This window comes from Trichomonas vaginalis, chromosome I, assembly GCF_026262505.1.
Source record: "Trichomonas vaginalis G3 chromosome I, whole genome shotgun sequence".
Classification (NCBI taxonomy): Eukaryota; Parabasalia; order Trichomonadida; family Trichomonadidae; genus Trichomonas; species Trichomonas vaginalis.
Genome location: NC_067203.1, coordinates 26286698 through 26424951, shown reverse-complemented (window position 1 = coordinate 26424951; position 138254 = coordinate 26286698). Strand labels below are relative to the sequence as shown.

The window sequence follows — 138254 nt, the reverse complement described above, 5'->3', positions numbered from 1 at the left end:
CCCAATATTCCTACGGTGGTGGCGGTCCTGGCCAAGTAGGCGGCGGCGGTGCTACTGATGTCAGATTGCATCCAGGCCCCTATTACAATGAAACCGGATTGAAAAGTCGAATTATGGTGGCAGCTGGTGGTGGTGGCCATGATGTGATGAGTCCTGCTGGCTCAGGTGGTGGTATAAAGGGTTTCGATAGCGATGGTAAAGGAGGAAACCAAACTTCTGGTGGTGATGGGTTTTATAAAGGGAGGTTTGGATTAGGAGGTGGAAATGGAGCAATAGCAGGAAATAACGGCAATGCAGGAGCTGGTGGAGGTTATTTTGGAGGAGGAACAAGCTTTGATGCGACTATTGGCTCTGCTGGAGGGGGAAGTTCGTACATCAGCGGATATCCAGGATGTATTTCTGTAGATAAAAATTTCACAATGGAGAACCCTATATTTTCCACCGCAGATGATCCATCAATTCATTACTCAGGAATAAAATTTGAGAATCCTAAAATGAGAGACGGAAACAGCATAATGCCTTCTCCAATTCTAAATAAATATACTCCAGAAATTGGGCATTATGGTAATGGACATGCCATCATAGCGCCTTTATCAGAAAATTATTTTCCTAAAAACTATGGTATTCCGATTCGAATACTATGCTCAATTCCGTTGAAAATCGGACGAAACCTCGATAGTGCATACTTTTATTTCATAATGAACTTATTTCTCTGTTAAGTAGTAAAAGCAAATACTTTTTAATTTTATTTATTTTTTTCAGAAGTGTTATCTTCACATAATCCAAATGCAGGAGGTTACAATTCAGCGTGTAAGTTTTATATTGCATAGTAATTATATCCGAAGGGTTTGCTTTCATATTAATATTATTATCTCTCAATTAGGTATTAAATCTTGATTTTTTTTATATCCAATTTCAAATTTATATCCTAATAGATATATGATTAACTTGAAAAGCATTAAAATACAAAGAGCCATAATTAACATAAAGATACTCAAATCAATAGTCAGATAACAAAACAGTAAGAGCATAATTTAGATTTTGATTTATGAATGAAATATGGCATTCAGCTCATTTCACTTCCAAATCTTCTAAAAAAAATGTTTTCAAATAATAAAAATAGAAGATTTTTTAAGAAAAGGATAATTAATTTTTTGTTTGATGATAATCAAATAATTACAATGGAGGAGGGAATGCTTTAAGTGCTCTAAGTACTCCGCACTTTAATTCATCAGATACCTGAGTAGTTAATATCGTAGACAGTGAGTAATGTGCAGTTGTTGGAGCCTTTCCAACCTGAATTGCCGCGCAAACAATGAAACTGCATTCAACTCTGACTCCGACTTTTTCATCATTCAAGAAAGAGATTGCTTCCGTTATCATGTTTGGTTTGCAATCTCTGCAGAATGTTGGCAAAATGGAGATGAAATCATCTCTTGGAGTTTTTCCGCACGATAGAACTCCAGCAGACTGACACAATCTTTCGAAAGCAATTATTTTCTCTTTCTGCTGCAATTTGAAATCTCTTATACAATAACAAAGCGACAAAACAACAAGATAATGCAAATTATTTGCGAAACAAGCACTTGAAACAATGTTCAAGTTGTCACACATCGAAATAATCAATCTAAACAACTCAATAATTACATTTCCTGTCTTCAACACGTCAATCAATGATTCAATGATCAATGGCAATTTGTTTTGTTGGACATTCTGTGGAAGCCAATCGAAAATTGACTCCAAACAAATGAAAGCTTCTTTCCTTTCTTCATAACTCTTGTGGACAGACTTGATTTCGCCAATAATCAAATCCAACAACTCCATCAATGGCTGTTCTCCATATCTTTCTGGGCCAAGACGCTTCAAATACGGTGTTACTTTGAGAATTTGTAATTTGGCAGAATCTTTCAACGCTAAAATTTCAAAAAGTAAAGGGCGTGAAGAATTCATCATCATTCGACCATATCCCAAAACCGCACTTTCCTTTGAAAATTTTGTGAATGGAACGATATGGAAAATTGAGAGATCATCACCGCAACTCTTGAAGAGAACTTCTACAGCGTCTAAATGACTTCCTCCGTGTTTGAAAGCGTCCAAAATATAATAGGATTCTTCCAAAGAAGGATAGTATTCTTGCAAACGTTTCAACGCCTGTAAAATGTTGTCGTAAAACTGTAAACAGTTTTGTGAAGTGACAAAAATAGCGAAAACAAGAGATTGAAGTCTCAAATCTTGTGGAATCTTTGATGTAGAGCTAATCAGCCTCAAAACAGTTTGATGCATGAAATTATCATCACTGACACTTTTTCTTAAAGCGCATTCCATGCAGTAACTCAATGATCCTAAGAAATTCAACAAGGAAATGACAGTCGATGATGCTGTCACTTTTTTATTATCAATCAATGCACCGACAAACATATTCTTGTCTTTTTCATACAAAATCTTTGCAACATTTGTAAAGTATTCAATTGATTTCGCTTTGTAAACTGATTCATACAAAAATCCATCAGATGCCGACAAAAGTGAAGTGAGAAGTCTATCGTCTTTGTAAACCACGTTCAAACAATTTTGAGCTATTGTATTCCAAGGCGAGTTATAGTTCAAACACTCGAAATACGTTTTCATGAAAATGTGGCTGTCATCTTCGGAAGCTGATGGTAAATAGTACAAAATGAAGTTGTCCCATTGTCTGCTGCACATAAATATCTTTTGTAAACATTGTGTAAAAAGTGACACACTTCTATCGTCTTGTAAAAGCATTGAAATTGAGGCAGCAACGATAGGAGTTCTCAAATCATTTGGTTTTTGGCAATTTTGGATGAAATCAGGTTTTATGTCGTAAGGGAAATCGTTTCCTTCGAAAATGAACTGTAAAAGATTTTCGAAATTATAAACGGTATTTGTAAACTGCATCAATTCCTTGATTAAACTCATATGGTTTATATTTTGGCACAAAACAGAAACAGCTCTCTTCAAAATGTCTTTGTTCAGTTCGACATTGTATTTCTTAACTAACAACAATAATGACCTGATACTGCACCTTTGAACACAGGTTTGATTCGATGTCAAAAGACGATAGATAAGGTTAATATGATTTTCCGGATTTTCGCAAACAGATTTTAGAATTCTTCTTTGAACAGCTGCTGAAATTTGTGGCGGAATGTCTTCTTCGAACAGATATTCAGTGTTTTGAGGTGGATTCTGTTTGGATCCGTATTCCAAGAGAAAGATTCTTCTTCCTAAACTGTCTTCTGTCTTTTTCGTGATCTTTTTATTGAACAAATCTTTGGAAAGTGTCGGATTTCCATTGACATTCTCAATCAGGAACAAATCATCTGCAAATTGGGAACTCTCCTCTATATTCTTTATATCAATGCCCTTAACTAAACTGTGCAGTTTGTCTTTGTTACAAAAAGCGGCACATATCGTAAAAAGTGACGATTTAAATGAATTTTGAGCTTGTTGATTCAAGAGAGGCCTGTTTGGAACATCGGGGTGTTGTTCGTTCATCAGCTGCTTATGGAAACTAAATACGTCATCTAAAAACGTTTCAGAAACTGTCAAATTTTTGAAAAATTTTGTTGTAAATCTGTAAATACAAGAATGACAGTTTTTGTCGTACAAAACTTCACTTGCGTTTATCAGTTCTTGTATGTTGAATGTTGTGCCAACAGAGTACATGATGTCACACTTGGAGTGAGGTGAAAAGTAAAGTGAAGTCAAGTAAAGAAACGTTTTTGCCAAAACCGAATCTTTTGGTAAATTTGAAACCAAATTTTCTCTGGAAGAATTCTTCAAAATGGCGAAACAGAGCTTTGCCGAGGAAATGAAGTGCGGATCGAATGCGGCATCGAACAATCCCCCCAAGATATGGTCACTTGTGATGTTTTGGAGGAGTTTTCTCTCAAATTCTTGTTGATAATTGCGAGATGCTGAGGAAATCCTGATGATTTGAGGTGCAACAGGTCCTACATCGGTTACTGATGAACAAATCTCTGCAAAGAGTTGGAGAATTAAGTCTCTTTGGCTTTGATTTGTTGATTGTGTCAAAAGACCTGGAAATTCGTTGGAAATCTTATGCTTCTCTTCGGAAGTGAGCTGAAGATTCGATAAAACATATAAAGAACTCTCTTCGTGAAGACTTGAAAGACATCTGTCGACTAATTTCTCTCCTGTATGATCTCTGACACTGGAAAGAGCTCTGACAGCTTCAGGAATGCCTCTGAGTACTTCAAAATCTGTTTGGCTGACAAATGCTTTGTAATTCTGCTTGATATAATTTAATAATGGATCTGTAAGAGAAGATAAAGCTTCTCTGAGGCCAATAGCATTAACATCTGCTCTAGAGAATAATGCGGCGGCAACTGTAGTAATTTGTGATGCTGTTTCCTTTTGAGAAATATATTTTTTGATTGTTGCTGCGACTTGTGTGATTTTTGGTGATGCATCTGATGGAGAAATTGTTGCAACTGCGACTGACAAGAATTTGAAGACTTTAGAACGTATCTGCTCGTTATCAATGTAATATGGGTCGAAAACCTTATCATAAATCAAACTAAACGCGGCAGGAATGTCCTTTGTGTTGATTACTTGCAAACTTGCGAGGAATATATCAATAAATATCTCAACGTAAGGTTCAGATTCTTCTCTTCTTGTAAATTGCTTCAATAAGCGATCAAGAACGCCCGAAATATAGATTGATATGTACTGATCTCTTAATAGAAGACATTTCAATAAGTAAGATAAATAGAAATAGTTGACTTTGACATTTTCTCCAAAAATTGTATTAAACATTTGATAAATCATTTCTGGGTAGTTCTTTGCATATATTATGAGGAGGCTGATAGATGGCTTTACAAGGTTGAACTTCTTTTCATCATAAGAAGATAATAAATCAAATACGTTTTCTGTGATTGTTTTCGCATGATTTATTTCAAAATCATCTCTTTGTGATATTTCTTCGAGTATTTTGAAGTAATTTATGCATTTCTCTTGTTTTTCGTCAATATTTTCTTTCATAATTTTGAAAATCGTCGAAATTACTGTGATTTTATGCTTGCCGAAGAGTTTAGCAGACTGTGAAGCTATTGATTTCACAGAATCTGTTGTATCTTCAAGCAATAGCCTAAGACACGAGTTTAAAGAATTTTCATCAATCATTAGAAAGTGAATTCATTTTGCTATTAAATTCAATTTACATTTTTTTAATCACCCAAACTAAAATAATAACAATTAAAAATTAAATGGTCAAACAATGAAAAAAAAATATTTTTTTTTGTCTGTTTTTGTAAATTTTTCGAATGAAGAACTTTGAAGAAATCCAAGTGCTAGGTGATGGCGCTTTTGGCGTAGTGACAAAGTGCAGGGATAAGGAAACAGGAGAAATCGTAGCAATTAAGAAAATGAAACAAAAATTCGTTAAAGATTTTAACGAATGTTTACAACTCAAAGAAGTCAAGTCATTAAGAAAAATCAAACATGAGAACGTCGTCAGATTACTTCAATTATTCAGAGATAATGAATATTTTTACATGGTTTTCGAATGTTGTGGTGAATCGTTATTAAAAACGATGTCTAAAAGGACAACAAGATTTAGCGAGTCCGAAATTCGTTATATAATGCATCAATTTGTTACAGGGCTTGCATATGTTCATAAACAAGGCTTCTTTCATCGAGATATTAAACCAGATAATTTACTTTGGTGCGGTAAAACATTGAAAATAGCAGATTTTGGTCTAGCAAGAGAGATCAGAAGCAGACCACCATACACTGAATACATATCTACTCGTTGGTACAGAGCTCCTGAAATTATTTTACGACATAAGTCCTATAACTCTCCTGTAGACATCTGGGCATCTGCCTGTATCATGGCCGAACTGTATATGGGCAAGCCTTTGTTCCAGGGAACCTCAGAAACAGATCAAATGTATAAGATTTGCCAGATCATGGGAAATCCTTCTGTTCAACAATGGCCTGATTGCGAAAAGTTAATTCTACGTCTTGGTTTTCGTTTACCTCAAGCAACTGCCGTTCCATTAAAGACTTTGATGCCGGAAGCTTCAGATGAAGCAATTGACTTGATGTACAAGATGCTTATGTACGATCCGTCAAAGCGCCCTAGCGCTCAGCAGGTTCTGGCCCATCCTTTCTTTAATGGTCCGATGGATTGTCCAGTTTCTGAAGAACCAAGCCAACCAGTAGAAGAACCAAAGCCACAAGTTGAACAACAGAAGAATATACAGCTAATCAGGACACAACCGGAGTTCAAAACCGATTCTTTCCTCGATGAGCCGAAAAGAAACACTTTTGAGGCCAAATACAACTTACCGATATTCAATGCTCCATTACCAAAGCCAGCGGCAACTCCAAGTCGCTTGAATGGAATTCTAAACAAGACAGATCTTCCTCATCGCCACAACGGAAAGATGAATCCACTTACTAATAACCTATTCATGGCAAGACCAATGCAAGGAATAATCCCATCAAGGCCAATCCCTGATGGATCCAAATCTGCAAAACCAGAATTTAATTTTGAAGACGATGACGATTTCGATATTGACGAATTCCTAGAAAATGATTATTAATTTATATCTCTTAATCTTGTTTGTTAGTTTTTTAAAAATCTGATATTATGTAATTTTTTTTTTCATTTTAATTGTTTAGCTTAATACATGTTATAAATTTTTATAGATAAATTTCAACTTTTGAAGAAAAACGAAAATATCCCAATCAATCTCATTATATTTTTTATATATTCCATCTCATGGGAGAAATTCTTTATGTTATTGCATTTTTTGGCAATAATGATGACTATTATGAGAATAACACTATTAACACTTCAAATAATGATATAAAATTTATTCTTCACCTTATCTTCAGAGTCCTTTGATTTTCCGGATCCAGATTCATGTTCGAATGTTTTGAGAGTTGATACATAATGGATTATATTAGACACAATATCTGGATGTTGATCAGGATTACAATATACCCTATAATTTTATGAATATGGCACTTTTCGTCGATTTTCAAAGAATTAAATCGCTTCTATCTCAATAACTAATAAACATATAAGATTTTTGAAAGTATATATATAGTGTACTACATCTCAAGATATTATTAATATGTATTAGAAAGAATAATATATTGGATTTTGATATCACAAAATGACTTTTCAATTTATTGTAGTTCCTCACAGAGTTGAGATTCTACAAAATTCTTTGCAGATAATTTATGAAGGGATGATAGACTAACGAACTATAGATACATGAATTGAAAATAAAAAAAGCGATTAAATATGAACCTTCATAAACCGTTTAAGAAACTTAAAAACTATTCTTTATTGTTTATTTTGGACGAAGTTTAATATGATTGTGGTTTTATTGGACAATAATCGAGTAACGGAAAAATATAACATTTATCTATAAAGTGAAAATTTAGAGGTATATTTCGTAAGATATTTCCTCTCTGATTACAAGAACTATTGTGAGCTATCAATCTAATGAAAGAGAGCAGATTTGGCCGTAATGAAAATGCAATACTTCGAAAATCAATGCAAAAAAGATTAATTTGTTAGAAACAATCGACTATGACACTGAATTCTAAGAGCAAACGTTTACATTAGGATATTTTGATCATTTCCAAATATTGCAAAATTGCATTTAAACAAGTTAAGGAGAATACTATATTAACCGTGTTGTAAGGAAATATAACAATTTTAAAGATTTTGCGACAGAATTTGAAAAAATATGAAAATCAGATATATAAAAATTGAATAAAATAACATTATGATGGAATATAAGTAGATGAGCTATTAATGCTGCTATGATTTAAAATTGAGTAGTAATGAAATAGAATTTCGATTAAAAAAATTAATGTAATCGTATGAAAGCTTTGATCCAATAATTAATATTCGCAAATATTTTAACCTACTAATAAAATTCTGATTATATTAAGATATTTTAAAAATGAGATTCCAAATTGAATGGTGATGGAGATGAAAATTTTTAAAAATATAAATAAGAGGATAAATTGATTGAGATATTAACTAGTAAATATTTGAAAAAGTAAATTATTTGAAATCCTTTAAAAAAGTTACGGATAAAAGCTATATAAATAAAATGACTGGTGTGGTTGGTTAGCTTAATGTGTAATATCAAAAAGAATTAATGGGTGTTGTGAAGTGAGCAACTTTGAGAAGAATCATTTGTGATTCTTGTCAAAGTTGAATCAAAGACAACAATTGATAGACAATTGTTGTCTTTGTGTACAACATTCACTTGAATTATAAACAATAACAAGTGTTTGTTGTTCACTGAGCAACTTTGAGAAGAATCATTTGTGATTCTTGTCAAAGTTGAATCAAAGACAACAATTGATAGACAATTGTTGTCTTTGTGTACAACATTCACTTGAATTATAAACAATAACAAGTGTTTGTTGTTCACTGAGCAACTTTGAGAAGAATCATTTTGTAATACTTTGAAACACAAAATAGCATATTATGCTTTTATTTATCTATATGTGTCATTTTGGGAGACATTGTCTATGCAAGTCTCCCAGAATGACACATTCATACACAATCTTCTTCTGATTGTGTATCTTTTGTCAACAAAGTGCAACAGTGCACTGTTATTGTGTGCTATGCGTCATTGTGGGAGACATTGTCTATGCAAGTCTCCCAGAATGACACATTCATACACAATCTTCTTCTGATTGTGTATCTTTTGTCAACAAAGTGCAACAGTGCACTGTTATTGTGTGCTATGCGTCATTGTGGGAGACATTGTCTATGCAAGTCTCCCAGAATGACACATTCTTCTCAAATGTTCTTACACTCTATTAAAACTATTCATAAATACAATTTCAATCTTATTCATTTTCTTCCTATTACACGTATCGAATCCCAACCTACTGAAACACTTATTCCTCACAATCATTCGCAAATTTTTCTAATCTATGTTTTCTCAACTATTATCCTTTACCTTCATAACAGCATTTAAATATTCCTAATGAAATTTAATGTTTTCATATTAAATACTTAATCACACAAAAATTATATTATCAAATTTTTATCATTCTTAAATTCCAGATTATATTGCTTACTTTGCAAGCTAACTATAATATAGTGTGATAGCCTTATTGAACTTTGATCAAATACTCCTTCGTCCGTTAAAAATTAAGATGCGTTTAAAAAATCGGAAAAAAATTCTTTTGTTTTATTTTTAATTTTTCAACCGATAAAACTTTTTAGAAAAACTCCAAATTCCAAGAAATGCTTAGATTCAATATGAAGAACATATTCATACAGTCATTTCGTTTCAAATTTCAATTTTCAAATCGAACAAAGCTGCAAATTTGAATACTTTACAAAATTTTGAAACGTCTTTTCCCGAATGAATATTGAGTTTCAAGCCGGACAAGCTATAGCAAAACTGATCCTTATGACCCACTCTATCATTTTGGTTTTTTTGCAAAACGTGGGTAAACACCCATCTCATAACACATTTTTTGCAAAATTTGGTAAAATCCGTGTAAATGCTCAGATACATGTGGCCAATAATATTTGAATACTGACAGGTCCGGATATTAGGTTTAAATAGCTGATTTAATTCGAAATATGAAAAAAGATGAAATCTCAATGTAATATAGTAAATTAAGAATCAGTATGAATGGTTATATGATTTTGATAAAAGAAAACTGAATGAAATAGAAAAAAATTTGATTCTTAGAATTTGAAAGTAATGAAAGAAGAAAAAGTGGATTTAAAGGAGGTTTTATGATAAGGTATTGTCGGGTATTAGAAGCGAACGTGTTGAAGAGAGATATTCAGTTAATATGAGACAAAATTAAAACAAGAATTGAAGATTGTGTATGAATGTGTCATTCTGGGAGACTTGCATAGACAATGTCTCCCACAATGACGCATAGCACACAATAACAGTGCACTGTTGCACTTTGTTGACAAAAGATACACAATCAGAAGAAGATTGTGTATGAATGTGTCATTCTGGGAGACTTGCATAGACAATGTCTCCCACAATGACGCATAGCACACAATAACAGTGCACTGTTGCACTTTGTTGACAAAAGATACACAATCAGAAGAAGATTGTGTATGAATGTGTCATTCTGGGAGACTTGCATAGACAATGTCTCCCACAATGACGCATAGCACACAATAACAGTGCACTGTTGCACTTTGTTGACAAAAGATACACAATCAGAAGAAGATTGTGTATGAATGTGTCATTCTGGGAGACTTGCATAGACAATGTCTCCCACAATGACGCATAGCACACAATAACAGTGCACTGTTGCACTTTGTTGACAAAAGATACACAATCAGAAGAAGATTGTGTATGAATGTGTCATTCTGGGAGACTTGCATAGACAATGTCTCCCACAATGACGCATAGCACACAATAACAGTGCACTGTTGCACTTTGTTGACAAAAGATACACAATCAGAAGAAGATTGTGTATGAATGTGTCATTCTGGGAGACTTGCATAGACAATGTCTTCCAGAATGAGACAATCTTCCGCAATTAGAATACGATTGCGGAACTTCGACCGACAAGAGTGCATTATGCACTTTTCGTGTTTTAATTTTGTCTCATATTAATTAAATATCTCTCCTCAACACGTTCACTTCTAATACCCGACAATACCTTATCATAAAACCTCCTTTAAATCCACTTTTTCTTCTTTCATTACTTTCAAATTCTAAGAATCAAATTTTTTTCTATTTCATTCAGTTTTCTTTTATCAAAATCATATAACCATTCATACTGATTCTTAATTTACTATATTACATTGAGATTTCATCTTTTTTCATATTTCGAATTAAATCAGCTATTTAAACCTAATATCCGGACCTGTCAGTATTCAAATATTATTGGCCACATGTATCTGAGCATTTACACGGATTTTACCAAATTTTGCAAAAAATGTGTTATGAGATGGGTGTTTACCCACGTTTTGCAAAAAAACCAAAATGATAGAGTGGGTCATAAGGATCAGTTTTGCTATAGCTTGTCCGGCTTGAAACTCAATATTCATTCGGGAAAAGACGTTTCAAAATTTTGTAAAGTATTCAAATTTGCAGCTTTGTTCGATTTGAAAATTGAAATTTGAAACGAAATGACTGTATGAATATGTTCTTCATATTGAATCTAAGCATTTCTTGGAATTTGGAGTTTTTCTAAAAAGTTTTATCGGTTGAAAAATTAAAAATAAAACAAAAGAATTTTTTTCCGATTTTTTAAACGCATCTTAATTTTTAACGGACGAAGGAGTATTTGATCAAAGTTCAATAAGGCTATCACACTATATTATAGTTTGCTTGCATGGCAAACAATAAAATTTGAAATTTAATAACTTCATAAAGATTTGATAAAACCATTTTTGTGTAAATTAGTATTTAATAGGAAAATCTGAAATTAGATTAGTCAAACATATAAATTGTTATTATATGAAATGATAACAATTGCTAAAACATACAGATTGGAAGATTAGGTGAATTTTTGTGATGAATAGGTGTGTTTGTATGTAATGCCTCTATAGTATATTCATAATAAAAATTAGTATACTATAAAAACTTGATTTGAGAAGAAAATTAATGTGGAATAAGAAGATTGTAGAGAAACGTCTCATTCTGTGAGACAGTCACAAATAATATCTCCTTACCATATCAAATCCTTAAATTTTATATATGCTATTTTTTAATCTTTTAAAAATTTCTCTTTAAGGGTGCCCTATAACGATAATGTAAACATCACAAAATTAACCTTATTAGAACTCAAATGAATGGATTATCCAGATTCTAGTTCTCAATATAATAGCCTTAAAAGTGCTTTTCTGAGGGTGGTCTATCGTCTATAGGGCACCCTTAACTCTCTTCAAAGACTTTCTTTTATGTCAAAAATTTGTTTCACTTTGCCCCAACTCATATACTCTAAAAATAATAACAATAGCCAAATATATAAAATTAATTTTTAATTCATTAAAATTATATTTATTCAAAGTAAATCCTCATATAAACTTCTATGAACCATCCTCATCTGTTAATTCAATCAAGTATTCTAAGAAATTTGGGCAATTTTCTTCGAATAATTGGCTCTCATATGATAAATCTATTAATTCAATTTTGTCATGCATAAAATCATACTTTCCGAATATGCAATAGCATTTTTCAAGAGCCAACAATAAATCAATTTTAAATCTTAGACTGTTATTATTAAATGATTCAAGTAGTCCTTCCTCCAATAAAAAGTGGTACATTATTTGTTGATCATTCTGTGAAAATTCGAAATTTAAGATACAATAGCAAATTATCTGAACGAAAAATTTTTTCTTGCTAGAATTGTAATCATTATAATTATCAATAATATAGGGTGTCCAAAGGTGCGTTTAGCACAGCGCTCTATATGAGACTATTAAAGGAGATATATGCTGGTTATAAATATATAATAAAAAATATGAATATATGTATATGATGAGTATGTTGTATTTTGGCGCCATGCCGGTATATAAAATGAATTTTGAGACAAGAGGCGGTTTCGCGGGAAATTTTGGCGGGATTTTTTTCATTTTTTTAATGAATCATAAAGAAAACATCCTCGCTCTTGCAAAAAAATGCAAAGACTGTAAAAAAATCTACGAGACATTGGTAAAATGCTTCGGTATGGATGCTCCTAGCTATTCCACTGTAACGTATCATGTTAGGATGTATCACTTCATGAACAAAAAGGCGCCCATCATAAAAATTGACAAAAAATCGCCGGATCAAAGAAAAATCAAAGCAATTCTTCAAGCGCTAGATGAAGACCCAAGAGCATCACTCAGAAGGATAGAGGAGATGACAAAGATACCACGTACAACAGTCAGTTATTATCTGCACAATTATTTGAACTACAAACTAGCGTATACACGTTGGGTTCCGCACAACCTTAATTCAGTTCAAAAAAAATCTAGAGTCCAATCTTCGAAAGAGCTCCTCTCTATATTGGGTGCGTATCAATCCAAGAAGTTTCGCTTTTTAGCAACAGGGGACGAGTCTTGGTTTCAATATGCAACAGAAGCCAAAATCATGTGGATCCCGAAGGATGAAAATCCGCAAACATTCCCGAAGAAAAAATTGACACACCAATGATGATGTTGTCGGTTTTTTGGGGCGTGAATGGCATCATCGCAATTGGTATTCTTCAAAAACCTAATACGATGAATGCTCAGTATCTAATTGACAATGTTCTTACTCAAATTATCAATTCTGATGAGTTTGAGAAATCCAAACAACAAAAACAAAAGTTTGCAATTCATTTTGATAATTCAAGAGTTCACAAAAGTCATAAGGTAATGAATTACTTGGTGGAAAACAATGTCAAAGTTGTTCCAAACCCAATTTATTCACCTGATATTGCACCCTCTGACTTTTATTTATTCGGCACGCTAAAAAAGAGAGCTGAAGGACGCGAATTCGCGAGTCCAGATGATCTTGAAAATTTTGTAAGAGAGCAATTTGAGCAATTTTCTCATGATGATTTAAAGCGTGTCTTTCAAGCCTGGATCGATCGCTGCGAACGCGTGATTGAATCCAATGGTGATTATATTTAAATAAACTTTATATATATGTAACTTGTTTATTTCTATTCGCAGTATTCAGGTTTGTGCTAAACACACCTTTGGACACCCTATATTTGAAAAAAGACCGCTATAAAAGATAAAATCTTGATCGAAATGCGTAAAAACAATGAAAAGTATCTGATTGAAGAATTCTGGAACGCTTTGGTCTAGACACCACCATATGCAACGGTTAAGAGAGAACTGTTGATCTTGCATTATAAAGTCTACTAGTGAAATTTCGTTATTCATTAAAGAATACAATAATGTACCTATTTTCTTTTGTTTATTATGTGTTGATTTGTTTTGCCATTGAAAATAACATAGATATATATCATCGGATTCTAATGCTAAAATTTTAAAGTCGTAATAAATAACAATCCGGGTAAAAACAAGGATATTTTCGTCAAATGCATCTATTTTGTCAACAGGAAATGGTATCTTAGAGACACAATCACCAATATCAATATTTTCAACATCTTGTTTACAAGATTTGATATTCATTAAAATTTGATATAAAAAAATAAATTCATTGCTCAGAAAATTGAGAAAATTGAGAGTAACCGCCAAATAAGATTTTTTAAAATAAAGAACTAAGGGTACAGTATATGAAAAGGAAGAATCCAAAATTTTATTTTTAAGGTTTTGCAAGAAATATTTTTATTAATAAACGGTAGAATAATAATAGGAATATCGATATTAAAAAGAAATACATGAAATAAATAAAAATTTGATTCAACTTTGAGAAGAATCACAAATGATTTTTCTCAAAGTTGCTCAGTGAACAACAAACACTTGTTATTGTTTATAATTCAAGTGAATGTTGTACACAAAGACAACAATTGTCTATCAATTGTTGTCTTTGATTCAACTTTGACAAGAATCACAAATGATTCTTCTCAAAGTTGCTCAGTGAACAACAAACACTTGTTATTGTTTATAATTCAAGTGAATGTTGTACACAAAGACAACAATTGTCTATCAATTGTTGTCTTTGATTCAACTTTGACAAGAATCACAAATGATTCTTCTCAAAGTTGCTCAGTGAACAACAAACACTTGTTATTGTTTATAATTCAAGTGAATGTTGTACACAAAGACAACAATTGTCTATCAATTGTTGTCTTTGATTCAACTTTGACAAGAATCACAAATGATTCTTCTCAAAGTTGCTCAGTGAACAACAAACACGTATATAACCATAAATAAAACATGTTTACTTTACAAATACAATTATTTAAAAATTTTAATTATATCTTTTAATTTATATTTATTTACGTTCACATTTCTTTTATATCCTTTATATTAATATAAAATTTCGGTTGATCTTCACTCTTTTTCACATATTTTTTCAATAAAATACCCAAGTTTTGTATTTATTCTGATTAATATTTTTCACTGTTAATTTTATTGATATCCCAAACTATTTCAAAAAAAAAAAAAAAAAAAAAAAAAAGGTAGTGGGGCTTCCAGGCACTTCGTGCCTTCTAGCCCTGAAGATGTTTAGTATAAATGAAGTTTTTATTCGGAGGGCTTCCAGCCCTAAGAATTTTTCCCAAGACCCAAGAGGAGGACCGAACCCCAGCCGACCAGCCGTTGACTTTTTTGTCATGATTTCATCGTAAATGTTTTGTCATGATTTCATCGTAAATGTTTTGTCAAGACTTCTTCGTAAATGTTTTGTCAAGACTTCATCGTAAATGTTTTGTCAAGACTTCTTCGTAATGAGCGTAAATGACCCAAAAATAATGTTTATGTTAGAATGTTAGATCTAACACGTTTTCTAACATGTTTTCTAACATCGTAGAAAACTCATGATTTCTTCGTAAATGTTTTGTCGAAACTTCTTCATCGTAAATGTTTTGTCATGAATTTCATCGTAAATGTTTTGTCAAGACTTCATCGTAAATGTTTTGTCAAGACTTCTTCGTAAATGTTTTGTCAAACATGAACGTAAATGTTTTGTCAAGACTTCTTCGTAAATGTTTTGTCAAACATGAACGTAAATGTTTTGTCAAGACTTCTTCGTAATGAGCGTAAATGACCCAAAAATAATGTTTATGTTAGAATGTTAGATCTAACACGTTTTCTAACATGTTTTCTAACATCGTAGAAAACTCATGAATTTCATCGTAAATGTTTTGTCGAAACTTCTTCATCGTATATGTTTTGTCAAGACTTCTTCGTAATGAGCGTAAAGGACCCAAAAATATAATTTAGGGTAGAAGGTTAGATCTAACATTCTAACATAAACATTATTTTTTGGTGTAAATTTCATGATTTTCAAGAGTTTTCTACGATGTTAGAAAACATGTTAGAAAACATGTTAGATCTAACATTCTAACATAAAATATATTTTTGGTGTAAATTTCATGAAAATTCAAGAGGGTAGAAAACTCATGATTTCATCGTAAATGTTTTGTCAAGACTTCTTCATCGTAAATGTTTTTAACTTCACTTAAAATGCCACGTAAGCTACGTAAGAATATACGTAAGAGGAAGGGAGCATTGAAACATCCAATAGTAAAACTGACACCACAACAACAGTTGCAACAACAAATGCTGAATGACCCCACTATGTTGCAACAAATGTCAAGCAATCCTATGCTTTTAAACCGAGTTGTTGGTGCACAGAGTGGAGGTTTAAGAGCGGCACTTTTAGCGAAAATGGCAGGCTATGGTGGAGCTGCAGACGGAACAGCATATAACCCTCAAAGTCAAATGAATTTGAGTTCACTCAAAAATCAAATAGCAGATGTCAAAAAGTCAAACATAGACATACAGAAGCAAATAGGTGAAAACGAAAAGAAACTAGAATATGACAGACACACAAAGAAACTCAATGAGTTAAACGTAGAGAAAAAGAAGAAAGAAGAACAACTGAAAGAACTAAGTACAGAGGAATATGCGAAAAAAGTGTCAGAAAAAGCAGCAGAAGTAGCAAAAATGGAACAAGATGTCATAAATTTGAAAAACCATACTACTCAATATAAAGTACTGAAAGATGAAGAAATAAAACAAAAAGCCCTGAAGACATATATGGATAGCGATGAGTATAAAAAAGAAGTTGAAGCAAATGTAAAGGCAGAAAAACTTTTACAGTTGCAAAACCAAACCGTACAGTATGAAAACTTAGCACAAGAAAGTAAAAATAACGACGCAGCCATGCAAAAGGCAATGAAAAGCGCAGAATATATAAAAGCTAACAATGACTGGTTAGATGCCCAAGCCAACGCTAAAGCAGCCCAACTCATAGGGTCAATAAGGACAAAAATACAAGCGGATGAAGACAGTTCAAATGAAGCTTTAACAAATGCTGACTTTAAGAACGCTTTCGAAGCTCTTCATAGTAAGGTGAAACAAGTGAACGACTTCTCATCTGGAAAGAAACTGAAGTCTGAAGGTTTCGACAAAGAGTTAAAAGAAGTAGCACAAAATATGACGAAAATAACAGATGCAGCAACGAGACAGGCAGTTCAAAGTGCCTATGACGCCGTTAGAGCAACTGTTGTGAAAAGTCAAGAAAAAGAGTTACAACAGACCAAAACAGACCTAGTAAATGCTTTCTTAAGAACGAAAAGTCAGGTAGGACATTACGCTGCAGATGGAACATATGTGCCAGCTGGTGGAACTTATATACCACCAAACCCTCCAAGAGAAGCACCTGCACCAGGACTACCTAAAACATTTACATCGTCACATGGACACAGACACAGGCATGCACAACAACCACCTCCACAACCAGCACAACAACCAACACAACAACCAGCACAGCAACCAACAGTTCAAAATCCAGCACAACAACCAACACAACAACCAACAGTTCAAAACCCTGCACAACAACAACCACAAACAGAACAAGGACATAAAAGAAGTAGAGAACAAGGAAACCAAGAATTCTTAAAAATGCTTAAAGAAGAGTGTGGTTTCCCAGATACTGTTGACTTTAGTGACAGATATAAAGAAGCTATTGGAAAGTTCAAGGATGGAAATACTGACCCGAACCTATTTAGCTTTATGGCTCAGCACCAAAACGGATATAATCTCAAACCTGGAAAATACAAGCTCGCTAAGAGATATGATTTAATAGCATATCATCCAAATGACATGGATGAATTTACTCCGAGATATTTGATGTCAGAGCTAAATGACAATTCAACTTTCGTCATGAAACGCGTAAAAAATAGAGACGGAACGAAAGAACAAAAGCTTATGAATGCGGATGACGTAGATAGGGAAATTGTTAAAAACGGTCTCGGAATATATGAAATGCCAGCAGATGAGGTACAAGAAACTCCACAGGAAGAAGTTCAGATACAACCAGACATGGAAGAAATAGTTCAGCAACAACAGCTAGAAGAGCCTGAAGGAAACGAACAAGTCCTTCCTTTGGAAACTAACCTCACAGAACTAGATGAAGATTTGGAACAGCCGAAAAATCTTGCCCTCAACAAGAGTATGCGGAGAATATGGAATATTTCCAAGAGTCTAAAAAAATTCGGCTGACATAGTAGAAGAATATCGAAAAATGTTTGCCGACATACAAAGACTCCAACACCAGATGAAAATATTCAGCATAGAATGGAAGTACTGAAGAAAATGTACACAAATACAACAACCCTTTTTACTTACGAGCATTTAACGTTCAATCTTCGGATGAACTCGGTGAAAATAAAAGGTTAAATTTCAAGAAAACATATAGAAATGAAACATTGTTTAAAGTTCATTCAGAACCTAACCAAGATGGAAACAAACCTACTTTTGTTTCTGCAGACGATGGAACTACAATGAGATGGGGTCATAAAGCTAACCCGGATAGGTGGTTCATAAACTTACAACCTCAATTCCAAGAAAGTTGTAGACGCAATGGAAGTCAATGGTGAACCAGATATAGCTGGTATTTTAAGCGCGGCTTTAATGCCATTGAAAGATATGAAACATGCAGATATTTTGGACCAGTATGAAATGAACATGGCTGATGGAAATATAACACCTGACGTTCTAGAACATTTATCTCAAAGAACTACACAGAACCATAGAGATGGTATATTTGGTGAAGAGTTTAGAAAGAAAGTTAGGGAGAGCGAAGGAAGAGAACCTATTGTACATGACCTTGCAAACGAAAGTTTACAAAATGTCATAAAAACTTACTTTGCAGACAATGAACTGAGAAGGGATGAATATTTAAGAAAACTCAAATGGACAGTAACCAAATGAAATGTTAGTATTGAAAAACATGTTCCTTGACAAAATAAAACCAACTACAGAAATAAACGACGCAAAGACTGAAAGATTGGGTAGAAGCTTTCCCATTCACAAAAGATATAGTTGGTAACATGGAAAAGAAAACCAGAATGGCTACAAAAACATATATTTGGAAACGAGCATATTCCATATGGACAGGCACTGTTTGAAGAGCTTGAACCAGAAACTCAGGAAAGAGTCATGCAAACAATACGCGAAGACTCAAATACAGACTATGACAAACTCTTTCTAGGATATAGGTTACCTGAGATGGGCGACCAGAGCCAAAAGGCAAAAAGGACATGGGAAATTTGCAACATACTAGATGAACATAATGCAAAGATGCAACAACTTCAAGCAGAGGCAATGAAGGAAAAAGAAGAGTTAAAAACTCAGTCAGGAAGAAAGTAAAGCCTGGTCGGAGTGGGTTCTATTATGACATATAAACCCAACTATTCTATATTTTTACCCATATGAAATGTACGCCGCTCAGAATATAACGCCAACAGTTTTGGATGCCATGAATGGAAATGTTTCCGAATGGTATAACGAATGCGACAATGCCATTAGAAGGTCAGAAATAGTTCCTGGAACTTACGAATATACAACTGCTGTTTCTTATGGAAACGTAGGTGAGTTTGGAGAAGGTTCTTCAACAACAGTAGATATTGCATGCGACAGGTTTTCATATAATTTTCTATTGACAACTCTTTTTCTTATACGTGGAACAAGACATTGAAATAAAACCTTCTGCCAAGTTGTCTGACAAGAAAGGTTGCAATGGAATTTTCTATGTCGGATACCAATATGCTCCAGAAGTTTTTATGGGATATAAGATATATTCTAACTCTGACTTAGTTCAAACAGTAACATGGGCAAACTATGAATGGTTCGCTTTGAGAAACTCAGTACAACCACAAGCTAGAGAACAAACAGACCAGTATGCAACTATTGAGAAAATAAGAAGACTTGACCCTAACGTTCCAGGAGTTTATGTTAACCTTTCTGGACAAACTGCAGCAGCAGTAACCAAAGTAAAACTGAAAACTTAGAGTTCCTTTGTCATCTTTCCTCATCTTCAGGTTTTTAAGATACTTGCCAAACTGGGCAGGAAAATTTCTATCGAACTTACTCCAAGCAAAAATAACTTAGTCATTGCACCAACACAAGACCCATTCACTCTTACAGACGTAAAGGGAGCAAATCAAACGTCATTCGCCGACTTTTGCAAAGACAAAGTTGACTTAGACTTTGGTTTCTCAAACCTCAACACTGAAGTAAACTATTATTTCAATGCTGCTGGAAACTGCTTGGGACCCAGTTAAGTTCACATGCGAAAAGTTTGAATGCAAGAGAATAGAAAGCAGACTTGCAGTCTATATGTTGGACCCAGATATTTCAAATGCTTTAGCTGCCAAATATATTGCAGTTCCACTTATGTTCCCTATACACCAAATATCTGTCAAAGACTTTGCAGGTGAAGTTGGAAACCAAAGTGCTGACCCAGGTGCAAAACAGATATTGCTTTAACAACTGCAATGAAACATGCAGATACTATGTTTGTACTGTTCAGACGAACTATAAATGACTATTCTTGCTTCTACAACCCCGGTATTAAAATATCATATAAACATAGATGGCAAATATTATCCAAGAGAAGAATATTCTACAGTTGAGGATATGAGGTCATACAACTTGACATTAGATGCTATGAACTTTAACAACAACTTCACAACAACCATAAACCCTGAAATGCAAAGTTCTATTATGCCATATGTGAAAGTATGGACTCATACAGGAGCTCAAAACACTCAATATACAAATGGAGACCGTTCAAACTTTTGGCTTGGCATAATCCATTTGCTGACTCAGAAGACTTTTAATGGTGGTATTTCAACTGTTGGTACAGTTCAAATACAATATACTGGTGACAGAGACGGTCCAAATGAATTGAGAGCAAAGAAGTTTACAAAAACCAATAGCACTTTTCACGGAAAGATGCTCTTTTGAAGATTCGTTCGATGAAACCTGCTGGGCTCCTCAGATTGGCATAACGACAGCTTCCATCGAGCAGATTTTGGCAGCAGGTCAGTAAGTTGTTCTTGAACTGACTTCTCTCCGTCAAATATTGACAGTACGCCAGTTTTGACATAAAATTGTATTATAAACTTTCCTTTAGAAATATCTGTAAGTTTTGTTGTTATATTTTGTCTGCTTCAAGAACTTTCACCATTTCAGTTATACCAACTTTCTTTGCTTTATGGAAATATTTTGGTTCAGCAAATATTGCTATTCTATAACATTTTCCATTGTTTGTATAAAGAACTATTCTGTCAATGAACTTGTATTGTTTGGTGTGTGTAACTTTGTTTTGCTTCAATTCGAAGAGATACTCAAATACGTCCATCTTTTTATTCTAAGTAAAATGTCATTTCCGAAAAATAGAAGCGTAAGTGTTTCAAAAGGTTTAATGGCGGTGGCAGATGTGAAGTTAAATTCACCAACTCAAACAAACAGTCAAAGTGTTGTTGTCAATGTCAAAGAAAGAGATGTTGAAGTGGGGAAACCATACGAAGACGAAGATGGTATAACAATAGTTCCTGTAAAAGAACAACCAACATACCCTGAAGTTAGCAGAGAGTTAAGTTCTGTTGCAGATATTCGAAACGACTACCAACAACTTAAAGACAAACTTAAAACTCAGGAGAAGATTTGTCAAGCTTTAGGTATAATGTTAAACTTGGTTGAGCACAACCCTGTAAAAGTGAACTCATATGTCATCGCACCTCATGAAGTTTTGAAAGAACTATTGAAACTTTTGACAGAGGCAGACGATATAAACATCAAAGAAATAGAACCCGACGTTAGTTGCTGTGGTGTTTCATATAATGTCATTGACAAGATATACGTTATGAAAGGAGGTGAAACGTTGAACTTAAAGTATAGTTTCCCAGACGTCATAAAATATTTGACGACCACAACATTTCATTAAAATTTACTTGCTAAGTAAATGGCAGAAGACATAGTGGTTTATACTATTACGACTAAAAACCCTGAGTCATATAATTCTATAACAACAAACTTACAAAGTCCTCAAGGACGATATTGTAAACTGACCTTAAACACGATGACGACTAAAGCCTGTTTTGCTCTTTTGACACCAGAAGACTTTGTTGTTGTGAATGGTAAAAAAATACTTCTTTGAAGATACTTACTCAGATATACCACCAACAGGTTTTGTTGACTTATTTAATACTTTAAGGACGGATGTAACATGTGCTGCAACTAGAGCAGGTTTCATTATGTTTGGATGTCCGACTGAGTTTAGTATAAACGATATGAGCTATAATACAAAACTTATATCTGGTTTTTACTACCAACGTTTCCTATAACAGGAAAAGGTGTCATACAAGGTTTGTCTGTTCCATTGACTTTAAGTACACCTATTTTATATATTGTTTCAAACTTAGGTTCAAAGTGCTATTCGAATGTCGACAGAAACTACTATGACCAAAAGATACTCATGCGTATAAACAACACTTTCTTGCTGGTTTGCCTATTGTTCATTCGAATGCAGAATTTTCAGCTTTAGTAAACTCAAACACTTTAGCAAACATAAACTTAACCTTAGTCGACGCAAACTTTGTTCCTGTAAAACTTTTATGTCCTATGTATTTGTCAATGACGGCAGAAAGTTTCGAATTGGAAGATGCAACTGGTGAAAGTATTACTACAAGAACAACTTCAACAACAAATAGCTCAAGAACAACAAATGCAACAAACAAAGTCAAGAATAAAAAAAATATTTTTTTTATTTTTATAAAAATGTACAGAATAGATGTTTCAGATTTTTATGACTTCCAAGCGTTCAGAAATATGTGTCCATTTCGAGACTATAACAAAGCAGTCGAGAATTTGAAACGTTTAGTCATTTATGTCGACTCTGCCCCAGAATGTTATGTCATGAAAGAATGGGATGTTGTCTTTAACAAACCAAGAGCAACCATAGTTTCAGAACAAGAATGTAGACAGAAACTTAAGAAAATAAAAGTCGTACAAGTTGGTATGAAGATGTTAGATGCTTGGGATATCTTATTGTCAAAGTTAGAAGATTTTTCAGTTCGTGGTATAAAGTTCTATACACCTTCTCCAAACTTCTATTCTATCTTCACTGGATATAAATACGAACAAGTAGAATGGAAAGAAAATGTTATAGAAGCTTGGTTAGACCATGTCAAAGAAATTATATGCAATGGAAACGAAAAGGTTTATGAGTATATCTTATGTTGGTTTGCAAACATCTTACAATATCCAAGTGCTAAAAATGAAACTGCTCTCATTATAATTGGAAAACAAGGAACTGGTAAGAACACATTCTTTACAGATATTTTGTGCAAACTGTTAGAGGGCTATTCGAACCCTAATATGACAAACTTAGAAAACATCTGCGGTAAATTTAACTCTTCAATAGAGAATATGAAACTTATAGTATGTAACGAACTTCAAAGTATAGATACAACAAAGGTTTTAAACTCAGATGCTTTGAAGAGTCTTATAACAGACAAAGTTGGAGTTGTTGAAAGAAAATATAAAGACCAAAGAGTTTGTGAAAATGTTGCAAACTTCATCATGGTTTCAAACAATGTTGTTCCGATGAAGTTAGAAAGTTCTGACAGAAGATATGTAGTTGTCAGAACGTCAGATTCTCATATGCAAGATACAGAATATTTTGACGACTTAGCAGAAACTTTGACACCTAACTTTTACAACCACTTGTTCTCATATTTCATGACATTAGATATTTCTAACTTCAATCCAAGACAAATTCCACATACCGAAGAAAGACAAACATTGTTAGAAGCAAACAAGAGTGTTTATGAACTGTTTATAGATGAGACTAACTTTGAGTGTTTAGATGAAAGGTCATTGTACGATTCATATAAACAATATTGTCAAGAGTATGGTTATATGGCAGCGTCTAAACGAACATTCTTGGCAAATGTCAAAAGTCTTTTAGACATACAGAACGGCGTATATACAAAGAAAAATTTTTCTGAGTAAATTTAAAAAAAATATTTTTTTATTTTATTTGAAATGTACGCTGAGTTTGTTGGAAAAGACCTAGATAACGAAAATAGATATGCGCTATTCTGGTTAGATTGTCCTTATGAAATGTATGAAAAAAAGGCTTTATATGAAGAATATAGAAAATATTGTCATGAAAACGATATAAGACTAAGCTCTAGAGAAAAATTCTATGCTGGTATAAAACATCTTTTCGAAGTTCGGAATGGCAAATATAGAAAGAAATAATTTTTATGAGTAAATTTTAAAAAAAATATTTTTTTATCCGATAGAAAAGATGACGAAATATATTTCAGTCAACAAGTATATGTCAGGAGTTAAAGAAGAACTAGACCCATTCACATATTTGAATGTTTACTTCTACCATTTTGAAAAGTCTACATTTGACAAAGTTTGGAACATTGCACCAGTTAAGTTTGCTATTGTGACTAAAAACGGTGCGAAATTTGAAGACTTAGACATAGAAGGTTTGTTAGCAGTCAAAGAAAGTTTTGACAGAAGGTTTTCAAACCTTAAAGAAGGCAAAGCATACAAACTTGTTATACCTTATGAACCAAAGAAAGCAGACGACTATGAATATTATGAGTCTAAGATAGTTGAAGTTCAAGGTAAATTGGGTAAAAAGATTTTAGAGTCTAAGCCAGTGTTTGCTCCTAAAGAGGAAGAGAACATTGACATTGACCCAGAAATGTTCTAAAAATAAAATTTTATTTTTACATGTCAAATTTCTTTTTCTCTGGAACTGGTTCAGGTTCTTTTTTCTCTTCTTCTACTTTCTTTTCTTTCTTCTCTCTCTTCTTCTTCTTTTCTGGTGGAGTTATGTCAAATTTCTCAGAACCATATTTATGTAAAAGTTCTTTGTCCTTTAATAGCTCTTCTATTCTGTTTCCTATTTCATCTTCAAGAACAGCGCATGTGTCTTCTTTGCATTCTAAGAACTTTTGTTGGACTTCATCTTTCCAATCGGTGTCATCTCTGTCAACAAGTCTGTCATTGACAAACTTAAAGACTTCTCTGCCTAATGTTTTATGGTTCTTGTCATATTCCCAGAAACAGAACTTTAGAACAAATTCACCTTTCTTGTTTACACTATGTAAGATTTTATGGTCGACAGATGTTTTGCTGTCAAAAAGTTTGTCTCGAATATAGATAGCGAAATCGCTAGACATTTTCTAAAAGATAAAAATTTTAATTTTTCTAAAAATATGTTAGAAAAAAAGTTTGCTGACATTGACAAAAAATTTGAGAATGTTTTGAAGAAGAACAAGAGGAAGTTGGAAAATGCTCAGATAAAACCATACATGACAAGTTCCTATTTGCTCAGAATGGTATAACAGGTCTAATTGCACCACCTGGGTCGGGTAAGACTTTCACTTATCTTAAAATGGCTGCACAACAACAAGAACTAGATGAGAAGAACCCATTCTATGAGTTAGTTGTCATTTGTAGTACTTCTGGTCAATTTGACCAAACCGTCAATTCGTTCAAAGATATTATAAAGAAGTCTAAGTTAGTATGTATAAAGGATACTGAGTTGTTAGATTGGATAAAGAAGTACCAAAGAAGAGTTTTGAAGTATAATGCTATAAATGAGTATATAAATTCTAAGTTTAAAGACCCAAATGAGGAAATGCAGAGAATATTAGAGAAGAAACACTTCAGAAACAAACAGAAAGAGATAGAATACATTTCGAAGAAATTGCAATCTTACGATTGGAAGACTTACCCTCACAGATGTCTTCTTATCTTAGATGACTTTGCTTCTCATCCTTTGTTAAAGAATAGAGAACAAGATATGTGTCGAATTCTTAAGAAGCTCAGACACTTTAACATCTCAGTTGTCATTTGTGTACAGACAGCAAAGAGTTTAAGTAAGGATGTTAAAAGAATACTTACTGACATTATACTTTTCCCCGGATTGTCCGAAGACGATTTCATGGAACTTATGAAAGAGTCCATGGCAGGTAAGTTTGACAGACATGAACTATGGGAGAAGTACAAAGTCATACAAGACCCTCATACTTCTTTCAGAATTCATATCTACGCAAACAAAGTTCAAATTGTAAAAAGTCAAGCTTGAAAAATAAAGAGTTTTGGCGACCAGGGTTTTTTCACTACTCGCTGTGCTTCACGATTTTCATGAGTTTTAGGCAAGGCCGGTAAAAGTCGGTCTAGAGAAATTTCACGATTTTCATACGGAATCTCTTCTCTCGGTTTTTCCGAGGGAAGCAAGCATATGCCATTTTACTCAGAATTTTGGTCATTTTTCAGTAAAAATAATGTTTATGTTAGAATGTTAGATCTAACATGTTTTCTAACATGTTTTCTAACATGGTCTAAAACATACAAAACTCATGAAATTTCATACGGAATTCAGTAAAAATAATGTTTATGTTAGAATGTTAGATCTAACATGTTTTCTAACATGTTTTCTAACATAACTATTTACAAGCGTTTTACATGGTATATGTTGCGATGGTTCATGACTCTAAACAATTTCGTAGCTTCTATTTCTTCACGAAGGATGTCAAAAGTTTTAACGATACCGAAAGTTTCTTTATACTTCTTCTTGACGTCAGATAGAAGGAAATCGTCAGCAGTTGGATAGTTTTTGTTCAGAAATTCTAACATGTTCATTTTATCTTCTGCTGGTTTTTCTGCTTCTTTCTTTAAATCTGCATAGTCGTTTCGCATACGTTCTATCTCTTTGACGGAGTAGTTATATTTCCTCATTGCTGCTTTACATTTTGAACATTGCGGGTTCATTTTTGCGTTATATTCTGAAACCTTACCTGCAAGTATGACCAAGGCGTCAATGGTTTTCTTCATCTCGAACATAGCGGGTTTTATTTGTTCGTTCCATACCTTACCCCTACTATCTTTATCTCTTATTTCCCAAACACATTTTGCAACTAATGAAACAAAGTTGTCGTAGGTCTTAAATTCTTCGGATTTGTAAAGGTCAGAGATGTTCTTATATACCATGTCGCAATCTTTGTCCATAACCTTATGGTTGCAATGAAAACCAAGGAATTCATAATTTACCTTTCGTATGAACTTCTTTATTTCTACTGAGTCAGTTGCTTTGACTTCTATTTCGTCAAATTCGGGAATGGTTAGTTTTTGTTGTTGGATTTCAGGCAATTTGGGTAAATGGTCAATAATGTCCTGCATTTCATAAAGATACTGTTCATTTGTTTCATCTTTCGCACTACAGTCTAAATTATTCGTTAACAATTCCTGCTTTATCTTCTGGATTTTTGTTTCGAAAGTATATGAAGAAGGAATGAAGTTTTTCATCTCTACTAACATTGACGTAGGATTCATGACTAACGAGTTTGGTGCTGTAGTTGTTTGAACTGTTGTTGTGCCGATTGTTGAAATCATGTTTTTATACAAAATAAAAAAAATAATAAAATAAAAAATAAAACTAATTTTATTTTTTATTTCGGGAAAATTCATGAAAATTCAAGAGTTTTAGACCATGTTAGAAAACGTGTTAGAAAACATGTTAGATCTAACATTCTAACATAAATTATATTTTTGGTGTAAATTTCATGAAAATTCAAGAGTTTTAGACCATGTTAGAAAACGTGTTAGAAAACATGTTAGATCTAACATTCTAACATAAATTATATTTTTGGTGTAAATTTCATGAAAATTCAAGAGTTTTAGACCATGTTAGAAAACGGTTTAATAGAAAAAGTGTTATTTTTTCATGTCCGAAGACTCGAAGGTGCAACACTTCCAAAATACCGACGAACTCAGAAGAGCAGCATGGCAGTATCTTCTTGACAACTTCTTTGAGTTCTCCAGGTACACCTTGGAAAATGCTGAAGAACTCCGACACAGAGAATTTGGAGAAATTGCACTCCAATACTACCTTGACAAACAAAGGGTAAACAAAGGGTAAAATAAGACTAAAAACTTAACGTTTAAAAAGTGACATTTTTATGAGCTCCGAGTCACCGAGAAAACTTGGTCAGATGTTAGCAGCTTACTTCCCTGAGGAGGATGGAAGCGTTACATACGTAAGGTTCAAAAACAACGAACCTGGAATTGCGTACCAAATTCGCAATTACATGACCATGGAAGAGTACGAAAGGTTTCTACAAGAGAAACCAGCTCTAAACAACTCAGAAAAGAAAGAATAAAAAGTTTAACTCGTAATTGTTTTTTTTTTACTTGTATGGGCAAGCTGCAAGAATGAAGTCGACTATCTCAGTCTTTGTCTTGACCAGTTGGACTGCTCTTGCGAGTACGTCTGTTTTGCGGTCTCCAGCTGGTGTCTGACCTTCGTAATTGCGCATGTTCTTGAGAGCTCCAACTGTAAATGGTTGTAGGATGAAGAGTCTCTCAGACTGCTTGAGGTAGTCGTCTCTGTCTTTGACCGAATCTGTGGTACGAGTCGAATCGGTCGATTTGAGGGAAGAGACTGAAAGCCTGTCATCTTCCATTGGAGCTGTAGCATACTCTTTGCGTAAGCGGTTCAGACCTTCTTCGAACTCTTGGTCTCTCTTCGATTGGGATTGAGATTGGAATTGGGGTGGAGGGTTTGACATGAACATCCAAGGGTTAGGGAAGTAAGGCATGGGTTGAGGTGGGTAGTTTGGAAAGCCTTGTGGTGGGTAGTAACCTTGAGGTGGGTAGTAACCTTGAGGTGGAAATTGGTAGTAATTCGGAGGTCCTTGTTGGAACTGAGGTTGCTGTGGGTAGCCTTGTGGAGGTGGAACCTGTTGTGGTGCTGGAGCATGCTGTTCTTCTGGCTGTGGAACGGGTTCAGTAGGTGGGACGTCGGACATTCGTTTGTGTCTTAACCGTCTTTGTTCTGAAACAATATAATATTGTCTTGAAAAAGTACAACATTGTCTTGAATAAGTACAATATTGTCTTGAAAAAGTACAACATTGTCTTGAAAAAGTACAACATTGTTCTGAAAAAGTTCAACATTGTCTTGAAAAAGTACAACATTGTCTTGAAAAAGTACAACATTGTTCTGAAAAAGTTCAAGACTTGTTCTGAAAAAGTACAGCTGTCCTCAAATTTGAGAGACATTGTTCTGAAAAAGTACAATATTGTCTTGAAAAAGTACAACATTGTCTTGAAAAAGTACAACATTGTCTTGAAAAAGTACAACATTGTCTTGAAAAAGTACAACATTGTCTTGAAAAAGTACAATATTGTACTGACTCAGTATGGAGCTTGACCCCTTAGACGAAGCAATTTATCTAATTGAGGTAAATGAAACCGTGAAGGAATATCTCAGCAAGTGCAAACCAAGCAAGTCCATTGGCTTCTGGTTGTCCAAGAATAGTGTCTTAAAGTTGGAAATTGAAACAGGTGTTGCAATTCAAGTTCCAGAAGGCACTGCATTCGATGATATTAAGGATGTGAAGAAAGAAGCCCTCTTGAAGTTCTTCATGAAACGTCCTTGGATACTACTTCCATATCGTGAGAGCCCAATTCCACGAATTACACAAATTCTCAGAGCACTACTTCACTACTCTGGTCAGCCGTTCTACATAACCTGTGAAGGCGACATCCAACCAGTTCAGTAAACATCTCATTTTAACTTCACTTTTTTTATGTTTTTACTCACACTCGTACTCACCAGGTATGAGTACAACTATTTCAACTGTGAACCTTGTATTGACAGGTCTTCCTGCAAATGCAAGTTCGGTCAATACACAATTTATGGTGGCAAGAAAGACAGTGGGGAATGTTATTCTGACATCTGTTGTTGCGCTCGAGAGAGAATTGAAATTCCAGAGCCACCTCCCCCAAGAACTCCAACAAGAACTCCAACAAGAACTCCAACAAGAACTCCAACAAGAACTCCAACAAGAACTCTCAAGTTGCCAAAGACTCATGTGAAGAAGAAGCCTTCTGGTAAGTTTCTTATAGCCATATACATGGCACGCTTTGAGTAAAAACATTTTTTTCATTTTTTGAATGAAGCAAGTTAAATTCGTCCCACACCAATCTCAATGGACCGATGAAGAGTTTCAAGCCATGGTTGAAGGCGTTGAGAACGACATAGACGGCGAACTTGAAGGAGCTCAAACCACAATTGCAACCAAAATTGCAGAAGTCAAGGAACAAATAGCTCCACTTAAAGCTACCAAAGCTACTCTTGACCTCATGGATACTTACCGTTTAGAAGTAAAGAGTGGAATAAGACAATTAAAATTAAAACTTCTAAACTACGAAGCTATACTCCAAAAGTTAGCAGAAATGAGAAGACTTTACCAGAGCTACTTACATGTAAGGGACTTACCTTCAAGCAGTCCGACCAAAGATGAATTTTCTGACATTGTCCCAATTTTGTCCGAAAGTCAGCTCAGATGTTTCGAACTGCTCCCAACATATCCAGAATATGAACGTTTGCCTGAACTCTTCCGCAATCTCAAAAAACGTTTTTTGGTTCTCATGTTCGAAACTTTTATCGGAAGAGACAACAACACAGGAAATAAACTTCTTCGTATATGTTTTGTCGAGACTTCTTCGTCAATGAGTGTAAATGACCCAAAATATATTTTAGGGTAGAAGGTTAGATCTAACCTGTTTTCTACCCTCATTTCTACCCCATATGTCCTTACTGAAAAAAGTATGTGTTCCATATGTCATTTTACTCAGAATTTTACTCAGAATTCAAGAGTTTTGTGTGTTTTCTACGATGGTAGAAAAGAGGTTAGAAATGAGGTTAGATCTAACCATCTACCCTAAAATATATTTTTATTGAATTCAGCAACAGAATTCAAGAGTTTTGTGTGTTTTCTACGATGGTAGAAAAGAGGTTAGAAATGAGGTTAGATCTAACCATCTACCCTAAAATATATTTTTCAATACTTTTTCAGCACTTTTCCGTAGTTGTATATGAAAGACAATTCGGGATGAAATTTCTTCATCTGATATATTCCTACCAGCGTTTGTAAAGATATAGTCTAACGGTTTTGTATCTGCTGCTTTTGTTCTTTGTTTTTCAACCTGAAGCATTTCAAATAAAATAAAAATATACTGTTTTAAAAACGTTTTAAAATGGTATGCCATATAGCTTCTTGAATTTGTTGAGAAATATATGAACGTGTTTTCCATCTGTATCTCTAGTGTTTACATAAGCATAGCCCGCCTTAGTAAAACATACTTGTAATTTTCTATAGTTTACGCCGGTATAAAGGTAGAAAGAGTCCTGTTCTTCGCTATAGTAGTAAAACTCAAACGTATGCTTACCATAGTCTGTAATTTCAATTGCTTCATCTTCTAGTTCGTCGACAAATTCGAATACAATATCTCTAAATTTGCCTATGTTCTTACTGTTTTCAGAACAAGTGACCCAGCGTAAGTTTTCAAGTCTATTGTCGTTTCTTATATGGTTTATGTGGTCTACAAAAGGTAGATTGTTAGGATTCGGTATAAAATGAGTTGCAATGACAACATGTTTAAAATAGTGTTTTCCACCAATCCTCATCCTAGCATATCCGTCATTTTGCTCCCATTCGCTTAAAACTCTTTTTGTCTTTTTGTTTCTGACTTCAAATGACTCACAACAGTGAATTTCATATTTCTCATCTAACAAACAAGTTTCCCAACGGTCTGTTCAACAAAACCCAGCGTACATTTCAAATAAAATAAAAAAAATATTTTTTTGAAAAATATACTGTTTTCCTTTTACTTTACATAACCTCCTGCTACCATAAGTCTTTGACGCCAACCCATACCAGCTAATGAAGGTTGACTTGGTTTAGTTTGGAAACTAAACTTTGGTTTTGGTTTATCTTCAGTTTTTGGCTCACCTTCTTCTATCGGTTTTTCGTCACTTTTTGGTTCACCTGACTTTACTTCACTTGCAGGTATGGTTGTGTCGTCAACATCTTCATAAATATCATATGCCATTTGTTTTTGTTTTCCTTTCAACTTTTTGTGTTTGTTGTAAAGTTTAGAATATTTTGACTCTAAGTCAATGAGATGTTCTATAATGAACTGTTGGTCAGTGAAGAATACCTTCCATCTGTTGTCTCGAAAGCTCCTTCAGACTTCAATATTTTATTTGTGAGAGTCTGTTTCTTTTTTGAGATACTAGCCGTTCCATTTCTATGAAAAGTGACTTTATAGTTAGGGTTTGTATTTCCAGACCTGGCACTTTCTATTATTGAATTTTTCTCTTCATCTGTAAGTTCTTTGACAGGTTTTGACAATGGTTCTGAACTTTTTGTTTGTGGTGTCAAATCTACCGTTTCAACTTCTTCGGTCATTTCATCTCAGTAAAAAATTTTAGTTTGTTTTGTTTTCAACTGGTTGTTTAGGTTTTTTAAGTCGGTCTAAAACTTCCTGAGGTATAGGAAGAACTTGACAAACACGTGGTTGTGTAACTGCTGGAAGTCGACAAATCCATCTTGAACCCATTTGTCTCAATGCTGTATTGTTCATTTCATCTCAGTAAAAAATTTTACATTCCCCACGTTGAGGTGGTTGCGGTTGGTTGTTGTTTACCCATTGTTGTGCATGGTTATATCCTCTGTTAAAGAATCTTTCACCTTGGTCCATGTAGTGCCCTGCTTGGTTATAGTAGTCATTTGCTTTGTTATAGTAGTTTCCTGCTTGTCTTCCTACATTGTCCATCCATCCTTGAACTTTTCCTCTTGTTTCAGGATTTGGAATAAGATTTGCTGCATCTCGTGCTACATCCCAACCTTTCTGTACAGTTTGTATAATAGGTTGTGCTTTCTCTTTAAGTATACCTAATGTACTCAAAATCTTCCTTCCAACTCCAAATACACCTCTAGCTATTGTTCCCACTGCGGGCAAAAATCTGGATGCAACTCCTGCTAATGCGCCAAATAAACCCATTTCTTATGGGTTAAAAAATGACGAATCCAAACAAGGACCCCTATGTTTCTAAAGCGACAAAGAAAGCACTCATGGTAAAAATCTTTAGTTCAACACCAAATGCTTGGTTTATGGATATCTTGGAAAACATTCCGAGGTATAGAGAAGATGGACCACCATACTGGCTAATATTTGTCGGTCAAAACACAAGATACTGTGAAGCCATACCATTACAGTCCAAAAATATTTTAGATGTGAAAACTGCTTTGACAATATTCGTTGACAAATACCATCCAACAAAACTGACATCTGACTGTGAAAGTTCTTTCAAATCAGACGATATTAAAAACTATCTGCGTTCAAAAAATGTAAACCAATATTTCATTGTCGACCAAAACCATTCTGCTCTTGGTGTCATTGACAGTTGTATAAAAATCTTAAGAGACTTAAACCAACCACAAGGTGGTGAGGTAGATGAAATGTCATATGACGACAAATATAGACACTTCTCCATGGCAAAGATGAGACAAGTTTTAAATATTTACAATAGCCGTAAACAAAAAGGTTTGGGAAACCACTCCCCCGAAGAAATGAAAAACAACCCCGACTTAGAGAAAGACTATATATTTAATAGTTTAGTCAAAAGAGACAAACAAGAAAGAATGCCAGGCTTCAAACTTAAGAAAGGTGACAAAGTAAAAATAGAAATACCTAAACGCGACCCATATGAAAATACTATTGACTATGACAACAATGGGAACTCGACAGGTACTCACGTTCGTGTTCGTAAAAATAGAAGAAAGTATACAAGAGAATATTATGAAGTTTTAGGCAAACATGGCAAAATGTACAGACTGCAAGCAGAAGATAAAACGACTATTGTCAGACCTCGTTTCAAACTTGTCAAAGTTCAAGGTGGTATACTTTCAAAGACAGTTCCTAACAAATATAAGACAACTCCTGACGAATATGCTAAAGAAGTTGAAAATGACGACTAAGCATTTCTATACCATGCACAAACTGTCATGTAAGGTGGCATGTATTTTTTACCTAGTCCTGTAGATGTTGTTGTAAAAGTATGTTGGTGGTTTCCTCCTGGTTCAGTTTGTCGAAAAGTCTTTTTTGCTGAATGGTTATAATCTGGAGATAAAACGTCATAGCCAGCTTCATACTCTGAGTTGTATAATGGGTGGTCTCTTAATGAGTGGCTATGGTCGCCAGAAAAGTTTGTTGTACCAGAATGACTATGTGGTGGCAAGTTGTCGACAGATATCGTTTTACTTCCACCTGTTTTCTTTGGAGTGTGTGCACAATACAAAAAACTTTCGAGTATTTGAGTCCAAGTTCCAAAACCAAGTACTACTTCTGGTCTGGTAGAGTTCATTGACGTATAAATAGAACCAACTGGGTAAATGGTTTGAAGTATTTCTGTCTTTAATGTTTGAAGCTCTGTTTTGTCTGCTTTCTTGTCATATAAATCTTGAGCAGTGAATTTAACTTTATTTTCATCCTCCATGACATAAACATCTCTACATCTAATGTATCTCATCGTTGTTATGTCTTCTTCCGATGTTAAACCTTGTGGAAAGTTAGGAGGTTTCCAATATATTGCATCCCCACCAGTTTCTTCAACCGTTCCTTCAATATTTTCTATACCAACAGTTGCGAAGAAGCTATGTGTATGTCCAACGTCACTTTTCCTGTTTAAGGTTTCTTGTAAGTTTGTAATATTTGCAATGGTATGTGTATGAGTCTTTTTAGAATATTCTTTGTCAGCTCTTGTCACTTCACTTGACATTTTATTGTCAACATATGTTTTGTCTGCTAGTTCAGGATGAGTATGTTCTTTCGTTGCATATGTTGCATCTGCTCTGTCATGTTCTTCTTGAACTTTTTCAATGACATACTCTTTGTCAGCTTTGTTGTCAATATCTGCCTTCAAAAGAAGTTCATCTATAGGTTTCTCGTTTAAAGTTCTTTTTGTTGGATTTATACAAACAGTATGGTTCTTACTGTCTTGAAACAGAAACTCATCTGTCATTGGGTTTATCGTCAGTTTTAAGTTTCCTTCTTTCAATGACTCAGATATCTTAGAATAGTTTGAAAAGTTTGTTGTGTTCTTATTTAGAGCTTGCATAATGAGTTGTCGGTGTTGTATTTCTCTCATAGACGCTGTTTCATTTGACATTTTTATTCTAGATAAAATATGCTTCCAATAGAAAAAGAAAATTCAAGAGTTGCTACAACTAAACCATTAGATGAACTTTTTACTAATGTCGGTCAAAAGTTTGAGACAGAGACCGTAAAGCATGAAGGCTATCGTTTTGACTACCCATTAAGATGGCTAAGAGACCCATCTGTCACAAAAGCTATTGGCTTTCGTAGAATGAAGTTTGTGTCTGTAGAAGATAAAAGTTTTCCATTTATTGTAAGGTTTCATATAGATTATATATCTGAAGGGAAACGAAAAATGTGGGAAGAAATTGAGCTAATACAAGTTGACCTTTCATCTTCTCTACAGACTGCGTTAAAAAATATAGAAGATAAAATAAATTCATGTTATGCAAAATATGCTGATGAATATGCAAATACGAGAGCACACTTTATGTGAGAATTGTATATGACAAACAAAATTCACAAGTGTCATTTCAAATCTACGAAGACAATCCAAAGAAAGACGAACAAATATATACAGAATTCACTGCAATGTCATGGTATTATTTGCAAAGAATGTTAAATCAGAAAGTCGAACTTCCTTTAGCAAATATTTACAGTCGATATGCAAGAGATGAACCATATTTATTTAAAGATGTTTTCGACCCAGCTGCTATTATAGTTCATGCTTCATTTTCTGGTGCACAAAACTTTTTTTATGCTTGGCAAATGACTTTTACGAAAAACCTACAAAGTTATATGAACCACCAAGTGGAAGTATTTCAGACTTTCAAGTATGGTTTACTACAGATGGAAGAAAAAGAATAATTCCATTATACCATGCGTTTTACTTAGAACTTAGTTTCATATACAACTACTATCGAACGGTAAAAATATAATTTTTTAATACGGTTGAGGTGTTGGATTTGGTTGCCAACTAGACTGTGGTGCAGGTTCAGGCTGTTGTATAACAGGAGCTTGCTCTTCTGGTTCAGGGTCTTTAGGTATAATACCAACAAACTGACCTACTCTTTTACCAATATTTTTGACACCGTTCCAAATTCCTCTTCCTACGGTTTTTATTCCATTCCATATACCTCTTCCAACATTTCGAAAGAAGTTTCCTATCTTACTGAAGAAACCCATTTTACTATATGTAAAAATCTAATGTCCGCCTAGTCTCTTACGTTTCCTGTTGATTCCATAGCATTCTTTAACTGGAGCTCATACATTCTGTTTCTCCTCTGGTAGAAAACATATTCTGGGTCAACTCCTGTGTTCGCGTCATCTGCATAAAGTTGTTTATATCCCACTTCAGGGTTTGTATAAAACTCTTTCCATCTCATATTTGCATACCATGGTGGCAAACCTAACGCAGCGTCATTTGACATGCAGTTTGCATTTGTACATCTGTTGGCACTTGACCATAGTTTGCCATTGCAGTTTGTATTTAACTTCATTTGGAATATTCTCTGGGTTTGGTTGTCCAGTTGCTGTGCATTCGCTAAGTTCTGTGAGTCCATTTAATATTAGATAAAAATATCTCTTACGAGTACATATGCTGAACATTTGCAGGCATTGGTTCATCTTCATATTCTCTATATCTTTCTGCCACGTCAAATAAGTAAATGACACAATGGAAAAAACCTAAAACAAGTAGTCCTATTTCAAACCACATTTACTTACAATAAAATTTCTTTGTTATGACACTTTCTCCAGTTTATAGGACCTCTCTCATATTCTATCTTATCGTATCTAAACTCATAGTCATGTATGTCCTCTAACCATCTCATGACACTTTCCAAACCACTTTTATCGGATGTAAAGTAAAAGCATGGATGGTTATGTAAAACGTCTAAAGTTTCTAAAGAGTCTCTCAAAGTCCAGTCTACTTGGTATTGAAAATCCCATGTGTTATAGAACGGCGGGTCCACTATAAAGAAAACATTTTCCTTTTTTTATATTTTTCATACAACTCTGTCCAATGACATCTCACAAACTCTATACCCTCAATATATTTTTCTATGTTCTCTTTGAAAACATTTGTATAGTTAAGATATAAAACTTTTGACATAAGTGTTTCAATGTCATGAACTCTTATAGCACCACTATATAATAGTCTAGCAGATATACTATCCCAGTCAATATACTCTGCCTTTTTCAAAACCTCTCTGACAGTATTTTTCTTATCTAATGGTATACGTTCCATCTTACCTATAGGTATCTTTTCTTTTAACTCTTTCAATATTTTGTTAGTGTCTGGAATATGTTTGAGACGGTTCATATAGTTGTCGAAGTCATTGCATATAATCTTTGAGTCTGGGAATATTGTATGGCACAAATGGGATATATAGAAACTTCCACCGAACAAATCTACAAATGTTAGACCATTCGGTAGTTTCTTAAGTTCTCTCAATAGAATATCTTTACATCTACTCTTATTTCCAAAGAAGGGTAACGGTGGTTTTGTAAAATTCATTTTATATATATAATAAAAATGTTTTTACCTGAAAAGTGACAGAAAAGTGACAAAACATGAAAACATATATAATTTGTGAAAAGCTCCTGGAAGCCCTCCGAATAAAAACTTCATTTATACTAAACATCTTCAGGGCTAGAGGGCACGAAGTGCCTGGAAGCCCCACTACCTTTTTTTTTTTTTTTTTTTTTTTTTTATTTCAACATTTAGTTTCTTAAAAACTCTATTTTTTGTTCTCTCTCTCAATTTTCAAAAGTCATTAGTTTTGCATTACTTTATTTAAAATATAATTAACATTGGATAAAAACATTTATTCTAATGCCATTTTGGATCAATCTTATGATATTTCAAATCTTTTAAAATACACTCATTCATAACAAATAGTTGCCCTAGACATATGCGTAACCTCTGTGTACGATATTCCAACACCTTACGACCTGTATGCAAGTTTTTAATTATTGAATAAAAAAACAACAACATACCGTACTTCGAGTATAAAACATGTATACCCTATAAAAACAAAAATTAGGACATATTTGATTTATGATTTCTTTTCACAAATCGAAATTTTGATCTCTCAATTTTAAACATTTTTCAAAAAAAACTTATAAATATATTTCTTATTGTATAATATTGAAAAATAAATCATCATGGATGAATATTACTAGTACTTCAGAATTATTTATTTTTTCGATCTAAATATAGAAATAATATCTACTCTATATAAAAATAACAATTATTTAATTTTATTGAAATTTTTATTATTTGATTAATATATTTTATGTGATATCTTAAATAGCAATAAAAACTACACCACATAGTTATTCTAGGGTACCTTCATCTACTTCTAGAATTATAGGCTCTGGATTCGAATCTATGGTGCGCTATTGATAAAGTAAATTTCTCCATAGGCCCCCAAAAAAATTGACAACCCAGGAATTATAGGGTATTAGTTAAAATCAATAAAGTCATCCAAAGAAAATATTTAGTTTTTGATAGTTTTGTATTCGTTAATCAATATGTAGAAATATTTATTGTTTTTATAGTCTGCTAAAGACTATTTTCTAATTTATACATATTCACTATCATAATCGCTATCATAATCGCTATCATAATCGTTATCAGAATAAGAACTGGAATATCGCCTCTTCTTATGATGACTTTTATGCTTATGATGATTACTATGCTTATGATGAGATTCCTCTGGTTTCTTGCAGCTAACTGCAATAATAATAACAATGATAATAACAACAAGAGCTGCGCCTCCAATAATGATGTAAAGCTTGTATTTCTCCCAAATTCCAGATCCTCCTTCTTCAGAACCATCAGGACTAACTGGTGTAGCTGATGGTCCAGGAGCTTGTGATGCCTGGTAGATTCCTTCTGGTGCAATATCTGGACCTGGACCTTGATCAATATCACTTAAATGCTGAACATTAGTAATGAATGGATTCTTTTTGAATTTCATTTCATATAACTTAACTGTTCTGCAAAATCTCTCCGGATCAACACAAAAAACTGCAAATTTTGTACCATCAGTATCATTATATAGATATCCTGGATCTGTTTCTTTAGTACACTTATGCTTTTTACCATTGATATCAAATGTAACAGAAGAATATCCATCACACGTATAAACGTAACAATTAGAAATACCAGGTAGAGCAGCTTGTCCGTTTGAACATGATACTGATGGGCTAAAGATAGCCATAAAATCAAAAATATCACTATTTCCAATATAATCAAGATTCTTTGGATTGTAAAATGAAACATAATTACAATACACATCATATTGGTCCTCTTGTCCACAGCGAGCATCTGTTGTATTTGCAATCATTGGAACTACGCTTATGGTTTTGTAGTCAAACCATGTTATGCTTGGATTTTGTTTATCAATAAGGTAATATTTCGGGAAAGTTAATTGTGGTGGACCAATGGCAAAGTTTTCGATTGGTTTTCCGTTGATTGATTCAGGATTTCCCCATATCATTGGAGATGCCTTTCTATAATCAACTTTATAATTACCTGTATCCAAAAGAACTGCTAATGTTGCATCTGTTAATTTATTAAATGGTACTCTGTCATCATATTCAGGACCCATATTAACACCAATCATCAGATCTTCTATCAGAATTCTGGCTTCTAAATGACTACCACTTGTTCCATCCCCTCCCCCATTTTCAAATTCAATACCCGCTGGACATTCTATGCCTTCATCACCAACAAATTTATCAACGCCATAACGATTCTTTGCATAAATGTGAGCATATGGTGTTGTTAAGAAGGTCATTTCCTTACCCAGCTTTTTGAGAGTGCAGTTAAAACTTTTATGTGGTGTATTATCTCCTATTGGATGGTAATGTTGATATAGACTTGAATGATATGCTAAAATATGTAATGTTTCATGCAAAAATGTGTTAAAGTCATACCTCTTACTGGATGTTTCGCTTTGAATCGAGTTTGGAGCCCTAAACATGTTACAAATGATAAACCCTTGGATAGGACGATGAGAATTTGAGTCAACCTGTAATGGTGCAGCAGCAGCTAGGACAGCCGAGTTTTTTCCAAAAGGTCTACTAAGGACTGTGATAACCAAGTCGATATCTTCTGCTGTTGTATCTGATGGATATTCAAAGTTTTGTGGAAATCCTTGTAATGTGAATTTTTCAGTTAATCTTTGAACATATAATAGGTCAGTATAAAAGTTTTTTACATTTTCAAGTGTACCTTTTATATTTTTCAACTTTTCGCGTGTAACGAGTTCATCACTTTCACATTCATGTGCTTCACCATCAACTGTAAATATTTGTTGACCTACATAATTGCACATATTATCATCTGTATATGAACCATCGACAAATCTATAATCAAATGCTATCCTGATTTTTTCGAATGGTTGATTGCCGAGAACTTTTCTTGATTTTGTTGCATTGTTCTCTATTAGCTTAACATTTTTTGTTATCTCTCCATTCATACATCTATGTATTTTAGGAAATTCCTCTGCAAAAAGTAGTAATGTCAACATTAAAATAATAGAAAAACTTCGATTCGATTCTCAATTTTTTTGAATGTATAGGGTGTCCAAAGGTGTGTTTAGCACAAACCTGAATACTGCGAATAGAAATAAACAAGTTACATATATATAAAGTTTATTTAAATATAATCACCATTGAATTCAATCACGCGTTCGCAGCGATCGATCCAGGCTTGAAAGACACGCTTTAAATCATCATGAGAAAATTGCTCAAATTGCTCTCTTACAAAATTTTCAAGATCATCTGGACTCGCGAATTCGCGTCCTTCAGCTCTCTTTTTTAGCGTGCCGAATAAATAAAAGTCAGAGGGTGCAATATCAGGTGAATAAATTGGGTTTGGAACAACTTTGACATTGTTTTCCACCAAGTAATTCATTACCTTATGACTTTTGTGAACTCTTGAATTATCAAAATGAATTGCAAACTTTTGTTTTTGTTGTTTGGATTTCTCAAACTCATCAGAATTGATAATTTGAGTAAGAACATTGTCAATTAGATACTGAGCATTCATCGTATTAGGTTTTTGAAGAATACCAATTGCGATGATGCCATTCACGCCCCAAAAAACCGACAACATCATCATTGGTGTGTCAATTTTTTTCTTCGGGAATGTTTGCGGATTTTCATCCTTCGGGATCCACATGATTTTGGCTTCTGTTGCATATTGAAACCAAGACTTGTCCCCTGTTGCTAAAAAGCGAAACTTCTTGGATTGATACGCACCCAATATAGAGAGGAGCTCTTTCGAAGATTGGACTCTAGATTTTTTTTGAACTGAATTAAGGTTGTGCGGAACCCAACGTGTATACGCTAGTTTGTAGTTCAAATAATTGTGCAGATAATAACTGACTGTTGTACGTGGAATCTTTGTCATCTCCTCTATCCTTCTGAGTGATGCTCTTGGGTCTTCATCTAGCGCTTGAAGAATTGCTTTGATTTTTCTTTGATCCGGCGATTTTTTGTCAATTTTTATGATGGGCGCCTTTTTGTTCATGAAGTGATACATCCTAACATGATACGTTACAGTGGAATAGCTAGGAGCATCCATACCGAAGCATTTTACCAATGTCTCGTAGATTTTTTTACAGTCTTTGCATTTTTTTGCAAGAGCGAGGATGTTTTCTTTATGATTCATTAAAAAAATGAAAAAAATCCCGCCAAAATTTCCCGCGAAACCGCCTCTTGTCTCAAAATTCATTTTATATACCGGCATGGCGCCAAAATACAACATACTCATCATATACATATATTCATATTTTTTATTATATATTTATAATCAGCATATATCTCCTTTAATAGTCTCATATAGAGCGCTGTGCTAAACGCACCTTTGGACACCCTATATATCGAATCAATTATTTCGAAACATTTAAATTATTTAGAATTACTGCATGGATAATATTGAGGCGGTGATGTGATCATTTGAAATGTTGAATTATTTTATAACGTTTATATAAAATTGTTACACATCAAACCAAATTAATTTTTGCAAATTCTAGCAATTTTCTTTCATAAAATAAAATCGTTGTTCAGAATTTATTTCTTCCAAAGTTTTATCAGATTTTTAATAGTAAAATTAAATCGGTTAAACATATTTTAAGGGTTTCGTTTTGCGAAAAAAACGTACAATACGCAATTTCGCCAAAAAAACATTTAGCTAGCTAGATTTTGTAAACATTTGAAAAAAAATCTTCCATTGAAATGATCTTTCAATCCTTAAAATCTTGCTATCCGAATCTAAAATTTATAGGAATTTACATATTTGCAAATAAATTATCATAGGTAACCAATAAAATTGTTCAAAGTTTGATTATCTCATAATTCATTTAGGAATTGACTCATATCGAGTAGGTGACAAAAGTGCATACTCTTAAATTAACCTTAAATGTTGATTTTTCGATATTTTCGGTATTAGCCTTATTGTAAATTTTTCCGGTGATAAATTTATCACACTGAGGTTATTTTGCCGGTGAGATTTTTAACCTTGATTTAATGAAATTAATATATATAAATTTTATTATTTTTAATTTCGAATGAGTATAATAAAATATTTTTTATATCGTCATAACTCTCATCACTGTTGTGATTCCAAATGCGATTATTAAGGTTCAAGTCGCTAATGTTTTGAATGAAGATAGAGCAGTAAGAATTCTTACAAGGGCAGGTAATCAGATTGTTGAGCAAAGAGCTTCAAAACACGATGAATGTTTGAAATTAATTCAACACATTTTGGAAATTGTCGAAAGCCGAAGGATTGAACCTAATGTCCTTATTCCATCTTTGAAGACAATATTAAATTTGGCACAAAGAAGTTTAAAGGAAGAGTAAGCAAGATTAGATAATTTGGACTTTTTTAAAAATTAATGAATAAACAGTATATTTTTGAAGTGTAAGCTTATTTACCTGAAGCTATATTACTTAATATAACATTCAAAGTATTATTGCTATTTATTGGAGAACAAATTTATGTAATTTTCACATGAAAATTGATAAATTTGTATTTCCTTATGATAATCAATTTTTGTATTTGTATGTAGAGAGTCTCCCTGCATGATATCAAGACTTGGCTATTGGTCTTTATCCATTTTTGAAAATTGTATTGTAAATTGTAAGAATTTCTGAATACTACTACTATAAAATATAATTGCTTATCTATGTATATTCTCCCTGCATGATATCAAGACTTGGCTATAAGTCTTTATCCATTTTTTAAAATTGTATTGTAAATTGTAAGAATTTCTGAATACTACTACTATAAAATATAATTGCTTATCAATGTATATTCTCCCTGCATGATATCAAGACTTGGCTATAAGTCTCTATTCATTATGAGTATGACCCCATTTTTTTTACAAAAAGTGCCGAATTGCAACTTTGTCCCAATCTCTGACTCCACTGAGGACGTCACTTTTTTGATATTGCGATGTGATCTTTTTGGAAAATCTTTATGAATATCGTATATAGAGTCTCTTTAATATCTATATTTCATATTTTTATTGATTTTAAAAGCTTTTGCTAAAAGTATTCAATTATTTTTGCTATTTGGCCGGGTAAATGGCAGATTTGCGACATTTTCTGATATGATATTCATATTCTACTCTGATAATAATGCTTATAGAACCCTCTTGCTATTGTGTCAAAATTGCGAAACCGATAGCAAAAATATCTCGCAATATCAAAAATGAGACATTTGGTGAATTATGCATTATACAGATTGAAAATATGATTTTTGAAAACATATCATCATTTTATAGCTAAATCGAAAGTAATTAATATCATATTAGATTAAAATGAAAAAGGAATAGTATCGTTATGCTTTAAGTGGCAGTTTTATAATATAATCATAATTTTAGCTCAATATACAACACCTTTTCGCAATATATGGTTAGCAACCTAAATTCTGATTGTTTTGAATTCATATATCTTACGTTTTCTATAATTACATCGCTATTCATCACCATTTCTATCTTTATCATTATTGTTTGTATCTAATAATTTCTCAAAAAACATTAATACTTAATATTTGTAAATATCATACTTTATAACGTAAATAAGAACATTACCTATTATGAAAAACAATAATTAAAGAAAAATATGATAAGCTTTTATAAATGTAATTTTTAATATCTTATATTCAGAACATATAACTAGTAAATAAAGTACTTATTTTATACATACAACATAGGGCATAACACATCAAATGCTCAAATCTATTTTATTTTTATATAATATATCAATCAAAGCAAATTTACATTGTTTTGTTAGATATACTTTATTCGCATCGAAATTGGCGCGTTTCTTTACAAAAGAGCTATTTTTTCGTGATAAATAAAATCTACATCCCCTAAAAAATCGATTTCTGCAGTCAGAATCGAAAAATACCGATCAGACGTGGAGATATCGTCATTTCTTTTACTCCTTTTTTACTTTTCTTTCTCTCCTCTCTTTTCGGCCACTTTTTGAATACCTTGGTCGTTCATTTACTTTGATTAATGACAAAAAGACCACTTGGGAAATATCTCCATAAGAAATATAAGAAACTTACCTTGGCGGACTCTCGAGAGCCACCACCTGAAGGTTTTGTTAACTGTTACGATGAATCAAATCATGCATATTTACAGTGTAATCATTTTAAAAATGACATCCAGTGCGATTTCTATATCGCAAAATATCATCTTCAGAAAGTGCCTACAGTAGATCCTGAAGCATATCCACTCAAACATCAGCACTATTTTGGCCAACCTACACTTTACGATGTAACAAGGCGTACAGATGTCCAAAACCAGAATCAAGATGACCATCAAGATCAAACACAACAAAATCAAGGCCAGCAAGGTCAAAATCCCCAGATTGATCCGGATGTCAAAGCATATTTTGAAGATTTAAAAGATTGTGATAAAAGTATAAAAGATTTAAATACAATGGAACTGGCAATTATGTACCTCTTTGCCTCAAGGAGTTTACCAATGGATTTGGTGGATGATCAATTGTTCCGTAATGTTCTAATTATGGCAATGCACCTTGGACGTAAACATATAGGAACTAGTAATATGAGCGCGGTTTTGGACAGTCACCTCCCAAGACGTACTTCCTTCCAAGAACGTTTTATTTGTGTGGCCAAAATGCACAAAGATCTTTGGCTAAAGGAGTTTAAAAAGGAAGAATCAGTGGGTGTTGCGATCGATGCCGGAAAGCTCGGTAAAAGATCATATCTTACGAGTTCAATCATGTGCGCAACATCTCAGCTCAAGCCAATGCCATTAGAGACATTCCCGAATTTTACAGGTACTAAAGTGGCGTATGAACATGCGCTTTCACACATCACAGATTTTCTCAAAAGATTTTACCAGATTGATGTTGCTGGTTTCGTAGCAGACAATCTCAGAGTCCAATGGTCTGCACTTGCATCAGTCCTTGAAAATGCACCAGAACATCTTGCCATTCCATGTGGATGTCATACATTTCACCTTTGTCTTAATGATGCAAGAAAACTCTGTCCAAAATTCGACAAATTTTGCCAAAATGTCGAATTGTTTTCAAAAATCTTCTCGAGCAAGCCTGTTGCATCACGACTTGGAGGTGGATGCCCAACAGTTTGTTTAACTCGTTGGACAAATTTGTATGACATTGCATCTTGGATAGTCTTCCATGTCGAATCAATCGTCGATTTCCTTGTTTCTGCAGATGTTCGTGAAGTTCCAGAAATTCACGAACACATTGAAGGAATCGTGAAAGTGCTTTTTGTTTACGCTCCTTCTCTCGTATCCTTCTTAACAGCCTTCAAGCTTCTTTCACAGAAACTCGAAAGCGATAATATTACGATCGCTCAAGTATTCCCATATACACTTTCCGCCTTAATATCGACACAGGAAGTAATGCATCAAGATTTGCAGCCGTTCTATGATATCCTCAAAACTCAGATGGATCAGAGGATGTATCAAACAAAACATGGTTACATTCAATATGCGCTTTTTGTATTCACATATATTGGACGTGAGTTTCACAGAATGAAGAACAGTCAAAAGCGTGAAGCACTCGAATTAATCAAGACAAAATACAATCTTATGCATTGTGAGCAAGATTGTTTGAAAAAAGCTAATGCAATCCTTAATCATCAAAAAATCAAGAATTTAACATCAGCAGAACTCAAAAGAAAATTTACAAATGTAATTTCCAAAACTACTGGTGTTCCTCATTACAATCAGAGCAGCTTTGCCAAAATTAATGTTTACTCACTCGCGGTCAACGATAATAATTTGGCCGGACAATCTGCCAGAAATGACGGTTTGGCCGACCAAGCAGCCCAATTTGTACGCTATCAAAGCGATCGTTTTGAAGATGATACTGACCTCCCAAATAATGTTGATGTCAATTATGAAGCAGAGAGACAGTTTATTGCAGAAACAGAAGTTATGCCAGAGCCTGCAATTCTCAACACCGGCTCAGATTCTGTTCAAACAGAAATGATCCTGCATGAGGATGCAGAAGAGATACATATTGAGCAATCAAGGCAAGCAAAGAATAGTAGTCTCAATCAAGTATTCTTTCCAGAAGCAGAGCTCAACTATGATATTATTGAGTTTCCCAAAATTGATAATAATGAAATTTATCAATTTATTGAAGACATTGCAGTATTCAATAATAAAACACAAGAAGAAAGGCAACAAATTAATTATATTGTCGACAAATGGCTAACTGGACAATTCAATCCAAATCATCCAATTTACGATATTAAAATGTTTTGGGACTACATGGAAGGGGTTTCTCTTTCTATTGGAACAGATGAGATCGATGTTACCCTTTTATCAAGTTTGATCAAAAAATACGCATCAATATCAGCTTCAGAAGCAATGCGTGAAAGAGATTTCAAGGACTTAAGAGATCTTTTAACAGGACTTAGGGCAAGAACAGGCGATCGGCTTTGTAATGCAATAATGATTTTGAAATTAGCTCCTCTTTTAGTGAAAGATAGATTCCGGTACAATTACATTAGACCTGGTTCAGTATGAAGTTATTTTATTTTGTTATTTTTGTTATTGTTGAATAAAAAATTTTATTTATCACGAAAAAAATAGCTCTTTTGTAAAGAAACGCGCCAATTTCGATGCGAATAAAGTATATCTAACAAAACAATGTAAATTTGCTTTGATTGATATATTATATAAAAATAAAATAGATTTGAGCATTTGATGTGTTATGCCCTATGTTGTATGTATAAAATAAGTACTTTATTTACTAGTTATATGTTCTGAATATAAGATATTAAAAATTACATTTATAAAAGCTTATCATATTTTTCTTTAATTATTGTTTTTCATAATAGGTAATGTTCTTATTTACGTTATAAAGTATGATATTTACAAATATTAAGTATTAATGTTTTTTGAGAAATTATTAGATACAAACAATAATGATAAAGATAGAAATGGTGATGAATAGCGATGTAATTATAGAAAACGTAAGATATATGAATTCAAAACAATCAGAATTTAGGTTGCTAACCATATATTGCGAAAAGGTGTTGTATATTGAGCTAAAATTATGATTATATTATAAAACTGCCACTTAAAGCATAACGATACTATTCCTTTTTCATTTTAATCTAATATGATATTAATTACTTTCGATTTAGCTATAAAATGATGATATGTTTTCAAAAATCATATTTTCAATCTGTATAATGCATAATTCACCAAATGTCTCATTTTTGATATTGCGAGATATTTTTGCTATCGGTTTCGCAATTTTGACACAATAGCAAGAGGGTTCTATAAGCATGACTATCGAATTTTTTTTTAGGTTTCGCAAAACAACCAAAAATTAATTCGCTATAAAAGTGACAATTTTAGCAAAACGAAACCCTTACATATTTTCACTTTATTTGAGTCTTCGTAATTTTCTCACAATTTGAAGATTTATGAAATATCAAAAATTGAACTCATCTAACTCAAAGCATTTTGGAGATATTTTTAAATGGAGAACAGCAAAATAAACAATTGAAAAATTAAGACGTCAGCTTTTTGATCGCTGATTAATGTGAAACTCATCAGTCAAATTATCCCTAGAACAAAATTAGCCAGAATGGCTTACGTTGCAGAAAATCTGACTTCATTTTTCAAATCTGCGATTTCGCATTTTATTTATTTTTTAAGAAGCATTTTTTTGCAATAATATGTCTTTACGATATTTCACAAGTATTGACACTCATTGGATAATGCTGGAGTTATTGTTTTTCAAGAAATAATTTTATTAAATTTATTATTTAAATCTCAATTTAAGTAGAAATTATACCCGACAGATATAGCTCACGCCTCAATGCTATCGTTTAAGAAAAATCATTTTGTATTTTTTTTTAATAATTTAACTGTGTTTATCACAGAAAACCATTCTTGATTTCAAACTTACTCATAGAATTGTTTTCCAATAAAAAGAGCTTGTATGTAAGTATATTCGAATTCATAATTGATTTTTTGCAGAATAAAGGATTTTGTTTTACTCTTTCATGATTAGTAAGTTAAGGCGCGCTATAATTATTAGAATGAGAGCAGAGAATATGATTTTATATAACATTTGATATTAATTTTGAAATAAAGCTCAACTATTAATGATGATCCTTGAAAAAATAACAAATTTAAACATTATATTAATGATATTTAAACTTTATCTCCATCATAGTCCGAACTAGAATGTCTCCTCTTATGATGATTTTTATGCTTATTGCCCTTCTTGTTATGGCTGGATTTCTTCGATTTCCTGCAGCATACGGCAATAATTATAACAAAGATAATAACTACTATTACAGCAGCACCAATTATAATGTAAAGCTTGTATTTCTTCCAAATTCCAGATATTCCATCGTTAGATCCTTCTGTTGGAGTTGGTTCTGGACCGAAAGATGATGGATCGTAAACTCCATCTGGTGCTATATCTGAACCTGGACCTTGATCAGTGTTACTTAAGTGTTCAACATTAGTAATAAATGGATTCTTCTTGAATTTCATATCGAACAACTTAACTGTTCTGCAGAATCTCTCTGGATCAACACATAAAACCGAATAATCATCATACTCATATCCTGGATCTGATTCTTTAGTGCATTTCACACTTTTACCATTAACATCAAAATTAACAGAAGAATATCCATCACATGTATAATCATAACAATCTGAAAGTCCTCGCATTGCACCTTTACCACTTGGGCAAGTCATATATGGTATAATGAAAACCATGTAATCAAAAACATCTGATGCACCGTATGAGTCTAAATTCTTTGGATTATAAAATGATTTATGATCACAGTATTCCTTATCTTCATTATTTTCGCCACAATGAGCATTTGCAACTACTTCACTTAATGGAAGCAGACCAATTGTTTTATAATTAGGCAATGCTGTTCCATATGGATCTTCAAATACCAGATATGAGAATGGGAATGTTGTCTGTGGTGGACCAATTGCAAAGTTTTCGATTGGTTTTCCGTTGATTGATTCAGGGTTTCCCCATATCATCGGAGATGCCTTTCTATAGTCAAATTTATAATTACCTGTATCCAAAAGAACTGCTAGTGTTGCATCTGAAACTCGGTTAAATGGCTCCTGATCTTGTTCATCTGGACCAAGATTAACGCCAATCATGATATCATCTAACATTGTTCTTGCTTCTAAATGACTAAATGCTGTTTTGTCACCTCCACCGTTCTCTAATTCAATGCCTGCTGGGCATTCAGCGCCATTATCACCAATGAATTTATCGACACCATAACGATTCTTTGCAAAAATATGAGCATATGGTGTTGTTAAAAATGTCATATCTTTTCCTAGTTTTTTAAGAGCACATGTTGCATCCTTATGAGGTGTGTTATCTCCAATTGGGTGGAAATGGGGAATAAATCTAATGAGAATGCTAATACATGGAACATTTCGTGTAAATATGTGTTGAATGAATATCTAGAACTCGATGTCTCACTTTCGATCTTTACTGGTGCTTTGAGTATGTTGCAGTAGATAAATCCCTGAACAGGACGATAATTATCAAATGATTGCAATGGAGCAGCCATGGCAAGAGCGTCTGAATCATCATCAAAAGGCCTACTTAGAACAGTGACAACCAAGTCATATTCTGTTACAGTTTCCTCACTTGGATATGTAAAGTCATTTTGACGGCTTTTAAGCTGAAAAGGCTTAGTTTCTCTTTGTACATAGATAAGTTCTGAAAGGTAATTCTTTACATTTTCAAGTGTACCTTTCAGATTTTCAAGTTTTTCTGTTGTTACAAGTCCATCATTTTTGCAGGTTTATTCTTTACCATCTATTGTTATTTTTTGATTTTCCTCCTTGCACATAAAAGAATCCTCAAATGTGCTATCGATGAATCTATAATCAAATTGAATTCTTATTTTTTCAAATGTTTGGTTGCCAAGAGTTTTTCTGGCACTTGTTGAATTGTTCACAATCAGTTTAACATCTTTTGCAAGCTTGTCATGCATGCACCTATGTATTTTAGGCTGTTTCTGAGCAAGAAATAATACAGCCAACATTTAAAATGAAGTTAATTCGAAAGTCTCATCACACTTTTCAATGCTCGATTTTTAAAAACTGTTTAAAAATGGAGCTTATATTGAAATAGTGTAGAGACTAAAAATTACCACAGACTATTTCAGAGGATTGAGTGGCAACTCAATCCTCTGAAAAGTCTGAGGTAATTTGCAAAATTGAAAACTTTAATTGAATTCAATTAAACTTGTTTTTGAATGAGTTTTGAATAAATTTTAAACTTTAATTTAATTCCGAACCAAAATTTTTCATAATGAAAATATTTTGAACAAAATATGTTCAGAAATTTCAATTGACTTCAAATTCAGAAAGTTTTCTTCCAAAGAATCATCTTAAATTTCCTTTGAAATATTAATATAAGAACTTGTTTTAATAAGTCTTTAAATTTTAATTTAAAAATAGTCATCCGAGCAAATTGAAAGTCTTCTCAATTTGGGGATTTTCCCAATTAGCTCATAAGTATACTTATTACACAATCAATTTTTTGAGCGAATTCGCAATTTTTTCAATTTTAGGAAAAAGCGACGCATTTGAATTTCATTCAAAAGCGTTAATTTTTAGTAAAAATAAGGGTTTCGTTTTGGTAAAATTATCACTTTTATAGCATATTTGTTTTTGGATGTTTTGCGAAACCAAAAAAACTATGATATACAATGTGTGTGTAAAGAAAATACTTTATTTACTAGTTAAAAAATCATTTGGTATTGATCAAGTTATTTTTTCTGGATAAGATATTATATGGATAATTGGATAGAAAATACAATTATATAATCTTGTACCTGGTTTAATTAAGCTAATTGTCATCAGAAACTTGTAATTTTTATGAATTTCAGATTTTCTTTTCATTACTGCTTTTCTTAATAGGTCAAGTTCTTATTTACATTATAAAGTATGATATTTACAAATATCAAGTTATCGTGTTTTTTGAGAAATTATGAGAAACAAACAAAAATGAAAAAGATAGGAATAGCAATGAATAGTGATGTGGGTATAGAAAATGTAAGAGATATGAATGCAAAGCAATCAGTATTTAGGACATTGACCATAGATTTCGAAAAAAAAATGCTGCATATTGAGCGAAAACTATGATTATATTATAAGGCTGTCATTTAAAGCATAATGAAACTATTCCCTTTTCATTTTAATCGAATATGATATTAATTACTTTCGATTTAGCTAGAAACTGATGAGATGCTTTCACAAATCATATTTTTAATCTCTATAATGCATAATTCACTCAATATCTCAATTTTGATATTGCGAGATATTTTTGCTATCGGTTTCGCAATTTTGACACAATAGCAAGAGGGTTCTATAAGCATTATTATCAACGTAGAATCTGAATATCATATCAGAAAATGTCGCAAATCTGACATTTACCCGACCAAATAGCAAAAATAATTGAATACTTTTCGCAAAAACTTTAAAAATCGATAAAAATATGAAATATAAAAAAAAAAAAAAAAGGTAGTGGGGCTTCCAGGCACTTCGTGCCTTCTAGCCCTGATGATGTTTAATATAAATGAAGTTGATATTCGGAGGACTCTTCTTCTTCCTCCTTGCTTCTGGGAAGAAGCCTTCTTCTGGGTCGAAAACATTATATAATGTGTCGCTTTTCACAAATTATATATGTTTTCATGTTTTGTCAAGACTTCTTCGTAAATGTTTTGTCAAAACTTCTTCGTAAAATCAGACAAAAATAATGTTTAGGTGAAGAGGTGAGATCTCACCTGTTTTCTCACCTCTTTTCTCACCTCATGAATTTGTCATGATTTCATCGTCATAGGCACGGAGATAGGACGGTTATTTTACAAAACTAACAACACGTTGACCGAGTAGTTTTTTGTGCTGAACAAAAAGTGTCATATAAACATCTGTCAAAAACTGTTTTTTACTTCACTTAAAATGCCACGTAAGCTACGTAAGAATATACGTAAGAGGAAGAGAGCATTGAAACATCCAATAGTAAAACTGACACCACAACAACAGTTGCAACAACAAATTATGAATGACCCCACTATGTTGCAACAAATGTCAAGCAACCCTATGCTTTTAAACCGAGTTATTGGTGCACAGAGTGGAGGTTTAAGAGCGGCACTTTTAGCGAAAATGGCAGGCTATGGTGGAGCTGCAGACGGAACAGCTTATAACCCTCAAAGTCAAATGAATTTGAGTTCACTCAAAAATCAAATAACAGATGTCAAAAAGTCAAACATAGACATACAGAAACAAATAAGTGAAAACGAAAAGAAACTAGAATATGACAGACACACAAAGAAACTCAATGAGTTAAACGTAGAGAAAAAGAAGAAAGAAGAACAACTGAAAGAACTAAGTACAGAGGAATATGCGAAAAAAGTGTCAGAAAAAGCAGCAGAAGTAGCAAAAATGGAACAAGATGTTATAAATTTGAAAAACCATACTACTCAATATAAAGTACTGAAAGATGAAGAGATAAAAAAAAAGCCCTGAAGACATATATGGATAGCGATGAGTATAAAAAAGAAGTTGAAGCAAATGTAAAGGCAGAAAAACTTTTACAGTTGCAAAACCAAACCGTACAGTATGAAAACTTAGCACAAGAAAGTAAAAATAACGACGCAGCCATGCAAAAGGCAATGAAAAGCGCAGAATATATAAAAGCTAATAATGACTGGTTAGATGCCCAAGCCAACGCCAAAGCAGCCCAACTTATAGGGTCAATAAGGACAAAAATACAAGCGGATGAAGACAGTTCAAATGAAGCTTTAATGAATGCTGACTTTAAGAACGCCTTCGAAGCTCTTCATAGTAAGGTGAAACTAGTGAACGACTTCTCATCTGGAAAGAAACTGAAGTCTGAAGGTTTCGACAACGAGTTAAGAGAAGTAGCACAAAATATGACGAAAATAACAGATGCAGCAACGAGACAGGCAGTTCAAAGTGCCTATGACGCCGTTAGAGCAACTGTTGTGGAAAGTCAAGAAAAAGAGTTACAACAGACCAAAACAGACCTAGTAAATGCTTTCTTAAAAACGAAAAGTCAGGTAGGACATTATGCTGCAGATGGAACATATGTGCCAGCTGGTGGAACTTATATACCACCAAACCCTCCAAGAGAAGCACCTGCACCAGGACTACCTAAAACATTTACATCGTCACATGGACACAGACACAGGCATGCACCAAAACCAACACAACAACCAACACAACAACCAACACAACAACCAACAGTTCAAAACACTGCACCACAACCAACAGTTCAAAACACTGCACAGCAACAACCACAAACAGAGCAAGGACATAAAAGAAGTAGAGAACAAGGAAACCAAGAATTCTTAAAAATGCTTAAGGAAGACTATGGTTACCCAGATACTCTTGACTTTAGTGACAGATATAAAGAAGCTATTAGAAAGTTCAAGGAAGGAAATACTGACCCGAACCTATTTAGCTTTATGGCTCAGCACCAAATGGGATATAATTTCAAACCTGGAAAATACAAGCTCGCTAAGGGATATGATTTAATAGCATATCATCCAAATGACATGAATGAATTTACTCCAAGATATTTGTGTCAGAGCTAAATGATAATTCAACTCTCTTCATGAAACGCGTAAAAAATAGAGACGGAACGAAAGAAGAAAGGTTTATGAGTCCGGATGACTTAGATAGGGAACTTTTTAAAAACGGTCTCGGAATATATGAAATGCCAGCAGATGAGGTACAAGAAACTCCACAGGAAGAAGTTCAGATACAACCAGACATGGAAGAAATAGTTCAGCAACAACAGCTAGAAGAGCCAGAAGGAAACGAACAAGTCCCTCCTTTGGAAACTAACTTCACAGAACTAGATGAAGATTTGGAACAGCCGAAAAATCTTGACCCTCAACAAGAGTATGCGGAGAATATGGAATCTTTCCAAGAGTCTAAGAAAAATTCAGCTGACATAGTAGAAGAATATCGAAAAATGTTCGCCGACATACAAAAGACTCCAACATCAGATGAAAATATTCAGCATAGAATGGAAGAACTGAAAGAAAGTGTACGCAAATACAACAATCCTTTTTACTTACGACCATATAACGTTCAATCTTTGGCTGAACTCGGTGAAAATAAAAGGTTAAATTTCACCAAAACATATAGAAATGAAACATTGTTTAAAGTTCATTCAGAACCTAACCAATATGGAAACAAACCTACTTTTGTTTCTGCAGACTATGGAACTACAATGAGATGGGGTCATAAAGCTAATCCGGATAGGTGGTTCATAAACTTACAACCACAATTCCAAGAAGTTGTAGACGCAATGGAAGTGAATGGTGAACCAGATATAGCTGGTATTTTCAGCGCGGCTTTAATGCCATTGAAAGATATGAAAGATGCAGATATTTTGGACCAGTATGAAATGAACATGGCTGATGGAAATATAACACCTGACGTTCTAGAACATTTATCTCAAAGAACTACACAGAACCATAGAGATGGTATATTTGGTGAAGAGTTTAGAAAGAAAGTTAGGGAGACAGAAGGAAGAGAACCTATTGTACATGACCTTGCAAACGAAAGTTTACAAAATGTCATAAAAACTTACTTTGCAGACAATGAACCGAGAAGGGATGAATATTTAAGAAAACTCAAATGGACAGTACCAAATGAAATGTTAGTATTGAAAAACATGTTCCTTGACAAAATAAAACCAACTACAGAAATAAATGACGCAAGACTGAAACATTGGGTAAAAGCTTTCCCATTCACAAAAGATATTATTGGTAACATGGAAAGAAAACCAGAATGGCTACAAAAACATATATTTGGAAACGAGCTTATTCCATATGGACAAGCTCTGTTTGAAGAGCTTGAACCGGAAACTCAGGAAAGAGTCATGCAAACAATACGCGAAGACTCAAATACAAACTATGACAAAATCTTTCTAGGATATAGGTTACCTGAGATGGGCGACCAGAGCCCAAAGGCAAAAAGGACATGGGAAATTTACAACATACTAGGTGAACATGAGGCAAAGATGCAACAACTTGAAGCAGAGGGCAAGTTACCAAAAGCGACACCAAAGAAGAAGAGTAGAACAAAGTAAAGCTTGGTCCGAGTGGGTTCTATTATGACACATAAATCCAACTATTCTATATTTTTACCCATATGAAATGTACGCCGCTCAGAATATAACGCCAACAGTTTTGGATGCCATGAACGGAAATGTTTCCGAATGGTATAACGAATGCGACAATGCCATTAGAAGGTCAGAAATAGTTCCTGGAACTTACGAATATACAACTGCTGTTTCTTATGGAAACGTAGGTGAGTTTGGAGAAGGTTCTTCAACAACAGTAGATATTGCTTGCGACAGGTTTCATATTATTTCTATTGACAACTCATTCTTATACGTGGAACAAGACATTGAAATAAAACCTTCTGCCAAGTTGTCTGACAAGAAAGGTTGCAATGGAATTTTCTATGTCGGATACCAATATGCTCCAGAAGTTTTCATGGGATATAAGATATATTCTAACTCTGACTTAGTTCAAACAGTAACATGGGCAAAACTATGAATGGTTCGCTTTGAGAAACTCAGTACAACCACAAGCTAGAGAACAAACAGACCAGTATGCAAATATTGAGAAAATAAGAAGACTTGACCCTAACGTTCCAGGAGTTTATGTTAACCTTTCTGGTTCAGATGGAACTGCTGCCACTAAAGTAAAACTGAAACTTAGAGTTCCTTTGTCATCTTTCCTCATCTTCAGGTTTTTAAGATACTTGCCAAACTGGGCAGGAAAAATTTCTATCGAACTTACTCCAAGCAAAAATAACTTAGTCATTGCACCAACACAAGACCCATTCAGCATTACTGTAGCTGGAACTGGTGGAGCCAAGTTCTGTGACTTTTGCAAAGACAAAGTTGACTTAGACTTTGGTTTCTCAAACTTCAACAATGAAGTAAACTATTATTTCAATGCTGCTGGAACTGCTTGGGACCCAGTTAAGTTTACATGCGAAAAGTTTGAATGCAAGAGAATAGAAAGCAGACTTGCAGTCTATATGTTGGACCCAGATATTTCAAATGCTTTAGCTGCCAAATATATTGCAGTTCCACTTATGTTCCCTATACACCAAATATCTGTCAAAGACTTTGCAGGTGAAGTTGGAAACCAAAGTGCTGACCCAGGTGCAAGAACAGATATTGCTTTAACAACTGCAATGAAACATGCAGATACTATGTTTGTACTGTTCAGACGAACTATAAATGACTATTCTTGTTTCTACAACCCCGGTATTAAATATCATATAAACATAGATGGCAAATATTATCCAAGAGAAGAATATTCTACAGTTGAGGATATGAGGTCATACAACTTGACATTAGATGCTATGAACTTTAACAACAACTTCACAACAACCATTAACCCTGAAATGCAAAGTTCTATTATGCCATATGTGAAAGTATGGACTCATACAGGAGGTCAAAAAACTCAATATACAAATGGAGACCGTTCAAACTTTTGGCTTGGCATTCCATTTGCTGACTCAGAAGACTTTATGGGTGGTTTTCAACTGTTGGTACAGTTCAAATACAATATACTGGTGACAGAGACGGTCCAGATGAACTGAGAGCAAAGAAGTTTACAAAACCAATAGCACTTTTCACGGAAGATGCTCTTTTGAAGATTCGTTCGATGAAACCTGCTGGGCTCCTCAGATTGGCATAACGACAGCTTCCATCGAGCAGATTTTGGCAGCAGGTCAGTAAGTTGTTCTTGAACTGACTTCTCTCCGTCAAATATTGACAGTACGCCAGTTTTGACATAATATTGTAAGATAAACTTACCTTTAGAAATATCTGTAAGTTTTGTTGTTATATTTTTGTCTGCTTCAAGAACTTTCACCATTTCAGTTTATACCAACTTTCTTTGCTTTATGGAAAATTTAGGTTCAGCAAATATTGCTATTCTATAACATTTACCATTGTTTGTATAAAGAACTATTCTGTCAATGTATTTGTATTGTTTGTGAGTATAAACTTTGTTCTGCTTCAATTCAATAAGATATCCGAATACGTCCATCTTTTTATTCTAAGTAAAATGTCATTTCCGAAAAATAGAAGCGTAAGTGTTTCAAAAGGTTTAATGGCGGTGGCAGACGTGAAGTTAAATTCACCAACTCAAACAAACAGTCAAAGTGTTTGTTGTCAATGTCAAAGACAGAGATGTTGAGTGGGGAAACCATACGAAGACGAAGATGTATAAAATTGTTCCTGTAAAGAAAACAAACATATCCTGAAGTTAGCAGAGACTTAAGTTCTGTTGCAGATATTCGAAACGACTACCAACAACTGAAAGACAAACTTCAAACTCAGGAGAAGATTTGTCAAGCTTTAAGTATAATGTTAAACTTGGTCGAACACAACCCTGTAAAAGTGAACTCATATGTCATTGCACCTCATGAAGTTTTGAAAGAACTATTGAAACTTTTGACAGAGGCAGACGATATAAACATCAAAGAAATAGAACCCGACATTAGTTGCTGTGGTGTTTCATATAATGTCATTGACAAGATATACGTTATGAAAGGAGGTGAAACGTTGAACTTAAAGTATAGTTTCCCAGACGTCATAAAAATATTTGACGACCACAACATTTCATTAAAATTTATTTGCTAAGTAAAAATGTCAAAACTTCTTGAAAGATGTTTGAAGAAAAATAATATAGACTTTATTTCATGTAAAGGACTTTACACACTTTTGAACGATATGAAAGACCCTGTTTTGTTTGTTCGTGTAGACAAAGGAAAGTTCTATGTCTTTACAAAATATTTGAACTTCTTAGACAGAGAACTTCAAGAAACGCCATGTGAAAGTTTAGATGAAGTTCTTCTCCATTTCAGAAAAACTTTTAAATATATATAAATGGCAGAAGATATAATGGTTTATACTATTACGACTAAAAACCCTGAGTCATATAATTCTATAACAACAAACTTACAAAGTCCTCAAGGACGGTATTGTAAACTAACTTTAAACACAATGACGACTAAAGCCTGTTTTGCTCTTTTGACACCAGAAGACTTTATTGTTGTGAATGGTAAAAAATACTCCTTTGAAGATACTTACTCAGATATACCACCAACAGGTTTTGTTGACTTATTTAATACTTTAAGTACGGGTGTAACATGTGCTGCAACTAGAGCAGGTTTCATTATGTTTGGATGTCCGACTGAGTTTAGTATAAACGATATGAGCTATAATACAAAACTTATATCTGGTTTTTACTACCAACAATTTCCTATAACAGGAAAAGGTGTCATACAAGGAATGTCTATTCCATTGACATTAAGCACACCTATTTTATATATTGTTTCAAACTTAGGTTCAAAGTGCTATTCGAATGTCGACAGAAACTATTATGACCAAAAGATACTTATGCGTATAAACAATACTTTCTCTGCTGGTTTGCCTATTGTTCATTCGAATGCAGAATTTCAACCTTAGTGAACTCAAACACTTTGGCAAGTATAACGTTGACATTAGTTGACGCAAACTTTGTTCCTGTAAAACTTTTATGTCCTATGTATTTGTCAATGACGGCAGAAAGTTTCGAATTGGAAGATGCAACTGGTGAAAGTATTGTATTACAAGAACAACTTCAACAACAAATAGCTCAAGAACAACAAATGCAACAAATGGAACAACAAAGTCAAGAATAAAAAAAATATTTTTTTTATTTTTATAAAAATGTACAGAATAGATGTTTCAGATTTTTATGACTTCCAAGCATTCAGAAATATGTGTCCATTTAGAGACTATAACAAAGCAGTCGAGAATTTGAAACGTTTAGTCATTTATGTCGACTCTTGCCCCAGAATGTTATGTTATGAAAGAATGGGATGTTGTCTTTAACAAACCAAGAGCAACAATAGTTTCAGAACAAGAATGTAGACAGAAACTTAAGAAAATAAAAGTCGTACAAGTTGGCATGAAGATGTTAGATGCTTGGGATATCTTATTGTCAAAGTTAGAAGATTTTTCAGTTCGAGGTATAAAGTTCTATACACCTTCTCCAAACTTCTATTCTATCTTCACTGGATATAAATACGAACAAGTAGAATGGAAAGAAAATATTATAGAAGCTTGGTTAGACCATGTCAAAGAAATTATATGCAATGGAAACGAAAGAGTCTATGAGTATTATCTTATGTTGGTTTGCAAACATCTTACAACATCCAAGTGCTAAAAATGAAACTGCTCTCATTATAATTGGAAAACAAGGAACTGGTAAGAACACATTCTTTACAGATATCTTATGCAAACTGTTAGAGGGCTATTCGAACCCGAATATGACAAACATAGAAAACATCTGTGGCAAGTTTAACTCCTCAATAGAGAATATGAAACTTATAGTTTGCAATGAACTTCAAAGTATAGATACAACAAAAGTTTTGAACTCAGATGCTTTGAAGAGTCTTATAACAGACAAAGTTGGAGTTGTTGAAAGAAAATATAAAGACCAAAGAGTTTGTGAGAATGTTGCAAACTTCATTATGGTTTCAAACAATGCTGTTCCGATGAAGTTAGAAAGTTTCTGACAGAAGATATGTAGTTGTCAGAACGTCAGATTCTCATATGCAAGATACAGAATATTTTGACGACTTAGCAGAAACTTTGACATCTGACTTTTACAACCACTTGTTCTCATACTTTATGACATTAGATATTTCAAAGTTCAATCCAAGACAAATTCCACATACCGAAGAGAGACAAAACATTGTTAGAAGCAAACAAGAGTGTATATGAACTGTTCATAGATGAAACTGACTTTTTTGTCATTAGATGAAAGGTCATTGTACGATTCGTATAAACAATATTGTCAAGAATATGGTTATATGACAGCGTCTAAACGAACATTCTTGGCAAATGTCAAAAGTCTTTTAGATGTTCAGAATGGTGTATATACAAGAAAAATTTTTTCTGAGTAAATTTAAAACAAAAATATTTTTTATCCGATAGAAAAGATGGCAAAATTCATCTCAGTAAATAAGTACATGTCAGGACTTAAAGAAGAACTGGACCATTCACATATTTGAATGTTTACTTCTACCATTTTGAAAAGTCTTCATTCAGCAAAGTTTGGAACATCGAACCAGTTAAGTTTGCTATTGTGACTAAAATGGTGCGAAATTTGAAGACTTAGACATTAGAAGGTTTGTTAGCAGTCAAAGAAAGTTTTGACAGAAGGTTTTCAAACCTTAAAGAAGGCAAAGCATACAAACTTGTTTATACCTTATGAACCAAAGAAAGCAGACGACTATGAATATTATGAGTCTAAGATAGTTGAAGTTCAAGGTAAATTGGGTAAAAAGATTTTAGAGTCTAAGCCGGTGTTTGCTCCTAAAGAGGAAGAGAACATTGACATTGACCCAGAAATGTTCTAAAAATAAAATTTTATTTTTACATGTCAAATTTCTTTTTCTCTGGAACTGGTTCAGGTTTCTTTCTTCTCTTCTTCACTTTTCTTTTCTTTCTTTTCTCTCTTCTTCTTTCTGGTGGAGTTATGTCAAATTTCTCAGAACCATATTTATGTAAAAGTTCTTTGTCCTTTAATAGCTCATCTATTCTGTTTTCTATTTCATCTTCAAGAACAGCGCATGTGTCTTCTTTGCGTTCTAAGAACTTTTGTTGGACTTCATCTTTCCAATCGGTCGTCATCTCTGTCAACAAGTCTGTCATTGACAAATTTTAAGACTGCTCTTTGTAATGTTTTATGGTTCTTGTCATATTCCCAGAAACAGACTTTAGAACAAATTCACCTTTCTTGTTTACACTATGTAAGATTTTATGGTCGACAGATGTTTTGCTGTCAAAAAGTTTGTCTCGATATAGATAGCGAAATCGCTAGACATTTTCTAAAAGATAAAAATTTTAATTTTTCTAAAAATATGTTAGAAAAAAAGTTTGCTGACATTGACAAAAAATTTTGAGAATGTTTAAACAAGAACAAGAGGAAGTTAGAAAATGCTCAGATAAAACCTATACATGACAAGTTCTTATTTGCTCAGAATGGATAACAGGTCTAATTGCACCACCTGGGTCGGGTAAGACTTTCACTTATCTTTAAAATGGCTGCACAACAACAAGAACTAGATGAGAAGAACCCATTCTATGAGTTAGTTGTTATTTGTAGTACTTCTGGTCAATTTGACCAAACCGTCAATTCGTTCAAAGATATTATAAAGAAGTCTAAGTTAGTATGTATAAAAGACTCTGAGTTGTTAGATTGGATAAAGAAGTACCAAAGAAGAGTTTTGAAGTATAATGCTATAAATGAGTATATAAATTCTAAGTTTAAAGAACCTAATGAGGAAATGCAGAGAATATTAGAGAAGAAACACTTCAGAAACAAACAGAAAGAGATAGAATACATTTCGAAGAAATTGCAATCTTACGATTGGAAGACTTACCCTCATAGGTGTCTTCTTATTTTAGATGATTTCGCCTCTCATCCTTTGTTAAAGAACAGAGAACAAGATATGTGTCGAATTCTTAAGAAGCTCAGACACTTTAACATCTCAGTTGTCATTTGTGTACAGACAGCAAAGAGTTTAAGTAAGGATGTTAAAAGAATACTTACTGACATTATACTTTTCCCCGGATTGTCCGAAGACGATTTCATGGAACTTATGAAAGAGTCCATGGCAGGTAAGTTTGACAGACATGAACTATGGGAGAAGTACAAAGTCATACAAGACCCTCATACTTCTTTCAGAATTCATATCTACGCAAACAAAGTTCAAATTGTAAAAAGTCAAGCTTGAAAAATAAAGAGTTCATTTACTCTACTTGTTTGAAGTTGTCAAAATACTCTGTTATTTTTTCCTTTAACAATGGCAAATCTTCTTTGAATGTAAGTATTGTACAACCTTTCATATCATAGTGTGTTTGAGGTAACGTATCTTGAACTATTTGTTTCACATCTTCATTTGGGGTCATTGAAATCGGTAAGTTTTCGCGATAGAACCAATTTCTGTCAGATTTGTAAATCTTAGCAAGGTCGTAAAAGCTTTTGTTGTTTCTTCTGACTAAATGCAACATAACCATATCTTTATCTTCTTCATTTTCCATCTCTTCAGTATAAATCATATACTTATAGTTCTTTTCCTTTCCTTTTGGTACCGAACGTGGTATTCTTTTCTGAATGCTTTTGTCTTTTGCTTCAAGCTTGTTCTCTAGCTCTTCACGTTCTTGTCTATGAATTTCGTCAAGAAGTCTGTAAACATGCCATGCATAACGAGGCGAAGCCCACATTGCAACAGCATTTACAAGAAGTCTATGTACATAATATCCTCTCAAACCGTTTGGCAATTTTTCACGATTTTCATAGAGTTTTGGCGACTGGGGTTTTTTACTTACTCGCTGTTCTTCACTGTTTTCATAGAGTTTTGGCGACTGGGGTTTTTTACTTACTCGAGTTTTTGCGACTACGAAAAAATCCGTAGTCGAATTTTCAGCTTCATTTAATAGTTCAATAGTGCTTTGGTTCCTAAACCAGTCTTGTGGTTTCTTAGTATCTGGAGCAAAACATGCTGTCAAAATACTTTGCATTTGGTACATATCGTCTTTGACCGAACGAATGAGACGGAGTTGTTTGTTAAACTGTATGTACTCATATTCTTCATTTATAGCTTCATGGACTATAACTGTTGTTGTGTTCTCTGTTGTTGACATATCTGTCTTTACATACAAAATAAAAAAATAAATAAAAATAAAACTAACTTTATTTTTTCTATCTTAAGGAAATTCATGATTTTTGTGCTGAATTCAATAAAAATATATTTTAGGTGAAGAGGTGAGATTTCACCTCTTTTTTCACCTTTTTTTTTCACCCCAGTTATTTTATAAACGTTTCACATGGTAAACGTTATTTTTGGAATTTTGTGAAAACTCAACGGTTTGACACATGCCCTAAAAATTATTTTACTCAGAATTTTGTTGCTGAATTCAGCAAAAATATAATTGAGGTGAAGAGGTGAGATCTCACCTGTTTTTTCACCTGTTTTTTCACCTCTTTTTTCACAAGCGTTTTACATGAATTGTACGATGTATATTTGAAATCCTAAACAATTTCGTAGCTTCTATTTCTTCTTTTAGTACATCGAATGTTTTAACAATGCCGAAGGTTTCTTTATACTTCTTCTTGACGTCAGATAGAAGGAAATCGTCCGCAGTTGGATAGTTTTTGTTCAGAAATTCTAACATGTCCATTTTATTTTCTACCGGCTTCTCTGCTTCTTTCTTTAAATCTGCATAGTCGTTTCTCATTCTTTCTATCTCTTTGACGGAGTAGTTATATTTCCTCATTGCTGCTTTACATTTTGAACATTGCGGGTTCATTTTTGCGTTATACATTGAAACCTTACCTGCTAAAACAACCAAGGCGTCAATGGTTTTCTTTAAATCTGAAGCAGTTGGTTTTATCTGTTCATTCCATACCTTACCTCTTCTATCTTTATCTCTTATCTGCCATACACATTTTGCAGCTAATGAAACAAAGTTGTCGTATGTCTTAAACTCCCCAGATTTATATATGTCAGAGATGTTCTTATATACCATGTCGCAATCTTTGTCCATAACTTTATGGTTGCAATGAAAACCAAGGAATTCATAATTTACCTTTCGTATGAACTTCTTTATTTCTACTGAGTCAGTTGCTTTGACTTCAATTTCATCGAATTCAGGAATAGTGAGCTTTTGTTGTTGGATTTCAGGTAGTTTAGGCAAATGGTCGATGAGGTCCTCCATTTCATAAAGATACTGTTCATTTGTTTCATCCTGTGCGGTACAGTCTAAATTACTTGTTAAAAGTTCTTGCTTAATTCTTTGTATTTCTGTCTCAAAAGTATATGAAGAAGGAATGAAGCTTTTCATCTCTACTAACATAGATGTTGGATTCATGACTAACGAGTTTGGTGCTGTTGTTTGAATTGTTGTTGTGCCGATTGTTGAAATCATATCTTTTATACAAAATAAAAAAAATAAATAAAATAAAACTAATTTTATTTTTTCTATCTTAAGGAAATTCATGAAAATTCATGAGGTGAGAAAACAGGTGAAAAAACGGGTGAGATCTCACCTCTTCACCTAAACATTATTTTTACTGAATTCAGCAACAAAATTCAAATTGTAAAAAGTCAAGCTTGAAAAATCTAAGTGTTTAGTCTTAGTAAGATGGTAGCTTCTTAAAGCAAATACCATTGCTGAGTTTTATGTACGTGAAGAGAAGTACAATGAATTCAATTACGAGTACAATTGCAATGACAACTAAGGCAACTATTTTTGTCTTTTGCCAGCAAGGGTACTTCTTCTCTTCCAATGGTTCGGCAGAACTATACTCACTCATGAGAAATGCCAAAACGGTTTAATAGAAAAAGTGTTATTTTTTTCATGTCCGAAGACTCGAAGGTGCAACACTTCCAAAATACCGACGAACTCAGAAGAGCAGCATCTTTGAGTTCTCCAGGTACACCTTGGAAAATGCTGAAGAACTCCGACACAGAGAATTTGGAGAAATTGCACTCCAATACTACCTTGACAAACAAAGGGTAAACAAAGGGTAAAATAAGACTAAAAACTTAACGTTTAAAAAGTGACATTTTTATGAGCTCCGAGTCACCGAGAAAACTTGGTCAGATGTTAGCAGCTTACTTCCCTGAGGAGGATGGAAGCGTTACATACGTAAGGTTCAAAAACAACGAATCTGGAATTGCGTACTAAATTCGCAATTACATGACCATGGAAGAGTACGAAAGGTTCCTACAAGAGAAACCAGCTCTAAACAACTCAGAAAAGAAAGAATAAAAAGTTTAACTCGTAATTGTTTATTTTTTTTACTTGTATGGGCAAGCTGCAAGAATGAAGTCGACTATCTCAGTCTTTGTCTTGACCAGTTGGACGGCTCTTGCGAGTACGTCTGTTTTGCGGTCTCCAGCTGGTGTCTGACCTTCGTAATTGCGCATGTTCTTGAGAGCTCCAACTGTAAATGATTGTAGGATGAAGAGTCTCTCAGACTGCTTGAGGTAGTCTTCACGGTCACGAACCGAATCTGTGGTACGAGTCGAATCGGTCGATTTGAGGGAAGAGACTGAAAGCCTGTCGTCTTCCATAGGGGCAGTAGCATACTCTTTGCGTAAACGGTTCAGACCTTCTTCGAACTCTTGGTCTCTCTTCGATTTGGATTGAGATTGGAATTGCTGGGGTGGAGCTTGCTGGAACATCCAAGGGTTGGGGAAGTAAGGCATAGGCAGAGGAGGGTAGTTCGGGAAGCCTTGTGGTAGGTAGTAACCTTGAGGTGGAAATTGGTAGTAATTCGGAGGTACTTGCTGGAACTGAGGTTGCTGAGGAGACTGTTGTGGTTCTTTAGGTTCCTCTGGTTTGGGAATGGACTGGGTTGGTGGGACGTCGGACATTCGTTTGTGGCTTAACCGTCGGACCACAACGATAAAAATCTCTGCTACTAGCAGTACTGCTACTGACAGTAGCAGTACTTTTACTGACAGTAGCAGTACTTTTTCTGACAGTAGCAGTACTTTTACTGACAGTAGCAGTACTTTTACTGACAGTAGCAGTACTTTATCGTCGAAAACCCTCTCAAATTTTCCTTTTTACTGACAGTAGCAGTACTTTTACTGACAGTAGCAGTACTTTTACTGACAGTAGCAGTACTTTTACTGACAGTAGCAGTACTTTTACTGACAGTAGCAGTACTTTTTCTGACAGTAGCAATGGTCGAGGTCGAACCTACCGACGAGGCAATTTACCTAATTGAAATTAACGAGCTTGTTAAAGACTTCCTCAGGCAGAATGTAAAAGGCAAGCTTGTTAACGGTTGGATAACGGGAAGGGCTGCCTTGAATCTCGAGACTTCGACTGGAATTCCAATTCAAATACCAGACGGGACAGCCTACGACGACATAAAGCAAGCAAAGAAAGAAGCTCTTCTCAAGTTCTTTGCAAAGCGTCCTTGGATACTACTTCCAAACAGAGAGAACCCTTTCCCAAGAATGAGCCAAATTCTCAAGGGTCTCCTTCACTTCTCGGGTCAGCCGTTCTACATAACCTGTGAAGGCGACATCCAACCAGTTCAGTAAACCTTAACGTTTAGAGTAAAAACATTTTTTTCATTTTTTGAATGAAGCAAGTTAAATTCGTCCCACACCAAACTCAATGGACCGATGAAGAGTTTCAAGCCATAGTTGAAGACGTTGAGAACGACATAGACGGCGAACTTGAAGGAGCTCAAATCACAATTGCAACCAAAATTGCAGGAGTCAAGGAACAGATAGCTCCACTTAAAGCTACCAAAGCTACTCTTGACCTCATGGATAGTTACCGTTTAGATGTCAAGAGAGGAATAAGACAATTAAAATTAAAACTCTTAAATTACGAAGCTATACTCCAGAAGTTAGCAGAGATGAGAAGACTTTACCAGAGCTACTTACATGTAAGGGACTTACCTTCAAGCAGTCCGACCAAAGATGAATTTGTTGACATTGTCCCAATTTTGTCCGAAAGTCAGCTCAGATGTTTTGAACTGCTCCCAACATATCCAGAATATGAACGTTTGCTTGAACTCTTCCGCAATCTCAAAAAACGTTTTTTGGTTCTCATGTTCCAAACTTTTATCGGAAGAGACAACAAACGTTCAGAAGAAGAGCAAGATATTATTTTAAACTTGTTGTATGACATAACTGTCATAACAAGCTTTTTGAAGTAAAACCGCCATTCTCAAACCACTTCATTTTTCGATTGTCCGAACAAGCACCGAAGCCGAACACAATAGCAGATGTCCTTTCAAGGTTACCAGACAAGCGCCCAGTTCAAATTCAAATTGCCCAATTGAAAGCTCATCTGACAAACACCATTAAGACTCTCCAAAGTAGTCTTATGACAGAGATGACCAATCTCAAAGTCGAAGTCCTCACGAACCAAGCTTCCAATGAGAAATGCCTGAACGATTTCACGGAAACCTTGCGCATTTACGCGAGAGAGAACCGAGACCTTGCCAGACTCATCTACCGTTTCTTCGAAGAGATAGACGCCATCTGGAAGGTACTCGGAAAGGACAGAACATGCAACACCGTACTTCGTGAACACAGAATTGCCGAAGGTATTATCAAAGAAGAGGAAGAAGAGGAAGAAGAGGAAGAAGAGGAAGAAGAGGAAGAAGAGGAAGAAGAGAAACACGAAGAAGTTCCTGAAGCCGCTACATGGGCAACCCTTGTTGCCGATGACGCTTACGAAATTTCCCAACCCTACCCATACCAAATCCGCAACAAGGAGACAGGCAAGGTTCTTACCCCAGTCCTCAACAACTTGGGACACTTGAACCTTAACCTTCGGAATTACGGTTCAATTTCCATGGGAAGGCTTGTCGGTATGCAATGGGTTCCAAATCCATACAAGAAGACGAGGGTCAGACACATTGACGGTGACAAGCTCAACAACCGTAAGGAGAACCTCGAGTGGTTCTAAGAGTAAAAAAATTTTATTTTAGGGGGAAACCCCAAGTAAATTTAGGTGTTTATTTGGATAAGTATGTTAAATTAAGGGTAATTTGCAAAATTAGTTCCCGACCTTTGAATTGGACTCTTTCGTTATCCCAGTTGCGTAGGAGGTCGTCCCAGAGGAGTTGGTAGAATTGCCAATCCAAGGACGATTTGTCCTCCCAGGCATTGAGGATGTACTGCTCGTAGAGTTTCATGACCTCTGCCTTGCACCAGACACCCTCTCCCTTGGAACGTAAGGCTTCTTCGAAGTGCTCGAATGCGATTGGCTGCTTGACCATCCGAAATGACACTTTTTGTCCGTTTGGTCAATGTTCGTGTCTCGTGCCATAGTCGACGAAAATACAGACAAACAGGTTATATATGAGTTTGAGACCAAGAATGGTGTAACTCGACCTATCCGATTCAAAGACTCCGAGGGCGACCATGAAATTAAACGGAAATTAGCTAGGAAGGAATATAAAATGGACTGGTTGCCACCACCTCCACCTCCACCACCTTTACCTGTTCCTCAAGTAAATAAGCCTTTCCCGTTCCCAAGAATTCCCACATTTTAATTCAAATTCGAATAAAAAATTTTTACTTCATGCAATGTTTTATTTCTGTGCCGTCTTCAAGTATGCCCCAGTACTTACGCTTGGAGAGAACATGAACTTCGGTGAAAATTTTGTCCAATTTGAATTGACCCATCTTTTCACCGACCATTCCCATTTCAATGAGTTTGTTGTATCCTTCTTCGTTCGTCATGAGTGCGTCAATGTTCTCATAGTAAACCTTCACTTTGGATTTGACTTCGGAGAAGAATTTGTTGTAGTTGTCAAGGACTGCCTTTGCGAACTGAGGGTAAGACCAATGTTCGACAATAGGTTTTAATGTGGTTACTAAGCCACTTTGACCTTGAGTGAATTCGTACTTCAAAACAAAAGGAGAAAACCTTTCAACAAAGTTGTCGACCTTCTCATAATGTTTACTCTTCATCTCTTGAGGTTTCTTAATGGAATATCCCCATGTCGAATTCATAAGCAATTTGAGTGTCATTGCAAGTTTGGGGTTTGAAGCTTTCCTAATATCATACAGTTGTTGTATGACTTTTCCAACTGTATAGTTCCTTCCCGGGAACTCACCATCTTCGTTTGGAATTCCAGTCGGAATATATTGGACAAACCTCATGTATGCAGCGTTAAGGTCGACATAGTATATTTTTCGTTTGAGTCGAACTTGTCGCAACCAATTGGTCCAGTTTGTGGAAATTCAAGTGAGTCTCTTATCTTCTGAGAAACTTCTCCTGTTATCTCATAAACATCGTCGAAGCAACCTGTTTCATATAAAACCTTCTGACCTAACTCAGATGCTCTCCAATACAATTTGACGTCAATTGGATGTCTCAATGGAAGTTTGTTTATAGCATCTTGAAGTTCTTGCAACCTCATTGGAAGTTCTTCTGGTTCAGGTTGGTATCCGAACAATCCAACTCCTTGTGGAATTGTGTACTTCTTTTGTACTAGAACTTTGTCTGGAACAACTTTTGGTCTTGCTAACAGTGAAAAGTTTGTTTCGTCTTTTTGGTACAAAAGTTTCTGTCAGCTTGTCATCTGGAATTGGTTCCAACAAACCTTTCTCGAAAAGAATGTTTACAGCTCTGACAATGTTGCACTTGCCTTTTCCGAACAATGGGTTTGTAAGACTTTCGTTCAACATGAAGTGGTTGTGGACAATTGCAATCTTCAACCATGGTAAATTGAACTCAACAACATAGTCGTCATGTGAAGAACCTTTAGCTGTAGGTATGTTGACTCGGATATTGACATTTGCCAACGGTGCAATTTTTGCCAATTGACCTCTGAGAATGTACCTTGTCTTCACACATGACTCAAGATACTTCATCTTCTCATCTGTAACAAGACCAGAGTTCCTGAGACATGTAAGAATGCAAGGTTCGTTGACAATTGTTTCAATTGAATTGTAAATTCCATACCTTGTCAAGTCAATGTCAGACTTATTTATGAACGGAAAGTATCCAGCATGTTGTCTGACTGCTTGAGGGTTAGGTTGGTACCATTCGAACTTGACACTTGCAATTCCTTCAATTGCATTCAAAATGTCTGAGTCGGAGTCAACCATTTGTTCTCTCTTTGTAGTCTTGAAAGCGTCAAGAAGTTTTGCGGCTGTTTGTTCATTGCCATTTGCATAGTAAATGTGACCATCCAAATCCGTTATGGTCAATCTGAGATTGTATCCTTTCTTATTTCCGTCTTGAATTGCAGCAAGTACACCCATGAAGCCTTCTTTGTTCTTTCCTTCGTCAAAGTTTACTGTAAAGGTTCGACCAGATGTAATTTGACTTCTAACTTCACGATACTTTTCATATGCATATCTTGTTCTTTCCATGGGAGCATGACCATCCTCTGCACTACCTTTTTTCCTTCTCAAAGGATGCAATTGTTCGTCATGTTTCCAGTAGAATCTGGCAAAGCCGTCGTGTCCTTCAACTTGAGGTTCACTAACATCGAAAGGCATGTCCATAAGACGTTCTTCTTCTAACCTCTCTAGTCTGTTTGGATAATTGGCACGTGCTGTTTCCAAATCCATTTCGTAGCGAAGACCAGACAATTTGTCATAGACTTTTATGGGTCTTCCCTTCCTATATTTAAAATTCTTCGAAACTCTCCAACCATATCTTTGCAACTCTGCTTTTATTCTAGCAGACTTTCTATCCATTCTATATGGGGCATTTTTATAAAAATAAAAAAATGTTTTTTTTCTTTACTTTACATAACCACCTGCTGCCATAAGTCTTTGACGCCAACCCATACCAGCTAATGAAGGTTGACTTGGTTTAGTTTGGAAACTAAACTTTGGTTTTGGTTTATCTTCAGTTTTTGGTTTTTCTTCTTCTATCGGTTTTTCGTCACTTTTCGGTTCCTCTGACTTTACTTCACTTGCAGGAACAGTTGTGTCGTCAACATCTTCATAAATATCATATGCCATTTGTTTTTGTTTTCCTTTCAACTTTTTGTGTTTGTTGTAAAGTTTAGAATATTTTGACTCTAAGTCAATGAGATGTTCTATAATGAACTGTTGGTCAGTGAAGTAAACTTTTCCATCTGTTGTCTCGAAAGCTCCTTCAGACTTCAATATTTTATTTGTGAGAGTCTGTTTCTTTTTTGAGATACTTGCCGTTCCATTTCTATGAAAAGTGACTTTATAGTTAGGGTTTGTATTTCCAGACCTGGCACTTTCTATTATTGAATTTTTCTCTTCATCGGTAAGTTCTTTGACAGGTTTTGACAATGGTTCTGAACTTTTTGTTTGTGGTGTCAAATCTACCGTTTCAACTTCTTCGGTCATTTCATCTCAGTAAAAATTTTAGTTTGGTTTGTTTTCAACTGGTTGTTTAGGTTTTTTAAGTCGGTCTAAAACTTCCTGAGGTATAGGAAGAACTTGACAAACACGTGGTGTAACTGCTGGAAGCCGACAAATCCATCTTGAACCCATTTGTCTCAATGCTGTATTGTTCATTTCATCTCAGTAAAAAACTTTACATTCCCCACGTTTGAGGCGGTTGAGGTTGGTTATTGTTTACCCATTGTTGTGCATGGTTATATCCTCTGTTAAAGAATCTTTCACCTTGGTCCATATAGTGTCCTGCTTGGTTATAGTAGTCATTTGCTTTGTTATAATAGTTTCCTGCTTGTCTTCCTACATTGTCCATCCATCCTTGAACTTTTCCTCTTGTTTCAGGATTTGGAATAAGATTTGTTGCATCTCGTGCTACATCCCAACCTTTCTGTACAGTTTGTATAATAGGTTGTGCTTTCTCTTTAAGTATACCTAATGTACTCAAAATCTTCCTTCCAATTCCAAATGCACCTCTAGCTATTGTTCCCACTGCGGGCAAAAATCTGGATGCAACTCCTGCTAATGCGCCAAATAAACCCATTTCTTATAGGGTAAAAAATGACGAATCCAAACAAGGACCCCTATGTTTCTAAAGCGACAAAGAAAGCACTCATGATAAAAATCTTTAGTTCAACACCAAATGCTTGGTTTATGGATATCTTGGAAAACATTCCGAGAGTTAGAACAGATGGACCACCATACTGGCTAATATTTGTCGGTCAAAACACAAGATACTGTGAAGCCATACCATTATGGTCCAAAAATATTTTAGATGTGAAAACTGCTTTGACAATATTCGTTGACAAATACCATCCAACAAAACTGACATCTGACTGTGAAAGTTCTTTTCAAATCAGATGATGTAAAAAACTATCTGCGTTCAAAAAATGTAAACCAATATTTCATTGTCGACCAAAACCATTCTGCTCTTGGTGTCATTGACGGTTGTATAAAAATGTTAAGAGACTTAAACCAACCACAAGGTGGTGAAGCAAATGAAATGTCATATGACGACAAGTATAGACACTTCTCCATGGCAAAGATGAGACAAGTTTTAAATATTTACAATAACCGTAAACAAAAAGGTTTGGGAAACCACTCCCCGAAGAAATGAAAAACAACCCTGACTTAGAGAAAGACTATATATTTAATAATTTAGTCAAAAGAGACAAACAAGAAAGAATGCCGGGCTTCAAACTTCAGAAAGGTGACAAAGTAAAAATAGAAATACCTAAACGCGACCCATATGAAAATACTATTGACTATGACAACAATGGGAACCCGACAGGTACTCACATTCGTGTTCGTAAAAATAGAAGAAAGTATACAAGAGAATATTATGAAGTTTTAGGCAAACATGGCAAAATGTACACACTGCAAGCAGAAGATAAAACTACTATTGTCAGACCTCGTTTCAAACTTGTCAAAGTTCAAGGTGGTATACTTTCAAAGACAGTTCCTAACAAATATAAGACAACTCCTGACGAATATGCTAAAGAAGTTGAAAATGACGACTAAGCAATTCTATACCATGCGTAAACTGTCATGTAAGGTGGCATGTATTCTTTACTTTGTCCCGTTGTTTGCGTATATCCTGAAACGAAATGTGTATGGTTTCCTTCTCCCTGAGTGTCACTCCAGTAACAATTTATAGCAAACTTAACGTCGTCTTTAACATCATATCCTTTACCTTTTGTCATTCCTGACCAATCCCAATATCTATGCTTATGCCAACCTGCTTGAGATGTACTTAAATCTATGTAGTGACTGTGTGCAGGTAAATTTTCACCTGAAATCGTTTTACTTCCACCTGTTTCCTTTGAAGAGTTTGCACAATACAAAAACCTGTCGACTATTTGTTCCCATGCACCAACACCAAACATTACTTGAGGACCTCTTGCTTCCATAGATGTATAAATAGAACCTACTGGGTTCATTAAATCAAACATATGAGACATTATAGGATTGTCTCTTTTGAACTTAAAATATAGTGCAACTATTTCAGGTTTCTTCTGGTTTGTGTCAGAATATTTTTTATAATATAATCTAATGTTTTCAGGGTAGGTAAAATCTTGACTATAATATTTATTTCTGTCATCTTCATAATAGTATACTATTCTCGTTTTTTCTATTGCATTATATCTTTTATATCTATAATAATCTAAATATAATGTTAGCTTTTGTTCATCTACATGTGGTGTTCTGACGTCATCTCCATAGTCATAATAATATGGTGCTGGAGCTGGGTCAGGCAATGTCATATCTGTCATTTCATAAACTCTTAAATATTTCTTTTGTTCGTCTCCATATAAGTTTAAGTAGCAGTTGTTGTCTAATGGAACTTTAACTTGTGTACCATCATTCTTTTTATAGCTTACATACATTTCATTGTTATTTTTTCGGAATGAGTTTACACCGTGTACCATTTTCTAAGGACTGTACAAACTGCCATCTAAAATATTTATTTTCTTCATTGACAGAAAAGTCACCAACAATAGTTTCAATATTTTTTTGTTCCTATCAAACTTTGGTATATTTCATTGACATATGTTTTATCTGCTTTATTTTCAAGGCTAACGTTTAAGTCTGTTATTTCAGAAGATGTATGTGTATGTCCAACGGCACTTTTCCTGTTTAAGGTTTCTTGTAAGTTTGTAATATTTGCAATGGTATGTGTATGTCCAACGGCACTTTTACTGTTTAAGGTTTCTTGTAAGTCTGTTATTTCAAGATATAGAATGTGTATGAGTCTTTTTAGAATATTCGTTTTCAGCTCTTGTCACTTCACTTGACATTTTATTGTCAACATATGTTTTGTCTGCTAGTTCAGGATGAGTATGTTCTTTTGTTGCATAAGCATTGTTAGCTCTTTCTTCTTCTTTTGCTATTGCATCGTCTACATATTCTTTGTCAGCTTTGTTGTCAACATCTGTTTTCAAAAGAAGTCATTTATAGGTTTCTCGTTTAAAGTTCCTTTTGTTGGATTTATACAGACAGTATGGTTCTTATTGTCTTGAAACAGAAACTCATCTGTCATTGGGTTTAATGTCATTTTTAAGTTTCCTTCTTTCAATGACTCAGATATCTTAGAATAGTTTGAAAAGTTTGTTGTGTTCTTATTTTAGAGCTTGCATAATGAGTTGTCGGTTGTGTTGTATTTCTCTCATGGAAGCAATATCTTTCGACATTTTTATTCTAGATAAAATATGCTTTCAATAGAAAAAGAAAATTCAAGAGTTGCTACAAACTAAACCATTAGATGAACTTTTTACTAATGTCGTCAAAAGTTTGAGACAGAGACCGTAAAGCATGAAGGCTATCGTTTTGACTACCCATTAAGATGGCTAAGAGACCCATCTGTCACAAAAAGCTATTGGCTTTCGTAGAATGAAGTTCATTTCAGAAGCCATACATGGTTTCCCATTTACGGTCGGTTTTGAAGTTCGATACTATAACAAAGAAAAACGTATGTATGAGAAATTTGAACAGGGAAAACTTTTACAAGTTAGTTTGCTTGTAAACTTAGAAACAACTCTTCAAGCTTTTCAAGAAAAAATAAACGATATCTATCTCGAATATGCAAAACAGTATAACATTGACGAGGGAGAGTACCATCTCGATATTATTTATGACAGGAAAAATGCAACTGTTAAAATCAATAGAATAGAAGACCTTGGAGAAAACGTTTTATATTTCTACAAAATATAACAACTTGGCATGGTATAGATTTATGAGGATGTTAAATCAGCCTGCAGCATATCCAGTACACCCAGACTTTTAGTAAGAAGTCAAACCCTAATGGAACATATGAAAATGTTTTCGACCCAGCTGCTATTATTGTTCATGCTTCATTTTCTGGCGCCCAAATCTTTTCTTATGCTTGGCAAATGACTTTACGAAAAACCTACAAAGTTATACGAACCACCAAGTGGAAGTATTTCAGACTTTCAAGTATGGTTTACTACAGATGGAAGAAAAAGAATAATTCCATTATACCATGCGTTTTACTTAGAACTTAGTTTCATATACAACTACTATCGAACGGTAAAAATATAATTTTTTAATACGGTTGAGGTGGTTGGATTTGGTTGCCAACTAGACTGTGGTGCAGGTTCAGGCTGTTGTATAACAGGAGCTTGCTCTTCTGGTTCAGGGTCTTTAGGTATAATACCAACGAACTGACCTACTCTTTTACCAATATTTTTGACTCCGTTCCAAATTCCTCTTCCTACGGTTTTTATTCCATTCCATATACCTCTTCCAACTCTTCTGAAGAAGTTTCCAATACTACTGAAGAAACCCATTTTACTATATGTAAAAATCTAATGTCCGCCTAGTCTCTTACGTTTCCTGTTGAGTTCCATAGCATTCTTTAACTGGAGCTCATACATTCTGTTTCTCCTCTGGTAGAAAACATATTCTGGGTCAACTCCTGTGTTCGCGTCATCTGCATAAAGTTGTTTATATCCCACTTCAGGGTTTGTATAAAACTCTTTCCATCTCATATTTGCATACCATGGTGGCAAACCTAACGCAGCGTCATTTGACATGGAAAAAACCAGAATTTTCGAAAAAGTGACACCAACTATTAAAGTTATTTTATTACTAGATTTATTTACAAATTATAAGATAATATCATTAACCGAATATATTTTAAAAAAAAAAAAAAAAAAAAAAAAAAAAAAAAAAAAAAAAAAGGTATTGGGGCTTCCAGGCACTTCGTGCCCTCTAGCCCCTAAGAAACTAGAGGAGGAATGAGACAAAGACCAGATGAAAAAAATAAAATATTATAATAAAATTAAATTTTTAGTCTTAAATTGTTTTTTTATTCGGTATATTCTGAATCTTGAATGTCTTGGAAATTTTCTTCTTCTTCGCTCTCTGAGGTGAGGATTTCTTCGACTTCTTCTTCTTCGCCATTGGGATCAACAAATCCTGCAATGAAAACTTTGTATATACCTTCTTGAGGAGTCTCTATGATGAAAGTCGTATTGTTGAGGAAATGGAACTCGACATCTTGAACAAATTGGCAACTGCTGTGTGTGAATTTTGCAATTGTGAGAGGCTTTCCTTTATAGCCCTTGGGAAAGCTTGAGATAGTTACTGTTCCTCCATATGGAACTCTGGCAGGAATATCTAAAGCAACAGTTGTTATAACGTGGAAATTGTCTACGAATTGAGGCATAGGTTCAATGCAGTATAGTCGTTTTGACTGGTTGTCTTTTGTGTAGAAATATAAATAGAATGACCTTTCACCATGTTCATTCAATTCTTCCAAATAATTGTATGAATTTGGATATAAACGGACAAATTCAGCAACTTTAACTTCTTGTAAATGCTTCTGCAAGTTCTTTGGAAACAAGTGAATGAACTGGTCAATAGCTTGCAACGCTATGAGATTGGCAGTAACGGGTAAATATGAAGCAAACATGTCAACAAGTACGCCAGGGTCTTTGATTTCGTTTTCAAGAGGCTGAATGGCATCCATGACAGCTTGAAACATCTCGTTATAATCTCGATTGTCTTCTGAACCCCACTGTTCATTTAACTTATCTAACAATTCTAACCTTTGCTTTGCGTATTTTCTACGAACTTTCTCTGAAAGAGGAGTGTCGCTATCTTGTGTGTCTTGAATTTGAGACTTAAATTGTTTGCAAAAGGCGAGATATCGTGTTTGCGACCTAGTGGTCATTGCAGAATGTGTTTCTGTATGTTCGATTGGATGTGTTTCTGTATTTTCGGGTGGTTGTGTTTCTGTATGTTCGATTGGAGTCTGATTGGTATGAACTTCTTCTGAAAATGCTTCTGTTCCGATAGTTGTTGTTGCTTGACCTGTTGGCTGAGCTGTATCTGTTGTGTTTTGAGAAGAAGAACTCAAATTGTTGGACAATTTGTTTGCAATTGTATGAGGAAGTTGCTTTGGTATTATAGGAGGTCGTAAGGGTTTTGAGAATGGTGAGACATAAGTTGTAGGAACTTTAACTGCAGAGGTAGTCGACGAATTGTTTGCAATTGTATGAGGAAGTTGCTTTGGTATTATAGGAGGTTGTAAGGGTTTTGAGAATGGTGAGACATAAGTTGTAGGAACTTTAACTGCAGAGGTAGTCGACGAATTGTTTGCAATTGTATGAGGAAGTTGCTTTGGTATTATAGGAGGTTGTAAGGGTTTTGAGAATGGTGAGACATAAGTTGTAGGAACTTTAACTGCAGAGGTAGTCGACGAATTGTTTGCGACACTTTTTCTTCCTTCCATTAGACAAAAATAAACTGTTTTTTTCGGACTACTCATAGAAAAGTTTAAAATAAACCGTTTTCGTCAACGGAGACCCCCTCTATTTTTTTATTTTATTTAATAGTTACCGTTGGAAAACCGTTCCATCTCAAATATTGAATGAACTATAAACGTTTTTTGTTTTCTATATATACTTTTTTGTCCAACGGTAAAACTTTTTACACAACGGTTTTTGAGAGTCGTCGCTGTTGACCGAGTAGTTTTTTGTGCTGAACAAAAAGTGTCATATAAACATCTGTCAAAAACCGCTTTTTAACTTCACTTAAAATGCCACGTAAGCTACGTAAGAATATACGTAAGAGGAAGAGAGCATTGAAACATCCAATAGTAAAACTGACACCACAACAACAGTTGCAACAACAAATGCTGAATGACCCCACTATGTTGCAACAAATGTCAAGCAACCCTATGCTTTTAAACCGAGTTATTGGTGCACAGAGTGGAGGTTTAAGAGCGGCACTTTTAGCGAAAATGGCAGGCTATGGTGGAGCTGCAGACGGAACAGCTTATAACCCTCAAAGTCAAATGAATTTGAGTTCACTCAAAAATCAAATAACAGATGTCAAAAAGTCAAACATAGACATACAGAAACAAATAAGTGAAAACGAAAAGAAACTAGAATATGACAGACACACAAAGAAACTCAATGAGTTAAACGTAGAGAAAAAGAAGAAAGAAGAACAACTGAAAGAACTAAGTACAGAGGAATATGCGAAAAAAGTGTCAGAAAAAGCAGCAGAAGTAGCAAAAATGGAACAAGATGTCATAAATTTGAAAAACCATACTACTCAATATAAAGTACTGAAAGATGAAGAAATAAAACAAAAAGCCCTGAAGACATATATGGATAGCGATGAGTATAAAAAAGAAGTTGAAGCAAATGTAAAGGCAGAAAAACTTTTACAGTTGCAAAACCAAACCGTACAGTATGAAAACTTAGCACAAGAAAGTAAAAATAACGACGCGGCTATGCAAAAGGCAATGAAAAGCGCAGAATATATAAAAGCAACAATGACTGGTTAGATGCCCAAGCCAACGCTAAAGCAGCCCAACTCATAGGGTCAATAAGGACAAAAATACAAGCGGATGAAGACAGTTCAAATGAAGCTTTAACAAATGCTGACTTTAAGAACGCCTTCGAAGCTCTTCATAGTAAGGTGAAACAAGTGAACGACTTCTCATCTGGAAAGAAACTGAAGTCTGAAGGTTTCGACAAAGAGTTAAAAGAAGTAGCACAAAATATGACGAAAATAACAGATGCAGCAACGAGACAGGCAGTTCAAAGTGCCTATGACGCCGTTAGAGCAACTGTTGTGAAAAGTCAAGAAAAAGAGTTACAACAGACCAAAACAGACCTAGTAAATGCTTTCTTAAAAACGAAAAGTCAGGTAGGACATTACGCTGCAGATGGAACATATGTGCCAGCTGGTGGAACTTATATACCACCAAACCCTCCAAGAGAAGCACCTGCACCAGGACTACCTAAACATTTACATCGTCACATGGACACAGACACAGGCATGCACCAAAACCACACAACAACCACCTCACAACAACCAGCACAACAACCAACACAACAACCAGCACAGCAACCAACAGTTCAAACCCTGCACAACAACAACCACAAACAGAGCAAGGACATAAAAGAAGTAGAGAACAAGGAAACCAAGAATTCTTAAAAATGCTTAAAGAAGAGTGTGGTTTCCCAGATACTATTGACTTTAGTGACAGATATAAAGAAGCTATTGGAAAGTTCAAGGATGGAAATACTGACCCGAACCTATTTAGCTTTATGCTCAGCACCAAACGGATATAATTCAAACCTGGAAAATACAAGCTCGCTAAGGGATATGATTTAATAGCATATCATCCAAATGACAATGAATTTACTCCGAGATATTTGATGTCAGAGCTAAATGACAACAACTTTCGTCATGAAACGCGTAAAAAATAGAGACGGAACGAAAGAACAAAAGCTTATGAATGCGGATGACGTAGATAGGGAAATTGTTGAAAACGGTCTCGGAATATATGAAATGCCAGCAGATGAGGTACAAGAAACTCCACAGGAAGAAGTTCAGATACAACCAGACATGGAAGAAATAGTTCAGCAACAACAGCTAGAAGAGCCTGAAGGAAACGAACAAGTCACTCCTTTGGAAACTAACTTCACAGAACTAGATGAAGATTTGGAACAGCCGAAAAATCTTGACCCTCAACAAGAGTATGCGGAGAATATGGAATATTTCCAAGAGTCTAAAAAAATTCGGCTGACATAGTAGAAGAATATCGAAAAATGTTTGCCGACATACAAAAGACTCCAACACCAGATGAAAATATTCAGCATAGAATGGAAGTACTGAAAAAAAATGTACACAAATACAACAACCCTTTTTACTTACGAGCATTTAACGTTCAATCTTCGGATGAACTCGGTGAAGATAAAAGGTTAAATTTCAAGAAAACATATAGAAATGAAACATTGTTTAAAGTTCATTCAGAACCTAGCCAATATGGAAACAAACCTACTTTTGTTTCTGCAGACGATGGAACTACAATGAGATGGGGTCATAAAGCTAATCGGATAGGTGGTTCATAAACTTACAACCACAATTCCAAGAAGTTGTAGACGCAATGGAAGCAATGGTGAACAGATATAGCTGGTATTTTCAGCGCGGCTTTAATGCCATTGAAAGATATGAAAATGCAGATATTTTGGACCAGTATGAAATGAACATGGCTGATGGAAATATAACACCTGACGTTCTAGAACATTTATCTCAAAGAACTACACAGAACCATAGAGATGGTATATTTGGTGAAGAGTTTAGAAAGAAAGTTAGGGAGAGAGAAGGAAGAGAACCTATTGTACATGACCTTGCAAACGAAAGTTTACAAAATGTCATAAAAACTTACTTTGCAGACAATGAACGAGAAGGGATGAATATTTAAGAAAACTCAAATGGACAGTACCAAATGAAATGTTAGTATTGAAAAACATGTTCCTTGACAAAATAAAACCAACTACAGAAATAAATGACGCAAGACTGAAAGATTGGGTAAAAGCTTTCCCATTCACAAAAGATATTGTTGGTAACATGGAAAGAAAACCAGAATGGCTACAAAAACATATATTTGGAAACGAGCTTATTCCATATGGACAGGCACTGTTTGAAGAGCTTGAACCTGAAACTCAGGAAAGAGTCATGCAAACAATACGCGAAGACTCAAATACAGACTATGACAAACTCTTTCTAGGATATAGGTTACCTGAGATGGGCGACCAGAGCCAAAAGGCAAAAAGGACATGGGAAATTTGCAACATACTAGATGAACATAATGCAAAGATGCAACAACTTCAAGCAGAGGGCAATGAAGGAAAAAGAAGAGTTAAAAACTCAGTCAGGAAGAAAGTAAAGCTTGGTCGGAGTGGGTTCTATTATGACATATAAATCCAACTATTCTATATTTTTACTCATATGAAATGTACGCCGCTCAGAATATAACGCCAACAGTTTTGGATGCATGAACGGAAATGTTTCCGAATGGTATAACGAATGCGACAATGCCATTAGAAGGTCAGAAATAGTTCCTGGAACTTACGAATATACAACTGCTGTTTCTTATGGAAACGTAGGTGAGTTTGGAGAAGGTTCTTCAACAACAGTAGATATTGCTTGCGACAGGTTTCATATAATTTCTATTGACAACTCTTTCTTATACGTGGAACAAGACATTGAAATAAAACCTTCTGCCAAGTTGTCTGACAAGAAAGGTTGCAATGGAATTTTCTATGTCGGATACCAATATGCTCCAGAAGTTTTCATGGGATATAAGATATATTCTAACTCTGACTTAGTTCAAACAGTAACATGGGCAAACTATGAATGGTTCGCTTTGAGAAACTCAGTACAACCACAAGCTAGAGAACAAACAGACCAGTATGCAACTATTGAGAAAATAAGAAGACTTGACCCTAACGTTCCAGGAGTTTATGTTAACCTTTCTGGACAAACTGCAGCAGCAGTAACCAAAGTAAAACTGAAACTTAGAGTTCCTTTGTCATCTTTCCTCATCTTCAGGTTTTTAAGATACTTGCCAAACTGGGCAGGAAAAATTTCTATCGAACTTACTCCAAGCAAAAATAACTTAGTCATTGCACCAACACAAGACCCATTCAGCATTGCTGTAGCTGGAACTGGTGGAGCCAATTCTGTTGACTTTTGCAAAAACAAAGTTGACTTAGACTTTGGTTTCTCAAACTCAACACTGAAGTAAACTACTATTTCAATGCTGCTGGAACTGCTTGGGACCCAGTTAAGTTCACATGCGAAAATTTGAATGCAAGAGAATAGAAAGCAGACTTGCAGTCTATATGTTGGACCCAGATATTTCAAATGCTTTAGCTGCCAAATATATTGCAGTTCCACTTATGTTCCCTATACACCAAATATCTGTCAAAGACTTTGCAGGTGAAGTTGGAAACCAAAGTGCTGACCCAGGTGCAAGAACAGATATTGCTTTAACAACTGCAATGAAACATGCAGATACTATGTTTGTACTGTTCAGACGAACTATAAATGACTATTCTTGTTTCTACAACCCTGGTATTAAATATCATATAAACATAGATGGCAAATATTATCCAAGAGAAGAATATTCTACAGTTGAGGATATGAGGTCATACAACTTGACATTAGATGCTATGAACTTTAACAACAACTTCACAACAACCATTAACCCTGAAATGCAAAGTTCTATTATGCCATATGTGAAAGTATGGACTCATACAGGAGGTCAAAAAACTCAATATACAAATGGAGACCGTTCAAACTTTTGGCTTGGCATTCCATTTGCTGACTCAGAAGACTTTATGGGTGGTATTTCAACTGTTGGTACAGTTCAAATACAATATACTGGTGACAGAGACGGTCCAGATGAATTGAAGCAAAGAAGTTTACAAAACCAATAGCACTTTTCACGGAAGATGCTCTTTTGAAGATTCGTTCGATGAAACCTGCTGGGGCTCCTCAGATTGGCATAACGACAGCTTCCATCGAGCAGATTTTGGCAGCAGGTCAGTAAGTTGTTCTTGAACTGACTTCTCTCCGTCAAATATTGACAGTACGCCAGTTTTGATATAAATTGTATTATAAACTTACCTTTAGAAATATCGGTCAGTTTTGTTGTTATATTTTTGTCTGCTTCAAGAACTTTCACCATTTCAGTTATACCAACTTTCTTTGCTTTATGAAAATATTTTGGTTCAGCAAAAGACTGCTATTCTATAACATTTTCCATTGTTTGTATAAAGAACTATTCTGTCAATGTACTTGTATTGTTTGTGTGTGTAAACTTTGTTCTGCTTCAATTCGAAGAGATACTCAAATACGTCCATCTTTTTATTCTAAGTAAAATGTCATTTCCGAAAAATAGAAGCGTAAGTGTTTCAAAAGGTTTAATGGCGGTGGCAGATGTGAAGTTAAATTCACCAACTCAAACAAACAGTCAAAGTGTTGTTGTCAATGTCAAAGAAAGAGATGTTGAAGTGGGGAAACCATACGAAGACGAAGATGGTATAACAATAGTTCCTGTAAAAGAACAACCAACATACCCTGAAGTTAGCAGAGACTTAAGTTCTGTTGCAGATATTCGAAACGACTACCAACAACTGAAAGACAAACTTAAAACTCAGGAGAAGATTTGTCAAGCTTTAGGTATAATGTTAAACTTGGTCGAACACAACCCTGTAAAAGTGAACTCATATGTCATTGCACCTCATGAAATTTTGAAAGAACTATTGAAACTTTTGACAGAGGCAGACGATATAAACATCAAAGAAATAGAACCCGACATTGCTTGCTGTGGTGTTTCATATAATGTCATTGACAAGATATACGTTATGAAGGAGGTGAAACGTTGAACTTAAAATATAGTTTCCCAGACGTCATAAAAATATTTGACGACCACAACATTTCATTAAAATTTATTTGCTAAGTAAATGGCAGAAGACATAATGGTTTATACTATTACGACTAAAACCCTGAGTCATATAATTCTATAACAACAAACTTACAAAGTCCTCAAGGACGATATTGTAAACTAACCTTAAACACGATGACGACTAAAGCCTGTTTTTGCTCTTTTGACACCAGAAGATTTTTGTTGTTGTGAATGGTAAAAAATACTCTTTGAAGATACTTACTCAGATATACCACCAACAGGTTTTGTTGACTTATTTAATACTTTAAGGACGGATGTAACATGTGCTGCAACTAGAGCAGGTTTCATTATGTTTGGATGTCCGACTGAGTTTACTATAAACGATATGAGCTATAATACAAAACTTATATCTGGTTTTTACTACCAACAGTTTCCTATAACAGGAAAAGGTGTCATACAAGGTTTGTCTATTCCATTGACTTTAAGCACACCTATTTTATATATTGTTTCAAACTTAGGTTCAAAGTGCTATTCGAATGTGGACAGAAACTACTATGACCAAAAGATACTCATGCGTATAACAACACTTTCTCTGCTGGTTTGCCTATTGTTCATTCGAATGCAGAATTTTCAGCTTTAGTAAACTCAAACACTTTAGCAAACATAAACTTAACCTTAGTTGACGCAAACTTTGTTCCTGTAAAACTTTTATGTCCTATGTATTTGTCAATGACGGCAGAAAGTTTCGAATTGGAAGATGCAACTGGTGAAAGTATTGTATTACAAGAACAACTTCAACAACAAAATAGCTCAAGAACAACAAATGCAACAAATGCAACAAATGGAACAACAAAGTCAAGAATAAAAAAATATATTTTTTTTATTTTTATAAAAATGTACAGAATAGATGTTTCAGATTTTTATGACTTCCAAGCTTCAGAAATATGTGTCCATTTAGAGACTATAACAAAGCAGTCGAGAATTTGAAACGTTTAGTCATTTATGTTGACTCTGCCCCAGAATGTTATGTATGAAAGAATGGATGTTGTCTTTAACAAAAACCAAGAGCAACAATAGTTTCAGAACAAGAATGTAGACAGAAACTTAAGAAAATAAAAGTCGTACAAGTTGGTATGAAGATGTTAGATGCTTGGGATATCTTATTGTCAAAGTTAGAAGATTTTTCAGTTCGTGGTATAAAGTTCTATACACCATCTCCAAACTTCTATTCTATCTTCACTGGATATAAATATGAACAAGTAGAATGGAAAGAAAATGTTATAGAAGCTTGGTTAGACCATGTCAAAGAAATTATATGCAATGGAAACGAAAGAGTTCTATGAGTATATCTTATGTTGGTTTGCAAACATCTTACAACATCCAAGTGCTAAAAATGAAACTGCTCTCATTATAATTGGAAAACAAGGAAACAGGTAAGAACACTTTCTTTACAGATATTTTGATGCAAACTGTTAGAGGGCTATTCGAACCCGAATATGACAAACTTAGAAACATCTGCGGTAAATTTAACTCTTCAATAGAGAATATGAAACTTATAGTTATGTAACGAACTTCAAAGTATAGATACAACAAAAGTTTTAACTCAGATGCTTTGAAGAGTCTTATAACAGACAAAGTTGGAGTTGTTGAAAGAAAAGTATAAAGACCAAAGAGTTTGTGAAAATGTTGCAAACTTCATTATGGTTTCAAACAATGCGTTCCGATGAAGTTAGAAAGTTCTGACAGAAGATATGTAGTTGTCAGAACGTCAGATTCTCATATGCAAGATACAGAATATTTTGACGACTTTAGCAGAAACTTTGACATCTGACTTTTACAACCACTTGTTCTCATATTTCATGACATTAGATATTTCAAAGTTCAATCCAAGACAAATTCCATATACCGAAGAGAGACAAACATTGTTAGAAGCAAACAAGAGTGTATATGAACTGTTCATAGATGAGACTAACTTTGAGTGTTTAGATGAAAGGTCATTGTACGATTCATATAAACAATATTGTCAAGAGTATGGTTATATGGCAGCGTCTAAACGAACATTCTTGGCAAATGTCAAAAATCTTTTAGACATACAGAACGGCGTATATACAAAGAAAATTTTTTATGAGTAAATTTAAAAAAATATTTTTTTATCCGATAGAAAAGATGAAAATTCATCTCAGTAAACAAGTACATGACAGAGTCAAAGAAAGAACCCATTCGCTTATTTGAATGTTTACTTCTACCATTTTGAAAAGTCTTACATTTGACAAAGTTTGGAACATCGAACCAGTTAAGTTTGCTATTGTGACTAAAAATGGTGCGAAATTTGAAGACTTAGACATAGAAGGTTTGTTAACAGTCAAAGAAAATTTTGACAGAAGGTTTTCAAAACCTTAAAGAAGGCAAAGCATACAAACTTGTTATACCTTATGAACCAAAGAAGCAGACGACTATGAATATTATGAGTCTAAGATAGTTGAAGTTCAAGGTAAATTGGGTAAAAAGATTTTAGAGTCTAAACCAGTGTTTGCTCCTAAAGAGGAAGAGAACATTGACATTGACCCAGAAATGTTCTAAAAATAAAATTTTATTTTTACATGTCAAATTTCTTTTTCTCTGGCTCTGGCTCTGGCTCTTTCTTCTCTTCTTCTACTTTCTTTTCTTTCTCTTCTTCTTCTTCTTCTTCTCTGGTGGAGTTATGTCAAATTTCGCAACCATATTTATGTAAAAGTTCTTTGTCCTTTAATAGCTCTTCTATTCTGTTTTCTATTTCATCTTCAAGAACAGCGCATGTGTCTTCTTTGCATTCTAAGAACTTTTGTTGGACTTCATCTTCCAAAGGCGTCATCTCTGTCAACAAGTCTGTCATTGACAAATTTTAAAGACTTCTCTGCTTAATGTTTTATGGTTCTTGTCATATTCCCAGAAACAGAACTTTAGAACAAATTCACCTTTCTTGTTTACACTATGTAAGATTTTATGGTCGACAGATGTTTTGCTGTCAAAAGTTTGTCTCGAATATAGATAGCGAAATCGCTAGACATTTTCTAAAAGATAAAAATTTTAATTTTTCTAAAAATATGTTAGAAAAAAAGTTTGCTGACATTGACAAGAAATTTGAGAATGTTTTAAACAAGAACAAGAGGAAGTTAGAAAATGCTCAGATAAAGCCTATACATGACAAGTTCTTATTTGCTCAGAATGGTATAACAGGTCTAATTGCACCACCTGGGTCGGGTAAGACTTTCACTTATCTTAAAATGGCTGCACAACAACAAGAACTAGATGAGAAGAACCCATTCTATGAGTTAGTTGTCATTTGTAGTACTTCTGGTCAATTTGACCAAACCGTCAATTCGTTCAAAGATATTATAAAGAAGTCTAAGTTAGTATGTATAAAAGACTCTGAGTTGTTAGATTGGATAAAGAAGTACCAAAGAAGAGTTTTGAAGTACAATGCTATAAATGAGTATGTCAATTCGAAGTTTAAAGACCCAAATGAGGAAATGCAGAGAATATTAGAGAAGAAACACTTCAGAAACAAACAGAAAGAGATAGAATACATTTCGAAGAAATTGCAATCTTACGATTGGAAGACTTACCCTCATAGATGTCTTCTTATCTTAGATGACTTTGCTTCTCATCCTTTGTTAAAGAACAGAGAACAAGACATGTGTCGAATTCTCAAGAAGCTCAGACACTTTAACATTTCAGTTGTCATTTGTGTACAGACAGCCAAGAGTTTAAGTAAGGATGTAAAGAGAATACTTACTGATATCATACTTTTCCCTGGATTGTCCGAAGACGATTTCATGGAACTTATGAAAGAGTCCATGGCAGGTAAGTTTGACAGACATGAACTATGGGAGAAGTACAAAGTCATACAAGACCCTCATACTTCTTTCAGAATTCATATCTACGCAAACAAAGTTCAAATTGTAAAAAGTCAAGCTTGAAAAATAAAGAGTTTTGGCGACCAGGGTTTTTTCACTACTCGCTGTTCTTCATGAAATTTCATACGGAATTCAATAAAAATAATGTTTATGTTAGAATGTTAGATCTAACATGTTTTCTAACATGTTTTCTAACATGGTCTAAAACATACAAAATTCATGAAATTTCATACGGAATTCAATAAAAATAATGTTTATGTTAGAATGTTAGATCTAACATGTTTTCTAACATGTTTTCTAACATAACTATTTACAAGCGTTTTACATGGTATATGTTGCGATGGTTCATGACTCTAAACAATTTCGTAGCTTCTATTTCTTCTGTCAGTACATCGAATGTTTTAACGATACCGAAAGTTTCTTTATACTTCTTCTTGACGTCAGATAGAAGGAAATCGTCAGCAGTTGGATAGTTTTTGTTCAGAAATGCTAACATGTTCATTTTATCTTCTGCTGGCTTTTCTGCTTCTTTCTTTAAGTCTGCATAGTCGTTTCTCATTCTTTCTATCTCTTTGACTGAGTAGTTATATTTCCTCATTGCTGCTTTACATTTAGAACATTGCGGGTTCATTTTTGCGTTATATTCTGAAACCTTACCTGCTAAAACAACTAAGGCGTCAATTGCTCTCTTCATCTCGAACATAGCGGGTCTTATTTGTTCGTTCCATACCTTACCTCTTCTATCTTTATCTCTTATTTCCCAAACACATTTTGCAACTAATGAAACAAAGTTGTCGTAGGTCTTAAATTCTTCGGATTTGTAAAGGTCAGAGATGTTCTTATATACCATGTCGCAATCTTTGTCCATAACCTTATGGTTGCAATGAAATCCTAGAAACTCATAGTTTACCTTTCGTATGAACTTCTTTATTTCTACTGAGTCAGTAACTTTAACTTCAATTTCGTCGAATTCAGGAATAGTGAGTTTTTGTTGTTGGATTTCAGGCAATTTGGGTAAATGGTCAATAATGTCCTGCATTTCATAAAGATACTGTTCATTTGTTTCATCTTTCGCACTACAGTCTAAATTACTTGTTAAAAGTTCTTGCTTTATCTTCTGGATTTTTGTTTCGAAAGTATATGAAGAAGGAATGAAGTTTTTCATCTCTACCAACATAGATGTTGGATTCATAACTAACGAGTTTGGTGCTGTAGTTGTTTGAACTGTTGTTGTGCCGATTGTTGAAATCATATTTTTTATACAAAATAAAAAAATATTTTTTTAAAAAAACCAACTTTATTTTTTATTTCGGGAAAACTCATGAAAATTCAAGAGTTTTAGACCATGTTAGAAAACGTGTTAGAAAACATGTTAGATCTAACATTCTAACATAAACATTATTTTTGCTGAAAAAGTGTTATTTTTTCATGTCCGAAGACTCGAAGGTGCAACACTTCCAAAATACCGACGAACTCAGAAGAGCAGCATGGCAGTATCTTCTTGACAACTTCTTTGAGTTCTCCAGGCACACCTTGGAAAATGCTGAAGAACTCCGACACAGAGAATTTGGAGAAATTGCACTCCAATACTACCTTGACAAACAAAGGGTAAACAAAGGGTAAAATAAGACTAAAAACTTAACGTTTAAAAAGTGACATTTTTATGAGCTCCGAGTCACCGAGAAAACTTGGTCAGATGTTAGCAGCTTACTTCCCTGAGGAGGATGGAAGCGTTACATACGTAAGGTTCAAAAACAACGAACCTGGAATTGCGTACCAAATTCGCAATTACATGACCATGGAAGAGTACGAAAGGTTTCTACAAGAGAAACCAGCTCTAAACAACTCAGAAAAGAAAGAATAAAAAGTTTAACTCGTAATTGTTTATTTTTTTACTTGTATGGGCAAGCTGCAAGAATGAAGTCGACTATCTCGGTCTTTGTCTTGACCAGTTGGACTGCTCTTGCGAGTACGTCTGTTTTACGGTCTCCAGCTGGTGTCTGACCTTCGTAATTGCGCATGTTCTTGAGAGCTCCAGTTGTAAATGGTTGTAGGATGAAGAGTCTCTCAGACTGCTTGAGGTAGTCTTCACGGTCACGAACCGAATCTGTGGTACGAGTCGAATCGGTCGATTTGAGGGAAGAGAGTGAGAGCCTGTCTTCTTCCATAGGGGCTGTGGCATACTCTTTGCGTAAACGGTTCAGACCTTCTTCGAACTCTTGGTCTCTCTTGGACTGAGATTGGAATTTGAATTGGGGTGGAGGGTTTGACATGAACATCCAAGGGTTAGGGAAGTAAGGCATGGGTTGAGGAGGGTAGTTTGGAAAGCCTTGTGGTGGGTAGTTTGGAAAGCCTTGTGGTGGGTAGTAACCTTGAGGTGGAAATTGGTAGTAATTCGGAGGTCCTTGTTGGAACTGAGGTTGCTGTGGGGAGCCTTGTGGAGGTGGAACCTGTTGTGGTGCTGGAGCATGCTGTTCTTCTGGCTGTGGAACGGGTTCAGTAGGTGGGACGTCGGACATTCGTTTGTGTCTTAACCGTCTTTGTTCTGAAACAATATAATATTGTCTTGAAAAAGTACAATATTGTCTTGAAAAAGTACAATATTGTCTTGAAAAAGTACAACATTGTCTTGAAAAAGTACAACATTGTCTTGAAAAAGTACAACATTGTTCTGAAAAAGTACAACATTGTTCTGAAAAAGTACAACATTGTTCTGAAAAAGTTCAAGACTTGTTCTGAAAAAGTACAGCCGTACTCAAATTTGAGAGACATTGTACTGAATTTATACAACATTGTTCTGAAAAAGTACAACATTGTCTTGAAAAAGTACAACATTGTCTTGAAAAAGTACAACATTGTCTTGAAAAAGTACAACATTGTCTTGAAAAAGTACAATATTGTACTGACTCAGTATGGAGCTTGACCCCTTAGACGAAGCAATTTATCTAATTGAGGTAAATGAAACCGTGAAGGAATATCTCAGCAAGTGCAAACCAAGCAAGTCCATTGGCTTCTGGTTGTCCAAGAATAGTGTCTTAAAGTTGGAAATTGAAACAGGTGTTGCAATTCAAGTTCCAGAAGGCACTGCATTCGATGATATTAAGGATGTGAAGAAAGAAGCCCTCTTGAAGTTCTTCATGAAACGTCCTTGGATACTACTTCCATATCGTGAGAGCCCAATTCCACGAATTACACAAATTCTCAGAGCACTACTTCACTACTCTGGACAGCCGTTCTTCATAACCTCAGAAGGCGACATCCAACCAATTCAGTAAACATCTCATTTTAACTTCACTTTTTTTATGTTTTTACTCACACTCGTACTCAACAGGTTTGTGTACAACTATTTCAACTGTGAACCTTGTATTGACCGGTCTTCCTGCAAATGCAAGTTCGGTCAATACACAATTTATGGTGGCAAGAAAGACAGTGGGGAATGTTATTCTGACATCTGTTGTTGCGCTCGAGAGAGAATTGAAATTCCAGACCCAACTCCAACAAGAACTCTCAAGTTGCCGAAGACTCATGTGAAGAAGAAGCCTTCTGGTAAGTTTCTTATAGCCATATACATGGCACGCTTTGAGTAAAAACATTTTTTTCATTTTTTGAATGAAGCAAGTTAAATTCGTCCCACACCAAACTCAATGGACCGATGAAGAGTTTCAAGCTATGGTTGAAGGTGTTGAGAACGACATAGACGGCGAACTTGAAGGAGCTCAAACCACAATTGCAACCAAAATTGCAGAAGTCAAGGAACAAATAGCTCCACTTAAAGCTACCAAAGCTACTCTTGACCTCATGGATACTTACCGTTTAGAAGTAAAGAGTGGAATAAGACAATTAAAATTAAAACTTCTAAACTACGAAGCTATACTCCAAAAGTTAGCAGAAATGAGAAGACTTTACCAGAGCTACTTACATGTAAGGGACTTACCTTCAAGCAGTCCGACCAAAGATGAATTTTCTGACATTGTCCCAATTTTGTCCGAAAGTCAGCTCAGATGTTTTGAACTGCTCCCAACATATCCAGAATATGAACGTTTGCCTGAACTCTTCCGCAATCTCAAAAAACGTTTTTTGGTTCTCATGTTCGAAACTTTTATCGGAAGAGACAACAAACGTTCAGAAGAAGAACAAGATATTATTTTAAACTTGTTGTATGACTTAACCGTCATAACAAGCTTTTTGAAGTAAAACCGTCATTCTCAAACCACTTCATTTTTTCGATGTCCGAACAAGCACCGAAGCCGAACACAATGGAAGATGTCCTTTCAATGTTGCCAGACAAGCGCCCAGTTCAAATTCAAATTTTGAATTTGAAAGCTCATCTGACAAACACCGTTAAGACTCTCCAAAGTAGTCTTATGGAAGAGATGAAGGGACTTAAAGGTGAGTTCCTCATGAACCAAGCTTCCAATGAGAAAGTCCTGAACGATTTGACGGAAACCTTGCGCATTTACGCGAGAGAGAACCGAGACCTTGCCAGACTCATCTACCGTTTCTTCGAAGAGATAGACGCCATCTGGAAGGTACTCGGAAAGGACAGAACCTCCAACACCGTACTTCGTGAACACAGAATTGCCGAAGGAATTGTCGAGGAAGAAGAGAAACACGAAGAAGAGGAAGAGGAAGAAGAGGAAGAAGAGAAACACGAAGAAGAGGAAGTTTGGGCAACCCTTGTTGCCGATGACACTTACGAAATTTCCCAACCCTACCCATACCAAATCCGCAACAAGGAGACCGGCAAGGTTCTTACCCCAGTTCTCAACAACTTGGGACACTTGAACCTTACCCTTCGGAATTACGGTTCAATCTCCATGGGCAAGCTTGTCGCAATTCAATGGGTTCCAAATCCAAACAAGAGGACGAAGGTCAGACACATTGACGGTGACAAGCTCAACAACCGTAAGGAGAACCTCGAGTGGTTCTAAGAGTAAAAAAATTTTATTTTAGGGGGAAACCCCGAGTAAATTTAAGTTTTTAGTTGCGTAAGCGGCTTAAATTAAGGATAATTTGGACAAGTAGTTCCTGACCTCTGAATTGGACTCTTTCGTCATCCCAGTTGCGTAGGAGGTCGTCCCAGAGGAGTTGGTAGAATTGCCATTCCAAGGACGATTTGTCCTCCCAGGCATTGAGGATGTACTGCTCGTAGAGTCTCATGACCTCTGCCTTGCACCAGACACCCTCTCCCTTGGAACGTAAGGCTTCTTCGAAGTGCTCGAATGCGATTGGCTGCGGGACCATCCGAAATGACACTTTTTGTCCGTTTGGTCAATGTTCGTGTCTCGTGCCATAGTCGACGAAAATACAGACAAACAGGTTATATATGAGTTTGAGACCAAGAATGGTGTAACTCGACCTGTCCGATTCAAATTCGAATAAAAATTTTTTATTTCATGCAATGTTTTATTTCTGTGCCGTCTTCAAGTATGCCCCAGTACTTACGCTTGGAGAGGACATGAACTTCGGTGAAAATTTTGTCCAATTTGAATTGACCCATCTTTTCACCGACCATTCCCATTTCAATGAGTTTGTTATAGCCTTCTTCGTTCGTCATGAGCGCATCGATGTTCTCATAGTAAACCTTCACTTTGGATTTAACTTCGGAGAAGAATTTGTTGTAGTTGTCAAGGACTGCCTTTGCGAACTGAGGGTAAGACCAATGTTCGACAATAGGTTTTACTGTGGTTACTAAGCCACCTTGACCTTGAGTAAATTCGTATTTCAAAACAAAAGGGGAGAACCTTTCAACAAAGTTGTCGACCTTCTCATAGTGTTTACTCTTCATCTTTTGAGGTTTCTTAATGGAATATCCCCATGTCGAATTCATAAGCAATTTGAGTGTCATTGCAAGTTTGGGGTTTGAAGCTTTCCTAATATCATACAGTTGTTGTATGACTTTTCCAACTGTATAGTTCCTTCCTGGGAACTCACCGTCTTCGTTTGGAATTCCAGTCGGGATATATTGGACGAACCTCATGTACGCAGCGTTAAGGTCGACATAGTATATCTTTTCATCTGAGTCGAACTTGTCGCAACCAATGGGTCCAGTTCGTGGAAATTCAAGTGAGTCTCTTATCTTCTGAGAAACTTCGCCTGCTATCTCATAAACATCGTCGAAGCAACCTGTTTCATATAAAACCTTCTGACCTAACTCAGATGCTCTCCAATACAATTTGACGTCAATTGGATGTCTCAATGGAAGTTTGTTTATAGCATCTTGAAGTTCTTGCAACCTCATTGGAAGTTCTTCTGGTTCAGGTTGGTATCCGAACAATCCAACTCCTTTTGGAACTGTGTACTTCTTTTGTGCTAGAACTTTGTCTGGAACAACTTTTGGTCTTGCTAACAATGAAAAGTTTGTTTCGTCTTTTGGTACAAAAGTTTCTGTCAGCTTGTCATCTGGAATTGGTTCCAACAAACCTTTCTCGAAAAGAATGTTTACAGCTCTGACAATGTTGCACTTGCCTTTTCCGAACAATGGGTTTGTAAGACTTTCGTTCAACATGAAGTGGTTGTGGACAATTACAATCTTCAACCATGGTAAGTCTTTGTCAACAACATAGTCGTCATGTGAAGAACCTTTAGCTGTAGGTATGTTGACTCGGATATTGACATTTGCCAACGGTGCAACTTTTGCCAATTGACCTCTGAGAATGTACCTTGTCTTCACACATGACTCAAGATACTTCATCTTCTCATCTGTAACAAGACCAGAGTTCCTGAGACATGTAAGAATACAAGGTTCATTGACAATTGTTTCAATTGAATTGTAAATTCCATACCTTGTCAAGTCAATGTCAGACTTATTTATGAACGGGAAGTATCCAGCATGTTGTCTGACTGCTTGAGGGTTAGGTTGGTACCATTCAAATTTTACACTTGCAATTCCTTCAATTGCATTCAAAATGTCTGAGTCGGAGTCAACCATTTGTTCTCTCTTTGTAGTCTTGAAAGCGTCAAGAAGCATTGCAGCTGTTGTGACATTGCCATGTGCATAGTATATATGACCGTCCAAATCTGTTACGGTTAGTCTGAGATTGTATCCTTTCTTATTTCCGTCTTGTATGGCAGCAAGTACTCCCATGAAGCCTTCTTTGTTCTTTCCTTCGTCAAAGTTTACTGTAAAGGTTCGACCAGATGTAATTTGACTTCTAACTTCACGGTACTTTTCATATGCATATCTTGTTCTTTCCATGGGAGCATGTTTGTCTTCACCTTTTCCTTTTTTCCTTCTCAAAGGATGCAATTGTTCGTCGTTTTCCAGTAGAATCTGGCAAAGCCGTCGTGTCCTTCAACTTGAGGTTCAGAAACATCGAAAGGCATGTCCATAAGACGTTCTTCTTCTAACCTCTCTAGTCTGTTTGGATAATTGGCGCGCGCTGTTTCCAAGTCCATTTCATAGCGAAGACCAGACAGTTTGTCATAGACTTTTATGGGTCTTCCCTTCCTATATTTAAAATTCTTCGAAACTTTCCAACCATATCTTTCTAACTCTGCTTTTATTCTAGCAGACTTTCTATCCATTCTATATGGGGGCATTTTTATAAAAATAAAAAAATGTTTTTTTTCTTTACTTTACGTAACCACCGGCTGCCATAAGTCTTTGACGCCAACCCATACCAGCTAATGAAGGTTGACTAACCTTTGGTTTTGGTTTATCTTCAGTTTTTGGCTTCCCTTCTTCTATCGGTTTTTCGTCACTTTTCGGTTCCTCTGACTTTACCTCACTTGCAGGTATGGTTGTGTCGTCAACATCTTCATAAATATCATATGCCATTTGTTTTTGTTTTCCTTTCAACTTTTTGTGTTTGTTGTAAAGTTTAGAATATTTCGACTCTAAGTCAATGAGATGTTCTATAATGAACTGTTGGTCAGTGAAGTAAACTTTTCCATCTGTTGTCTCGAAAGCTCCTTCAGACTTCAATATTTTATTTGTGAGAGTCTGTTTCTTTTTTGAGATACTAGCCGTTCCATTTCTATGAAAAGTGACTTTGTAGTTAGGGTTTGTATTTCCAGACCTGGCACTTTCTATTATTGAATTTTTCTCTTCATCTGTAAGTTCTTTGACAGGTTTTGACAATGGTTCTGAACTTTTTGTTTGTGGTGTCAAATCTACCGTTTCAACTTCTTCGGTCATTTCATCTCAGTAAAAAATTTTAGTTTGGTTTGTTTTCAACTGGTTGTTTAGGTTTTTTAAGTCGGTCTAAAACTTCTTGAGGTATAGGAAGAACTTGACAAACACGTGGTTGTGTAACTGCTGGAAGCCGACAAATCCATCTTGAGCCCATTTGTCTCAATGCTGTATTGTTCATTTCATCTCAGTAAAAAAATTTACATTCCCCACGTTTGAGGCGGTTGCGGTTGGTTGTTGTTTACCCACTGTTGTGCATGGTTATATCCTCTGTTAAAGAATCTTTCACCTTGGTCCATGTAGTGCCCTGCTTGGTTATAGTAGTCATTTGCTTTGTTATAGTAGTTTCCTGCTTGTCTTCCTACATTGTCCATCCATCCTTGAACTTTTCCTCTTGTTTCAGGATTTGGAATAAGATTTGCTGCATCTCGTGCTACATCCCAACCTTTCTGTACAGTTTGTATAATAGGTTGTGCTTTCTCTTTAAGTATACCTAATGTACTCAAAATCTTCCTTCCAATTCCAAATGCACCTCTGGCTATTGTTCCCACTGCGGGCAAAAATCTGGATGCAACTCCTGCTAATGCGCCAAATAAACCCATTTCTTATAGGGTAAAAAATGACGAATCCAAACAAGGACCCCTATGTTTCTAAGGCAACAAAGAAAGCACTCATGATAAAAATCTTTAGTTCAACACCAAATGCTTGGTTTATGGATATCTTGGAAAACATTCCGAGGTATAGAGAAGATGGACCACCATACTGGCTAATATTTGTCGGTCAAAACACAAGATACTGTGAAGCCATACCATTACAGTCCAAAAATATTTTAGATGTGAAAACTGCTTTGACAATATTTTTGACAAATACCATCCAACAAAACTGACATCTGACTGTGAAAGTTCTTTCAAATCAGACGATATTAAAAACTATCTGCGTTCAAAAAATGTAAACCAATATTTCATTGTCGACCAAAACCATTCTGCTCTTGGTGTCATTGACAGTTGTATAAAAATCTTAAGAGACTTAAATCAACCACAAGGTGGTGAGGTAGATGAAATGTCATATGACGACAAATATAGACACTTCTCCATGGCAAAGATGAGACAAGTTTTAAATATTTACAATAGCCGTAAACAAAAAGGTTTGGGAAACCACTCCCCCGAAGAAATGAAAAACAACCCCGACTTAGAGAAAGACTATATATTTAATAGTTTAGTCAAAAGAGACAAACAAGAAAGAATGCCAGGCTTCAAACTTAAGAAAGGTGACAAAGTAAAAATAGAAATACCTAAACGCGACCCATATGAAAATACTATTGACTATGACAACAATGGGAACTCGACAGGTACTCGCATTCGTGTTCGTAAAAATAGAAGAAAGTATACAAGAGAATATTATGAAGTTTTAGGCAAACATGGCAAAATGTACACACTGCAAGCAGAAGATAAAACTACTATTGTCAGACCTCGTTTCAAACTTGTCAAAGTTCAAGGTGGTATACTTTCAAAGACAGTTCCTAACAAATATAAGACAACTCCTGACGAATATGCTAAAGAAGTTGAAAATGACGACTAAGCATTTCTATACCATGCGTAAACTGTCATGTAAGGTGGCATGTAGTCTTTACTCTGTCCCGTTGTTTGCGTATACCCTGAAACGCGATGTGTATGGCTTCCTCCTACCTCAGTGTTACTCCAGTAACAATTTATAGCAAACTTAACGTCCTCTTTAACATCATATCCTTTACCTTTTGTCATTCCTGACCAATCCCAAAATCTATGACTATGCAAACCTGCTTCAGATGTACTTAAATTTATGTAGTGACTGTGCGCAGGTAAATTTGCACCTGAAATCGTTTTACTTCCACCTGTTTCCTTTGAAGAGTTTGCACAATACAAAAACCTGTCGACTATTTGAGTCCAAGTTCCAAAACCAAGTACTACTTCTGGTCTGGTAGAGTTCATTGACGTATAAATAGAGCCTATAGGATATAGTGTTTGAAGTATTTCTGTCTTTAACGTTTGAAGCTCTGTTTTGTCAGCTTTTTTATCTAACTCATCGTTAACATATGTTTTGTCAGCTTTTTTATCTAACTCATCGTTAACATATGTTTTGTCAGCTTTTTTATCATATAAATCTTGAGCAGTGAATTTAACTTTGTTTTCATCCTCCATGACATAGACATTTCTACATTTAATGTCTTTCATCGTTGTTATGTCATCCTCCGATGTTAAACCTTGTGGAAAGTTAGGAGGTTTCCAATTTAATACATCCCCACCAGTTCCATCAGGTTCTTCAACCGTTCCTGCAATATTTTCTATACCAACAGTTGCGAAGAAATCGTGTGTATGTCCAACGTCACTTTTCCTGTTTAAGGTTTCTTGTAAGTTTGTAATATTTGCAATGGTATGTGTATGAGTCTTTTTAGAATATTCTTTGTCAGCTCTTGTCACTTCACTTGACATTTTATTGTCAACATATGTTTTATCTGCTAGTTCAGGATGAGTATGTTCTTTCGTTGCATATGTTGCATCTGCTCTGTCATGTTCTTCTTGAACTTTTTCAATGACATACTCTTTGTCAGCTTTGTTGTCAATATCTGCCTTCAAAAGAAGTTCATCTATAGGTTTCTCGTTTAAAGTTCTTTTTGTTGGATTTATACAAACAGTATGGTTCTTACTGTCTTGAAACAGAAACTCGTCTGTCATTGGGTTTATCGTCAGTTTTAAGTTTCCTTCTTTCAATGACTCAGATATCTTAGAATAGTTTGAAAAGTTTGTTGTGTTCTTATTTAGAGCTTGCATAATGAGTTGTCGGTTGTGTTGTATTTCTCTCATAGACGCTGTTTCTTTCGACATTTTTATTCTAGATAAAATATGCTTCCAATAGAAAAAGAAAATTCAAGAGTTGCTACAACTAAACCATTAGATGAACTTTTTACGAATGTCGGTCAAAAGTTTGAGACAGAGACCGTAAAGCATGAAGGCTATCGTTTTGACTACCCACTTAGATGGCTAAGAGACCCATCTGTCACAAAAGCTATTGGCTTTCGTAGAATGAAGTTTGTGTCTGTAGAAGATAAAAGTTTTCCATTTATTGTAAGGTTTCATATAGATTATATATCTGAAGGGAAACGAAAAATGTGGGAAGAAATTGAGCTAATACAAGTTGACCTTTCATCTTCTCTACAGACTGCGTTAAAAAATAGAAGATAAAATAAATTCATGTTATGCAAAATATGCTGATGAATATGCAAATACCGAGAGCACACTTTATGTGAGAATTGTATATGACAAACAAAATTCACAAGTGTCATTTCAAATCTACGAAGACAATCCAAAGAAAGACGAACAAATATATACAGAATTCACTGCAATGTCATGGTATTATTTGCAAAGAATGTTAAATCAGAAAGTCGAACTTCCTTTAGCAAATATTTACAGTCGATATGCAAGAGATGAACCATATTTATTTAAAGATGTTTTCGACCCAGCTGCTATTATTGTTCATGCTTCATTTTCTGGCGCCCAAAACTCTTTCTTATGCTTGGCAAATGACTTTTACGAAAAACCTACAAAGTTATACGAACCACCAAGTGGAAGTATTTCAGACTTTCAAGTATGGTTTACTACAGATGGAAGAAAAAGAATAATTCCATTATACCATGCGTTTTACTTAGAACTTAGTTTCATATACAACTACTATCGAACGATAAAAATATAATTTTTTAATACGGTTGAGGTGTTGGATTTGGTTGCCAACTAGACTGTGGTGCAGGTTCAGGCTGTTGTATAACAGGAGCTTGTTCTTCTGGTTCAGGGTCTTTAGGTATAATACCAACAAACTGACCTACTCTTTTACCAATATTTTTGACTCCGTTCCAAATTCCTTTTCCGACAGATTTTATTCCATTCCATATACCTCTTCCAACATTTCGAAAGAAGTTTCCTATTCTTCCAAAGAAACCCATTTTACTATATGTAAAAATCTAATGTCCGCCTAGTCTCTTACGTTTCCTGTTGAGTTCCATAGCATTCTTTAACTGGAGCTCATACATTCTGTTTCTCCTCTGGTAGAAAACATATTCTGGGTCAACTCCTGTGTTCGCGTCATCTGCATAAAGTTGTTTATATCCCACTTCAGGGTTTGTATAAAACTCTTTCCATCTCATATTTGCATACCATGGTGGCAAACCTAACGCAGCGTCATTTGACATGGCAGTTTGCATTTGTACATCTGTTGGCACTTGACCATAGTTTGCCATTGCAGTTTGTATTCTAACTTCATTTGGAATATTCTCTGGGTTTGGTTGTCCAGGTTGCTGTGCATTCGCTAAGTTCTGTGCGTCCATTTAATATTAGATAAAAATATCTCTTACGAGTACATATACTGAACATTTGCAGGCATTGGTTCATCTTCATATTCTCTATATCTTTCTGCCACGTCAAATAAGTAAATGACACAATGGAAAAAACCTAAAACAAGTAGTCCTATTTCAAACCACATTTACTTACTAGTAAAATTTCTTTGTTATGACACTTTCTCCAGTTTATAGGACCTCTCTCATATTCTATCTTATCGTATCTAAACTCATAGTCATGTATGTCCTCTAACCATCTCATGACACTTTCCAAACCACTTTTATCGGATGTAAAGTAAAAGCATGGATGGTTATGTAAAACGTCTAAAGTTTCTAAAGAGTCTCTCAAAGTCCAGTCTACTTGGTATTGAAAATCCCATGTGTTATAGAACGGTGGGTCCACTATAAAGAAAACATTTTCCTTGTCTTTATATTTTTCATACAACTCTGTCCAATGACATCTCACAAACTCTATACCCTCAATATATTTTTCTATGTCCTCTTTGAAAACATTTGTATAGTTAAGATATAAAACTTTTGACATAAGTGTTTCAATGTCATGAACTCTTATAGCACCACTATATAATAGTCTAGCAGATATACTATCCCAGTCTATATATTCTGCTTTTTTCAAAACCTCTCTCACAATATTTTTCTTATCTAATGGTATACGTTCCATCTTACCTATAGGTATCTTTTCTTTTAACGCTTTCAATATATTGTTTGTGTCTGGAATATGTTTGAGACGGTCCATATAGTTGTCGAAGTCATTGCATATAATCTTTGAGTCAGGAAATATTGTATGGCACAAATGAGATATATAGAAACTTCCACCGAACAAGTCTACAAATGTTAGACCATTCGGTAGTTTCTTAAGTTCTCTCAATAGAATATCTTTACATCTACTCTTATTTCCAAAGAAGGGTAACGGTGGTTTTGTAAAATTCATTTTATATTTAATAAAAATGTTTTTTCCCTGAAAAGTGACAGAAAAGTGACAAAACATGTACGAAGAAGTCTTGAAAATTCAAGAGGGTAGAAAAGAGGTTAGAAAAGAGGTTATATCTAACCTTCTACCCTAAACATTATTTTTGTCTGATTTTACGAAGAAGTCTTGACAAAACATGAAAACATATATAATTTGTGAAAAGCTCCTGGAAGACCCGTATATAAGAACTTCATTTATACTAAACATCTTCAGGGCTAGAAGGCACGAAGTGCCTGGAAGCCCCACTACCTTTTTTTTTTTTTTTTTTTTAATATAGATTTATTAAATAGCCTTCTATAATATAATTATATTGATTATATATTTGTGATAAATACCTTATTTTCATAAAATCTGACACGTAAAGTTGTCACTATATCATACCGAAATGCATCACTAGCAAAAGTGACATTTGGCGCCAATTTTAAATTAGTGGATTTTGTGTTTATTATTTAAAAAAATATAATTGATAAAATATAATTAACATTAATAGAATAATATGGATAAGATTTGATAAAAAACAATCATAAATTTTTTTTTGGGCGCCATATAGAGAACTATAGTCTGCGAGGTACTGATTCTATCCATGTACCTCGCAGACCATAGTTCTCAGCCAAAATGGCTGAAAATTGCTCACAATTGTTGAAATTGTGAGCAATTTTTAGCCGTTTTGGCTAAGAATTGGAGGGTGTGAGTACTATAGCATGTAATAGTATCTCACACCCTCCAATTCTTCCTATGGCGCCGAAAAATTTTTGGTGAAATGCGACGACATTTCACCAAAAATTTTCGGCGCCATATAGAGAACTATAGTCTGCGAGGTACTGATTCTATCTATGTACCTCGCAGACCATAGTTCTCAGCCAAAATGCCTCTAAAATTTGTATACCTATAAACTCAAACTTCAATATATTCAATTTTATTTTTATAATTAATTTAAATATATCCATATAATTCTAATGTTTTCTTTTAATTTAAAAAATAATAATAATAATAATTAAAAATAAAAATAAAAATAAACTTTTCTATAATATTTATAAAGCTGATTTGATATATAACATATTTAGCTTAACAAAATAACTTAGAAAAATTGCCGCACAAAATAAGAGTAAGTGTCACTTTTTGTCACTTTTCTAGTGATGCATTTCGGTACGGAACAATCGAACCTGTGCACAATTCATATCTTTTGAGGTTATCGTCCGGCCAAACACCACATATCGTTTTTATATAAGGTAGTCACCAAATCTAAGTATAGTGGTTTCGTCATCGTGTCATTTCGGTTCACGAAAAAAATCTGAATGAACTGTTGTAAACAGAAATTCATCAAAAGTGACACCTCAGAAAAGCTAAAATATTGAATTTTTGGAACTTTTGATAGAGCACGTTTTTAAATATTAATTAAAGTAAATGTATATTTTGTAAGGATTCTTTTGAATAAAAAAAATAAAATTTTGAATAAGAACACAAAATCTTCTGAAAAATAATATCACATAAACTCATATTATTTTCTAATATATAACTATTTTATGTAAAAATCAAATTCAATGATCTTAAAAGCGAAGGATAAACCTTGTTATAGACCGAAAATAGATTTTTTCGGTTTTCTCTTCAAATAATTGAAAGAATGATACTATTATAGGTTTATTATATTATATAGCATATACTCATGCTATAGCCGAAAATTATAAGTTTTGAGAAGATTGAATATAACACAAATAAATTTGAATGTAAGTTAAATTGCTTGTTGTTTTTAATAGCTATTTAATGAGAAATCCAATATTGCAAAATTCAAATTGAATGATTGAAAGAACAGAAAAAGTCATTCTTTTCAATTTCGAATATGTTTCATTGTATTTATAATTATATGGCAAATAAGATATTTAAACTTGATTTTTGAAGGGAAATTCACAAAATTGAATGAATTCAAATAATTTTTATTCAAAAATAAACTAGTTATTTGAGTTTAATACTAATTATCTATTCAAACTACAAAGTTTGTAATTTAAAATATTTTGTGAGATCAGATTGAATTAATTCAAGGTTCTTTTTAATTAATATTAATGACCATATTACGCATTTTCGAACATTCTAAACCAAATATATAAAAATGGGAGACGAATGTTAAATTTGCTAGACATGGGGGAGTTGTCTGCAAAGTTTTAGCTCTTATCTCTAACAAAAAATTAATTTTTAAAAAAATGACCGAATACGTTTCACAGCGAGAAAAAAATAAAAGGCAAGATAGAATTTTCTAGACATAAAGAAGTTGTTTACCGAGTTTTAGCTCTTATCTCTAACAAAAAATTAATTTTTAAAAAAATGACCGAATACGTTTCACAGCGAGAAAAAAATAAAAGGCAAGATAGAATTTTCTAGACATAAAGAAGTTGTTTACCGAGTTTTAGCTCTTATCTCTAACAAAAAATTAATTTTTAAAAAAATGACCGAATACGTTTCACAGCGAGAAAAAAATAAAAGGCAAGATAGAATTTTCTAGACATAAAGAAGTTGTTTACCGAGTTTTAGCTCTTATCTCTAACAAAAAATTAATTTTTAAAAAAATGACCGAATACGTTTCACAGCGAGAAAAAAATAAAAGGCAAGATAGAATTTTCTAGACATAAAGAAGTTGTTTACCGAGTTTTAGCTCTTATCTCTAACAAAAAATTAATTTTTAAAAAAATGACCGAATACGTTTTTCACAGCGAGAAAAAAAAAAAGGCAAGATAGAATTTTCTAGACATAAAGAAGTTGTTTACCGAGTTTTAGCTCTTATCTCTAACAAAAAATTAATTTTTAAAAAAATGACCGAATACGTTTCACAGCGAGAAAAAAATAAAAGGCAAGATAGAATTTTCTAGACATAAAGAAGTTGTTTACCGAGTTTTAGCTCTTATCTCTAACAAAAAATTAATTTTTAAAAAAATGACCGAATACGTTTCACAGCGAGAAAAAAATAAAAGGCAAGATAGAATTTTCTAGACATAAAGAAGTTGTTTACCGAGTTTTAGCTCTTATCTCTAACAAAAAATTAATTTTTAAAAAAATGACCGAATACGTTTCACAGCGAGAAAAAAATAAAAGGCAAGATAGAATTTTCTAGACATAAAGAAGTTGTTTACCGAGTTTTAGCTCTTATCTCTAACAAAAAATTAATTTTTAAAAAAATGACCGAATACGTTTCACAGCGAGAAAAAAATAAAAGGCAAGATAGAATTTTCTAGACATAAAGAAGTTGTTTACCGAGTTTTAGCTCTTATCTCTAACAAAAAATTAATTTTTAAAAAAATGACCGAATACGTTTCACAGCGAGAAAAAAATAAAAGGCAAGATAGAATTTTCTAGACATAAAGAAGTTGTTTACCGAGTTTTAGCTCTTATCTCTAACAAAAAATTAATTTTTAAAAAAATGACCGAATACGTTTCACAGCGAGAAAAAATAAAAGGCAAGATAGAATTTTCTAGACATAAAGAAGTTGTCTACCAAGTGTCAGCTGTTACTTCTTCTCAATACTGATATAAAATAAAAATCTTTATTATTTATTTAACCTTTATTGTTTCATTAAACTTCATTTATTTTATATTATAGTTTTATTTTTTAGCTACTTGTAAACTAATCTAATTTTATATCATCATTTTACCGGATTATTCTTCAGTACATCGATTGTGTATCTAAAATAATATCATTATCCTTATTCTGTTTTTTCCAAAATTCTTTTAAATATCTTTTTTGGTTAGATTACTTTATACTTTTTACTTTTTTTTTTAATTTCAAAAAAAAAATTTGGTGATTGTTCTATTCTGTTACAATGTGCATTATCATATTCTAATGAATTATTCATTACATACATTTAAAAAAACTTGTTAAAAATGAAATTAAAAAATTATGTTTATTATTACGCTGTGAATGTGTCAACAGCGGTCATGCCTGTATCTGTATCCCATATTTGCCACAACCTTTCTGTATCTGCATTTGTGTATTTCGGTTTCAGCTGATACATTTGATTTGGCGTGTAATTTGTTCCAGTTAATGGATTAATTGGGAGATCTTCATGCGGTGTGTTATTATTGTACTCCCAAATAAAGGCAGGAATAGCCTGAATGCTTTGGCAGCGCTCCAATGTCGGCCAGAATCTCTCAATCTTCCCATTTTGGTAGGGAGAATGAGAGTCTGTATGCCGCCATTGGACGCCCCAAAGATCAAGTAGATCTTGAAAGGCGCCCCTATTTTCTGAACCGTTGTCGGTCCAGAAACAATAAGGGGCGCCAAATTCAATGAAGGCGGAAGCCGCAACGTTCGCTGTCGTCGCTGCCAGCATATCTGGTATTTGTATACACGCTAGGACTTTGCGGCTAAAATCGTCGATTATGCCATAAATATACTGGCCACGAACACCCCTAAAATAATGAACATCTGCGTGCCAGATAAGATTGGGTGAAAGCGCCCAATATCTTACTGCTGTTTCTGGCCCGGCATGCTCTAATCGCGTCTTGGTGAAATGATTTTCTTTGAAGTATCTGCGTACTTCTCTATAAGATAAATCAATTTGTTGTATCATAAGACGAAATGGTGGAAGTGAACTCAAAATAAGAGTAATTAGGTTATTTTGCCGACCAAATATATTTACAAGGCAAAATATCATATTACATGTCAACCTATTATCAGTATGTTTTGATAAAAAAATTTATCAAATATCATATTAAAATTAACATCTATATCTATATCAATATCTACACTATAAATTTTTTTATTCAATATCATAGATTTCAAAAATTTATTTCAATTTTAAATTAATTTATGGTTTTCATCAAAATTGTTTTTTATTAAAAAGCATGTTTCACAATTTTTACGGTTTCTTTCAAAAGTTATAAAAAGAGAGTCAATAAGAAATTTCAACGCTTCAAGAAGGAATCAAAGAAATTGACGAAGTTCCAGAATTTTATTCAACAATTCTTAATCAATTAACAAAAACTATACCGAAACTTATCTTACCATCCAAATCAAATCACATTACATACGGAATAAACATTTAATCTTTTACCATTAAAATTATATTTATACGTTATTTAATTTTTTTACGTCTAAGTTGAATAGGATAATAGCCGAAGATATAAAGTAACTATAGTTTACAAGCTAAGGAACAAATCAGCATTGAAACTAAAAAATGCTGAAATATTATAATAAATTGAAGAAATACTGTGATAGAATACCTAGTTATACTAGATACTATTATAATATGAATTCATTTGTATTGAATATCGATAATAAAAAATCGATGAAATATTAAAATGAGAATAAATTAATAATGAGATTATAAATTAGAATTATTTCTCTTTTATTTAAAATAAAAACTTAGTTCTATTTAAATTCGATAAAGAAGTACGAAAAAGTTGTATTATACGTATGATGTTGCCCGATGTTTGGTAACACTATTGTAGAATATAAGCATATATGATAGAAAAGCAATATGCTTAATATCGAGTAATTCTAATTTTTTACGAAATTATTCAAATACGTTATTTTTTAGTTTCAATGCTGATTTGTTCCTTAGCTTGTAAACTATAGTTACTTTATATCTTCGGCTATTATCCTATTCAACTTAGACGTAAAAAAATTAAATAACGTATAAATATAATTTTAATGGTAAAAGATTAAATGTTTATTCCGTATGTAATGTGATTTGATTTGGATGGTAAGATAAGTTTCGGTATAGTTTTTGTTAATTGATTAAGAATTGTTGAATAAAATTCTGGAACTTCGTCAATTTCTTTGATTCCTTCTTGAAGCGTTGAAATTTCTTATTGACTCTCTTTTTATAACTTTTGAAAGAAACCGTAAAAATTGTGAAACATGCTTTTTAATAAAAAACAATTTTGATGAAAACCATAAATTAATTTAAAATTGAAATAAATTTTTGAAATCTATGATATTGAATAAAAAAATTTATAGTGTAGATATTGATATAGATATAGATGTTAATTTTAATATGATATTTGATAAATTTTTTTTATCAAAACATACTGATAATAGGTTGACATGTAATATGATATTTTGCCTTGTAAATATATTTGGTCGGCAAAATAACCTAATTACTCTTATTTTGAGTTCACTTCCACCATTTCGTCTTATGATACAACAAATTGATTTATCTTATAGAGAAGTACGCAGATACTTCAAAGAAAATCATTTCACCAAGACGCGATTAGAGCATGCCGGGCCAGAAACAGCAGTAAGATATTGGGCGCTTTCACCCAATCTTATCTGGCACGCAGATGTTCATTATTTTAGGGGTGTTCGTGGCCAGTATATTTATGGCATAATCGACGATTTTAGCCGCAAAGTCCTAGCGTGTATACAAATACCAGATATGCTGGCAGCGACGACAGCGAACGTTGCGGCTTCCGCCTTCATTGAATTTGGCGCCCCTTATTGTTTCTGGACCGACAACGGTTCAGAAAATAGGGGCGCCTTTCAAGATCTACTTGATCTTTGGGGCGTCCAATGGCGGCATACAGACTCTCATTCTCCCTACCAAAATGGGAAGATTGAGAGATTCTGGCCGACATTGGAGCGCTGCCAAAGCATTCAGGCTATTCCTGCCTTTATTTGGGAGTACAATAATAACACACCGCATGAAGATCTCCCAATTAATCCATTAACTGGAACAAATTACACGCCAAATCAAATGTATCAGCTGAAACCGAAATACACAAATGCAGATACAGAAAGGTTGTGGCAAATATGGGATACAGATACAGGCATGACCGCTGTTGACACATTCACAGCGTAATAATAAACATAATTTTTTAATTTCATTTTTAACAAGTTTTTTTAAATGTATGTAATGAATAATTCATTAGAATATGATAATGCACATTGTAACAGAATAGAACAATCACCAAATTTTTTTTTTGAAATTAAAAAAAAAAAGTAAAAAGTATAAAGTAATCTAACCAAAAAAGATATTTAAAAGAATTTTGGAAAAAACAGAATAAGGATAATGATATTATTTTAGATACACAATCGATGTACTGAAGAATAATCCGGTAAAATGATGATATAAAATTAGATTAGTTTACAAGTAGCTAAAAGAATAAAACTATAATATAAAATAAATGAAGTTTAATGAAACAATAAAGGTTAAATAAATAATAAAGATTTTTATTTTATATCAGTATTGAGAAGAAGTAACAGCTGACACTTGGTAGACAACTTCTTTATGTCTAGAAAATTCTATCTTGCCTTTTATTTTTTTCTCGCTGTGAAACGTATTCGGTCATTTTTTTAAAAATTAATTTTTTGTTAGAGATAAGAGCTAAAACTCGGTAAACAACTTCTTTATGTCTAGAAAATTCTATCTTGCCTTTTATTTTTTTCTCGCTGTGAAACGTATTCGGTCATTTTTTTAAAAATTAATTTTTTGTTAGAGATAAGAGCTAAAACTCGGTAAACAACTTCTTTATGTCTAGAAAATTCTATCTTGCCTTTTATTTTTTTCTCGCTGTGAAACGTATTCGGTCATTTTTTTAAAAATTAATTTTTTGTTAGAGATAAGAGCTAAAACTCGGTAAACAACTTCTTTATGTCTAGAAAATTCTATCTTGCCTTTTATTTTTTTCTCGCTGTGAAACGTATTCGTCATTTTTTTAAAAATTAATTTTTGTTAGAGATAAGAGCTAAAACTTTGCAGACAACTCCCCATGTCTAGCAAATTTAACATTCGTCTCCCATTTTATATATTTGGTTTATTTGTTTAGAATGTTCGAAAATGCGTAATATGGTCATTAATATTAATTAAAAAGAACCTTGAATTAATTCAATCTGATCTCACAAAATATTTTAAAATTACAAACTTTGTAGTTTGAATAGATAATTAGTATTAAACTCAAATAACTAGTTTATTTTTGAATAAAAATTATTTGAATTCATTCAATTTTGTGATTTCCCTTCAAAAAATCAAGTTTAAATATCTTATTTGCCATATAATTATAAATACAATGAAACATATTCGAAATTGAAAAGAATGACTTTTCTGTTCTTTCAATCATTCAATTTGAATTTTGCAATATTGGATTTCTCATTAAATAGCTATTAAAAACAACAAGCAATTTAACTTACATTCAAATTTATTTGTGTATTTCAATTTTCTCAAAACTTAATTTTCGGCTATAGCATGAGTATATGCTATATAATATAATAAACCTATAATAGTATCATTCTTTCAATTATTTGAAGAGAAAACCGAAAAAACTATTTTCGTCTATAACAAAAAAATAATTGTATTTTAAAAACGATTAAATTATCCTTTCATTATTTTAAACTTGAATTAGTTTTTATGATTGACTAAAGCAATCATATTTATTCATCATTAAATAAACAAAAAAATAATATTTGAGAGTTATTTCAAAAAAAACATTGAATTTATTAATTTGTCTCAATTTCAGTATTATAAATTTTTATAATTTCAATATTTTGAAATACACTTTTTAATATTTCAATATTTATGATATTTCAATGTATTAAGTGGTCTCAAATTGAGCTTCTCAAATATAAGTTTGCCTATTCAAATAATAAAATTAAATAATATTTAAAATAATAAATAAAAGTGATTGAGGTTATAGCAAAACGGCTGTTTTATTCATTAATTCTTAAAAATAAAAAGGGTAAAAACTAAATAAAATGGGTAAAACTCAATAGTGTCTGTGCTATCATTCAATTTGAAGGTGTCTTTTGAAGCCGCAAGACACATTGAATTTTTGAATAGTGTATTATGGTTTGACAGACACCAATGAAAAAAATAAAATGATATTTATTTTAAATATATAAGATCCTTATATAAAATATAAATATTTTATCGTTTTATTTTCTTGTTTTAGAAATGTTTTTTATTGAAAAATCGATAAAACTAACTCGAAAATAAAATTTTTGATTTAAAGACACTATGATGACACCAGGCAAATCTTCCAAGACACCTATCGTCGGGAATATAGATCCGTATTTTTCCCAAGTGAGCGGGGTATCTCCAATCCCAGCCCTATCGTCCTCCCAGTGTCAGTTTTCAATATAAAATCCAAATTTTTTTTGAAAATAAAAATTTCGAGAAATTTTTCTGTTTTTTTTTCTTTGATTTCAATAATTCAAAATAAATTTGGGAGTAAAAAGACACTATTTAATGAAATTCATATGAGTGAATGTGGATAAATACTCTCAAAACATACAATTTATCTATTTTTTCTTTATATTATCAACTAATTAGTGATAATTTTTTTTGAATCAGATTTTTTTTCATTAAAAACATAATATATAACACAACAATGATGCACACATACGTATCTACACATCAAAATATAAAGCTTGTTTTGGTCTGGGCATCCCAACCCAAAATTCTTTAAAAATTGAATAAAATTGAATACTTGGGGCTGGGATGCCCATCCCAAAACCGAATTGAATTTTTTGAATTAAAGAATATATTTATGTATTTATAATATACATGTGATGTCTATAAAAATACTAAATTCTAAAAAAAATTCAATTTATTCAAAACGTATACTAAGTGATCACTTCATTAGTAGGATCAGCAATCCTACTAAATGGTGAGAACGCCACTAACTAAAAAAGGAGTCCTTGGAGCTCTTGATCTCTTGTCAGTAGAGTTCATAATGAGGCATGGCATCTACTGATTAGAGATCAGAGCAATCCTACCTTACCTTCAGGAGCTACAAAGCTCCTAATCGTTACGAGAGGGAGTCTTGGAGCTCCTGAAGCTCATCAGCAGAGGCTATTTACCATTTGGGCCTCTTCTGATGAAAGATGCGAAACACGTCTACGAACCAGGAGCTTCAAAGCTTCTAATCCTTACTAAAGGGAGCTTTGGAGCTCCTGAGTCTCCATCAACAGAGTCCCAGATGGTAAATGTCCTTTGCTGATGAAAGATGCGAAACACATCTACGAACCAGGAGCTCCAAAGCTCCTAATCCTTACGAAAGGGAGCTTTGGAGCTCCTGAAACTCCTTTTACTATAAAATATGACAGTTTTCTTCTGAGGTTCTCATCAAATCTAAGACTTCAGAAGAAAGCTGTCCTATCAATGTATACTTACACTCTCATGGACTACAAGTGTACAATTTTAAAGCAGAGATTATCCGAGGCCTCTCATCAAATGAGGGACCTCGGATAATCTCTACCTTAAGTAGTCAAATAACTTTTCTCACTATTTAGGAACAAAAGAACAAGAGTTGGAGTACTTTAAGGCAAGATTTTTCCGAAATCTCTCATCGAATGAGAGACTTCGGAAGGACCTTGCCAAATCCTTGAACGCCAATATCCTTGGAACTGAGCTAGAACCAGGGAGAAGTAGCATACTATAGAGCACGATGGTAATCTCGGAAATACTTATATCGCCCCAAGCACAATATTTAAGAAGTCTAACTCATATATACAAGAAGTCAGGCTGAATAGATATTGTGCATATGGTTTGCAGAACTCTCATGATATTTAAAATTCATGTTATCCCAAAAAAGGTGACACTTTGGGTGTATCGTCCATCCCAGGGATGCAAAAATCACATCACCTTGGATCTATAGTCGGGAATCTAGCAACCCTATTAAAATTCAAAAATCCCTTAATTCCTGAGGATTTTGGAAAAAAGTTTTTACATGAACATGTGTATATTATATGAAGTATATTGATAAGGTAAAAATCAAATTTTATTGCATATTCATCGAGAAAATAAACTAACGAATCCCTCAAAATTGAGAGGGTAATCCTCCTCCTCTCAAATAAACGTATATACGGGTGCACCTTTAAATCATCTTGTTTCCTATTCCAAAAGAATGTCGTCGTTAGACTAAACAATTATTTTTTATTTAAACTAAAATTATTAATTGAATAGGTCAAAAATAAGAACGCGATTTTTGGGCTAAAATTCAAAAGTTTACAACATTTTGAACGGTTTTTTCCTCTCAATTTGCTTTTCTCGTCTCAATTTGTGTCCCTAGTATACTTAACTTGGCACGATTTGACATACACAGATCGAACATATTTTACAAACTCTATCATAATCCTTTCTAATAATTGTCGAAATAAAAATCGTTTATCAACAATCACATTATTTTTTTATTGTTTTCAAACTTCTTTTCATACCTTTTCTTTATTTAATAAAGTTCAGTTTTTTATTTTTATTAATTTTTCTTTTCAATTTCAAAAGATGTATTCAATTAATTGTGTTATTCGATATATTCAATTGGTTTAAGAATTAGATTAAAGTTTAATAAATTATCATAATAAAATTTTCGGATTGTTTTTTAGAAAATATGTGTATCGTTTTGAATGATTTTATAATGTGTATATACGAAGAATTAGAGGGTGTGAGAAACTATTACAAACGATAGTACTCACACCCTCCAATTCCTAGCCAAAATGGCTAAAAATTGGGTGCAATTTTTTACATTGCACCCATTTTTTAGCCATTTTGGCTGAGAACTACGGTCTGCGAGGCACATAAATAGAATCAGTACCTCGCAGACTTAGTTCTCTATATGGCGTCGAAAATTTTAATAATATATTTTATATCTTGTATTATAACACAACATATTCACATATATAGCAATAGCAAATCTATATTAACTTAGCCTTAAAACACCAAACTTCTACTTGCATTCTCACTCACAAATGTTAAACACCCTTCTCCAAAAATATAAATTCTTCACAATTTTTTTTAAATTGAGAACATATAAACTGTTATAATTCAATAGTTTCAGATATTAATTAATAATAACAAATTTAAAACATCACATATTAATGATTTTTTTTAAAAAAAAATAAAATTTTATTTTCACTTCAAATTTTCATCTCAAATAATTTTAATTAGTGTATACCTTACATCATTATTCTCCATTTTTCAAATATGACAAATAGATGTCAAACACTGTCAAATACTGTCACTTTTTATCAGAAGTGAAGTCATGCTATTTTTCATGCACAACAATTTTTAACCATTTTGGCTGGGGACTATAGCCTGCGAGGTACATAGATAGAATCAGTACCTCGCAGACTATAGTTCTCTATATGGCGTCGAGAAATTTTGGCGAAATGTCGTCGCATTTCACCAAAATTTTCTCGACGCCATAGGAAGAATTGAAGGGTGTGAGTACTATTGCATGAAATAGTATCTCACACCACCAATTCTTAGCTTAAATATATTTCAATTTTGTCAAAAATTTTTTGACTCCTTATCAAAAATTAATTCAATAATTATACATATTTTTTTAAATATCATTTTATAATAAATATAGATTTATTAAATAGCCTTCTATAATATAATTATATTGATTATATATTTGTGATAAATACCTTATTTTCATAAAATCTGACACGTAAAGTTGTCACTATATCATACCGAAATGCATCACTAGCAAAAGTGACATTTGGCGCCAATTTTAAATTAGTGGATTTTGTGTTTATTATTTAAAAAAATATAATTGATAAAATATAATTAACATTAATAGAATAATATGGATAAGATTTGATAAAAAACAATCATAAATTTTTTTTTGGGCGCCATATAGAGAACTATAGTCTGCGAGGTACTGATTCTATCCATGTACCTCGCAGACCATAGTTCTCAGCCAAAATGGCTGAAAATTGCTCACAATTGTTGAAATTGTGAGCAATTTTTTAGCCGTTTTGGCTAAGAATTGGAGGGTGTGAGTACTATAGCATGTAATAGTATCTCACACCCTCCAATTCTTCCTATGGCGCCGAAAAATTTTTGGTGAAATGCGACGACATTTCACCAAAAATTTTCGGCGCCATATAGAGAACTATAGTCTGCGAGGTACTGATTCTATCTATGTACCTCGCAGACCATAGTTCTCAGCCAAAATGCCTCTAAAATTTGTATACCTATAAACTCAAACTTCAATATATTCAATTTTATTTTTAATTAATTTAAATATATCCATATATATTCTAAATGTTTTCTTTTAATTTAAAAAATAATAATAATAATAATTAAAAATAAAAATAAAAATAAACTTTTCTATAATATTTATAAAGCTGATTTGATATATAACATATTTAGCTTAACAAAATAACTTAGAAAAATTGCCGCACAAAATAAGAGTAAGTGTCACTTTTTGTCACTTTTCTAGTGATGCATTTCGGTACGGAACAATCGAACCTGTGCACAATTCATATCTTTTGAGGTTATCGTCCGGCCAAACACCACATATCGTTTTTATATAAGGTAGTCACCAAATCTAAGTATAGTGGTTTCGTCATCGTGTCATTTCGGTTCACGAAAAAAATCTGAATGAAACTGTTGTAAACAGAAATTCATCAAAAGTGACACCTCAGAAAAGCTAAAATATTGAATTTTTTGGAACTTTTGATAGAGCACGTTTTTAAATATTAATTAAAGTAAATGTATATTTTGTAAGGATTCTTTTGAATAAAAAAAATAAAATTTTGAATAAGAACACAAAATCTTCTGAAAAATAATATCACATAAACTCATATTATTTTCTAATATATAACTATTTTATTATAAAAATCAAATTCAATGATCTTAAAAGCGAAGGATAAACCTTGTTATAGACCGAAAATAGATTTTTTCGGTTTTCTCTTCAAATAATTGAAAGAATGATACTATTATAGGTTTATTATATTATATAGCATATACTCATGCTATAGCCGAAAATTATAAGTTTTGAGAAGATTGAATATAACACAAATAAATTTGAATGTAAGTTAAATTGCTTGTTGTTTTTAATAGCTATTTAATGAGAAATCCAATATTGCAAAATTCAAATTGAATGATTGAAAGAACAGAAAAAGTCATTCTTTTCAATTTCGAATATGTTTCATTGTATTTATAATTATATGGCAAATAAGATATTTAAACTTGATTTTTGAAGGGAAATTCACAAAATTGAATGAATTCAAATAATTTTTATTCAAAAATAAACTAGTTATTTGAGTTTAATACTAATTATCTATTCAAACTACAAAGTTTGTAATTTAAAATATTTTGTGAGATCAGATTGAATTAATTCAAGGTTCTTTTTAATTAATATTAATGACCATATTACGCATTTTCGAACATTCTAAACCAAATATATAAAAATGGGAGACGAATGTTAAATTTGCTAGACATGGGGAGTTGTCTGCAAAGTTTTAGCTCTTATCTCTAACAAAAAATTAATTTTTAAAAAAATGACCGAATACGTTTCACAGCGAGAAAAAAATAAAAGGCAAGATAGAATTTTCTAGACATAAAGAAGTTGTTTACCGAGTTTTAGCTCTTATCTCTAACAAAAAATAATTTTTTAAAAAAATGACCGAATACGTTTCACAGCGAGAAAAAAATAAAAGGCAAGATAGAATTTTCTAGACATAAAGAAGTTGTTTACCGAGTTTTAGCTCTTATCTCTAACAAAAAATTAATTTTTAAAAAAAATGACCGAATACGTTTCACAGCGAGAAAAAAATAAAAGGCAAGATAGAATTTTCTAGACATAAAGAAGTTGTTTACCGAGTTTTAGCTCTTATCTCTAACAAAAAATTAATTTTTTAAAAAAATGACCGAATACGTTTCACAGCGAGAAAAAAATAAAAGGCAAGATAGAATTTTCTAGACATAAAGAAGTTGTTTACCGAGTTTTAGCTCTTATCTCTAACAAAAAATTAATTTTTAAAAAAATGACCGAATACGTTTCACAGCGAGAAAAAAATAAAAGGCAAGATAGAATTTTCTAGACATAAAGAAGTTGTTTACCGAGTTTTAGCTCTTATCTCTAACAAAAAATTAATTTTTAAAAAAATGACCGAATACGTTTCACAGCGAGAAAAAAATAAAAGGCAAGATAGAATTTTCTAGACATAAAGAAGTTGTTTACCGAGTTTTAGCTCTTATCTCTAACAAAAATTAATTTTTAAAAAAATGACCGAATACGTTTCACAGCGAGAAAAAAATAAAAGGCAAGATAGAATTTTCTAGACATAAAGAAGTTGTTTACCGAGTTTTAGCTCTTATCTCTAACAAAAAATTAATTTTTAAAAAAATGACCGAATACGTTTCACAGCGAGAAAAAAATAAAAGGCAAGATAGAATTTTCTAGACATAAAGAAGTTGTTTACCGAGTTTTAGCTCTTATCTCTAACAAAAAATTAATTTTTAAAAAAATGACCGAATACGTTTCACAGCGAGAAAAAAATAAAAGGCAAGATAGAATTTTCTAGACATAAAGAAGTTGTTTACCGAGTTTTAGCTCTTATCTCTAACAAAAAATTAATTTTTAAAAAAATGACCGAATACGTTTCACAGCGAGAAAAAATAAAAGGCAAGATAGAATTTTCTAGACATAAAGAAGTTGTTTACCGAGTTTTAGCTCTTATCTCTAACAAAAAATTAATTTTTAAAAAAATGACCGAATACGTTTCACAGCGAGAAAAAAATAAAAGGCAAGATAGAATTTTCTAGACATAAAGAAGTTGTCTACCAAGTGTCAGCTGTTACTTCTTCTCAATACTGATATAAAATAAAAATCTTTATTATTTATTTAACCTTTATTGTTTCATTAAACTTCATTTATTTTATATTATAGTTTTATTCTTTTAGCTACTTGTAAACTAATCTAATTTTATATCATCATTTTACCGGATTATTCTTCAGTACATCGATTGTGTATCTAAAATAATATCATTATCCTTATTCTGTTTTTTCCAAAATTCTTTTAAATATCTTTTTTGGTTAGATTACTTTATACTTTTTACTTTTATTTTTTAATTTCAAAAAAAAATTTGGTGATTGTTCTATTCTGTTACAATGTGCATTATCATATTCTAATGAATTATTCATTACATACATTTAAAAAAACTTGTTAAAAATGAAATTAAAAAATTATGTTTATTATTACGCTGTGAATGTGTCAACAGCGGTCATGCCTGTATCTGTATCCCATATTTGCCACAACCTTTCTGTATCTGCATTTGTGTATTTCGGTTTCAGCTGATACATTTGATTTGGCGTGTAATTTGTTCCAGTTAATGGATTAATTGGGAGATCTTCATGCGGTGTGTTATTATTGTACTCCCAAATAAAGGCAGGAATAGCCTGAATGCTTTGGCAGCGCTCCAATGTCGGCCAGAATCTCTCAATCTTCCCATTTTGGTAGGGAGAATGAGAGTCTGTATGCCGCCATTGGACGCCCCAAAGATCAAGTAGATCTTGAAAGGCGCCCCTATTTTCTGAACCGTTGTCGGTCCAGAAACAATAAGGGGCGCCAAATTCAATGAAGGCGGAAGCCGCAACGTTCGCTGTCGTCGCTGCCAGCATATCTGGTATTTGTATACACGCTAGGACTTTGCGGCTAAAATCGTCGATTATGCCATAAATATACTGGCCACGAACACCCCTAAAATAATGAACATCTGCGTGCCAGATAAGATTGGGTGAAAGCGCCCAATATCTTACTGCTGTTTCTGGCCCGGCATGCTCTAATCGCGTCTTGGTGAAATGATTTTCTTTGAAGTATCTGCGTACTTCTCTATAAGATAAATCAATTTGTTGTATCATAAGACGAAATGGTGGAAGTGAACTCAAAATAAGAGTAATTAGGTTATTTTGCCGACCAAATATATTTACAAGGCAAAATATCATATTACATGTCAACCTATTATCAGTATGTTTTGATAAAAAAATTTATCAAATATCATATTAAAATTAACATCTATATCTATATCAATATCTACACTATAAATTTTTTTATTCAATATCATAGATTTCAAAAATTTATTTCAATTTTAAATTAATTTATGGTTTTCATCAAAATTGTTTTTTATTAAAAAGCATGTTTCACAATTTTTACGGTTTCTTTCAAAAGTTATAAAAAGAGAGTCAATAAGAAATTTCAACGCTTCAAGAAGGAATCAAAGAAATTGACGAAGTTCCAGAATTTTATTCAACAATTCTTAATCAATTAACAAAAACTATACCGAAACTTATCTTACCATCCAAATCAAATCACATTACATACGGAATAAACATTTAATCTTTTACCATTAAAATTATATTTATACGTTATTTAATTTTTTTACGTCTAAGTTGAATAGGATAATAGCCGAAGATATAAAGTAACTATAGTTTACAAGCTAAGGAACAAATCAGCATTGAAACTAAAAAATGCTGAAATATTATAATAAATTGAAGAAATACTGTGATAGAATACCTAGTTATACTAGATACTATTATAATATGAATTCATTTGTATTGAATATCGATAATAAAAAATCGATGAAATATTAAAATGAGAATAAATTAATAATGAGATTATAAATTAGAATTATTTCTCTTTTATTTAAAATAAAAACTTAGTTCTATTTAAATTCGATAAAGAAGTACGAAAAAGTTGTATTATACGTATGATGTTGCCCGATGTTTGGTAACACTATTGTAGAATATAAGCATATATGATAGAAAAGCAATATGCTTAATATCGAGTAATTCTAATTTTTTACGAAATTATTCAAATACGTTATTTTTTAGTTTCAATGCTGATTTGTTCCTTAGCTTGTAAACTATAGTTACTTTATATCTTCGGCTATTATCCTATTCAACTTAGACGTAAAAAAATTAAATAACGTATAAATATAATTTTAATGGTAAAAGATTAAATGTTTATTCCGTATGTAATGTGATTTGATTTGGATGGTAAGATAAGTTTCGGTATAGTTTTTGTTAATTGATTAAGAATTGTTGAATAAAATTCTGGAACTTCGTCAATTTCTTTGATTCCTTCTTGAAGCGTTGAAATTTCTTATTGACTCTCTTTTTATAACTTTTGAAAGAAACCGTAAAAATTGTGAAACATGCTTTTTAATAAAAAACAATTTTGATGAAAACCATAAATTAATTTAAAATTGAAATAAATTTTTGAAATCTATGATATTGAATAAAAAAATTTATAGTGTAGATATTGATATAGATATAGATGTTAATTTTAATATGATATTTGATAAATTTTTTTTATCAAAACATACTGATAATAGGTTGACATGTAATATGATATTTTGCCTTGTAAATATATTTGGTCGGCAAAATAACCTAATTACTCTTATTTTGAGTTCACTTCCACCATTTCGTCTTATGATACAACAAATTGATTTATCTTATAGAGAAGTACGCAGATACTTCAAAGAAAATCATTTCACCAAGACGCGATTAGAGCATGCCGGGCCAGAAACAGCAGTAAGATATTGGGCGCTTTCACCCAATCTTATCTGGCACGCAGATGTTCATTATTTTAGGGGTGTTCGTGGCCAGTATATTTATGGCATAATCGACGATTTTAGCCGCAAAGTCCTAGCGTGTATACAAATACCAGATATGCTGGCAGCGACGACAGCGAACGTTGCGGCTTCCGCCTTCATTGAATTTGGCGCCCCTTATTGTTTCTGGACCGACAACGGTTCAGAAAATAGGGGCGCCTTTCAAGATCTACTTGATCTTTGGGGCGTCCAATGGCGGCATACAGACTCTCATTCTCCCTACCAAAATGGGAAGATTGAGAGATTCTGGCCGACATTGGAGCGCTGCCAAAGCATTCAGGCTATTCCTGCCTTTATTTGGGAGTACAATAATAACACACCGCATGAAGATCTCCCAATTAATCCATTAACTGGAACAAATTACACGCCAAATCAAATGTATCAGCTGAAACCGAAATACACAAATGCAGATACAGAAAGGTTGTGGCAAATATGGGATACAGATACAGGCATGACCGCTGTTGACACATTCACAGCGTAATAATAAACATAATTTTTTAATTTCATTTTTAACAAGTTTTTTTAAATGTATGTAATGAATAATTCATTAGAATATGATAATGCACATTGTAACAGAATAGAACAATCACCAAATTTTTTTTTTGAAATTAAAAAATAAAAGTAAAAAGTATAAAGTAATCTAACCAAAAAAGATATTTAAAAGAATTTTGGAAAAAACAGAATAAGGATAATGATATTATTTTAGATACACAATCGATGTACTGAAGAATAATCCGGTAAAATGATGATATAAAATTAGATTAGTTTACAAGTAGCTAAAAGAATAAAACTATAATATAAAATAAATGAAGTTTAATGAAACAATAAAGGTTAAATAAATAATAAAGATTTTTATTTTATATCAGTATTGAGAAGAAGTAACAGCTGACACTTGGTAGACAACTTCTTTATGTCTAGAAAATTCTATCTTGCCTTTTATTTTTTTCTCGCTGTGAAACGTATTCGGTCATTTTTTTAAAAATTAATTTTTTGTTAGAGATAAGAGCTAAAACTCGGTAAACAACTTCTTTATGTCTAGAAAATTCTATCTTGCCTTTTATTTTTTTCTCGCTGTGAAACGTATTCGGTCATTTTTTTAAAAATTAATTTTTTTTAGAGATAAGAGCTAAAACTCGGTAAACAACTTCTTTATGTCTAGAAAATTCTATCTTGCCTTTTATTTTTTTTCGCTGTGAAACGTATTCGGTCATTTTTTTAAAAATTAATTTTTTGTTAGAGATAAGAGCTAAAACTCGGTAAACAACTTCTTTATGTCTAGAAAATTCTATCTTGCCTTTTATTTTTTTCTCGCTGTGAAACGTATTCGGTCATTTTTTTAAAAATTAATTTTTTGTTAGAGATAAGAGCTAAAACTCGGTAAACAACTTCTTTATGTCTAGAAAATTCTATCTTGCCTTTTATTTTTTTCTCGCTGTGAAACGTATTCGGTCATTTTTTTAAAAATTAATTTTTTGTTAGAGATAAGAGCTAAAACTTTGCAGACAACTCCCCCATGTCTAGCAAATTTAACATTCGTCTCCCATTTTTATATATTTGGTTTAGAATGTTCGAAAATGCGTAATATGGTCATTAATATTAATTAAAAAGAACCTTGAATTAATTCAATCTGATCTCACAAAATATTTTAAATTACAAACTTTGTAGTTTGAATAGATAATTAGTATTAAACTCAAATAACTAGTTTATTTTTGAATAAAAATTATTTGAATTCATTCAATTTTGTGAATTTCCCTTCAAAAATCAAGTTTAAATATCTTATTTGCCATATAATTATAAATACAATGAAACATATTCGAAATTGAAAAGAATGACTTTTTCTGTTCTTTCAATCATTCAATTTGAATTTTGCAATATTGGATTTCTCATTAAATAGCTATTAAAAACAACAAGCAATTTAACTTACATTCAAATTTATTTGTGTTATATTCAATCTTCTCAAAACTTATAATTTTCGGCTATAGCATGAGTATATGCTATATAATATAATAAACCTATAATAGTATCATTCTTTCAATTATTTGAAGAGAAAACCGAAAAAATCTATTTTCGGTCTATAACAAAAAATAATTGTATTTTAAAAAACGATTAAATTATCCTTTCATTATTTTAAACTTGAATTAGTTTTTATGATTGACTAAAGCAATCATATTTATTCATCATTAAATAAACAAAAAAATAATATTTGAGAGTTATTTCAAAAAAACACATTGAATTTATTAATTTGTCTCAATTTCAGTATTATAAATTTTTATAATTTCAATATTTTGAAATACACTTTTTAATATTTCAATATTTATGATATTTCAATGTATTAAGTGGTCTCAAATTGAGCTTCTCAAATATAAGTTTGCCTATTCAAATAATAAAATTAAATAATATTTAAAATAATAAATAAAAGTGATTGAGGTTATAGCAAAACGGCTGTTTTATTCATTAATTCTTAAAAATAAAAAGGGTAAAAACTAAATAAAATGGGTAAAACTCAATAGTGTCTGTGCTATCATTCAATTTGAAGGTGTCTTTTGAAGCCGCAAGACACATTGAATTTTTGAATAGTGTATTATGGTTTGACAGACACCAATGAAAAAAATAAAATGATATTTATTTTAAATATATAAGATCCTTATATAAAATATAAATATTTTATCGTTTTATTTTCTTGTTTTAGAAATGTTTTTTATTGAAAAATCGATAAAACTAACTCGAAAATAAAATTATTGATTTAAAGACACTATGATGACACCAGGCAAATCTTCCAAGACACCTATCGTCGGGAATCTAGCAACCCTATTAAAATTCAAAAATCCCTTAATTCCTGAGGATTTTGGAAAAAAGTTTTTACATGAACATGTGTATATTATATGAAGTATATTGATAAGGTAAAAATCAAATTTTATTGCATATTCATCGAGAAAATAAACTAACGAATCCCTCAAAATTGAGAGGGTAATCCTCCTCCTCTCAAATAAACGTATATACGGGTGCACCTTTAAATCATCTTGTTTCCTATTCCAAAAGAATGTCGTCGTTAGACTAAACAATTATTTTTTATTTAAACTAAAATTATTAATTGAATAGGTCAAAAATAAGAACGCGATTTTTGGGCTAAAATTCAAAAGTTTACAACATTTTGAACGGTTTTTTCCTCTCAATTTGCTTTTCTCGTCTCAATTTGTGTCCCTAGTATACTTAACTTGGCACGATTTGACATACACAGATCGAACATATTTTACAAACTCTATCATAATCCTTTCTAATAATTGTCGAAATAAAAATCGTTTATCAACAATCACATTATTTTTTTATTGTTTTCAAACTTCTTTTCATACCTTTTCTTTATTTAATAAAGTTCAGTTTTTTATTTTTATTAATTTTTCTTTTCAATTTCAAAAGATGTATTCAATTAATTGTGTTATTCGATATATTCAATTGGTTTAAGAATTAGATTAAAGTTTAATAAATTATCATAATAAAATTTTCGGATTGTTTTTTAGAAAATATGTGTATCGTTTTGAATGATTTTATAATGTGTATATACGAAGAATTAGAGGGTGTGAGAAACTATTACAAACGATAGTACTCACACCCTCCAATTCCTAGCCAAAATGGCTAAAAATTGGGTGCAATTTTTTACATTGCACCCATTTTTTAGCCATTTTGGCTGAGAACTACGGTCTGCGAGGCACATAAATAGAATCAGTACCTCGCAGACTATAGTTCTCTATATGGCGTCGAAAATTTTAATAATATATTTTTATATCTTGTATTATAACACAACATATTCACATATATAGCAATAGCAAATCTATATTAACTTAGCCTTAAAACACCAAACTTCTACTTGCATTCTCACTCACAAATGTTAAACACCCTTCTCCAAAAATATAAATTCTTCACAATTTTTTTTAAATTGAGAACATATAAACTGTTATAATTCAATAGTTTCAGATATTAATTAATAATAACAAATTTAAAACATCACATATTAATGATTTTTTTTAAAAAAAATAAAATTTTATTTTCACTTCAAATTTTCATCTCAAATAATTTTAATTAGTGTATACCTTACATCATTATTCTCCATTTTTCAAATATGACAAATAGATGTCAAACACTGTCAAATACTGTCACTTTTTATCAGAAGTGAAGTCATGCTATTTTTCATGCACAACAATTTTTAACCATTTTGGCTGGGGACTATAGCCTGCGAGGTACATAGATAGAATCAGTACCTCGCAGACTATAGTTCTCTATATGGCGTCGAGAAATTTTGGCGAAATGTCGTCGCATTTCACCAAAATTTTCTCGACGCCATAGGAAGAATTGAAGGGTGTGAGTACTATTGCATGAAATAGTATCTCACACCACCAATTCTTAGCTTAAATATATTTCAATTTTGTCAAAAATTTTTTGACTCCTTATCAAAAATTAATTCAATAATTATACATATTTTTTTAAATATCATTTTATAATAAATATAGATTTATTAAATAGCCTTCTATAATATAATTATATTGATTATATATTTGTGATAAATACCTTATTTTCATAAAATCTGACACGTAAAGTTGTCACTATATCATACCGAAATGCATCACTAGCAAAAGTGACATTTGGCGCCAATTTTAAATTAGTGGATTTTGTGTTTATTATTTAAAAAAATATAATTGATAAAATATAATTAACATTAATAGAATAATATGGATAAGATTTGATAAAAAACAATCATAAATTTTTTTTTGGGCGCCATATAGAGAACTATAGTCTGCGAGGTACTGATTCTATCCATGTACCTCGCAGACCATAGTTCTCAGCCAAAATGGCTGAAAATTGCTCACAATTGTTGAAATTGTGAGCAATTTTTAGCCGTTTTGGCTAAGAATTGGAGGGTGTGAGTACTATAGCATGTAATAGTATCTCACACCCTCCAATTCTTCCTATGGCGCCGAAAAATTTTTGGTGAAATGCGACGACATTTCACCAAAAATTTTCGGCGCCATATAGAGAACTATAGTCTGCGAGGTACTGATTCTATCTATGTACCTCGCAGACCATAGTTCTCAGCCAAAATGCCTCTAAAATTTGTATACCTATAAACTCAAACTTCAATATATTCAATTTTATTTTTATAATTAATTTAAATATATCCATATAATTCTAATGTTTTCTTTTAATTTAAAAAAATAATAATAATAATAATTAAAAATAAAAATAAATAAACTTTTCTATAATATTTATAAAGCTGATTTGATATATAACATATTTAGCTTAACAAAATAACTTAGAAAAATTGCCGCACAAAATAAGAGTAAGTGTCACTTTTTGTCACTTTTCTAGTGATGCATTTCGGTACGGAACAATCGAACCTGTGCACAATTCATATCTTTTGAGGTTATCGTCCGGCCAAACACCACATATCGTTTTTATATAAGGTAGTCACCAAATCTAAGTATAGTGGTTTCGTCATCGTGTCATTTCGGTTCACGAAAAAAATCTGAATGAACTGTTGTAAACAGAAATTCATCAAAAGTGACACCTCAGAAAAGCTAAAATATTGAATTTTTGGAACTTTTGATAGAGCACGTTTTTAAATATTAATTAAAGTAAATGTATATTTTGTAAGGATTCTTTTGAATAAAAAAAATAAAATTTTGAATAAGAACACAAAATCTTCTGAAAAATAATATCACATAAACTCATATTATTTTCTAATATATAACTATTTTATGTAAAAATCAAATTCAATGATCTTAAAAGCGAAGGATAAACCTTGTTATAGACCGAAAATAGATTTTTTCGGTTTTCTCTTCAAATAATTGAAAGAATGATACTATTATAGGTTTATTATATTATATAGCATATACTCATGCTATAGCCGAAAATTATAAGTTTTGAGAAGATTGAATATAACACAAATAAATTTGAATGTAAGTTAAATTGCTTGTTGTTTTTAATAGCTATTTAATGAGAAATCCAATATTGCAAAATTCAAATTGAATGATTGAAAGAACAGAAAAAGTCATTCTTTTCAATTTCGAATATGTTTCATTGTATTTATAATTATATGGCAAATAAGATATTTAAACTTGATTTTTGAAGGGAAATTCACAAAATTGAATGAATTCAAATAATTTTTATTCAAAAATAAACTAGTTATTTGAGTTTAATACTAATTATCTATTCAAACTACAAAGTTTGTAATTTAAAATATTTTGTGAGATCAGATTGAATTAATTCAAGGTTCTTTTTAATTAATATTAATGACCATATTACGCATTTTCGAACATTCTAAACCAAATATATAAAAATGGGAGACGAATGTTAAATTTGCTAGACATGGGGGAGTTGTCTGCAAAGTTTTAGCTCTTATCTCTAACAAAAAATTAATTTTTAAAAAAATGACCGAATACGTTTCACAGCGAGAAAAAAATAAAAGGCAAGATAGAATTTTCTAGACATAAAGAAGTTGTTTACCGAGTTTTAGCTCTTATCTCTAACAAAAAATTAATTTTTAAAAAAATGACCGAATACGTTTCACAGCGAGAAAAAAATAAAAGGCAAGATAGAATTTTCTAGACATAAAGAAGTTGTTTACCGAGTTTTAGCTCTTATCTCTAACAAAAAATTAATTTTTAAAAAAATGACCGAATACGTTTCACAGCGAGAAAAAAATAAAAGGCAAGATAGAATTTTCTAGACATAAAGAAGTTGTTTACCGAGTTTTAGCTCTTATCTCTAACAAAAAATTAATTTTTAAAAAAATGACCGAATACGTTTCACAGCGAGAAAAAAATAAAAGGCAAGATAGAATTTTCTAGACATAAAGAAGTTGTTTACCGAGTTTTAGCTCTTATCTCTAACAAAAAATTAATTTTTAAAAAAATGACCGAATACGTTTCACAGCGAGAAAAAAATAAAAGGCAAGATAGAATTTTCTAGACATAAAGAAGTTGTTTACCGAGTTTTAGCTCTTATCTCTAACAAAAAATTAATTTTTAAAAAAATGACCGAATACGTTTCACAGCGAGAAAAAAATAAAAGGCAAGATAGAATTTTCTAGACATAAAGAAGTTGTTTACCGAGTTTTAGCTCTTATCTCTAACAAAAAATTAATTTTTAAAAAAATGACCGAATACGTTTCACAGCGAGAAAAAAATAAAAGGCAAGATAGAATTTTCTAGACATAAAGAAGTTGTTTACCGAGTTTTAGCTCTTATCTCTAACAAAAAATTAATTTTTAAAAAAATGACCGAATACGTTTCACAGCGAGAAAAAAATAAAAGGCAAGATAGAATTTTCTAGACATAAAGAAGTTGTTTACCGAGTTTTAGCTCTTATCTCTAACAAAAAATTAATTTTTAAAAAAATGACCGAATACGTTTCACAGCGAGAAAAAAATAAAAGGCAAGATAGAATTTTCTAGACATAAAGAAGTTGTTTACCGAGTTTTAGCTCTTATCTCTAACAAAAAATTAATTTTTAAAAAAATGACCGAATACGTTTCACAGCGAGAAAAAAATAAAAGGCAAGATAGAATTTTCTAGACATAAAGAAGTTGTCTACCAAGTGTCAGCTGTTACTTCTTCTCAATACTGATATAAAATAAAAATCTTTATTATTTATTTAACCTTTATTGTTTCATTAAACTTCATTTATTTTATATTATAGTTTTATTCTTTTAGCTACTTGTAAACTAATCTAATTTTATATCATCATTTTACCGGATTATTCTTCAGTACATCGATTGTGTATCTAAAATAATATCATTATCCTTATTCTGTTTTTTCCAAAATTCTTTTAAATATCTTTTTTGGTTAGATTACTTTATACTTTTTACTTTTATTTTTTAATTTCAAAAAAAAAATTTGGTGATTGTTCTATTCTGTTACAATGTGCATTATCATATTCTAATGAATTATTCATTACATACATTTAAAAAAACTTGTTAAAAATGAAATTAAAAAATTATGTTTATTATTACGCTGTGAATGTGTCAACAGCGGTCATGCCTGTATCTGTATCCCATATTTGCCACAACCTTTCTGTATCTGCATTTGTGTATTTCGGTTTCAGCTGATACATTTGATTTGGCGTGTAATTTGTTCCAGTTAATGGATTAATTGGGAGATCTTCATGCGGTGTGTTATTATTGTACTCCCAAATAAAGGCAGGAATAGCCTGAATGCTTTGGCAGCGCTCCAATGTCGGCCAGAATCTCTCAATCTTCCCATTTTGGTAGGGAGAATGAGAGTCTGTATGCCGCCATTGGACGCCCCAAAGATCAAGTAGATCTTGAAAGGCGCCCCTATTTTCTGAACCGTTGTCGGTCCAGAAACAATAAGGGGCGCCAAATTCAATGAAGGCGGAAGCCGCAACGTTCGCTGTCGTCGCTGCCAGCATATCTGGTATTTGTATACACGCTAGGACTTTGCGGCTAAAATCGTCGATTATGCCATAAATATACTGGCCACGAACACCCCTAAAATAATGAACATCTGCGTGCCAGATAAGATTGGGTGAAAGCGCCCAATATCTTACTGCTGTTTCTGGCCCGGCATGCTCTAATCGCGTCTTGGTGAAATGATTTTCTTTGAAGTATCTGCGTACTTCTCTATAAGATAAATCAATTTGTTGTATCATAAGACGAAATGGTGGAAGTGAACTCAAAATAAGAGTAATTAGGTTATTTTGCCGACCAAATATATTTACAAGGCAAAATATCATATTACATGTCAACCTATTATCAGTATGTTTTGATAAAAAAAATTTATCAAATATCATATTAAAATTAACATCTATATCTATATCAATATCTACACTATAAATTTTTTTATTCAATATCATAGATTTCAAAAATTTATTTCAATTTTAAATTAATTTATGGTTTTCATCAAAATTGTTTTTTATTAAAAAGCATGTTTCACAATTTTTACGGTTTCTTTCAAAAGTTATAAAAAGAGAGTCAATAAGAAATTTCAACGCTTCAAGAAGGAATCAAAGAAATTGACGAAGTTCCAGAATTTTATTCAACAATTCTTAATCAATTAACAAAAACTATACCGAAACTTATCTTACCATCCAAATCAAATCACATTACATACGGAATAAACATTTAATCTTTTACCATTAAAATTATATTTATACGTTATTTAATTTTTTTACGTCTAAGTTGAATAGGATAATAGCCGAAGATATAAAGTAACTATAGTTTACAAGCTAAGGAACAAATCAGCATTGAAACTAAAAAATGCTGAAATATTATAATAAATTGAAGAAATACTGTGATAGAATACCTAGTTATACTAGATACTATTATAATATGAATTCATTTGTATTGAATATCGATAATAAAAAATCGATGAAATATTAAAATGAGAATAAATTAATAATGAGATTATAAATTAGAATTATTTCTCTTTTATTTAAAATAAAAACTTAGTTCTATTTAAATTCGATAAAGAAGTACGAAAAAGTTGTATTATACGTATGATGTTGCCCGATGTTTGGTAACACTATTGTAGAATATAAGCATATATGATAGAAAAGCAATATGCTTAATATCGAGTAATTCTAATTTTTTACGAAATTATTCAAATACGTTATTTTTTAGTTTCAATGCTGATTTGTTCCTTAGCTTGTAAACTATAGTTACTTTATATCTTCGGCTATTATCCTATTCAACTTAGACGTAAAAAATTAAATAACGTATAAATATAATTTTAATGGTAAAAGATTAAATGTTTATTCCGTATGTAATGTGATTTGATTTGGATGGTAAGATAAGTTTCGGTATAGTTTTTGTTAATTGATTAAGAATTGTTGAATAAAATTCTGGAACTTCGTCAATTTCTTTGATTCCTTCTTGAAGCGTTGAAATTTCTTATTGACTCTCTTTTTATAACTTTTGAAAGAAACCGTAAAAATTGTGAAACATGCTTTTTAATAAAAAACAATTTTGATGAAAACCATAAATTAATTTAAAATTGAAATAAATTTTTGAAATCTATGATATTGAATAAAAAAATTTATAGTGTAGATATTGATATAGATATAGATGTTAATTTTAATATGATATTTGATAAATTTTTTTTATCAAAACATACTGATAATAGGTTGACATGTAATATGATATTTTGCCTTGTAAATATATTTGGTCGGCAAAATAACCTAATTACTCTTATTTTGAGTTCACTTCCACCATTTCGTCTTATGATACAACAAATTGATTTATCTTATAGAGAAGTACGCAGATACTTCAAAGAAAATCATTTCACCAAGACGCGATTAGAGCATGCCGGGCCAGAAACAGCAGTAAGATATTGGGCGCTTTCACCCAATCTTATCTGGCACGCAGATGTTCATTATTTTAGGGGTGTTCGTGGCCAGTATATTTATGGCATAATCGACGATTTTAGCCGCAAAGTCCTAGCGTGTATACAAATACCAGATATGCTGGCAGCGACGACAGCGAACGTTGCGGCTTCCGCCTTCATTGAATTTGGCGCCCCTTATTGTTTCTGGACCGACAACGGTTCAGAAAATAGGGGCGCCTTTCAAGATCTACTTGATCTTTGGGGCGTCCAATGGCGGCATACAGACTCTCATTCTCCCTACCAAAATGGGAAGATTGAGAGATTCTGGCCGACATTGGAGCGCTGCCAAAGCATTCAGGCTATTCCTGCCTTTATTTGGGAGTACAATAATAACACACCGCATGAAGATCTCCCAATTAATCCATTAACTGGAACAAATTACACGCCAAATCAAATGTATCAGCTGAAACCGAAATACACAAATGCAGATACAGAAAGGTTGTGGCAAATATGGGATACAGATACAGGCATGACCGCTGTTGACACATTCACAGCGTAATAATAAACATAATTTTTTAATTTCATTTTTAACAAGTTTTTTTAAATGTATGTAATGAATAATTCATTAGAATATGATAATGCACATTGTAACAGAATAGAACAATCACCAAATTTTTTTTTTGAAATTAAAAAATAAAAGTAAAAAGTATAAAGTAATCTAACCAAAAAAGATATTTAAAAGAATTTTGGAAAAAACAGAATAAGGATAATGATATTATTTTAGATACACAATCGATGTACTGAAGAATAATCCGGTAAAATGATGATATAAAATTAGATTAGTTTACAAGTAGCTAAAAGAATAAAACTATAATATAAAATAAATGAAGTTTAATGAAACAATAAAGGTTAAATAAATAATAAAGATTTTTATTTTATATCAGTATTGAGAAGAAGTAACAGCTGACACTTGGTAGACAACTTCTTTATGTCTAGAAAATTCTATCTTGCCTTTTATTTTTTTCTCGCTGTGAAACGTATTCGGTCATTTTTTTAAAAATTAATTTTTTGTTAGAGATAAGAGCTAAAACTCGGTAAACAACTTCTTTATGTCTAGAAAATTCTATCTTGCCTTTTATTTTTTTCTCGCTGTGAAACGTATTCGGTCATTTTTTTAAAAATTAATTTTTTGTTAGAGATAAGAGCTAAAACTCGGTAAACAACTTCTTTATGTCTAGAAAATTCTATCTTGCCTTTTATTTTTTTCTCGCTGTGAAACGTATTCGGTCATTTTTTTAAAAATTAATTTTTTGTTAGAGATAAGAGCTAAAACTCGGTAAACAACTTCTTTATGTCTAGAAAATTCTATCTTGCCTTTTATTTTTTCTCGCTGTGAAACGTATTCGGTCATTTTTTTAAAAATTAATTTTTTTAGAGATAAGAGCTAAAACTCGGTAAACAACTTCTTTATGTCTAGAAAATTCTATCTTGCCTTTTATTTTTTTCGCTGTGAAACGTATTCGGTCATTTTTTTAAAAAATTAATTTTTTGTTAGAGATAAGAGCTAAAACTTTGCAGACAACTCCCCCATGTCTAGCAAATTTAACATTCGTCTCCCATTTTTATATATTTGGTTTAGAATGTTCGAAAATGCGTAATATGGTCATTAATATTAATTAAAAAGAACCTTGAATTAATTCAATCTGATCTCACAAAATATTTTAAATTACAAACTTTGTAGTTTGAATAGATAATTAGTATTAAACTCAAATAACTAGTTTATTTTTGAATAAAAATTATTTGAATTCATTCAATTTTGTGAATTTCCCTTCAAAAATCAAGTTTAAATATCTTATTTGCCATATAATTATAAATACAATGAAACATATTCGAAATTGAAAAGAATGACTTTTTCTGTTCTTTCAATCATTCAATTTGAATTTTGCAATATTGGATTTCTCATTAAATAGCTATTAAAAACAACAAGCAATTTAACTTACATTCAAATTTATTTGTGTTATATTCAATCTTCTCAAAACTTATAATTTTCGGCTATAGCATGAGTATATGCTATATAATATAATAAACCTATAATAGTATCATTCTTTCAATTATTTGAAGAGAAAACCGAAAAAATCTATTTTCGGTCTATAACAGCGAAGGATAAGCCTCAAAATTTACGAATATAATGAGTGGGAATATAATGCTTATCTATCATAAAACCATATGAAATATCAATTTTTGCTTTACGCCTAATTTTTGACGACAATTAGCAAAAAATGTTAAATGTTAACACTCAGTCCATTTGAATATGAAAAATAAAATTGACTTTGATTAAATGTTTTTATTTATCATGCAATTCTTCTTGCGACCAAAGATTTGAATAAAAGTTCAAAAAATAAGATAGCTTAAAAAATAATATACGGTAGTGTTTCTAATAGATGAATAGTATATAAATTCTATTAAAATGGATTTGATCCAAAAAAATATAAAACCAAAAATAATTGTTATAATTTAAATGAAGAAGTAATTTAAAACGATTTATTTATGATCAAATTTTATATATTTTTTTGGATCAAATCCATTTTAATAGAATTTATATACTATTCATCTATTAGTAAACACTACCGTGTATTATTTTTTAAGCTATCTTTTTTTTTGAAATTTTATTCAAATCTTTGGTCGCAAGAAGAATTGCATGATAAATAAAAACATTTAATCAAAGTCAATTTTATTTTTCATATTCAAATGGACTGAGTGTTAACATTTAACATTTTTTGCTAATTGTCGTCAAAAATTAGGCGTAAAGCAAAAATTGATATTTCATATGGTTTTATGATAGATAAGCATTATATTCCCACTCATTATATTCGTAAATTTTGAGGTTTATCATTCGCTTTTAAGATCATTGAATTTGATTTTTATATAAAATAGTTATATATTAGAAAATAATATGAGTTTATGTGATATTATTTTTCAGAAGATTTCATTCTATATGCCTATGAAAAGTACTCTCAAAACTAACTTTTCCCTAATTATAATTAAATCTAGAATATTGTATTATGCTTAGTATTATTTCATTTTTCTCATTCAATTTAGAATTTACAAATGTCAAAAAATTGAGAGCTGTCACTTTTGATGAATTTCTGTTTATTACAGAACCAAGTCTAACATGATGACCAGTAATCAATATCTGATGTAAATGTTACATAATTTCAAATTTATTAAAAATAGAAAGGAGAAATATTATCAATGTCTTATAGTGATATGTTTTATAAGGAATTTATTAAAACGAGCACGTGACATAATTGCCCACGTCACTTTTTTAAAGTAAAAAATGGCTACTATATAAAGAACTTTCCATAAGTTTCATTAGGCCAAACTCCATATTTATCCAGGTGTATTGCAATTTTGAAAGCTGAAAGAGCTCTTGAAATGTTCAATATATTGTATGAATAAATATGTTTGATACTTGGCTCTTGATAAAGAATAACTTTATGAAAGTTTGCTGCAACCACTGCTAGGGCTGAATTATCAAATAGCTCATCAAACACAATGATGCATATAGTAGTTGGATGGAAAAAAATGCAATTGAAACAATTAGAACCACAAACTGTATATAAAATCTTTGTTGTTGACCAGACCTTTATTGTTTCGTTTAATGGCTTATTATCAAGGAGAAATATTTCAAAATTAATATCTGGATAAACGCGTTTAACACTATTAAATATATCATTCAAATTGTGAATGTATCGAGCTGTTCTATTTCCGTTATGATTTCTTTGGGATAAAACATACCTATAAGGCTTTGCATTCGTTAAGTTAAACTTTTTCCTTATTAGAAGGGTAAGTTTATGCCAGCAAGGACCGAGATGAGCAACATGACACCTTGGATTTAAATTGATATATAATTCTTTTGCATATAACCACTCATTTCCCGTCATTGTAATTGCTTCTTTAAATTCAAAAAGGGGAAGATACGTATCCATTAGATATTTATGTGAGTTGCAAGTGAAAACGGTTGCTTGCTTCAAAATTTCTTTTGGAAATTGTATCAAAGGTGATATTGTATCTTGTAGAAAATGACCGAAATTCATTGAAGCATAATGTCCAGTGTTTATAGCAAGATTACGATGCGCTATAACTTTTCCAGAGAGAGGTTTGTAAATGGCCCTTAATGATTCATATGGAAGTGTGGAATTAATAAATTTATCTTCAAAAAATACGGCACCATAACCAGATACATAGCAATTCCGTAGATGGTATATTCTGTTGTTATTCAAGTTAATGTTATTGTTAATTTTTGTTGTTCCATCCCAAAATTGGAATTGATCATATAATACGAACACGCTTGAAGACTCGGGAATGTTTTTCCATATAATCCGCATAGTATCTATTATTGCATTTTCTGGAACTCCTTGATGAAATCCGCAAGAATCCGTAATTTCTGTGAATAAAGATGTTATACTACAATTAGTATTTATTATGTTATCATTATATGGCCATAAACAAATCGAAAAGCTTGGTAGACATGATATAACTAAGAGAAACATATTTTCAACATGAAAATTCTTGTTGAACTTGTGTGTCATTTTTGCAAAATGTTATTCACTTTTGGGGTAGGGATTTTTTTGGGGGCTCCTTTCGGTCGCTCCCCCACAAATCCCTACCCCAAAAATTGCTGAATATCCTTTTGGCATAGTATTGACTGAGAAATAAAATTTAAATGTTTATAATCTCTCATATTTTTGAGAATGAATAAAAGTTTCAACTCAAGGTAAAACACGTCATCAAATCTTGAACGCAGAAGGAGAAATGTACCATCAATCCCTAGTTAGTATCCATAATTTTGGTACCAAGGGTCTACACCCCTCGGAACCAAAATTATAGTTTTGACAAAATAATCGTTATCGTCAATTTTACAAAATAAATTTTTGACGTTTACACAAAATAAAAAATAATTTTTTAAAAATAAACTTAAAAATTAACGTTAAAATTTTTGACACTTTACAAAATAAAAAAAATAATTAAAAAAACAACTTTAAGGGTGCACTACGAGGATTAAAAAGTCTTCAATTTTTTCTGAGAGTTCTATCAATTTGCTAATCCTCCAAATTAATAAAAACTCATTTTTTTCTTTACAGGAATATATTTTTTTCGATTAATATAGATCATTTAGAATCACATATGGTATCTTCATATCATATATAGCTTTGGTGGTCTAATATCAACTTTTTGATGGATTTAGAAAAACATTCGGAAAAACATGATTTTCGAAAAAATTTTAGCATGTTTATTTTTCTCATTATTTTGATCGAGCGCCATGATTTTTCTTTTTATCAAATCATTGGTACAATAAACATAGCCAGTTTTAAGGTTATTATTTAAATTATGCAAGTTTACAAAGTGTCACTTTTCTGGTATCACTTTTTCGTAAATTCTACCACACTCACTTTTTTTACTTTGTATTCAATTGGAGGTTGAAACACTTCTGGAGTACTTCTTTATAAGGATGTGATTTCTCTCTCTGAATTCCAAAAAGTGACATTGATCGAAAAGTGAAAAAACGTAAAAATTTTAGTTGAATGACGAAAAAAATGCCGTTTGCTAAGCGTCCTCCATCGCAACATCAAATGCCGATATTTTATTGGAGAGGTGGTAATGAATTAAAAGAAAAGGAATATCTTGAAGCAGAATATTCAAAGTTATTTCTTGATAGAGCAAAAGCTGAAGACGATTTGAAATCTGCCGAAGAAGAACTTGCACGCGCACGTAGTACACTTATGGAAAGAGAAGGTTATTCAAATGCGCTTGCTAGTTTCATGGATTCTGATACTCAAGGTGCAACAGAGGAAATACAACTGAAGAAAGAACTTGAAGAATTACAGAATAAGACAGAGGAAGCAGATCTAGAGTTACAAAAATATACATCTCAGGCGCAACCAGCCGTTACTGCTTCATTACAAAAAGAAAAGGCATATTACTTGCTCGAGAAGCAAAGGTACCAAAAGGGTTACTTAAACGCACTTAGTACTGGTGACCAATGCAGAAATCAAGCTGCTTTAATTGTAACTTCAAACCGTTACCGTCGAGCAGTTGATTTAGAGTTCCAGTACGATAAAGCTCTCAAGAAGAGAAACTATTTACGCCAAAGAGTTATTCAAGCTAAGAATGAAATTGACTCAATGACTCCATCGCGAAACCCTCTTAACACAAAGGAGGCAAAAGATCAACGTAAAACACTTACAAATGGTATCGAAACAAAGTTGGCCATACAAATCTCAGAAGAGAAACTTCAAAGACATCCAATCAAATACAAAGCTCATCTTGACTTCCTTTTGCATAGAATTGAAGAACTCAATTACAGAATGAAAGACATTGGATACACAGATGGAATTGTTGATGTTGATCAACTTCGTGAAGAAATATTTAGTCCAGATTCGCAAAAAAAGAACGAAGAGGAAGATGAGGAAGAACAAAATAGAGAAATAAATGAAGAACATACAGAAGAAAATATTGATCAATCTAATGAAGATTCTCAAGAAGAGAATGAAAATAAACAAGAAGATTTATCGCCGAAAGAAAAAGAAGAAGGAGGAGATGAGCACAATGACAAAGAGTCAGTAGAAGAATCTACAAATCCACTGCAAAGTCACAATCCAGATTCAAAACCAGAGAAATAATTAACAATTTTTTAATATTTTTAATAAAATGTTTTTTAGCTTTGTGATTATCATTATAATTTTTCCTGTTAAAACATTGCTAAAAAGTGGAGGAATATAAAATATAGAGAATTTAATTATTGTTTTTCAGGCTCTGTTATTATAACCAGCTATTAATAGCGTGTTGTAATTCATATTAAAAAAGTTAAAACTGATTTATTTATTGTTGAGTTTTGAGGATATGAAGTGCAGCCGCGAATTTCGTGAGAACAACATCTTCTGGTTTAGACATAATCTTAGTAACACCTGCTTCACATAATAGAGGAGCGACATCACTTGATAAGCTATCGCCATAGATGTAAAACTCCAAATCATTCTTTGTTTGAGTTGCTTCGTTGATTGCTTTCTTAATCAAATCATAAGCAGCTTCTTTATCAAAGTTCTTTGATGGATCCTTGAATATATTAAGCTTCTCATACTGAGGAATGAATGATTCCAAGTCTGCGGTGCACATACCATACAAAATCATTCCTAATTTGTTGTAATCGATCGTCAAGAAATCGCAAACTTCGGCCAATTCCTTTGTGACTAAACATCCTCGAGGAGTTCCCAATTCAGCACCAATTTTTGCATGTAAGTTCTTTCCTTCAAGGGCTTTCTGAACCAATTCTGTTGCTTTTAACACTTCTTGTTTTAATGTGACATTTGGCAACAAAATTGAAATGTTTTCAATTGATGAATTAGTGCAAGCAGAAACAATAGCATTCATTGATGTTTCCAACAAATGTGGTGTTACTAAGTTCATTCTTATGCCGCACACGCCCATCAATGGATTGGATTCTTTATGCTTCTTTGTAATATCGACAATTTCAGTCAACCTTTGGAGTTCTTGTTCGTTTTCTTCTGAAAATTCGATCTTTGTATTTTCTTTTGGAGCCTCTTCGCCTTCTTTGGGTTGTTCTGTTGTTTCTTTTGGTGGTTCTGGCGCCTCGCTTTCCTGCGTCTTTTCTGATTCTGTTTCTGTCTCAGATTTCTCTGTTTCTGTTTGAGACTGAGAAACTTCTGTCGATGTGTTTGGATTTTCGTTTCCAGAGTTTTCTTTGATGACTTTGAGTCTGGACAATTCCTGGACTGATTTGTGAGATCAGGAAGCCAAACGGATAATGGTTTATCGAGTAATTTGACTGTAATATCCAATCCTTTTGCAGCAGCCAAAATTTGTGTCAAATTTTCAGAAATAGAAGTCTCCAATTTTTGAAGAATTTCTTGGTTCTCGTGGTCTTTTAGCAATCCCAATGCGATTTCAGGTAATACATCATGCAATAAGTCATCCAGGGCAATTGGAGCGAATCCTTCTGCACCATTTTCAACTGATTTAGTGACTTCTTCAGCTGATTTCGCTTGAGAAATGATTTTAAGATTTCCACGAACTGAATCTGCCCATTCACAGACTTGTTGTGCATCGCCTGTAATTCCTGGATTACCAAGAGCTTGCTCTCCAATGTATACCTTACCATTACTGTCAATAGAAACAATATCATCTTTGTTGACGGTTTTGTCATCAACTGTCACTTTTTGTTCTTTTTCATCTATATTTATTTGGCAACCAATTGCTGTTGTCTTTCTCCACATCCTGCAGATCAATGTTGATGCTGTGTATAGATTGCCTGACGCTGTAACAATTGCTGAAGCAGCAGAGATTGCAGCGAAATCAGATGGTTGCAATGATTTTCTGAATAAAACGATTTTTTCGCCGTTTTTAGCTCTTTTTACGCATTCTTCTGTGCAAAAGACAGCTTTGCCAACAACAGCACCGTGTCCTGAAGCGATACCTGAAGCAAATGGCTGCTCAGATACATCCTGGAGGTCAGGAAGATTTGC

The 138254-nt window shown here is 33.0% G+C and overlaps 39 protein-coding genes and 22 pseudogenes across 61 annotated transcripts in view, besides 41 other annotated features; 31 read left to right on the top strand and 30 right to left on the bottom strand.

Annotated features, from left to right (window-relative positions):
• Nucleotides 1-113: 113 nt before the first annotated feature.
• On the top strand, nucleotides 114-719 carry TVAGG3_1053920 (glycine-rich protein family; the record flags this gene model as incomplete). Its single annotated transcript, XM_001312612.1, has 1 exon — nucleotides 114-719. The coding sequence occupies one exon, from the start codon at nucleotides 114-116 to the stop codon at nucleotides 717-719; it is 606 nt and encodes a 201-aa protein (XP_001312613.1).
• Nucleotides 720-1113: 394 nt separating this feature from the next.
• Nucleotides 1114-5152, bottom strand: TVAGG3_1053910 (armadillo (ARM) repeat-containing protein family; the record flags this gene model as incomplete). Its single annotated transcript, XM_001312613.1, has 1 exon — nucleotides 1177-4794. One exon carries the CDS (start codon nucleotides 4792-4794, stop codon nucleotides 1177-1179), a length of 3618 nt encoding a protein of 1205 aa, XP_001312614.1.
• A 148-nt stretch (nucleotides 5153-5300) lies between these two features.
• TVAGG3_1053900 (STKc MAK like domain-containing protein) lies at nucleotides 5301-6637 on the top strand (the record flags this gene model as incomplete). Its single annotated transcript, XM_001295528.2, has 1 exon — nucleotides 5301-6584. One exon carries the CDS (start codon nucleotides 5301-5303, stop codon nucleotides 6582-6584), a length of 1284 nt encoding a protein of 427 aa, XP_001295529.1.
• A 5111-nt stretch (nucleotides 6638-11748) lies between these two features.
• Nucleotides 11749-11888: a mobile genetic element.
• Nucleotides 11889-12389: 501 nt separating this feature from the next.
• Nucleotides 12390-12417: a terminal%2Cinverted (terminal inverted repeat of Mariner transposon ID:TVAGG3_1053870).
• Nucleotides 12390-13692: a mobile genetic element.
• On the top strand, nucleotides 12486-13612 carry TVAGG3_1053880 (annotated as a pseudogene). Its single transcript has one exon. A coding segment is annotated over exon 1 (1127 nt).
• Nucleotides 13665-13692: a terminal%2Cinverted (terminal inverted repeat of Mariner transposon ID:TVAGG3_1053870).
• Nucleotides 13693-15048: 1356 nt separating this feature from the next.
• Nucleotides 15049-37606: a mobile genetic element.
• On the top strand, nucleotides 22826-23923 carry TVAGG3_1053860 (uncharacterized protein; the record flags this gene model as incomplete). Its single annotated transcript, XM_051255827.1, has 1 exon — nucleotides 22826-23923. One exon carries the CDS (start codon nucleotides 22826-22828, stop codon nucleotides 23921-23923), a length of 1098 nt encoding a protein of 365 aa, XP_051081401.1.
• TVAGG3_1053850 (protein of unknown function, DUF4108 family) lies at nucleotides 24225-24644 on the top strand (the record flags this gene model as incomplete). Its single annotated transcript, XM_051255826.1, has 1 exon — nucleotides 24225-24644. The coding sequence occupies one exon, from the start codon at nucleotides 24225-24227 to the stop codon at nucleotides 24642-24644; it is 420 nt and encodes a 139-aa protein (XP_051081400.1).
• TVAGG3_1053840 lies at nucleotides 24661-24972 on the bottom strand (annotated as a pseudogene). Its single transcript has one exon. A coding segment is annotated over exon 1 (312 nt).
• TVAGG3_1053830 lies at nucleotides 25153-25593 on the top strand (annotated as a pseudogene). Its single transcript has one exon. A coding segment is annotated over exon 1 (441 nt).
• Nucleotides 26393-27334, bottom strand: TVAGG3_1053820 (organellar and viral DNA polymerase type B; the record flags this gene model as incomplete). Its single annotated transcript, XM_051255825.1, has 1 exon — nucleotides 26393-27334. The coding sequence occupies one exon, from the start codon at nucleotides 27332-27334 to the stop codon at nucleotides 26393-26395; it is 942 nt and encodes a 313-aa protein (XP_051081399.1).
• On the top strand, nucleotides 27901-28101 carry TVAGG3_1053810 (uncharacterized protein; the record flags this gene model as incomplete). The annotated part of the gene is made up of 1 exon (XM_051255824.1): nucleotides 27901-28101. The coding sequence occupies one exon, from the start codon at nucleotides 27901-27903 to the stop codon at nucleotides 28099-28101; it is 201 nt and encodes a 66-aa protein (XP_051081398.1).
• Nucleotides 28129-28749, bottom strand: TVAGG3_1053800 (uncharacterized protein; the record flags this gene model as incomplete). Its single annotated transcript, XM_051255823.1, has 1 exon — nucleotides 28129-28749. The coding sequence occupies one exon, from the start codon at nucleotides 28747-28749 to the stop codon at nucleotides 28129-28131; it is 621 nt and encodes a 206-aa protein (XP_051081397.1).
• Nucleotides 29143-29505, top strand: TVAGG3_1053790 (uncharacterized protein; the record flags this gene model as incomplete). The annotated part of the gene is made up of 1 exon (XM_051255822.1): nucleotides 29143-29505. The coding sequence occupies one exon, from the start codon at nucleotides 29143-29145 to the stop codon at nucleotides 29503-29505; it is 363 nt and encodes a 120-aa protein (XP_051081396.1).
• TVAGG3_1053780 (uncharacterized protein) lies at nucleotides 29533-29877 on the top strand (the record flags this gene model as incomplete). Its single annotated transcript, XM_051255821.1, has 1 exon — nucleotides 29533-29877. One exon carries the CDS (start codon nucleotides 29533-29535, stop codon nucleotides 29875-29877), a length of 345 nt encoding a protein of 114 aa, XP_051081395.1.
• Nucleotides 29900-30461, top strand: TVAGG3_1053770 (annotated as a pseudogene). The gene has a single exon. A coding segment is annotated over exon 1 (562 nt).
• TVAGG3_1053760 lies at nucleotides 31616-32199 on the bottom strand (annotated as a pseudogene). The gene has a single exon. A coding segment is annotated over exon 1 (584 nt).
• Nucleotides 32219-32374, bottom strand: TVAGG3_1053750 (uncharacterized protein; the record flags this gene model as incomplete). The annotated part of the gene is made up of 1 exon (XM_051255820.1): nucleotides 32219-32374. One exon carries the CDS (start codon nucleotides 32372-32374, stop codon nucleotides 32219-32221), a length of 156 nt encoding a protein of 51 aa, XP_051081394.1.
• On the bottom strand, nucleotides 33768-34961 carry TVAGG3_1053740 (phage tail repeat-like family; the record flags this gene model as incomplete). Its single annotated transcript, XM_001299914.2, has 1 exon — nucleotides 33768-34961. The coding sequence occupies one exon, from the start codon at nucleotides 34959-34961 to the stop codon at nucleotides 33768-33770; it is 1194 nt and encodes a 397-aa protein (XP_001299915.2).
• Nucleotides 37506-37606: a terminal%2Cinverted (terminal inverted repeat of Maverick-3 transposon ID:TVAGG3_1053730).
• Nucleotides 37607-38475: 869 nt separating this feature from the next.
• Nucleotides 38476-40431, bottom strand: TVAGG3_1053720 (regulation of choline O-acetyltransferase protein; the record flags this gene model as incomplete). The annotated part of the gene is made up of 1 exon (XM_001299915.1): nucleotides 38476-40431. The coding sequence occupies one exon, from the start codon at nucleotides 40429-40431 to the stop codon at nucleotides 38476-38478; it is 1956 nt and encodes a 651-aa protein (XP_001299916.1).
• Nucleotides 40432-40479: 48 nt separating this feature from the next.
• Nucleotides 40480-40507: a terminal%2Cinverted (terminal inverted repeat of Mariner transposon ID:TVAGG3_1053700).
• Nucleotides 40480-41783: a mobile genetic element.
• On the bottom strand, nucleotides 40560-41687 carry TVAGG3_1053710 (Mariner transposase; the record flags this gene model as incomplete). The annotated part of the gene is made up of 1 exon (XM_051255819.1): nucleotides 40560-41687. The coding sequence occupies one exon, from the start codon at nucleotides 41685-41687 to the stop codon at nucleotides 40560-40562; it is 1128 nt and encodes a 375-aa protein (XP_051081393.1).
• Nucleotides 41756-41783: a terminal%2Cinverted (terminal inverted repeat of Mariner transposon ID:TVAGG3_1053700).
• A 503-nt stretch (nucleotides 41784-42286) lies between these two features.
• Nucleotides 42287-42499: a mobile genetic element.
• Nucleotides 42500-43328: a mobile genetic element.
• An 801-nt stretch (nucleotides 43329-44129) lies between these two features.
• Nucleotides 44130-47214, top strand: TVAGG3_1053670 (annotated as a pseudogene). Its single transcript has one exon — nucleotides 45760-46902. A coding segment is annotated over exon 1 (1143 nt).
• A 1380-nt stretch (nucleotides 47215-48594) lies between these two features.
• Nucleotides 48595-49749, bottom strand: TVAGG3_1053660 (regulation of choline O-acetyltransferase protein; the record flags this gene model as incomplete). The annotated part of the gene is made up of 1 exon (XM_001299917.1): nucleotides 48595-49749. The coding sequence occupies one exon, from the start codon at nucleotides 49747-49749 to the stop codon at nucleotides 48595-48597; it is 1155 nt and encodes a 384-aa protein (XP_001299918.1).
• A 2180-nt stretch (nucleotides 49750-51929) lies between these two features.
• Nucleotides 51930-73397: a mobile genetic element.
• TVAGG3_1053650 lies at nucleotides 52399-52893 on the top strand (annotated as a pseudogene). The gene has a single exon. A coding segment is annotated over exon 1 (495 nt).
• TVAGG3_1053640 (protein of unknown function, DUF4106 family) lies at nucleotides 53539-53814 on the top strand (the record flags this gene model as incomplete). Its single annotated transcript, XM_051255818.1, has 1 exon — nucleotides 53539-53814. The coding sequence occupies one exon, from the start codon at nucleotides 53539-53541 to the stop codon at nucleotides 53812-53814; it is 276 nt and encodes a 91-aa protein (XP_051081392.1).
• TVAGG3_1053630 lies at nucleotides 53817-54441 on the top strand (annotated as a pseudogene). The gene has a single exon. A coding segment is annotated over exon 1 (625 nt).
• TVAGG3_1053620 (protein of unknown function, DUF4106 family) lies at nucleotides 55355-55564 on the top strand (the record flags this gene model as incomplete). Its single annotated transcript, XM_051255817.1, has 1 exon — nucleotides 55355-55564. One exon carries the CDS (start codon nucleotides 55355-55357, stop codon nucleotides 55562-55564), a length of 210 nt encoding a protein of 69 aa, XP_051081391.1.
• On the top strand, nucleotides 55632-56036 carry TVAGG3_1053610 (uncharacterized protein; the record flags this gene model as incomplete). Its single annotated transcript, XM_051255816.1, has 1 exon — nucleotides 55632-56036. One exon carries the CDS (start codon nucleotides 55632-55634, stop codon nucleotides 56034-56036), a length of 405 nt encoding a protein of 134 aa, XP_051081390.1.
• Nucleotides 59355-59978, top strand: TVAGG3_1053600 (annotated as a pseudogene). The gene has a single exon. A coding segment is annotated over exon 1 (624 nt).
• TVAGG3_1053590 (protein of unknown function, DUF4106 family) lies at nucleotides 61843-62292 on the top strand (the record flags this gene model as incomplete). Its single annotated transcript, XM_051255815.1, has 1 exon — nucleotides 61843-62292. One exon carries the CDS (start codon nucleotides 61843-61845, stop codon nucleotides 62290-62292), a length of 450 nt encoding a protein of 149 aa, XP_051081389.1.
• Nucleotides 62451-63079, bottom strand: TVAGG3_1053580 (annotated as a pseudogene). Its single transcript has one exon. A coding segment is annotated over exon 1 (629 nt).
• Nucleotides 63548-64398, bottom strand: TVAGG3_1053570 (annotated as a pseudogene). The gene has a single exon. A coding segment is annotated over exon 1 (851 nt).
• Nucleotides 65132-65332, top strand: TVAGG3_1053560 (annotated as a pseudogene). The gene has a single exon. A coding segment is annotated over exon 1 (201 nt).
• Nucleotides 65362-65940, bottom strand: TVAGG3_1053550 (uncharacterized protein; the record flags this gene model as incomplete). Its single annotated transcript, XM_051255814.1, has 1 exon — nucleotides 65362-65940. The coding sequence occupies one exon, from the start codon at nucleotides 65938-65940 to the stop codon at nucleotides 65362-65364; it is 579 nt and encodes a 192-aa protein (XP_051081388.1).
• Nucleotides 66663-66872, top strand: TVAGG3_1053540 (annotated as a pseudogene). The gene has a single exon. A coding segment is annotated over exon 1 (210 nt).
• On the top strand, nucleotides 67418-68005 carry TVAGG3_1053530 (MazG nucleotide pyrophosphohydrolase domain-containing protein; the record flags this gene model as incomplete). The annotated part of the gene is made up of 1 exon (XM_051255813.1): nucleotides 67418-68005. One exon carries the CDS (start codon nucleotides 67418-67420, stop codon nucleotides 68003-68005), a length of 588 nt encoding a protein of 195 aa, XP_051081387.1.
• TVAGG3_1053520 (uncharacterized protein) lies at nucleotides 68055-68318 on the bottom strand (the record flags this gene model as incomplete). Its single annotated transcript, XM_051255812.1, has 1 exon — nucleotides 68055-68318. One exon carries the CDS (start codon nucleotides 68316-68318, stop codon nucleotides 68055-68057), a length of 264 nt encoding a protein of 87 aa, XP_051081386.1.
• On the top strand, nucleotides 68349-68594 carry TVAGG3_1053510 (uncharacterized protein; the record flags this gene model as incomplete). The annotated part of the gene is made up of 1 exon (XM_051255811.1): nucleotides 68349-68594. One exon carries the CDS (start codon nucleotides 68349-68351, stop codon nucleotides 68592-68594), a length of 246 nt encoding a protein of 81 aa, XP_051081385.1.
• TVAGG3_1053500 (DNA/RNA polymerases family) lies at nucleotides 68617-69075 on the bottom strand (the record flags this gene model as incomplete). Its single annotated transcript, XM_051255810.1, has 1 exon — nucleotides 68617-69075. The coding sequence occupies one exon, from the start codon at nucleotides 69073-69075 to the stop codon at nucleotides 68617-68619; it is 459 nt and encodes a 152-aa protein (XP_051081384.1).
• On the bottom strand, nucleotides 69918-70755 carry TVAGG3_1053490 (annotated as a pseudogene). The gene has a single exon. A coding segment is annotated over exon 1 (838 nt).
• On the bottom strand, nucleotides 71404-71556 carry TVAGG3_1053480 (uncharacterized protein; the record flags this gene model as incomplete). Its single annotated transcript, XM_051255809.1, has 1 exon — nucleotides 71404-71556. The coding sequence occupies one exon, from the start codon at nucleotides 71554-71556 to the stop codon at nucleotides 71404-71406; it is 153 nt and encodes a 50-aa protein (XP_051081383.1).
• TVAGG3_1053470 (uncharacterized protein) lies at nucleotides 71576-71977 on the bottom strand (the record flags this gene model as incomplete). The annotated part of the gene is made up of 1 exon (XM_051255808.1): nucleotides 71576-71977. One exon carries the CDS (start codon nucleotides 71975-71977, stop codon nucleotides 71576-71578), a length of 402 nt encoding a protein of 133 aa, XP_051081382.1.
• On the top strand, nucleotides 71995-72847 carry TVAGG3_1053460 (annotated as a pseudogene). The gene has a single exon. A coding segment is annotated over exon 1 (853 nt).
• On the bottom strand, nucleotides 72951-73373 carry TVAGG3_1053450 (phage tail repeat-like family; the record flags this gene model as incomplete). The annotated part of the gene is made up of 1 exon (XM_051255807.1): nucleotides 72951-73373. One exon carries the CDS (start codon nucleotides 73371-73373, stop codon nucleotides 72951-72953), a length of 423 nt encoding a protein of 140 aa, XP_051081381.1.
• A 2127-nt stretch (nucleotides 73398-75524) lies between the features above and the next one.
• On the bottom strand, nucleotides 75525-75740 carry TVAGG3_1053430 (annotated as a pseudogene). The gene has a single exon. A coding segment is annotated over exon 1 (216 nt).
• A 363-nt stretch (nucleotides 75741-76103) lies between these two features.
• Nucleotides 76104-101322: a mobile genetic element.
• Nucleotides 76262-77128, bottom strand: TVAGG3_1053420 (attachment subunit, putative-related family; the record flags this gene model as incomplete). The annotated part of the gene is made up of 1 exon (XM_051255806.1): nucleotides 76262-77128. One exon carries the CDS (start codon nucleotides 77126-77128, stop codon nucleotides 76262-76264), a length of 867 nt encoding a protein of 288 aa, XP_051081380.1.
• Nucleotides 77996-79156, top strand: TVAGG3_1053410 (annotated as a pseudogene). Its single transcript has one exon. A coding segment is annotated over exon 1 (1161 nt).
• On the top strand, nucleotides 80935-81180 carry TVAGG3_1053400 (protein of unknown function, DUF4106 family; the record flags this gene model as incomplete). Its single annotated transcript, XM_051255805.1, has 1 exon — nucleotides 80935-81180. One exon carries the CDS (start codon nucleotides 80935-80937, stop codon nucleotides 81178-81180), a length of 246 nt encoding a protein of 81 aa, XP_051081379.1.
• Nucleotides 86960-87630, top strand: TVAGG3_1053390 (annotated as a pseudogene). Its single transcript has one exon. A coding segment is annotated over exon 1 (671 nt).
• Nucleotides 87878-88819, bottom strand: TVAGG3_1053380 (organellar and viral DNA polymerase type B; the record flags this gene model as incomplete). The annotated part of the gene is made up of 1 exon (XM_051255804.1): nucleotides 87878-88819. The coding sequence occupies one exon, from the start codon at nucleotides 88817-88819 to the stop codon at nucleotides 87878-87880; it is 942 nt and encodes a 313-aa protein (XP_051081378.1).
• TVAGG3_1053370 (uncharacterized protein) lies at nucleotides 89231-89431 on the top strand (the record flags this gene model as incomplete). The annotated part of the gene is made up of 1 exon (XM_051255803.1): nucleotides 89231-89431. The coding sequence occupies one exon, from the start codon at nucleotides 89231-89233 to the stop codon at nucleotides 89429-89431; it is 201 nt and encodes a 66-aa protein (XP_051081377.1).
• On the bottom strand, nucleotides 89460-90086 carry TVAGG3_1053360 (uncharacterized protein; the record flags this gene model as incomplete). The annotated part of the gene is made up of 1 exon (XM_051255802.1): nucleotides 89460-90086. The coding sequence occupies one exon, from the start codon at nucleotides 90084-90086 to the stop codon at nucleotides 89460-89462; it is 627 nt and encodes a 208-aa protein (XP_051081376.1).
• Nucleotides 91177-91761, top strand: TVAGG3_1053350 (uncharacterized protein; the record flags this gene model as incomplete). The annotated part of the gene is made up of 1 exon (XM_051255801.1): nucleotides 91177-91761. One exon carries the CDS (start codon nucleotides 91177-91179, stop codon nucleotides 91759-91761), a length of 585 nt encoding a protein of 194 aa, XP_051081375.1.
• TVAGG3_1053340 (MazG nucleotide pyrophosphohydrolase domain-containing protein) lies at nucleotides 91932-92498 on the top strand (the record flags this gene model as incomplete). Its single annotated transcript, XM_051255800.1, has 1 exon — nucleotides 91932-92498. The coding sequence occupies one exon, from the start codon at nucleotides 91932-91934 to the stop codon at nucleotides 92496-92498; it is 567 nt and encodes a 188-aa protein (XP_051081374.1).
• TVAGG3_1053330 lies at nucleotides 93453-94261 on the bottom strand (annotated as a pseudogene). Its single transcript has one exon. A coding segment is annotated over exon 1 (809 nt).
• Nucleotides 94399-95094, bottom strand: TVAGG3_1053320 (annotated as a pseudogene). The gene has a single exon. A coding segment is annotated over exon 1 (696 nt).
• Nucleotides 95727-95882, bottom strand: TVAGG3_1053310 (uncharacterized protein; the record flags this gene model as incomplete). The annotated part of the gene is made up of 1 exon (XM_051255799.1): nucleotides 95727-95882. The coding sequence occupies one exon, from the start codon at nucleotides 95880-95882 to the stop codon at nucleotides 95727-95729; it is 156 nt and encodes a 51-aa protein (XP_051081373.1).
• Nucleotides 97276-98169, bottom strand: TVAGG3_1053300 (phage tail repeat-like family; the record flags this gene model as incomplete). The annotated part of the gene is made up of 1 exon (XM_051255798.1): nucleotides 97276-98169. One exon carries the CDS (start codon nucleotides 98167-98169, stop codon nucleotides 97276-97278), a length of 894 nt encoding a protein of 297 aa, XP_051081372.1.
• On the bottom strand, nucleotides 99432-99674 carry TVAGG3_1053290 (serine threonine-protein phosphatase family; the record flags this gene model as incomplete). The annotated part of the gene is made up of 1 exon (XM_051255797.1): nucleotides 99432-99674. One exon carries the CDS (start codon nucleotides 99672-99674, stop codon nucleotides 99432-99434), a length of 243 nt encoding a protein of 80 aa, XP_051081371.1.
• Nucleotides 99693-100055, bottom strand: TVAGG3_1053280 (uncharacterized protein; the record flags this gene model as incomplete). The annotated part of the gene is made up of 1 exon (XM_051255796.1): nucleotides 99693-100055. The coding sequence occupies one exon, from the start codon at nucleotides 100053-100055 to the stop codon at nucleotides 99693-99695; it is 363 nt and encodes a 120-aa protein (XP_051081370.1).
• Nucleotides 101234-101322: a terminal%2Cinverted (terminal inverted repeat of Maverick-3 transposon ID:TVAGG3_1053270).
• Nucleotides 101323-102353: 1031 nt separating this feature from the next.
• Nucleotides 102354-102391: a mobile genetic element.
• Nucleotides 102392-102621: 230 nt separating this feature from the next.
• Nucleotides 102622-103462: a mobile genetic element.
• Nucleotides 103463-104945: 1483 nt separating this feature from the next.
• Nucleotides 104946-105854: a mobile genetic element.
• A 350-nt stretch (nucleotides 105855-106204) lies between these two features.
• Nucleotides 106205-106254: a mobile genetic element.
• Nucleotides 106255-106601: 347 nt separating this feature from the next.
• Nucleotides 106602-106630: a mobile genetic element.
• A 343-nt stretch (nucleotides 106631-106973) lies between these two features.
• Nucleotides 106974-107840: a mobile genetic element.
• A 263-nt stretch (nucleotides 107841-108103) lies between these two features.
• Nucleotides 108104-108132: a mobile genetic element.
• Nucleotides 108133-108480: 348 nt separating this feature from the next.
• Nucleotides 108481-109316: a mobile genetic element.
• Nucleotides 109317-110035: 719 nt separating this feature from the next.
• Nucleotides 110036-111632: a mobile genetic element.
• A 2737-nt stretch (nucleotides 111633-114369) lies between these two features.
• Nucleotides 114370-114407: a mobile genetic element.
• Nucleotides 114408-114639: 232 nt separating this feature from the next.
• Nucleotides 114640-115479: a mobile genetic element.
• Nucleotides 115480-116963: 1484 nt separating this feature from the next.
• Nucleotides 116964-117872: a mobile genetic element.
• Nucleotides 117873-118222: 350 nt separating this feature from the next.
• Nucleotides 118223-118272: a mobile genetic element.
• A 347-nt stretch (nucleotides 118273-118619) lies between these two features.
• Nucleotides 118620-118648: a mobile genetic element.
• A 343-nt stretch (nucleotides 118649-118991) lies between these two features.
• Nucleotides 118992-119858: a mobile genetic element.
• A 263-nt stretch (nucleotides 119859-120121) lies between these two features.
• Nucleotides 120122-120150: a mobile genetic element.
• A 467-nt stretch (nucleotides 120151-120617) lies between these two features.
• Nucleotides 120618-121455: a mobile genetic element.
• A 3447-nt stretch (nucleotides 121456-124902) lies between these two features.
• Nucleotides 124903-124940: a mobile genetic element.
• A 230-nt stretch (nucleotides 124941-125170) lies between these two features.
• Nucleotides 125171-126011: a mobile genetic element.
• Nucleotides 126012-127375: 1364 nt separating this feature from the next.
• Nucleotides 127376-128285: a mobile genetic element.
• A 350-nt stretch (nucleotides 128286-128635) lies between these two features.
• Nucleotides 128636-128685: a mobile genetic element.
• A 347-nt stretch (nucleotides 128686-129032) lies between these two features.
• Nucleotides 129033-129061: a mobile genetic element.
• A 342-nt stretch (nucleotides 129062-129403) lies between these two features.
• Nucleotides 129404-130270: a mobile genetic element.
• A 263-nt stretch (nucleotides 130271-130533) lies between these two features.
• Nucleotides 130534-130562: a mobile genetic element.
• Nucleotides 130563-131031: 469 nt separating this feature from the next.
• Nucleotides 131032-131865: a mobile genetic element.
• A 965-nt stretch (nucleotides 131866-132830) lies between these two features.
• Nucleotides 132831-132867: a mobile genetic element.
• A 2247-nt stretch (nucleotides 132868-135114) lies between these two features.
• Nucleotides 135115-135153: a mobile genetic element.
• Nucleotides 135154-135296: 143 nt separating this feature from the next.
• On the top strand, nucleotides 135297-135742 carry TVAGG3_1052990 (annotated as a pseudogene). Its single transcript has one exon. A coding segment is annotated over exon 1 (446 nt).
• A 154-nt stretch (nucleotides 135743-135896) lies between these two features.
• On the top strand, nucleotides 135897-136394 carry TVAGG3_1052980 (uncharacterized protein; the record flags this gene model as incomplete). The annotated part of the gene is made up of 1 exon (XM_001302099.1): nucleotides 135897-136394. One exon carries the CDS (start codon nucleotides 135897-135899, stop codon nucleotides 136392-136394), a length of 498 nt encoding a protein of 165 aa, XP_001302100.1.
• A 178-nt stretch (nucleotides 136395-136572) lies between these two features.
• Nucleotides 136573-138254, bottom strand: part of TVAGG3_1052970 — a 2830-nt pseudogene continuing 1148 nt past the window's right edge. The window contains exon 1 of the mRNA in view: nucleotides 136594-138254. This exon is cut by the window's right edge and continues 1137 nt beyond it. Coding sequence covers nucleotides 136594-138254 — 1661 coding nt within the window.